At 41.6% G+C, this 114,495-nt stretch overlaps 1 protein-coding gene across 2 annotated transcripts; it reads left to right on the top strand.

Moving 5' to 3' along the window:
* Window positions 1-24,456: 24,456 nt before the first annotated feature.
* Window positions 24,457-71,710, top strand: gabrg2 (gamma-aminobutyric acid type A receptor subunit gamma2). Of its 2 annotated transcripts, none has more exons than XM_035179502.2 (10): window positions 24,457-25,028; window positions 32,385-32,524; window positions 37,781-37,848; window positions 41,068-41,288; window positions 42,710-42,792; window positions 45,066-45,203; window positions 61,336-61,488; window positions 63,585-63,790; window positions 65,555-65,578; window positions 68,058-71,710. In XM_035179502.2, the coding sequence occupies exons 1-10, from the start codon at window positions 24,913-24,915 to the stop codon at window positions 68,334-68,336; spliced, it is 1,428 nt and encodes a 475-aa protein (XP_035035393.1). In that variant the 5' UTR covers window positions 24,457-24,912; the 3' UTR covers window positions 68,337-71,710. The 2 variants fall into 2 exon arrangements, with proteins under 2 accessions (XP_035035393.1, XP_035035392.1); XM_035179501.2 differs by having other exon boundaries at window positions 24,459-25,028; window positions 68,055-71,710.
* Window positions 71,711-114,495: the final 42,785 nt, after the last annotated feature.

Below are 114,495 nucleotides of genomic sequence, written 5' to 3'. Positions count from 1 at the left end.
AAACAGTAAACATTTTGATTATCCTCTAACATTTCATCTGGTGTCATTATTTGCTTAATAACTTAACTTAACACTACCATCACTGATTTAATTCCTGTAAGCCTCTGCTGTAATTTATGTTTTGAACTAATTAGTGAATGTCTGCAAGCTAACACGCTAAACCAAGAAGTGGTTACCAAAGATGGCCAACATTATACCAGCTAGCATGGCTGCAGTCTGAATGTATGCTGAAGTCCGAGCCCATGTTTGTGACACCTTTAAGTAACCTTGACCCTAAATCCCAACCCCACACCCCTTCACCTAACTGCATCCAATGTTTTAAAAGATGTTATGATTCCTTCATTTGTTAGCAGTAGTAAGGATAAAAACAGGAGAGTGGAACCGGGAGTTGTATGAAATGCAACGGCTGTCAAACTGAGGACATTGGCGTTCTGTGGTACGTTAACATTAAGGCGAATGTGGCACAGCCCGGCACAAACCAACTTTATAAGTCAGCGCAGTTTGTTTTCCAATGAGCCAAAAAGTTCCAGCCGATACAAAGCAAGAATAAAAGCAAATGTAGAACAAATGAGAACTTTATTTTTATTATAATTATCATTATTTATATTATTAGTGGTGGTCACTGTGGTCGCAGTTGACTTAGCAGTCCAACCCTCTCTCAAACGGACATCTGAAATTTGTTGCTCATAATTTATCTCCTCACTCTTTCCCCTCTTCTTCTCCTGCCTCTTTTCTTAAGCCTCCACCTCATCCCCGTCTTCTCCCACCCTGCCATGAGACTTTAGGTGCAGGGGAACGTGCGCTTCTTCCTTAAAAGCATGTGAGCTGCCAAGCCCTGAGACTGTTATGTAATAAAGCTGCTTCTCGCTTGCAGAAGAGCAGCTAAAGTAGAGGCGTTTTCCCCCCCTCTCTTTCTCTCTGCCTGGTTCTCCTCCTCCTCCTCCCTCTGTCTGTCACTTTTTACCCTCATAGGCACCGATTACCATGTTTAATTTTTCTCTCGATATGCATTATTATTCATAGTTGAATTTGACAAAAGCATTGTGTGGATAACTATTGGCACAAGTATTTCCCGATCGTCCCCTAGTTTTCCTAGAAACTCCATTTAGAGTCTGTCCATGAATCTTGTTTTTGCAGGAATTAATGTCATTTAAACCAATCCCTTCATAATACATTTTGTCAAAATTTAGCACTAACTGCAAAAAAATAGCAAATCAGAGAAATGGTTGCCGGTGATCACCTTTCTTAACACAAAATAATCCAACTCGGCTACATGCAAAATCCGCAAACAAACATAACGTGGCTTCCAATTTTCATAATTCTTATATTTTTTGATGTATATATTTTTAAAACACTCATACTGTAGGCCTTGTTAACTCACAGTATTTCTAGTATCCACATGGAAGGAAGATCTAATTTAAAACACTGTTTGTTTTGCTGCATATAAATCTCTAGTGGCCCAATCACAGATCCGATTGCATCCATCTCTTGCTTTTCGAGGATTATATGCAAATCTGAGTTGGCGGGCTACACCAAACCTGTAGGTGGTGGTAACTGACATGGTGCTGATTGATAATGGCCAAAGAAACAGAAGAGAAGTGAGTTCCGTCGAAACAAGTTGACTTGCTAGCTGAGAAAGTTTGATTAATTAGGAAAGTGACAGTTAGATATTGTTTTTGTTTCCTTTCTTTTAATTTGTTTGAGTCCTTTCTGCTTTTTCTGGCCTATCTCTCAGCGGCCAATGGGATTAATTGTTAATTATCAGGGCTACACATTTATCAAAGCCACCCTAATGGGCAGTGAGCATTTGTAATATATATAAATAAAGGTGGTCAACTTTTATTGAATTTTGTTGATGAAAAGAGGGGACATTTTGGGGCATTTATCCGATTAGTGCACCCAAAAGGAATTACATAAATGTGACATCTCTCAGACAAATATCTTTCTGGTGAAGGTTTACAGAGATAACGAAGGCTTCAGATCAGCCAAAGGGGGAGCGAGCAGTCACTCTGTCTTTCTCATACACGTCCCAGGTACCTTGTGCCACGTCCAATTCTCCAGGCTCTAAATCCTCGGGCTCGAGCCACATCAGGGGCTCACATCTCCTGAGATTTCTATCAGTTCTCTCCCTGCTTGCTCATTCTTCTGTCCCTTTGCTTCAGCGTCTCACTCTTTTTTCCATCGCCGACTGTCTCTCTTTCCCCCAATTACCCTTTGGAAGACTTGCAGATTACTTGGCCAGGTATCGGGATTTGTGATTTGTTTTTCTCCCTTCAGTTGAAATGAATAAATGAATACATTAGCATCGGTAAGGAAAACACAATTGCAGCGAAAGCTAATTACCTGGCGTTTACTGAAAGAAAATGTTAATGTTATAAAGGTTCCGTGCCCAAGGACAAGCACTGTTTATATTTTTAACAATATTGTGTTCCTGTGCCACAAACTGTTTAAATACAGTAGAAACTCCACACCCTTATCTGTTTCTTTTTCCAGGGTTGTTATTTTCTTAAAGTCAAATTAGTCATTTATTATTCTCAGCAGGGTTTAAGGAGTCAATACAGGGTTGGGCTCAAGGCATCTTTTCGCATCGTGAATTCCATCCACTGTGAAAAGCTCTTCCTGAATAGAACCTTGGATAAAAATGAAATGTCTGGTCCATAATGGCAAAATGTCAGGCTGTAATGTAAGGCGGTGACACCAACCTTTGGAGGAAGGACTCAGTGCAGGTTTTTGGTTTATCCGTCCATGTGCTGTAATATCACAGTGATGGAATGGAATAAAGAATATTAACTACATTTCTGAATAGAGGCAAGTTTTTACCCAGAACATGAATTCTTGTCCTTTCCATTCCGATATTTACCTCCCCCCTCTCCCTTTTTGCTTGTTTTTTTTTGGTTTCCACCATTCCACCATCTTCATCTCCTAAATGCTCCACTGCCAAATTGCTGCTAACTTTGTCTGCAGTTAACTATTTGGGGATGTGCGGAGAGCAGAGACTTGTCCCTGAAACCATCTGTCTTCTGAGGCTGGAATTGAGATTAATAAAAATATGTGGCTGTCGACCAGAACAGTAAAGCTGCAGGAAGTATAAACAAAACAATCAGCTGAAAGAGACAAAAACAAGGAGCTAAGGAGAACCTGAAGAGCAGAGTTGCAAATTCTCTGCGAGTTTATTAGCACGAGTGACTCCTTCCATTACACGTGGCCACTTGCTTGAGTTTAATATTTAAGCAAAGGGTTTTAGTTATTTTTTAAATACTAGGATAAATACTTTTTTTGATTGCTCCAGGGATAATCTGCCGTCACGGACTCTCCTCCAAGGGGATGTCAAACACCTGTCTGGTGTTTCTAATAAAAACCCTCCTCACCAGAGAAAAGCAATGTGAGAAGTGAATCATCGCATTCATCAAACGCTTCCGATTTGACTTCCTGCGCTGCGTTTTCTGTTGTTTTGACACTTAACCCCCAATTGAACTCCTGAACTAATTCCAGCCTCATTGGATGTCGGCCCAGTCTCCCTGAGGGGCTCTGTCGCACTGCATGAGATTTCCACAAATAACCGAGACACAACACAGCCTCACGTAACGAAAGGATCGACCTCGAATGTGTTTGGATGCAAATGCTACACAAAAGGATGTCCCACTTGAGGGACGTTACTATTTGCATAATGTTGCAACGAACGCAGAAAATGGCGTCTCTTCAATATGGCCCGGACCAGCTCGTGGAAGCCTGAGCGATGCAGACTTTAGCCCACAAGCTGTTCCTTTGCAATGGGGATAATGTTAGTCACATAATATGACATTTGCAGAGCCACCACAGTGACAGGTTTATCTGAATGAGGTAGTCGTTAAGCCTTGGTTGAATGCTGCAAAATACTGGGCATCAGCTAATGATGGTGAAAGCAGCCGAAGGCGAGACTCGTCAGTCCAGAGGAAAGACTGGGCGATGGCAGGCATAAGAATGGAACATAGTCTCCAGGCTATCATGATATCATCAGCGTATTATCTTTCCTCCTGCAGCTCTCATTAGAATACAAACTTCCTCTCTTTTGTCTTCTCCGTTTTAAATGGACTTTCTCGGACCAGAGTGTTTCTCAAACCTTATCTCCACAGTTTTGTCCTTGTCTCGCACGTTGTTTTGAAGTTGACATCCAGGGTCGTCCGAACCACTGATCTCCCATTCAACCACCCCATCAGTTTTGACTGCAATTGATGTGTTGTTACTCCGCTCTCCAGGTGGAGTGAGCTCGTGTCTAGAGTGAAATGAGGAACGGCAGAAGGCGAGCGCAAATAACCAAAGGCGAGCTGAGGGTCAAACGAGTGGGGACTGATGGTGGGGTGGGGGGGGGGCTGAGATGATAGACTGACGTGAGGGAGGAGATGATCATCAAGGACAAGTGAAAGTCCAGAGGCAGAGAAAGTCAAAGAAAAAAGTTAAATTGAGGAAAGGGGGACGTGAAAAGACCACGGGAGCCAAATGGGAAATACAAGGGTTATTATAGAGGAATGTGAACTATAGGAAGGATTGTGCGATACAGGGGAAAAAATATATGGGAGGGGTCCCTAGAGAGAGATGAAAAATCATCCAAGAAGTAGAATGAAATGAGAGAGAGTTGAGAAAAGGGCTCAGTAAACCCCAGGAATGATCAGGGGTGTGAAGATCAGAGAGCAGAGATGTTATAAAGTGTAAAGCCCCTTGAAGAAACACCCAAAGAAGCTGGTTTGACAACATATTCTAATTATTTGTCGGTGTGTAATCGTGTTCTCAAGTCTCTAATCAGCTTTGCCCTGTTCTTTTCCTCTTTCATCTCGCCTTCCTTCACTTCTCAACATCTTATTACCTTTTTTTTTCTTCAAGATCTGCCTCTTCCATCCTCCTCCACATCTGAAAAACATGTGATGGACTTTAATAGAACAAAAGCCGCTTTGTTATCGACAGAGTTACGCTCCCTGTCCGTGGAACACGCGTTCAGTTTAAATGTAGGGTTGCCTTGCATAATGACACTTTTATGTGCTTTCCACTTGCCAAGTATCCTGAATGAGGAGAGGCCTTCAGCTTGGTACAATCCATAGTTATATTTAATATCAGACAACACGGGAGTGATTTATATGGCTTTGATCCCCAAATGTGGCCTGTCCCATTAAAGTAGGGCTTTCATGTGAAATTAACTGGTTTTCTGACTCCGAAACAGAAACACCACTTCAACCCCACCAGTTAATAAGAGCCACAGACCAATAGAGGCTTACGGAGCCCCCTGATACTTTGCACCAGTGCAAAAATACAATTAGTTTAGCTCTTGTGAAATAATGGAACGGAATAATAATTACAATAACTGTGGGATGCAGAATCTTTCAAGTCGTAGCAACCAAATCGGTACATTCATTAAAATGATGAGCAGAACATCTGTTTGCAGTACATTTCCTGCCTTTGTGCGGCTGTCTCGAGGTCCCTGTGGATTCGGTGACCATATCTGCAGCGTGCAATCCATTCTTTGTGGCAATACAACCGGATTTATGTGGAACAAATTCGACCTGTTTGCAGTTTTGAATTCTTTTTTATCCCAAACAATGTCCCTGGCTTTAGTTTCGCTGCAGTAAGCTAGTTGGCTACACAGTCGGTAAACACTGTCTAATTCTTGAAGGTCAAAGTATAAATACTCTTGGATCCTATGTGGACAATGTGTTTGCTTTGTTCGGCGCGGGGCTGTTTGGAACCATTTTTTGGGGTGGAAATGACTTTCCGCGCAGGGTGTTATCAGAATGTGTGTGCTGTCAGCTGTCTTGTATTAATATAGGCTCCAGTAGGCTCGTATAGTATTGACCCGATGCAGCTGCTGTGCTGCGCCTGTCACAGCTAGAAGGTCCGCTGAGCACCAGGCAAACACACAATTTGTAGTAGGTAGGTAAGAAGCTAAAGAACTAAATAGATTTACAGCTTCACCTTGGCCAGTTACATATGATTCTGTATCAAGTGGTTATTGTGTGTGAAAGTCGATGGTGTACATGTTACGCTCATATCTACTTCATGTGTTTGTGTGTGTTTTGTGTGTGTGTGTGTGTGTGTGTGTGTGTGTGTGTGTGTGTGTGTGTGTGTGTGTGTGTGTGTGTGTGTGTGCGTCCTGCCTGAAGCTGTGTTCCTCTCCTTTTCACTCCCATAAATCACGCTGTAAACCCACGTTTACCACGGTCAGCTCAAGCATAACCTGGTTACAGTTCCTCTTTGTCTCGCGCCCCGTTCAACCTGAGCACTGTTTCACCCTTCAGGGATTCTGAAGGGATCACTTGTGTTCATTCCTCCCTTGTAATATTCACTCAGCATCCCCCCTCTTTCTTTTCCTCTCCCTCCATCTGTTCCCATTCCTCCCAATTTCCCTCCTCTCCTCAAGGCCGTCCGGACGTTCTTTGTCAAAACCAATAGCTGCCACGCGTATCTCTAACAAGCTCCGCTGTTCAAAAGGCTATGAAGCTCACTTCTGCTCAGCCACACATTGCCATTCAATCATATCTCGTTACCATGACTTGCCCCTTTGAAACCATCTATTCTGGGAGGGGAAAATGGCTGCTCAAAGGGCACAAGTTCTATCAAATTCAATCACAAGAGCATAACATTTCTTCCCTATCGCATTTTCTTCCTCCAGATAATTTTCACCGTGGACTTTCAGAGAGAGTTCTGGCCTGTTTTCTACTGGGGATTACTGCGCAAAACTGACTTCCCGTACTGCGACACTGTGCCAGCTGTAACCGCATTAAATGTATTGGCTTGTACATGTACAAAATAAAATGTCCTCAAGAGGCCGGTGCTTTTCCAGTCTCAAGAGCGTAAATCAATAAAGAACTTACAGGATAACACGGAGTGTGACCGAGGAAGCACAGTGTGAACCATTAATTGGATGTACAGCTATTCTGTAAGTTCTGCAGTTATGAGGAGAGTCATTTGAAGAAAACCACACGAGAAGAGGGCACTTCTCTGTTGTAATATTTCCACATGGTGTCAAAACCTCTCTATAAAAAAATGTGGGCTCGTTCAAGAGCCTTTTATCTGTAGATGTATGTGTTGGCTCTCAATCCTCTGTGCTGTATATGGTTAGGCAGCACGTATAGTGGGCTGCACCATAAATCACACCTTGATGGACTGTGTGCTTTGAATCGACATATCTCACGTCACCTCCCAAGGGATTCATGGGATGCTAAAAAATCCATCAGCAGTTATGGGTTCGACGTAAATGACGGGGAAGGCAAATGGATCCTGATCAGACCAGGAGCAAAACATATGGCGATGTCCTCCAGTGTGACTCCTAACAGAGCGAATAGCAGCTGTATAGTCGGAAGATAATGTGCTGCAGGTTCTAAAGGACGAGGATCAGAGATTTTCAATGAAAGATTTGGAATTGCGAGTGCACACAGACTGTTTATGTTTTCACCCCCTGTCCATTTGGTTTGTTTATCAGCAGAAAACAACAGAACAGATTTCATAAAGAAGCTTGGTTGAAGGTTGGCACATGGGTCAGGAAAGATTTACTTGAATTTTGGCAGATTAATGGATTTTTATAACACTTTCATCCAAATTGTGATTTTTTATTTTTTTATTACACTTCCACCAATTTTCCAATGAATAGTGTCTGTATCTTGAAAAAACTGATATATAAAAGCGGACTGATATCTGTAAGTGGTGCAGATCCAAATACAAAACTGGATCATGCTGATTAAAATGTGGTTTTAAGCGGGATAGGTTTTTTCAGTCACTGCACAGTAACACATAGTGTGACAAACCTGCATCTACCTCCAATGTGAAGCTGAGATTGGATGTGGATTTAATTGGGAATCAGCAGCTTATAATTATCTTGGGTAGTTTTAGAACTATGTCCAAACGAACATGGCGTAATCGGTGTGAAATTTAAAGGGGCTGTTGGCAGATGTATTCGTTCTACTGAGTCATTCTAGTTGATTATTTTTGACATGTATTTAAATAGGACCTCGTGTCTGTAGAATGTGCGTTAGGTTATATTAGCCAAGTGTAGAAGTGTATAGCAGATATACTGTGTGGTTGTAGGTTTGTGGGGGGAAGACGTTTTTAGCTGTCAACCGGAGTGGTTTGTGTGAATAAATGGATTTTTGAATTCCAATAAATCTAGTCAGAGCGAGAGAACTGACAGATTGAACATTGCAACATTTAACAGCAAAACAGATCAGGTCAGTTATCATCTTGTGAGCTGTACACACACTTTATTTCTATTCGTCTCAGCAGTGAGCTGTCAGGACAAGAAACGGACTTGTTCCAAATATAAGTAATGTGGGCACTCATGTGGATTGTAATTATACGTGTTTGCCACCTCAGTGTCCTATGTGGTAATAACATGGAGCTGTGATGGCAGTGAATCAGTGTAGCGTAACACAGACATACAGATGTGGAAGTATAGTCCACTGGTTGGTTCTGTTGCCAATGACTATGATAAAAAAAAAGAAAGACGCTATTTCACAGTAGCTGCACTGCACAAGATACCGGTCTTAGTAAACACCACCCAGACTTCTATCTGTGTCCAGCATCAGGACATGACATTCAGCGAGCCTGATTCATTATTTTTTTAAAGCAGCTTTTTTTCTGAGCAACACTGTCACAATGCGCCGATGTTTGAGATTCAGAGATTTCAGGATGCAGCGGGCCATTTAGGAGAAGATTGGGGAAACATGTCTTCCTTTTCTCAAATACAGATGTAGCACTGTTGTTCGGGGGCAATTATTTCATATTACATGAGGGTATGCCCGAGGCTCTCTCTCATAAATTCTCCTTCTCAAACACAGAAGAGGCTGTAGGACTTTAAGTGATCGTGTTCTTTTACTGTCGTATTTTTGAAAGTAGAGTAACGGGGGCTGTGCCAACACCAAGCTGTGTGGTTTGAACGTATATTGTACTGTGCTTGGAATCTTATACCTCACACACACACACATATCTCACACACACACAGACATCTTCAGGACAAATACATCTAATATCCATCATAATTTGATCTAGTAAGAAATTATGTGTTTGGTTACTATAAACACCGCCTAGTCATTCAAAATCTACTCAACAAAACATATAAACACACACACACACACACACACACACACACACACACACACATCGCTAATACTGATGCCGATTGTAATTTGTTATTGTTGACATTTGTTCCACCCCCAGGCGAGGCATTTTTCCCCTTCAACCAGCCGTTATTGTTTTACATTGTGTCATCTGGCGCCCTGACTATACACCCACCATCTAATTATTGTTGATAGATAGATAGATAGATAGATAGATAGATAGATAGATAGATAGATAGATAGATAGATAGATAGATAGATAGATAGGAAGAGATATTTAGGTGAGAGAAAAAGAGGAAGCATAATAGAGTTTAAGGGACTAATGAGACAGAGAGCGCGCGAGAGAGAGAGAGAGAGAGAGAGAGAGAGAGAGAGAGAGAGAGAGAGAGAGAGAGAGAGAGAACGCCTCCATAATTCATCTGCTCATCTCACTGCAGTAGATCCAGCAGGGGGAGGTGTTGCAATATTTGCTTGGTTTCTAACTCTGTTGCAAAAACAAGACAACTAACTGCACAATCACATTCAGAGTAACATATAAATACATGCAACTCATTTCTCTACATCTGAGGAGCATTAAGCCGAACACAACATTCCTCAGGATTCTTAGCAACGGCTTTGGATACTGACTGTGTCTCTCTCTCCGTCTGTGCTTCTCTCTTTAGATATTCACAGCATATATGACTCTGTCTTTCTCCCCTAGGTGTGGGCTCGAGTCCGACTCACTTGGCTGTGGGAAAGAGCTGTTCACAACCATGAAATGTCTCCGCTCAGTTGGGAGGCTCTGACATTTTGTCTGTTTCGAAGGCAGGGTTGGAGAGTGAGAGCGAGAGAGAGAGAGCGAGAGAGAGAGAGAGAGAGAGAGAGAGAGAGAGAGAGAGAGAGAGATGGAGGGAAAGTCGGATTATTGAGATGAACCCTCTCTTTCACACACAATGTGATTGTTGGAGTTTGTTGTTGTCAATTATTGCCCAACAAAACAACAATAGAAAGTTTGCGATTCTTTTCTCTACTCATTTGTGTGTCTACATAGGGAGTTTTTCTATGTTGCATCCAGAAAAAGGGTTTTATTGTATTTATTTTCAATTTCACATCATGGTCTTCTGTTTCATTTGTTTATTTATTTCACTGGTGGTCCAAGTTTATATACAACTACCCCGGCAGGCTAATGAGACCATGACATTTTTGTCAGGAGCGCAGAGATAAGTCCCAGTCAGCGCATATTGGACTTAGAGTCGACAGGATGTGAAAAAGAAGAGTCTAATGGGATCTGGGCTGGATTTTCTCTCCAGTTTGGCTCTGGGAAGAAACAGGTTATGTGCCTTTATTGACGCCATGATTTCTCCAACTGTCTGTGGGTTGCACATTCATTAACAAGTTTAATTTGTAACTTGATTAAGCAGAATTCAAGACGATTAACATTGATTGTGCTGTAATCCTCAGGTCAGTATTACCAAATACATTTCTGTGAAGGTCTGGATTATTTAGCAGTTTTCTCTGATATTCAAATAAATGAAGCAGCTTTGTTATTGTTACTTGAACTGTAAACGGAAAACTGGATGATGATGTCAACCTGCAGCTATGACGCCATGTTCTGTCTGAATAATGGGTTAAAAACCACTGGCTGTGATATGCCAGCGATTATTCATTGTGAGATGGTCCCTGTGCATGATGGTTTTTATTTATTTATTCATTCTTTAGCTCTAAATAGATCATTGTTGTATTCCAAAACTGACCAATGTCAAATTTGTCTCCCTCCCTCCTCTTTTTGCTGCACAAGCCTCCAGCTTTCTGGTCCAAATCATGTCCCACAGCCAAACTCGTAAAATTCTTGTGTTTGAGTTGTCCATAAGTTGGTGTTCTGTTCTGAGGGGAAATGTGTCCCTTCATGGCAATTTCACTTCACTTTATTCAAATGACACTTAAACAAAAGCTGGAAAACTGTTGGTCCTTCATAGATTTCCCCATGTTTAATCACACACCATTACAACACGGCAGCAAGTTCCTACTGTCTCTGGTTCCAGTTTGGTCCCATTACGTGGTTTCACCCCTCGAACCTCTAGAAGCAGAACACTCTCTGCACTCCTGGGCTGCAATTGTCTTAGGGTAAGAGTAAGCCTTCTGTCTGTCTGTCTATTCCCTTCAGTCTCAGCGTGTTCACAAACTGAAGCAAAGTCAAAGTGGAAAAAAATCCCCCCTGAACATAGCACCCTGAATATCAAGTGCGGATCCACACCTTGTGATTGACAGAGCATCAGATATACCACTGGCAGTGCGTAGCGAATCCACCGCTATCTCCTATACCCTTTCTCTCTGCCTCTCTAGTGACACTTCCACGCTGTCTTGCAGCCGTCCAAGCGAGCTTCATATTCAACCAACCTGGCGCCGTGAGACCAGACGGCAGAGACGGGGGCGGCAAGGGAAGTAGGGGTGAAGCGAGGGGTAAAGAAACAGAGCGAGAGACGCAGGGTGAGGAGTGATGGAGGGAATCTCAGAGACAGTGAAAAGGTTGGAGCAAGGGGGGGGGGAATGGAAAATCCAATGGAGGTTTTGAACGCTCTCCAGAAAAGGCATTAAGAAGTTACTTAGCTGAATCCATTAGACCTCACAGGATGCAGCATCCTTTATGCTCTAAATCAAATCATGGATCCAGGTAATTGTTCTCACATCAGAAAAAACTATATCCTACTTCCAATACCCTGCATGATCACTCACCCTGCCCCGTTTGGCTGAGACGGGGATAGTCAAAGTGAAAGGCCTGGGATGGATTATGATTTAGACGATGGTTATAATCTTGCTGATGCAATAAACACCACGAGGTGGGTGTCACCAAGAATGGGTTGATGAAATGAAGCATAATGAAGCAGAAACAACAACAAGGACGACAACAATGGTCGGAGCGACGAGGATGAAGTGATTCCATCTCTTGACAAAGGCAGGATTTTTGGATTGTGCCTGTGGCTTTTCAGCAGTGCAGTTTACACGGAGGCTGCCCACTTCAACGGTATTCTTCTGTCACGTAGCACCACCAGTGACCGTGGAGGATAAGTGTCGTTCTCAAAAGTCAGCATTCTGTTCGTTTCTGGAAGAAGAATGAGAATAAAAGCCAAGACGTGTTTCTAAATCCCAAATTAATCCTAAAATATCAACTGTAAGTGAAAGAAATTAAAGTTTTAAGAACTTGTTCAAGGACCTTCTGTGTCGGCGTTGACTAAAACGCATCGAGCTAGAGTTCAGTCAGATATGGCTCAGGGGGCTCAAGGTTTCTTATTGGCCAACCAGCCGCAACACGTATCAGGACATCAGGAAGTATGACGCGGAAATCGTGGCGTTTCCTTGAAGAACAAAAAGACAAACACTGAATTTCCAGAGCAAAATATTATGCAAAAAGTGAAAGTAGATCACTCAGGATGAATCAATAGCGCACCCTCTCCTTTAAAAGTGTATGTTTACTGTTATTGTTTTAAATACCAGGGCAGCTGTGGCTCAGGAGGAAGAGCGGGCCGTCCACTAACCGTTTGATCCCCTTGTTTGTCCATCCCACGTGCCAGACACTGAACCCCAAATTGCACAATGACTCTGCCAGCAGTGTGTAAGTGATGTTTGATAAAGTGCTGCACAGAGATGCACTGGATGAATGTGTGTGTGTGAATGGGTGAATGGGTGAATGGCAAAATATCAAGACTAGAAAAGCACTGTTTGCATTAAAGTGAATCTTCTGTGCACTTTAATTCCAACTCGATAAAAAGTTGGTTAACACGCGCTAACACATCATTTAGAAAGTGACACGGCGCACACACACACCAGCTCACAAATCAGAATTTACAACACACTGCAGGCCGACCACATTAGTCCTCATTCGTTCTGCTGCAAGTAAGAAAAATGACTGTGCCACAGCGAATGAATTACTCAAAGCTTCAATGTGTGAAGCCCAAATTGACCTTTACACGACGCCTATCAAAGGGTGGCGCTGCATAATTGAAAATCTTTGAAATATAGATGGACACTGAATCTCATCAACTCGGTGTAGGACATCACCGGGAGTGGACTCACGTAACGTCTCTGCGTGTTTTTGACTTCAGTCCAGTTCTTTGGCTACTTCACTCAGAAATTGTAATCTCAATAACGAGTACTATTCATCCAAAGGTTCGCCCACACAGACTTTTTTTTGGCCAGGAGATGGTTTTAATATAATGAGAATTTTGGGCTGAAATCATCTTTTAAGACTACAAAGAATTAGTTTTTTACGATTGTGATATAACTTGTGAATCTGTCTCTCCCCTTCACAGTAACAATTAGAGCTTCTCTTTACTCTGGCTGTTCTGGATGCACGCTGTTTAATGCCGCCACAGTCGGCCGTAACAACATAAATTAAACTATACAATCTAACCTTGAATGCCGCGGCATCGCTTGCAGCCACTAAAAGCCTTCCTGAACAGAATGAAAATGTTAAGAATGCACAATGTCTCCATAACCTTGGCTCATTCCGTCCACCTCTGCAGCGATGAGAAACTCGGGAAGTCGCACACGAGAGAGTAAAGACTAATCTTTGTTGACATCAAGCGACACCTCCTGGAGCCGTTCCATTTACCATGGATGAGCCAACTTTGTGTACAGTGTGACAGTGCCCGCGGCTGTTTTCAGGGGATATATAGGCTCATCTTTTGGCTCTGAGCACTTTTTTATGAAATGAAACCCATTTGGTGTAAAAGACCTAAAAGCTATTTCAGAGTCAGTCCCCCGCTCTCTGACAGCAGACCTGCCGCAGTAAAGGGGACATATATTACATAGTAGTGGTTGTCTGGGTTTTAGCTTTGGGGTTCACCGGCTCACGTTCATAAATATTAATTGAACTGTCCAAGATTATTACAGCGTTGAATTTTCTTCCACATTTGAATACTGTGCCTGGTCTCGGTTGTTTTATGACTTGGTAGTGTTATTAATATGGAGACTGAACACATTTTGTATTATTTACTGCGTAGAATGAGTTAGAAGCGGAACAGTTCATTTTGTGGATGCTTTTATTTCAAATCTTTTTTTCATTGCTGAATAAAAACATGCTGTTGAAGAAAAAGTAGTCAGTATCAATCACGGAAAGTGTTTTAGCAGAATTGTTCACGACACTGTTTCACTTATTATGCTGCATCACATGCAAACTCAGGCTGATTTGGACAATAAACCAAACAAACTTTAAAATTACGTGTGACAGTAAATTAATTCATGAAACAGTTTAAAGTTGTGTAGATGCAGCAGCTCATCGACTAAAGCCTGTAAAAATAAAAAAGTGTGCACTCTCATGGCTGAATCCAATACCATCAGATTCTCTGCTTTCAGCCAAAGACACTATTGAACACGCCACTGACACATATATCAAAATGTACAGTCTTCAAACATCAGCCCTGCAGTGCACGTTACTGCAGATCCTGCTGGTGGTATTTCTGTGTGCAGGGAGTCCAGGGATGTGAACTTTCGGAAACATACATCTCAAGGTTATACGGTATATTTGCAGTCTGAGCTCATACGGCGAGCTGGGCGGGTACTGGGGCTCCCGGGAGGACCGTTAAAAGCTGCCAGGCGGAGGAGCAGAAAGGGATCGGTTTCCACAAACTCCCTGCTTCTCAGTGGAGACAGATAAAAGTCAGCGAGGTAAAGGAGGCATTCATCACCAACCAGGTATACAGACAAATCTCAAGTCAGCAGACACAAATGCATGAGGCTGCTGAGATGCTATAGGCTGTAGAAATACTGGAGCTACTTTTGGATGTAGGCAGACAGTAAAGGCCTGAAGAGAAAACCAGTAATTACAGCCAAGAACATTTTTTTTTTATTCTTTATTTTTATCATAGAGAGTTCATACAGATAGGGAAGAATTTCATAGGCTGTAAGTGTAGTTTTTAACACAGCTTTTAACAAAACTTTTACTTTCTTATGTTTTGTTTAAGAAACTAAAAAACTACATTGCTAACTCTGAATTTGTTTCCATGGGGTTAAACTTTATGGATATGTCGCCCTGGTATTGATATCCTCTTAGTCAGGGAAGCCTCCACATGAGCACAACAAGGCCAAGTAAATTATCAACTACCATTATGAGCAACCAATGTGCATGGCATTCACAATAGGAATTAGAACCACTGCCTTAGGTTGAAGATGTTAAACGGGACCTATTATGCTAATTTACAGCTCTATACTTTAAGTCTGGGAAGAGCTTTTCATAATCCACAGCTCAAAAAAGTTCTTATTTATCTCAAACTGTTATTCAGCCCCTCATTTGAGCTTTTGACAAAAAACTGACAATAGTATCCATCTGCAGCAAGCGAGGCTACAAGGTTTTAGTCAAAACAACTTGCTCAAACAAATCCTCACCTTCGCTATTAATGTCTCAGAAAGACAGCAATTGCTAACTGGTATCAAACTTGGCAGTAATCCCACAAGCAAAAATGACAAGTTGTTTTGTCTGTGTTTATAAAAATAAAGCTGTTGTCCTGAATTGGAGTAATTTTTTATCTCTTGTCCTTTTGAGTGTCATCATAAAGTCAAAGTGATGAATTGTTATATCCGGCGAGAACAATGTCTCCTTGGCCCATCCTCGGCAACTGTTAGCAGTCGTAGTAAATGTTACGCAGCCATTTTGTAGCTATAAGAGATTAAAACTCTACTGGTTGAGATCTTTGTTTGATATGAAGGTCGTCATATTGTCCACATTATCTATACTCACTGCAATAGTCTACTCAAATCGGCAAACTCCGCGATGACACCATATTGCTAAAGATCAACTGAAGACAGAGTGTTGTTCTGCTCTTCCTGCTGTAGCCATATGAGTCACAGCCTTTGGCCACCATTAGGAAATTCTTTAAAATATCATCAAAATGAGACATACAAAATATTGCCTTCAGAATCAATTCCCCTGCTGCTTCTTTAACGACTTCGGTGCCACGCTGTGCATTTAAAGGGATGCTGGCTGTATGCTAGTGCGGCCAGGGTAAATGGACTAGATGGCCCCTCCTCTGGTGCGGTGCCTCGGATAAAACACAGAGGCGAGAGTTTAGAGCTCGACATAATGGTCCACAAAAGTGCTCTTTGGGGACAGTCCATTTAGTGATGGGTGTGAGCGGCCTCTCCTCCTTCTAACACACGCATCAGACTGCATTAAGCCATTCTTCCATTATCTATGATCAAAGTAAACATGCGTCTTTATACCCATCTCTCAAGAAGAAAGGGAACGGCAAGATAATACAGATCCTCAGACGAAGTTTAGAAGCTTTTTTTTTAGAAAACTCAAGCCTGTGATGAATAGGAGGTGGCAGAGCATTAGTGTCCTTCAGATGAGAAAGTGGGGTTCTGGCACATCTTCGTCCACAAGAAGGAGACGAGGAAACACAGAGGCCACCTTGAAGCTGAAAATACCATCAACACTAACTGTGGAGTGTTGATGGAGAAAACTTTGTTTTGGAAACTTCGGGGCGGGGGTTGATGAATGCCACAGCCAGAAATGCATTTGTTTTCACTAATGCAGTTTTTCTTTACATACTGACAGTGCTGCTGGAATATCCGGGGCATTTGGGGGGGGGGGGCGGCTAATCTTGATGGCATCTTTTGTGTAATGACAGTCAGAATCACTTTTGATAGAGGGAATGTGTCATAGTGGCTCATCCCAAAGCAGATAAATACTTCTTTGGCATCTGCTCCGTGTGTTTTTGTGTGGAGGCCTTACTGTGTTGCACCCTTTGTTTTTTTGTCTCACAAAGAAGCTTTAAAATAAAGAAGACAAAATTCCTCAGGGTTCAACGCGGATACACTTTAAAAAACACTTCACATATTCCAGTATCCCTCTATTTTAATTTCCTTGGCAGCATTTCTGCCAACAACTTGCACCACTCAATCCGTTTTGGCACACTTCCCCTCATATGTAATCTGTAGTATCTGCATCAGTGACTTCGGGCTCAATTGTGGTTTTGTTTTTGATAAAGCCGTGACCCCGAAGACAACACAAAAGCCTCCGAAATAATACCAGAGCTGAAAGCAGAAACTCCCTGTGATCTACCTTTGGGAGTGGAGATTATACCTGCTTAACGTCAAGCAGACCAAATACCACATAAAGAGGCTATGAAATCAGCCGGCTACATTTCCCCCCCCTAATCACAGTGGCGAGGTTAGATGCTGGCAGAGAACTCACGAGCCACAGTTCAGGAGCATACGCAAGCCTCGTGGAAAGCAGATGACTAAGCTTGACTGTTACAGGCTTATACCGCTAAACAAATTTCTAAATAATCCTGATGGTTTGTTCAATCCGTATACAATGGATGGTTTATTGGATCAGGACAATTTAGATAGAGCCAGACAAGTTGCCTCTCTGAACTTTCTTTCAACTCAGTCGACCGAGTTCAAAAGATAAAAATAGAAACGAGAATATTTTCATTTGTCCACTCGGTTGAATTTCGGTGACTATTTTCTGGACCAAATACAAGGTCGAGGTCAAGGTCGGCAGCCGACACTGGAAAAGAAGCAACGGTGTGGCACTGTCTTTGATTTCATTTATTTTGCTGTACTGTGGCTCCACAAGAACCCTGTGATTGATTGCTGTGTGGAATCAGTAAAGTAATTTGAATTTTGGTAGTAAAGTTTTACATTACATTTAAAAAATCCATGGTTTTAGATCCAGACTCTATGAATTTATCTTCAGCATTTTAGCATTTATTATTTGTGTCACTTTCCAAACACTTAAATGATATATTTGTTTAATTAATTAAACCTTTAAATTATAACAATTTAACTTCTGTATTTATATGAAATCTTTCTTGTATCACAAGCCGATTCTGTTTCAATATACATGACAAAAATCAACACTATTATAAAGAACTAGATGGGTGCTTAGGGAGCTGACACCCTGTCTCCCCTTAATCCAGAACCACTCCATGCCCGTCATGACCCACACATGCATGAAACAGTAGTTTTGCTCAATGACAGGAAAATTGAATACATAACCTTCTTGTTGGAGGTAGCAGTACATGTACACGAACAATATATTCTTCACTCCTTCATGTTAAGGGTCTATGTGGTTCATACGTTGAGTCAGGGCCACATCCTGCCTAACATAACTCTCGGCCTGATCGTTCCTTCATCGTTCATCACATCTTACTCACGTTCCCTTAAAGACCAGTAGGTGTGACCCAAACACAATCCACACAGCTTGCTGGGTTAAATGCAAACAGCGTGAGGGGAGAAGCCCACAGAGGCGCGCCATCATGCCTGAGAGGTGATTGATTCTTTGGTTTGTGCCCACTTCGGGATGAGAGATCTGAATGCCCATAAATCTCAAAACAGTTCACACCCTCTGCAGCTGCATCTTCCCAGTGAGGGGGCTGTTGGCATTTCATATCAAACCTACTTCATTGGTATTATCCTCTGTGGTGGTAACATGGTGTTATTCAGCTGCAAACTAATGTAATAGTCTCAAGACAATTTCATATTGTGGGGGGGTCTGTAAAGAATAAAAGTATTTCCAAGACGACAGCATCACAGGTATGGCTGTCAACAAAGATCGCTGCACTAAAGATTCTTCTCCGTAATGATAGAAAGCAGTTTGTATCCGAGGCCGCACAAAGGTGACAATGTCCACTAAGTTGCTCGTTAGACTGTGTTTGTTTAACATGATGTATAAAATATGACAGAAACCATTATCAGCATGAAGGTAGAAGACGCAGAGATGTTACTTTTAATAGGGGCCTCATTAAATCAGCAGCGTGAACCAAGTGACACAGCAGGACGTGATGTTAGATAAAGGCACAATTTCTTAATGGCTTGTAATAAGGAGACACTAAAGAAAAATGTGCTAAATAAGAGGACACTTAAATCTAAAAAGGAAAAAGCTGGAGGCAGTCGGACAGGGGGACAGATCCAGCCTGGTGGCATTTCAGATGTGGTCTAAAACTTTTAATAATGCCAGACCACAGAGGGAGTGCTTTCTCCTGTTCATGTCTAAAAGCGAATAGAGAGGAGGTGTCTGAATATTTCCTAAAATGTATTCAACAAACCTCCGGGTCTTATATTCAGGCTCCGTCTTTTTAAGATTCATTGCACTTTAATTTTCTTTGTTGTCATTGCTGCAGCAAACTCCCAGCTCCATCTTATCACGCACAAGTTTGAATTTCTCTCGTGTGTGCTTTTCTTTTGGAGTTTTGCCTCTGATATTACATCACATGTGGTCTGAAAGCCAGACCGTTTCTAATATTCAATCGTGCTTACAGTGGATCATTCTGCTCCCACAGCTTGATGCTAACCGAGTGAGGCTGTGACAGCATATGTGTGGGCTGCAAATCTGGAGAGATAGTGGAGCTGGGCATCTGTGTGTTCAGCGATGCCATTATAGGGGACTATACCTCCCCCAGTTCTTATCTAAAGATGACACAACATATCACCACAACCAGACTCAAACAAGCCGCATGCTCTGTCTGCAGGGAGAATGGCTGCCATGAAGGATGAGGAAAAGATATTCTGACATGTCACCAATCTGAAACGAGTCATTGTCCACGATGCACCGAGTCTGTTGAATTAGTAAATGTGTTGTAACCGTCTGCCCGGATTTGTATTATGCTGCATTGTAACATACTGGATGCTTCTTATACATTTCACCATACAGCAAGACACCTGGTTTGTCCCACCAGAAATATTTGAATCAAGTCTGTGTAGCACATCTGTACAACAACAGTTTCACGTGTAAACCCGGGAGCCTGTAAGAATTAGGCCCTCATGTCAGCAGCGGTAACTACAACCTGCATGTTCTAAACACACAGTAGAATAGGTTTCTGCAGTCGGGTCAGTGCACGGGAGTCCAGGTGCGTCCATGACATGGGGATTGAGCCAGTTTGGCTCCAATTTCTGCTGTGACTATTGAACCAAGTGGATCTAACCTGACATCTAATTCTCTCTCTCTCTCTGTAAGTGTGTGTTTGCTTGTGTGTGTGTGTGTGTGTGAGAGAGAGAGAGTGAGGGCGAGAATTAAATGCTGCGTCGCATCATAAGAATAAATGGTCAATAGAGGCTACACAGATTAAAAGTAAACACCTTGTCATATGTTTTGATGGCAAACAACGAAGTAAAACTCCTTCCTTCACCCTTTTAACTCAGGTATCTAATAAACAAACGACTGTGAACGTCTCTCAGTAGAAAAATAACTGCATCCTCCTTGGTTAATTAACTGTTGGCCATTAGGTGTATTAGCATTTATCTAAATTACCTCGTCCTTCAGCCAAATCAATACCTCCCCCTGCTAACCAGTTTCTCAGATGTGCTTATGTTTGGGTCATGACCTGCGTGGCCAGACTCTGACAGTTGTGGTGACAGGGCTGCAGGGCAGAGAGAAATATACCCGGCCCTGGGGACTGAGTGGTATGGGTTGTGGTTGCATGTGTGTGTGTGTGTGTGTGTATGTGTGTGTGTGTGTGTGTGTGGGTGTTTGCTCGCGCTATGACCAGTTTAATATGTATAAGAGCAAAGCCTACATTTCCATTTTTCAAATACACCAAAAAATAATAAAACAAAAAAAGGATATTATATATAATATTGTTGTGTTTGTTAGGATCTGTTCCTTTAAAGTCACTTTGTGAAACACACACTATTTGTATTTCAGTTGTTTGACACTGAATTTGTTGTTTCCTGTTTTACTTTGAAATTATTTGGCTTGTGTGTCTTTTTCTCACTTTACTTCCTGTCCGTTTTTTCTCCACTGTTGTGATTTTCTGCCACTGCCTCATGTTTTTCACCAGCTGGGTTTGTCTATAATATTGTGACGTCTTCAGATAATGTGTGTTGTGATTTGCTGAACAAATTGTATATTTTGTTTATTGTTCTGTTTAGCTTGGTTCAGTTCAGCCCTGTTATTTCCCAGGCTGTTTAATTTGTTATACCTGAGTTTTGCCTGTTTGGACGCCTGAGTCAGAAATTTGGATTTCTGTGTTCTCTTGTCCATCAAGCTACCAAACAAATCCTGTCTTTTTGATTAAAAATTATTTTCTGCACTACCTGCCACGTCTGTTTTCTGCAGTTCGGGTCCTGTGAACTACACATCCCAACAGTATTTTGCAATAGACATGTATTTATTAAACATTTCATTCATAGAACATCAATCCATGATCTAAATTACTGTCACGTGATCCCTTTTTGACTTGTAAAAAGTATCAGGTACCGTGCGGCAAGGGAAATCACTGCAGAGAGCAAAACAACCGTACCTTATTCAGGAGGTTGTTGGTTTACTCTGCTTCATCAGTTGCTCTGCTGATGAAGCATCTGTTAATTTCCTTAAGATGATTAACCTACACGGAGCCTCACTTGCCACCTCTAAACACATGGTGGTGTTTTTAAACCAGACACACCTCATCTTCCATGCATGTCACACTTATGTGGGACCAATCAACTCTGATTTCCACAGTCAGATTTTAATCATTAATGTTCAAACACTCAGACCAGACTCAAGATGGTTGTCGCTCGAGGGAATAAGTTTATAGGGCCACAGATATATGAAAAAAAAAAAGATACTGTCACAGTTCAGCGTGGTTGTAGCCTTGAGGGAGTGTAAAAGTGATACTGCAGCGTGTTCACTGCCTGTATACCTGTGGTATAAATGTTCAGAGGGGAATTTGGGCTAATGCACCATGACAAGACAGCAACTCTGCAAGCACCTGCTTTTTTCAACTGCACCTGCCACTCTCACTGGTGCTCGCTTTCATTCAGCTTTAACGCCAGAAGGGTTTCAGTTAAGATCAATTCACTTTTTTTGAAGGTATGAATTGAAATGTAAAAAATATCCATAGAGGAAGAATAATACTTGTGTTATTAATATGACTAAATGGCTCAGGAGCTCTTCACTGCAGAATTCTCTTTCAACTCACCTTCCTGTCACCTGAAAAAGTTCTATCGAAGGATCTGGGTGTTTCACCTGAACAATAAACCGGACTGGAAAAGGGCAAGAGCAGACTTTGTTTGCAGGGGAGACTAAGGTCTTTTTGAGAGACGTCCCCGTAGACCTTTCATGACTCTGTGATGGCATCAGCTATTTTCTTTGAAGTGGTCTTTCGGGGCAGCAGCATTTCAACTGCTGACAGGGTGAGACTGGACAGACAGAAGAGAAAGGCCACCTCGGTCCCGGGATACCTGAGACCAAGTGGAGGCGGTAGAAGAGAGGAGAATGATCGCTAAGCTAAACTATCATCAACGAGGGAGAACCAGTGGGACAGCATCTTTCAGCAACATACGGATTTACCCAAAGTGTCAGAAGGAGACGTAGCCCAGGTCATTCCTGCTGAATGTTGTGTTATGTTATCTTGTGTTTTGATGTGTTTTGCTGTGTTTTGTTTTGTTATCTTACCTTGTTTAAGCAATATTGTTAACCACTGTGTTAATATGGTACCAACTAAATTTCCCTTTGAAATTATATAATATTGGGAGAGAAGTTCTACTTAGTTGAAATCAAACTTTAGCATATAAAGACTTTAGAGAATGAAACTTGGCAGATGTGAGAGAGTTCTTGGGTCAAAGGTCACACGCAGAGCCCTCAAGAGACCAGACACGCACTGATTTGACTCTTACTTCTCTGTTTGATTAATTAATTAATTTATCAGCATGACTTTGCTCTAATAAAATAAGTTTGAGACTTGCCATCCCAGTAATAATGTGTGTGTCTTCATAGAGAGCAAAGGGAGAGGGGGGGGGGAGAGATATTGTGAAATGTAACAGCGGCATCAAAGTAATTTATGAGACAGCGTGGGACGGGCCACCATTATGTATTTTAGATTATGAACACATATTTTCTCTAAATTTCCCCTCAAGGAGTCCTTGGAAAGAAGTTACACTCGCCAAAGCATAAGCATTAGCATACACTTACATAAGGATGGGGAAATGGGTTATAAAGAAATTGCAAAGGACAATGGCAAACTCAGGATACTCTCGCTGGATTGGTTTTTAATAAAATGCCTCATAAACTACGTGTATTAATGCAAGAATCGTTACCTTAATATAAACATATAATTTGGAATGGGTTGCATTCCTCAATCAACAAATCAATGCATCAAATTTTGGGAATGTTTATAAAGAATAATTGATTTACTGTTGAATCCACTGAGACAGAGACAGAGCTCCTCTGGTTCAAGCGTCCCACTGACGGCAGCTGTCCAGGGTCCTGGACTGTGCTTCGTGAGGCAGAGGAAAGTAAAGGAGCTGTCCAGGGTGCTGAGAGCGTGACGTAAAGGAAGCCATGCTTGCTGCTCATTTCAGGTTTCCATATACATTTATGGGGCGTCACGGCACACACACACACGCGACACACACACGCACACACACACACACACACACACACACACACACACACACACACACACACACACACACACACACACTACCTTGACCTTGTACTTAACCTTCTATAATGCATTCCCTAGCACCAACCCTAACCCAAACCTATACCGTATTCTAACGCTAACCATAAAAGCAATTCTTAAACCTAAAGCAGCTCATTGGAAGTGGGTCAGAAAGTGAGGTACCACCAAAAAGGCATCACCTTTCCAAAATGTCTTCACTCTGTAGGGTCTAGGGTCAAACTAGTCCTCACAAAGATATCTGTGCAAGTGTACAGACACACAGCTATCATTATAGGGCCTTAGCATTGACTTATATTCATTGTGGACAGCCCAAATCCTTAGAAGGAGTCCCAATGTACTTCAATTGTATTGGATTTGACTGCAACGCTGTTTACCCCTGAAACTCCTCTTTTGTGGACTCAAACACTTCACCCACCCCTCCATTGACATCGTGGTGAGTAGATAATGAGTGAATTGTAATTTTTTTGGTGAGCTATCCGTTTAACCATAACCTAACCTATAACCACAATTCAGATCTTACCTCTTACATTAACCAGGGCCTCAGACATGATGTTATGACTGAGCTTTGGTCTGACAAGGCCAGTGCTTATGCTGGAAAAGATCCTTATGTGGTTGCAAAAATGATTCCAATACATTTTATTTATTATTATGTGATTGTTGTACTTTGTTTATAAGTGTATGTAGGGAAACCAGTGGGCAGGAAACATGATTTAACCATGACATAACTTTCAGTCTCTCATCATTAACCTGTTATACCTTGTGTATCACCTTGTATATTTAATTGTGTTATTTAGTGGTAATTACTATTGGCGATTGAAGATCTCTTTAAATATAATTTTGTATATTTTTTTCTATGATTATATTTAAAGAATATCCCTGTGCTGGTGTTTATAAATAAAAAAACAAATGAAAACATTTTGAAAAAAGCAGCAAACTACAGCTTTTTCCTCCAGTTGTGTGCAGCTTCCGCCTGGTGAGACCACGCATGTGTTGATCGGTGCTGCGGCAACGTGCATCGGCTCCTCTCTGACCCCGGAGTTAATCTGCATTCAGACCGAGGCTCCGCTGCTTCTCTCCCGCTGCCTGTTATTAGAACTGGCTCATTACGAGGAGGGGGCTCCGTCGTCAGTGGCAGGTTTTTCAGGGCCCTGCTCTGCTCTGGATTCAGAAACAGGCACGGTTAAAAAAAAGAAAAAAAAAAAGGAAAAAGCCGAGCGATCCCAATTCAAGCCTTCGACTCGCATCGCTTGTGTTTTGGCTGATTTCATCCCCGCCGCGCGTCCGCCTCGGGTCTAGATCTGCAGACCCGCCGCTGCATACGCGCGTAATGTATCGTTGAGAGGAAACACAGTGAATAGACGGACATCTGCACAAAAAGCAAGAGAGAGACACTCAGAGAGAGAGAGAGAGCGAGAGAGAGCGAGCGAGAGAGGGAGAGAGAGAGAGAGAGAGAGAGAGAGGAAACGAAGATGGTGATGGTGGCTTCACCCAGTTTAGCCTCCAAATGCTCGGCAGCAATGGCGAAGCCTTCCCTCCCCCTGAAGCTGCTTCTCTGGGTGTTTATTGCCGTTAATCTCCCCACAAGGTAAGAGACTGACGCGTGATATTTCCTCTTTTAAAAAAAACCTCCATCGTGTGTGCGCTCCGTGTTCGGGCTGCGTGTTTGTCTTATATGTGCTGTTTCCCCCCCCCCCCTGCGCCTCATCCATGTAACGTTAACACAAACCCCGCTATTCGCACGACCGCAGCTGAGATTTGCCTTTAGCAGAAAAAAGCAATGTGGTGAAAATAGGGCCTAGATTACAGGTGTGGATTTAACATGGAGGTGTGATATTGTGTGTTATGCGCCGCCACAGCGACACAAGCATCGGGTGCATCATCACATTTTTTTTTCCATAACAGAAAAACCGAAGCGACAAACAGCTGCACGGCCACAAACATTCCTCCGTGGCCATCAGGGCATTTAACGCCGATTTGCAGGTGTATATTTCTATAAGGTTTGTCCAGTGTGTCTGTGACAATCTGTCCGGTGTTGGAAATAGCTCAGTGGCTGAAGCTAAGGCTACACACAGTGTCTGCTAAGCTGTCTTCAAGGATCAGGTCTATTCTAAGAGCCTCAAAGCCTCATTATTTTAAAACGCACCGGCCGCATAGATGGGGTCCACAGTGGTCAAGAGAAGTAGCCTGTGAATGAGGACACACGTTTGATTCCCCACGCATTTGGAATAATAAAGAAGAAAAAGGTTTTTTTTCAAAATGGCAGACAATCACACAGAGAATACAAGTGTAAAGGCACAATAAGGACAAGGATAACACATATGGCAGAGCCTTGTTTTCACAGAGAGAGAGAAGGGGAAGGGGAAGGGGAATGGAGCTCCACTTCAGCTTTAAGGCGCAGGTTTTGAAGGGGGTTGTTGATGGAGGCTGCTCGGCCGCCCCTGTCAGGACATTATTCCCGTGTACTCAGATAAGAACAGTCAGGGGGGGAAGCGGATGGTTAGGCTCCTCGCTTCGCCGTCCTCCTGTGCTGCTGGAGACTGAAAAATGGAGGCAGATAAATCAGCCGGCGCTCAATCACCGTCTTGGCGATGGCAGCCACGGGGGCCCCCCCTGCCCAGCCCCCCATTGTCAGGCCCTGTGCATTTCTAATTGTATGCGCCCGTGTAGCGTTCACTGCATGCTCGAGTAAACACTGCACCTTGGCCCAATTGGATTACGCCCAGCATTGAGATGAATGGGCAGGTTATGGATGTCACAAGTTGTGCATGAGTGACTGAAGCTTAATCAACGGAAACAGACCAATGCCAGTGACATGTGGCTGCTTCTTAAATAACAACAACAGGGCTGAGTGAGAGCTCTCCTGCATGAAGGTTATTTACATGGCTCAGAACTTGTCATTATCATCCGCGAGTGACAGCGAGATGTTCCTTCTTTTTTCTTAAAGTCCTGGCTCTATGAACAGTGATTAAAAGACAGCTGCATTGTAAGTTGCATCGGAAGTGGTCTGTGATTCATGTATGAGACCTCTTACATAAGACATCTCTCAAGGCCTCGGGCACGCTTTCAGTAATCTATGCTACTTTGTGACTCATTGACAGTTACTATGTGTGGCGATGCCCACTTGCATCACCATACATTCAAGCACAGTGTGCAGCCGATTGTCGTTTCACATGTGTCAGAAAAATCACAGCATCCAGGTTTGGCACGCAAACACACCTCTATGCTAACCGTGTTGGTACAGAGGACATTTTCGGTGCACGTGTTCCCGGCACATTCAGGGTCATGGCAGGAGGAAGTGATGTCAGAGTGAGGAAGCTTTTGTCATGCTCCGGTGATTCAGTTGTGCAAACTCACCTCTATTATTTCAGATGGCAGGGGAAGTTCATTACATAACCACAATTTGGAACACACTGAACATTAGTTTAGTTTTATAACTGCACTTGAATACATTTGACTTCTTGTTTCTTATGAAAATAAATAAAATATTTATCTTAAGATTGTAAATAACAATAATCACAACTGATAAAAGTAAATATTAGTTTATAATTTTGAGCTTCTGTAAGTGGCGATGATGTGAGACAAATTTTCAGTGGAGAATCAATTACAATCCAACTTCATGAATTCAACCCTGACTCCCACCTGCCACTGGTTGCATCCCAGTCATCCCAGTTTGCGCGATTCATTACGAAATGCCCACTGTCTAGAAGTGAGCTGAGCTACTCTAAAATACCATCACATCCTATCTGCCTGTTGTCTTCTTTTTAAGATAATTGGGACATGTACACCATCAACTTGTCATGTATCCCATAATGACTATCCCCTCATTATCGTCTCAAATGTAATGAACTAGAGTTGATAGTGTACAGATGTCAAAGCTCATACAGCGGCCTTGGCTTTACAATTTAGAGACAAGGATCACAAGAAACCTGAAGTAGAGTCGCGGTTACTGGGACATAACATGACTTTTTATTACAGAGCTAAAAGAGTCTTTTCACTAGGACCAATATCTGCTCTCCTCATATCACTGTCCATAAAAGACTGTGGATTCATATTTTAAGCTTCTTTTACTCCAAAAGGGTTCGTGAGTTTCGTTCAGGATCTTTCAAGTACACAGCAGGTGAATCGAGGATACTTTTAAAACCAGCCCATTGAAGTTATGTGTGGTCATCTAGTTAGCCTGCTCTTGCATGAGATAACTTGTTACATACATTCACCATAGCATGTTGACTCATCATAATTCACTGCAATATCTCCATTCATGTCAAGCTAGAAAAAGTTACAAGCGGGATTTGACCCTTCTATCACCTTCTTATTAAACATGCCGTTTAATCCACCAAGTAAGGCTTGATATCATATTCATATTTTATGTTGCCGTTATGTTTACATCTAGTACATTTACAAAAAAATCTACTTTTTATGTCAGTAACATCGCATTTAAACATTCCAATAAATTACTGATTGGACCTTTGAAGATATTGGCACCATTATGACTTTGGCCAAATCTGTTTTACTGTAGGTCACAGAAACAATTCAACCTTGCATGGCACTATAAACTAATATTTGTGATCTGAATTAGATCTGGACTGAGTGGAACCTGTACTGGTTCTCTCAGTCAGAGATCAGAAAAGAAGAGCAGACCTGTATGTGACCACCATACCTGCTTTGTATATTTTTTGCAAAACTGACAACTTGACTAATTAAACCCTGAGTGGATGTTAATGTTTTTTTTTAATGATTACAGTTTGTTTATTAGTGAAACATAATATTTTATTAAAGGCAGCGCTTGTGAAATGAGCTCTGCGGCTATAAAATGATGAGGAAGGCTGGTTTGTTGTGTTGTTGCCATGAGCGCAGCACCAATTTCGTGTTGGGTATTAATAGCAGGATTCCTTTATTGGCTACAATATATAACATGCAAAGATAATAGCTCAAGGGAACCAGATGTGGATGCTAATGGTTGGCACGTTGCTGTAAATGATATTGCATCATTTCCCTCCTTAGATCTCATGAATATGGTATAGTGCTGCCATACAGGCCAGTAGCCGTCAGATTTACCTTGAGCCTCAGCGTACCCTCAAGTTCGGCCTGTATCGTTGATCACAAGGCCAAAACACTTGATGACGCTAAGGTGCACAACTGAAGTTATGTCCCTAGCATCCGCTTGTGGCCACAAACACCTGCTTACATCTACTGGTAGCTGGTAACTTAGATTGTGCAGAAGACCGTACAAGAGATATTACCCATCATGTCCTGTATTCTAAAATGTAAAACTGCAGAGGACGGGGATTGTTCTCTGCTACGTTACATGAAACCTGAGATGAGATTTCGTGTGAGATTGGCTCGATGGCTGAGACAGTTGTTTACTGTTGCATACAGAGCAGGTGGAAGTGGTTCTCGTGGATGCGCAGGGTGGAATGCATGGAAACTATCAGATCGGCCTCAATACGGGTAGCTGTGAGCACAACACTCAACTCCAGGACTCTGCATCATTAGATACACGGACATGGTCATACATATGCATGAAAAACAAACACAAACACACTGCCTCTTGTGCACATGCGCGCACACTGGTGCGGACCTCTCTGTGGGCCTTCAGGTACCAAATTAGCAGGCAACCTCAGATCTGCCTGCAGTGGAGAACACATGGCTCTGCCTTTGATCTGCTCGTCTTTGGAGCATTTCCATATATACAGAGCAACTCTGCAGGATGAATATAGATGATAAAACTGCAGTAACCTAAAAAAAAAATTGTTCAGGTTCTCACATCCCTCTCTACCGCTGCCTCCTCTACGGTCCATGTCTGTCTCTCTGTCTGTGTCAGAGACAGGCTTTCTCTATTTTGAATAACATATATCTAAAAAGGGTTTCAACCTGGGTAAAAATAGTTTAACATTTAATGTTTTTGGGCTCTGGTGTTGTGATGGAGATGGATGGCACTAAATGAAGTCTGAGAAAGCGCGCTGGTCAAAACATTATTCCTCGCACCCAGCCTATGAACACGAGAAAGCTATCAGGGCTTCTGTCCTCGTGCTTTACCATGGAAACAGTGTTTTTTTTTGTCTTCCTCTCACCATTTCCATTTTCACCGTTCTTTATTATTTCATTCAGACGTTGCTTTTCCTCTCGTTGCTATAAAGCCCTGATGAAAGCTCGCTCTGTTTCAAGGTTGCTCTTTTGTGCTGCTGCCACTCTCCCTGATCTGATCCAGTGGTTGCTGGAGGTGTTCGAGTGATCCAGAGCTGTGACAGCTTGAGGATTTGACACAATCCACCTCTCCACCACTTCTCTCTTTTGTCTCTGCAGTGTTTGTGATGCATTATGTGCCTAAATTAATCCGTGTTATTTATCAGCTGCAAATACACGTTTGCTCTTATCTGAGACGCAGTGTGTATGTAATTAGAAAAGTAGGCCTCTCTCATATGCACATATTAGGGATATTCCACTAATAACAGAGGCAACATTCGACCCTCTTAGTGCAGATGACATTATATGATGCTAAGTCTGTACTGCCATTGTCAAGGTAGCATGTTGCCACTGGAGATCATATTCCTCCATCTTCTATCCAGGGCTCTAATGTGAAAGAAATCATTTACCAAGATCATTCCTGTGCTTGAGAAAGTAGAAAAATATGTATTGCTCCACCATAGTGGTATTGGTGGTCGGGGGCTCTCGAGGCATCATTATCTTTTCACTCTAAGATGTCTGACATGGGGACGTAAACGGAGGAAGATTGACATCTCCTCTTCAGCTTTCGCAGAATCTTGGGGGCCCTAAAAAAAACTCTTTTATGATCCAACAAATATTTCTGCCTCCAAGTTCTCAAACTCTGACGTCTAAGAATTTATTCGTCATTTTTTTTTGGGAGTCACTGGATTGAAAATGGAGGAGAGGTGTAGCTGCAGTTCTTACATTGGGGTCGAGGCAGGTGTGTGGGTGGAATATTAGATAACATTTTGTTTTCAATGTTAAACTATACTCTGCAGTAATTGAACAGTAATATATCTTATTAGTAGAACAATATTTACCGTACTCACTAAGAAAGTATTCGGTTGTAGTAGCAGGTGTGGAAGTAGGTGATTGGACAAAGATTTGACAAACTGAAAGGAGTGACATTCATTTTTAACTTGTCCAATTTTGTGATATGAAAGACACGAGGTTAAAAAGAGGTTATTTCGAACCTCTCACTGGACGGACCATTTCGTCACATTCCAGTTTCTGAGCAGTTAAAATAGCCTGGAGTTACCTCGCTCCTTATTTTACTTCTTTGAAGTCTTGTCACTTTTGGATGGAAGATAATAAAAAGGCAGAACATCTCCCATTGACAGAGACTTTGATTGAACTTGTTTCAATCTTGACAGAGGAGGAGCTTTTTTTAAATGAATCTTTTCAGGTGTGAGTGTAACTTTACATCGAATTTACTTTACATTCATGGGAACATCGCCTGTTTTAACTATGGTAAGATTACATGATCACATAACCTTAACTGGTGCTGTGTGATAAAGCCAAAATCCCCCAAATCTGAGGCCATTTCACATTTTCTAACCTGTGTAAATCAGGGCCATGTCTTTGCTGATATAAGGTTTAAATGGCAAGTGTTGTTTCCTTCCATCTTTGTGATTCCAAAGGTATGAGCTCCTCGGTTTGTCTCGGCCGGTCACGCTCTCTCTCCTGTTTGCACTCGCTCCATTTCCTGTTCACATTTACTCTCTTTGTTTGTGTTGCCCTCAATCAAATCCTGCCAATTCCTGCCTGCACCTGAGTTGTGTGGAAGAACGCAAAATGAGAAAAATATTGCTGTTGACAGTGTAATATTAGGCACAACAAACAACATACACAGATGTTTAATAGTATTAAATGTTTTTATACAGTATGTGTTGAGTGCACGGCGCTAACCCTAAACATCAACAGCACATCTCAATGGCGAAAAACAAGTGTTAAAGGCTAAACTGATGAGTCACAGATTACTGTGGCTTTCAAATGTTGTGGTGATGCACTTATGCTTACACTAATGAAAACGGGCAAAGAAAACTTAATATATTGAATTATCTCATTAAACCATGTAATGGCTTCTTCCCTTCAGAGATAGCATCAAGTCCATCAACCAGAAGCTGTCTATATGTCTATTTTCTATCCTCTTACATGTTGATGTGTATGAGCCTTGTGCCATTTTCAGGTTATATGATTGATTTGTGCTTATGTAAGTTTTACATCTCGGCAGCCATCGAGACTGAGAACCACTGAATTATGAACAATACGATTCAGATGTCGTCCTATGCGGGGAACGCATAGATCAAAAGCAAATAGGTTCGTCCCTTTCATCTCATCAAACATCAGATAACACACTGTTTGTCTTATGTGCGATATAAATACATGAAGGGACTGGTCTTGTAACGTTGGTGGGTTCTTCACTAAAACATATCTGTGTTCCACTATAAAAGAATAAAGATGTCTGAAGAGACTCTACTCTTTTTGCTCAAGGTGGCAATGGTGCAAGAATTTAGAGATCTCAAGGTGAAAAGAACTGTTTAGTGTAGACTGGTGCATAAAAAGGAAACAGGATTTCCACTCAGTGCAGCGAGGATTTGCTGGGCAGACCAAAACAGTGTATTTGATTAATGAGATCCTCATAGTGTGAAACTATTGCATTGAAAATGTATGTTCTCCATCACGTGTGTTGCGCTGAATTTGTACCGACTGTGTGTGAAATAACCGAGACAAAGAGGAAGGGGAAGATTAATCTCGGTGTGGGTGATGAAACGCTCAGAAAAATGTCCCAAGTTTATCTCCAGACCTTTGGTTGAGATCTTCAAAAGACTCGTCACTCGCTGTGTCTCGCATCTCCCAACATGTCTCTGTGAAGAAAGCAGAGCAAGTGCTTGCTCTCCATTTAAAATAAATTATTGATTGCATTTCTTCCTCTCTCTCCCTCTGCTCCCCGCAGCTCCTTCCAGAATGAGGAAGACGATGAGGCGACTAACAAGACGTGGGTGCTGACTCCCAAAGTGTTTGAGAGTGATGTCACACACATCCTAAATAGCCTCCTAGATGGATACGACAACAAACTCCGACCCGACATCGGAGGTGGGTACTGATTTTTCTCAGATGATCTGTTCAGTCACAGAATCCACACTGCAGTCAAACACAAACATGTGCTTATGAACTGACACAGGCTTATACACATGCCCTTCACCCATTAGGTTTAATGAAAATAAGGATGGAGCATCTGTGATTTCCAGAAGGGCCTGTCATCTTTTCACTTGTGAGAGGACGGCGTGAAGCCTGACACACTAGTTAATGAATCCCAAAATATACCTCCCTATTTTTTTTAATGCCTCTTTAACTCAGTCACATGAATTGGACTTAAATCTGAATATAGTCATGCATCTGACTTTAAACTGCAGTTTAGAAAAAAGTGATTCATGGCTTCACTTGACAAAGATGCATCCGACCGGTCTACTCTTAGATGTAGAGCATTCATTAGTTCTGTAAATGTTTTTGAATTTGGAAAAACATGCATGAGTTGGACTCAAAACATAAAGTGTGGGATTTGGACTTGACTTGGAACTTCAAGACGGGACTTACTCACGAGTTGCTTCACCTTTATTGGTAGCCAGTAATTAGTCATGGCAACCGATATGTATTTGAATATCTGTCGTGCAGATCTAAAAAATGTTTGACTTCTTATGTAGAAGTAAAAAAAGCGATTGGCCAGTTGTATAGTAGGATTTGCCTGTTCACATCCACTCACTGCATTCAGGCTGCAGAAACTGAACAGAGGATTTACCGCACACAGCAGACAGTTCATTATAATGACAGGCTGGGCATTACAAAGTGTCTCTGTGTTCGCCAGTGTCTACTCTATGTGTGTGTTGTGACATGCCATGGATTCTTATAAAGTGCCTGTACCTGTTTTTATTTACATCCATGTGTTACAGTCGGGATCTCCGTCTGTCAAAGTCCCGCAAGCTTTCTCTTTTCAATGTGAGAAGTCGACAAGTAGCTTACTCCCCTCGCTGTGACAGACAGCTGGGCAGGGCTCTCTTGTCTGCACAAGAGCACATATATTCTAAAGCCTGTCACGTCCAGCTGCAAGTGCAGAATGGGGAGATGTTCAGCATCTTTGAATACGTGATTCATGGGTCAGTATTCCAGGGGAAACTGGTTTAAATCATAATGTGTCACACACACTCTTATAGAATGATAAAGATGTACCGCTCTCTATATGACAGCAGTGAATGGCCTCTCCATCTACTGTGGTGCTCATGCTGGATTGGGGGAATCCGACGAGTGCGGCATCAGCGCTAAGGATAGTTTGAAAAAAAATGCCTCCGTTTTATCAGCTTACGTCAAAGAGTTACAGTTACTCTTTACATTTGTCTTCTTTGGCCTAAATTTAATTGTATTTCTTGTGGTGGACATGGGGAAAGATGTACAGCTCGCACCCTAGAAGCAGCAGAGAAGGTCGATACTTTGATGGTATCTGAGGAGCCAGGGGTAACATTAAGTGCAGGTAACCAGTAAATTGTGTTACAGGATTTCTGTGGATAAAAGAACAAATCTTCAAAAGAGCCTGACTCATTTGGATTTTTGGGGTACTGATGCCGATACTAATATTAGAGGGTCAAAAAAATTCTGAAAAAGGTATATCGGCCAATAAATGAAAAAGATCCAACCCTAATATATTGAGCTTAAATAATAAAATGTAGTTTTTCAATTTCTTATGATTTCTAATGATCAAAGCAGGCAATTTTTCAACAGCCAAAATATTCCGCATTGCGTATCCTGTAAAATAAAAACACGGTCAGGCTCTAATCTTTAATAAGATATTCATGAGCCACCGATGCGCAATCATTTCCTGTTAGGTTTCTTTTTTTTATTTTTGTTTCGGTATTTTTTCCCCATTTTCTCCTGATTTGAAATTCACCGTGGTCTTTGCCGCTACACTTACCCCACCAGTGACATAAGGACAGAGTACATGTGCTGCCTCATCAATTTCACATCGGACTCTGAGAGGTTTATGCTATGCCGCCCCCCCTCCCCAGATTCCAGCCCCTCCTGACCTAATGCAGCTTTAAAGTACGACCAATGAACTGAAGGAAATGATGGTGCAAGATAAAGGAGCGGAGTAACAGGGCTGTATATAGTAAATCCCCATTGCGCTCAACTGCCTTCATGGCATTTCCATATACTGCATGATATGCGCATCACTGCAGTCCATACCATGTGACACGTTCCACGAGGGGCATCATCTTTATTCTTAAGACTTTAGAAGTGGGCTTCTGCTATAAATTGAAGAGCAGCTCATATCTGCTTTGAGGTGCAGCTTCAACCCAGAGCGCCGCTGCGTCTTAACCATCTTCTTCAAACGCGCTGTGATCTCGCTCTCTCAGCGTTGGTCCTCTAGCCGCTGCCAAGTTGCTCAGCTACAGAAGGATTATAATTAGCCGCATCTGAGCCACCAAACCAATCAACCAAACAACCAACCAACCAACCAAACTGAGGCGAGGCAAAGTTTCTCTTTCACTCCGCAGAGCAGTGAAATGCCGGGGATTTAGATTCACCGCTGATTGTGCCACAGTTTCCCTTTGAAGTCCATTGTGATGCTCATTAAGATGCAATGACCCTGCAGTCTGTAGATGTAAACCGAAGCAAATAGGACAGAGACAGTGAGAGAGTAAGAATTTGAAAAGGCCTTATTCTAAATACATACAGAAAATAGATGTTTATGTTTAATAGAGTAACACTGAGGGCACAAAGCTATTGTGCAGAGAGATTAATGGATGTGATAAGCAGGTCTTAATAGGGTTCGGTACCGAAAACATACACGGTTGGTATCTACAGGACTGAATCGCGGCGCAAGTTTTGATGCCTCATTTCAGTCCTATGTGCTAAAATAGTTTCCCTGCTTTCAGGCAACATAAACATCACCGCACATGCCTAGTTAACATTACACTTTACTCTCGTGGCAACCCATTCCCGACATGGCTCCGGCAGCACTTAATGTTAGCCGGTAGCTGCCTCGAGTCGACACAAGAACAAAATGCCTCAAGCTAAATGGCTTGAAGCTAAGAAAAAGCATCGGTTCTGGCACAGGAACAGATTTAAAAAGTTTTGATTCAGCACCGTTATCGGATAAAACCCAAACATTACGCAAACCCCAGGTCTAAATGATTGAAAATGCATTTTGCTGCTCTCGATCATTTGGATTCTTTTTGCTAATTTGAGGATCCTTCTACCAGGAAGCCTGTGGTGGGTGTACTGGCATTTATCATGACGCCTCAAACAATTTCAGCACAGCCACTTGATGTTCACTTGCTTCTTGGAGAGATGTTTCCTGGCACCTGTTTGGGCGTTTATGAAAAGAACACTCTTTGCAGTTGGCTCCATACAATAATTATTTTAGCTTTTAAATCCTGTTTATTCCAATGCCTGCGACTTAATATGAGATTGTGCTAATAATGCAGTCCAAGCTGGTATATTTTAGGCGTTGCTTTTTCAGTTACATAAATACTAATGATGCCAAGGGGATGCCAATAATATGCGCTTTTATTCTTAGCCACTCGCTAATATATCCGGCCAAAAGCAACACCAACTTCTGTGTGTTTGTTCAGGTACACGCGTGTGTGTGTGTGGGGGGAGTGGGGGTGCAATGCACGCTCATGTATGCCTGGGAGTGACATGAAAAATGGATGCAAACCTGCACACTCTGCCCCCGTGTGTCTCTCACACTCACTATAGCTTTCAAGTCAATCCCAGAGGCCGCGCGAGTCCTCCCTCAGACATTACGTCCACTCATCCATAAACATACACATTAGACGGCAAAGTGTAGAAGCTGATCCAGACAGAGCACGGAGGTCCATTTGACACCAGGCTGCCCAGTTCCTTCAGCCATACTTTGTCGGACATCTGGCCGTCCATCTCACTAAAGCAGGAAAGGCAGCTGACGCCAAGCGGTGTAATTCACGGCGGTGGACAAGCAAAGATTATTTATTCGATGCACGTGAAGACGTCCACGTGTTTGCATTTGTTTACTTGAAAGAACATTTTAAAAACCAACAATTGCAAAGTGACATTTTCCCACTGTAGCTGCTGCTCCTGTGTCGTGTGATACATTTGTCCCGTTGATCTCTTTCGACCAAGAATTGTCATCTTGCATCAGCATATTTATGATTATAACCAACAAGTGCGTCTCTTTGTTAGTGCAAAGCAAACAGCAGCAGGTCTGTGAGTAAAGAGAGTAAATGATTCACAAGCCTCCAGCATGGAAGGACAGGAGAAAAAAAAAAAAAAAGAAGGTTGGATGGGATGTTGCACCGGGCACAAAGGTATTCTGGTAAATGGGTCAGGAGTTTGGCCATAAATACCGACTAAGTGTGCGGTTCATTGGCAGAAAGCCTGTTTGAAGGGGAAGTCGGATGTACCCAGGTTTCTATTTCGTCAGCACAATTGAACATATCCTAGCAGAACCCCTGTAATGTAATACAGTTCTGTAGATGTTGAATGGGGGTCCATTTTATTCATGAAAATTGCTGTGTATGTTGAATGGAGTCAACAGGAGTCTTCCTTTAGAGGCATATTTTTGTCTAATGCTCGTCATTAGCCGCGTTTCGACCAAAATCGCCTCGAACCTCTGGTCCCAGGAACGTTTATCAAGGAGCTGAATGGTTCCTGCAGACCATTTCTCATCTGCGTTTCCACAACGGTCTAAAGACCAGGGGAGATTAGGCAAATTAGCCTGTTGATGAATGAACGACCGACAGCAACAACAAACTGCTCTCCTCCGGTCCACCAGGTGGGGGTAAACACGGAGTGACATTAAAACAACAGTTAACATGGAGGAGATTCAACTCGTGCTGCTATTGATCGGAAAAGAGACGAGAACCAGTAACAAAGCAAATTCAAAACACACAAAATGCCAAACTTAGGAAACTGATGTCACGAGCTATTGCTATAGAATGATTGGCTGAATTAAAACTTGGCTGTCCTTGACCAATCAGGCATCTTCATTGCTGTGAGCCCCTCCCTAAAGGTTCCAGCACTTTCTTAAAGTGCTACTCTCCTGGGGATAGTCCCTGCGGTGGAAACGCAGCACTTGTAGTGAACTTGACTTGACAGTGTGCAGTACCAGGTGTTTCTCTACCGAAAACTGAGCAGGGATGTTTGCCAACAACTTTATAGTCACACACATATTTATTTTCCTCTTGTTGCTCAATGATGATGATGATGATGATGATGATGATGATGATGATGATGATGATGATGATAATGACAAAAATTTACGATAATCTTGCGCATTATAGATGACTCATCCCCAAATTGTCCTGTGCTTCTTTGCAGTCAAACCGACAGTGATCCACACAGACATGTTCGTCAACAGCATCGGCCCAGTAAATGCCATCAATATGGTAAGTAGCAATGAAATTTGATGTTTGTGTGTCATTGTTGTTATTTATACTGATACTGGATGTATAGCTTATACCTATACATAGTAGGGAAGTATGTCTTTGGCCTCCCTCCCTCCTCAGTGAGGGGAGAGTATCAAGATCCAGAGAGTCCTTCTCTTCTCTGGCAGCGATTCAGTGACTTGCTCAAGCACACTTCAGCAGGGCACAGGCTTGCTGTCACCGCGCTGCCCCACTGCCCTTGTAGTGTAGCAACACAAAAGCACAGGTCTCAATCAGCTGCTTAACCACTGCATTGGCCTTTGCACCGCAGTGGATAAATATGGGTCCATTCCACGTGTCGGATTCCATTAAACACCTCTAAATCTGAATTAGAACACTCATTAACAGCTAACCAGTTGTGTTGCTCAACACACGGGCCCGGGCTCAAAGTAGCATATTTGCAAATGACTGTGTGCGCTGGCAAATCCGCCGATGTTCTCACTTTTCACTTGCCAAGACTTGCATCAGCTGCAATCTGAGGTGTCACCTGTTCAAGGTCTTTGCAGTTTCTTCAGAGAAATACAACAATTTGTGATTTTCCTTGGATCTGGTTTGATTTATTTTTTTCTTCAGGTGTTTTGATTGATTTCGGTCTGTTGTTGTGGTTAGTGACAGATTAAATGTGGACTGGTAGCACTACGTTTTTGCAGTGTTGTTCATTTTCTATAAACATTTGTCCATGTAAATATGCGGGGATGATTTTTCTTTTATAATTTCTATATCAGAACAATTAAATAGTTTAGCTCCTATTAGCTATATAACATAACATTGCTATCAACAAGGACATTTTGGAAATTTCAGTATTGATATGGTTTTATTTCCTGTCAGTGGTTTTGGTATGTGTTCCTGTCTGGTGTTTATTTATTGTACTTACTGTAAAGTATAAAATGAATGGATTTTTTGGGGGACCAAGGCTGACACCAGTAATAATAATTATTAATACATTTTCCAATACAAATATATCAGCCAATACACACACACACACACATACATATATATATATGGAAAAGAAAATTGGCAACGACCCCTCAGATGTTGTTATCAAGTTGAGGCTTGATATTTTACAGTTTTACCATAAACTTTATTATACCCGTTTATTATCCATCCATTATCCATACCACTTATCTTTCTAAAGGTCACAATGGGCTGGAGCCAATCCCAGCTGCCATTAGAGAATATCACCTAACATAGACACGATACTGATATGTCTGTGAAAGGCTCATTTTTATCAGCTAACTAATAAATCGGTCACGCTCTATAAAAAAATATACATCCAGCTAGTGTTCGGCTGAAGAACTGGGAATTATCAGTGTATTTCTGAAAATGAAAATAACAATTTTAGAGTTGAGATTTAGAAATGCAGAATTTCAGCTGGCAGATTGCGATAGGAAGACCCGCGCCCATGATGCTCTTTGGATGAGCGCTGGTGAAGTTGCAAATAACACAGTATCAGCAGTAATGGAACATTTAGCCGTCGTGCTGCTGTCATGACTGAAATAGGCCAGGACTGGCTGTGTGATAGCGGTGAGGGGAAAATGTTTATCCGAGAGAAGGAAAGAATCATAAATTGAGTGTCTCGCAAAACTCACATCAGCATTGTTTTATGTGTCATTGTTTTCCTCTGCACGTCCCCGCTGAGAACCCGTTTCTATTGTGATTCTGCAGAGCTGTCTGCTCTACATGGCGGTGGCGTTCCATTTCACTTAGTCTTAGCTGCGACGCCCACTCTCAATAACTGCAATTCACAGTGAAGTTGAAATTGATGGGATCAGGTAGAAAGTGTGTATATTGTGCACACTTGAGGGAGTCTGCATGCATGGGTGGGCGTGTGTGTGTGTGTGTGTGTGTGTGTGTGTGTGTGTGTGTGACGAGGGCATTCTGCTGACATGAAAGGTTGACTGATTGCTTTGCATTCATATGTAATCGAGGTGGGGCCAGCGCATTCACGCCACCGTGTGACAAACGTGGTGAGGTCGGTCAGAGAATAGGCCGACGGTGGGGGGTCCGATGCTAGTGATTCTAGGCACTAACACTATTGGAATTTTTAATCGTGTGTTAAGGATCTTTGAAATAATTTTCGTCAGAGAAGGAGCGAGAGGAAGATCAAGGTGTGAAGAAGAAAAGGAATCGTAAATGAATACTTTGCAGCCACTAGAGACGAGCGCTTCTTAGCCGTTCTCAGATGTTTGCAACCGTTCGAATTGAAATAAGTGTGATTCTGTGAAAAGATCCCAGAGTATATATAGGTTAAAGAATGAAAAAAAAAAGATGTCTATATCTCTCAGCAGGGCCCAGTTTTAGGATCCTAAGGCATTCAATCTCTCTCTCAACATTGGATCTAAACTGTATATCTGTCCTTTGTGGGTGGAAAAAAATAAGGCGGGGTTGGTAGGAGGGTTGTCGAGTGAAATTGTTGTTTTCAAATCTCGTTTAGGACTCTTTGGCATGGATTTTGACTTTATTGTTGGGCTAAGCTTTGTCAGGAAGTTAATGCCTCTATGCCCTCTTGCTCACAAATCCCCGGTTGTTGTTTTTTTTTTTTTTCTCTCTCTCTCTCTGTCTCTCTCCTGCTGTACATCACTTTGAACCATAGGGCTCAGCCATCGCAAGTTACACAATGAATAAGAAAAACTTTCCCTTCCTCTCCTTTCCCTCGCACATCAGTCCAGATTTGACCCTGCTTCCCTCACCTCGTGTTACGTTCAAACACGGCCCTCGCCGGGACCGAACCGGAGACAGAAGGTTTTGTTAGGCTCCCGACAAAGCAGCAGGTTAAGAGGTCAGATAAAACTCCAGCCAAACAATGGCACTTTTTAATTGCATTGTTGAACATTTAATTTTCAGGCTGAGGGCGTCAGATTGGGCTTTTTTCAACAGGAAACTCTTTAGTAGTGACAAAGGGACTTTTTTGCCGAGGCTAGGAAAAGTATCTTAAAATGTGTTCCTGCATTAACTTCCCACGGGTGTAGGAACAGGAGGAAGGTTTTAGAGCGTAGGTTTTTGATTTGATGGGATCGCATCTTGCAGTTAAAAGCGGTGACAGCAGCGGCTCCCAACAATGCTGTTTTGTATGCTGCGAGGGTTTTCCTGACAAACGGAGACTTTTATCTGGTGTTCAGCATTTAAACTGAAGTCAAACATAACGGTTGCGGGTTGGAACTGTGTTTTGTCTGTCGTCAGGAATACACCATCGACATCTTCTTCGCCCAGACCTGGTACGACAGGAGGCTAAAATTCAACAGCACGATGAAGGTGCTGCGTCTCAACAGCAACATGGTCGGGAAGATCTGGATCCCCGACACGTTTTTCCGCAACTCGAAGAAGGCAGATGCTCACTGGATCACCACACCCAATCGCATGCTCCGAATCTGGAACGATGGTCGAATACTCTACACCCTCAGGTAAAACATGGTGGATTACTGAGATGGGATGCTGAAGAGCTGATTTAGGTATTTCTCATTCATTTGTGACCCGAAGCGTGATTGATTGTATGATTGGGTGGCAGGAGTAATCCAATTTAATGGTTATCACTGCTGTTTTATCATATTCACAGTTAAATTGTCAATTGTTGTGATCTATTATATTCGTTTGCTTCGAGGAATTGATCATTTTCCTGAACACTGCAAGATTAATCAACGTTTCTTCTGGGAATATTTTGTAGATCTTGAAAATCTGATATATTTGAGATGGTTTGGCCTCTACTGAGTTTTCTATTTTTATAAATGAGTTTTCATTGAGGTCCTTCTGGGTCTTTATGGAGTGTACCACGAGCAACAAGCGCAGCGTGTACTGTAGAGAGCATTCTGAAGTACCCGACCAATTAGGGCCCCTCTGCATTAATGATTTATGATGCTGATTATCCTGAACAGGCCCTGGGCAATCTTAAATTTCAGCATTTTAAAGTTGACATTAATTAGCGTGCAGGAAATCTGTCTTGCCGAATGAGGCTGGAAGTTGTTATGTGGGAAGGGAACACTGGAACTGCATTGCCCTGAGCTTATTATTTTAGGTGCTCTTGCATGGAGGCTCGAGAAAAATCATTTTATCATATTTCTTCAGTGGTTTGACCGTCTCAATTGCTCTGATGCTTTTATTAAAATTTTCTAAATATCATACCAATTGCAAATAACTGCGATATTGTCTAATGACCCATTATTGCCTGGAGATCTTGAGACTGGAGCATTACAGTCTGATGTGCTGGACCTACTAGGGAACTGTTCATTGCAACACAGATGGATATGTTTCATGTGTAAAACAGGAGGGGAGATTAAAGGGAAATATTAATTGGGCTTATTATCATATTTTGCGTGCCAAAAGTACAGCGGACGTTCCCACTGACACCACAATACATCACGGGTGGTAATAAGAGAGAAAGTGGACTCTTCTGGACTCAATCAAGCCGTGATGGATGTTCTCCAAAGCAGAACACCACCCCTCCACTTCATTAATTTGTTAAGGAACTCTGAATGTAACCACTGGTTAATTAGGATGACCGCTGCGATGCCGAGGACAATGATACATGACAATAGCGAGCACATGGGTGGGTAAAGTCATTTAAGGTCATTCTCTCATTAAGGGGAAGTTTAATGACTTTGCCTGCGAACTCCCTCAAGTGTGAAGAGAAGAGACAGATGTGTTGCCGTGGAAAACATGAATTTAGTTGAGGGAAATTTGAATTAATGACGCCTGGTGTTTTCTACCGATAAGGTTAGAGGTTTAATTCTGACTATTTCAACACAGACTTTAAGTGTAAAAGATTGTTGTTGTTTCTGAATTGGCTATAGAAGGTAAGTGAGCAGATCCTAATATTGTGTCTCTGCAGGTTGACCATCGATGCCGAGTGCCAGCTTAAACTGAACAACTTCCCAATGGATGAGCACTCGTGTCCCCTGGAGTTTTCAAGCTGTAAGTCTGGCCATTTGCTGATGCCCCACTGTCTTACCCCTCCCCCTGTTCCTCTGTTCCATCTCAAGGACACACACACACACACACACACACACACACACACACACACACACACACACACACACACACACACACACACACACACACACACTGAGGCCATGAAAATGCGACATATGAGCCTAACAAAGACACAATTCAAGGAAAATGATGCAAAAGGCCAAACCAAGGAATTCAAGCCGCAGTAATCGCCGTATTTCTTTCGTCTCCCGAAAAACAATCACATGCATCGTATGTGTATTTAAATTTAACAGATTGCTGCGCATATGAAAGTGTTCATGCATTTGCAGTATGCACAGAACATCTCGCAGTCTCTGCCTGCTAGAATGCTCTCTCAGTCTTTAAAGAGCTTTATTCAAAAAATTATGTAAAAATGTTAACAATATGCATTCATTCATGAAGACGCGAATAATAAAATGTGTTCAACCATCCATTCATTAAAGGTACAGTACGTACTGGCATTCAGTAACGGTATTTAATAATAGATGTTTCATTACCCACTCGATCAAAGCCAAAGAGGTGATTGATTTCCCTGCACGAAGTCAATACTGTTCTAAAAGGTGACCTGTCCATGTTTGTCAGTACCGCAGTGTGACGACCAGACGGAGGGGCAAGTTATGCTAATGAGGCTGCTACGGATCTACAGAGAGATGCACCATGGGATGCTCTCCAGAGAACGATTCCTAAATAGCTCCAGAGCAACAAGAAAGAGAAAACGGGGGGGGGGGAAAGCAGCCTAAAAATGGAACAGAGGCATTCATGTAAATTTGATGAAAGCCACGGATGTTTTCTGAACTTTGAGAATCACTTGATGTACATACATGAGCTGGATCTCAGAAGAGGCAGGCGTGGGCAGTGTGCCGCTTTCATCACGTGGCGTGTTCTCTCAACACGTGCCACGGAGCTGCCTCTTCAGGAGACTTCAGCAGAATGACTTATAGACGGCGTAGATGAATTCCAGCTGCTCATTTAAATATCTTAATTAATGCTTCGACTTGCACAAGTCGCTCCAAAGTGAATTCCGGACACCGAGCTCCAGGAGCACTCTGGGTTCCCAAAAAGACACTAAAAGAATAATTTGCCCCTCATGTATTGCCGGTGAGGGAGCCGACTGCCCGCCTGGCCGGCAGTAATGTGGCAAATGGGCAGATCCTTCCATCCCCTGCTCCTGTGAGGTCCAGCATTATTGGATGTCTGAGAGCACTTTAGTCGTAAAGCCGTTTTTAAGTTTGCACCGAGGAAAGTTCATGTGCATTATTCAATGGCTCAACACAAGAGTGAAGACGACACTGGAGTGAAATCTGAAGAGATTTGGCCGAAGATCATTAAAGTCAAACTTAAATCTCTGTACTTTGGAACATTTAGTGAGGTCCATTCACAGGAGAAGAGTTAGGAGCCCGTTTATAAATTCAAGTTCCTGCTATTTGGAAATAAGTTTAACTACTTTTGTACTTTTAAATTTAGCTACAAGATAGAAATTCAATAACAACAAATATTATTAGATTATAGTAATGCATCTACTCACCTAAGTGAATCAGTATCAGACATGTGAGATTACTGATTAGATTCTCAGCTCTTGAAGTAATACAATTACAGAAATCGAACTCATCATCAGCCGTGGATCAATGTTGTAATTTTGAGTGTTTAGTCTGTGAAGTTTTCCTGAAAGTTATTTTCCCTCCCCACATTTGGACTAGTCTGTTAAATACTATAATACTTTTACTCAAGTTTTTTAGGAGTTGAAATAGTTTTCTCACAAAATATTTTCATTTCACCCAAATTTTGTTCTTCTCTTTTTCCAGGATAATAAATTGACTTTGTTTATCAACAAGCTGCTTAGAAAGCATAGTTTTTCACATGTGGGCCGTAGTCAAGTGTTTTCTTCATTGAATATTGGATGTTCTGGTTTATTGTAGGTTTTTTTATACTTCAAATTTAAAAGATCTTGCATGTTGTGTTTATATTTCTCCTCAGTGTGTCATGCTTCTCACTTCAAACTGTTTATTTGTACGGTAGCTCACTTCGTAGGTATGGGTGAAATAAGACTTATTTCACATTGAACAGTCTTGCTGAAAGCCCATCAAGTCTGGAGACATTTCCTAAAAGGGATGAAAATTAGACTTTGAAAAAGAACAGTGCTGTTTTTTGCACCGAGCCTCCCTCCTCGGAGTTTCTGCTGAGCTCCATGTCACACTGACTTGTTCTCTCGTGCTCAGACGGCTACCCCAGGGAGGAGATTGTGTACAAGTGGAAACGGAGCTCAGTGGAGGTTGGGGACATTCGCTCCTGGAGGCTGTACCAGTTCTCCTTCGTGGGCCTGAGGAACACCTCTGAGATCGTCAGGACCGTCTCAGGTAAGAAACCGGTCTATTTCATTGCTTCTTAACAAGTCTCAAAGACATATAATTATAATCTTAAAACTTAGCTATGCATGGACATTATCCAAATAACATGACCGTCCCTGTTTGGGTTTCTGATCTGGAAACAATCCCTGTTGATCTGGAGCTGGAGCTGGTTCATATCTGGAGGTTAGAACATAAACTCTTGGAGAAACAGATGTGCCCATCTCTGTTTTTACCCATTTTTAGTTCTCACTGCCAAAAAGTAAAATCCATAAGGGCGACTGACTGTCCGGTATCTCTCACTTCCCCTATGGGATCCATGCTCAATAGAAAACTGCCCCGCTGACAGAGTGAGATGGGACATTTACAGCAGTCATGGATTTATTGTAAAAAAAACTCTGAATATTGCTCACTGGGTGAATGCGCTTTAACGTATTTTGACCCATTCTTGCATGAAGGGCTTTTTTTTGTGTGTTTTTCCCCAGGCAAGCATAAAAGTACTTTTTTTTCCCTCAACCTGATGGTTCAACTCGAGAGCATTTGAAAGGCAGTTTTGAATGTGTGTGACAATTTAGAAGGTTTTATTCTACTGCTTTCATAACAGAGATTCAACTCGTTCTGAGTCAGGGACCTGAGATACAATATGGACCAGTTACATTCCATTCAATTTTAAAACCTTTATGTGAGTAATAATAGTAATAATGTTCTTCAGTAAAATTGAGGGAAATATTGACTTTCTCACCTGTAATCCTCTCCCATGTATTTTACCTGAGTCGACTGTCCTTCATGTCATGCTCTGACAAGAGAGGATGGATTAATCAAATGCTTTGCTTATTAAATAACACAGAGAAGGAACAGGTGTGTCAGTCATACAGTGTTTTTACGACGGGATCCCGTTCACAAACGCTGCAGGAATATAAACGTCACCTGGAGTAGAAACAACTGCTTCCCCTGCAAAGTGTTGGTGTTTCAGTGAAGGGCCCAAAGTGTGTTTGCATGTGCACGCATGTTTGCTCATGTTTATATGCATGAGATGTCAGGGAGTTGTGTTTGCAATGTTACGGAAGGAAATGCATGTTTTCGTTCCGCTTGTCTCGGGTGTGAAATCAAGGAAAGTAGAGCCGCAGAGACAAACTTTGGCCGGAGGAGGATTCGTTCTCATTAGATCAGCCGCAGCATCCAGAGGAACCGACTGACATTTTAAATAAGGGCCCATTATATACCTACAGGTCAAATAAATCCTACTGTGTAAATTCTAAGGAGGCATTTGAGCTTTTTCTTTTTTACCTCGACTTGAAAGTCTAGACATTACTAACAATAAACGCATTAAGGTCTCAGTCTTTTCTCTTTTACCTTCAACTCAATTCCCTTTTTTATGAGATATTCAATTAACCGTCGAGTATTTATCGCAGGCAGCGGGATGTTGTTCTGGCTGCCCTCCATCTGTTTAAAATATACTGCTGGCTGGAAGGCTAAAGGGACGTTATTGTATCGGACATGAGTCAGTGGGGTCATTATTCTTGCAATCATTTGTAGATCAGTGTGTCTAGTCCTTTACAGCTGTATACTGCGTCTCCTTCACAATAAGAGTCTTGTGAAACCTAGTTGTTTTATACTAAAAGATACAGTATGAAGCACGTATGACATATTGTTGTAGATAAATGATGATGATGATAATGATTTTAAACACAGTTGTGTAATGTGCGTCAGTATATGAAAGCTCAGTGTGGAGCAGTGGAACTAATGAACAGTGCTCTCCCATGATGAGCAGTTAGTTTGGAGGTAATGTTGTTTTTGAAGTGTTTACTCGGGCTGTAACAGCTCTTATGTAAGCCAGTGCTCTGAAAAGGTGAAAAAAACAAAACTGTGACAAAAAAACATCTGCTATTACAGTAAATTATATTTTATGTTTTAATCACAGTGCAGTTTGCAATTTAGTTGCACAAAATAAAAATATAATGTACTGGCCACTGCAATGCTGTTTATTCCTATGTATTATTTTAAATATCAAATGTAGAGATCAAATTTCTGTCTGAATAAAATGCTCAACCGAGCTCTATCATAAATACTGAGAACCACACTTGTACACAAAGTAGTCAAGGGATTAACTGAATTCACCCATTCGTTCTGTAATTTGCCACAGTTCACCAGAGTGTCACTGCCACATGACACTCACACGCACGCATATGCACAGAATGCCTTTGTATGTACATAGGCATCGCAAGACCAACTGCTTAGCCCCAAGCCGTGCAAAGGTGATTTAAAAAAAAATTAAAGGCTACTTGTAAATGTTGTTTGTTTGAATCAAAACATTTCTCGAGTGACAACGTGAAAAGGCGACGCGTGTGGGAGGATGAGCTGCGTCCTCCGACTCGGTTCCGTTTTTTTTCCACGGGCGGCCATCTGCTCTGTTGTCAGAGCGGAGAACCTTGACTGTGGCGGTGAGACCCCTCGTCTCATTCCGCAGTCAGTTTGGGTTTCTGCTTCAAGATTCATGAACACAACATCTGTCTCAAAAAGCAATCAGTTACTTCTTAATATGCTGCGTCATCGGCAGCTCGTTTTGTACATTTTAAGCGTATACAGACGATATAATGATATAATAAACACTTGTACTAGTGGGTTAGGTGTTTAACCCACTAGTTAGAGTTACTTTCAAAATAAATGATTATTATTATTATATAATGTTATTGACATCAATGTATTTAATTCTGAGGTAAATGTAAGACAATTTTAAGAAATCCAACAGTTTGACTTATACTTTTGAGTTTGCTTATAATGTTATTAATGATTTCATGGTCTAGTATCACTATTTCCTATTCCCTTCATAATTTTAGTCAAAGGTGCTTTCATCTTTAAAAAAATATGTTGTTACCAAGTATTTAAACACATTTATAATTTTTTATATCCGCTACATAAGTTGGTTTTGTCATTTTAAACGTGTTATTTTGCAATCAGATGCATATTTTTCATAAAGGTGCCACATAATATGATTTTTTTTTTATTAAAACAATAACTTTTGTTATTGTTGTTACTGACATTTACTTAGATCTATGCGTAACACCACTGTCGTGTTGACTGCCGCATTTTCGTGACTGTAATTCTGTAGCAGGTGGTGTAGTGAGCGGGGGGCTCGTCCTCCAATCACACATCCTTGGGGTCAAGTTTTCTACTCAGGGACACTCTGCCAGCTGAAGAGCTCTGTGTATTTGTCCTGCCTGGAAGGTTATAATTAAGTTCCAGTTATTCTCATTCCAGGCAAAGCAAAGGAAACTTTATTTGTAAAGCACGTATCAAACACCATGGAAATTCACAGGGTAAAAAAATGCGACAAGGGTAAAAATGTGCGCTTGAAAAGTGTGAAAGTACAGACAAGCGATACATCAATTAATTATTTGAAATTAAAAAAATTTACTTTTAGCGATAACCAGGAAGGGTAGACAAAATATAAAGTTGTGTTAAAATGTCTAATTATCAGGGAGGTTATTCCAGGTCTGTGTTTCAGAATAAGATGCTGCATCACCGTGTTTATATCTAACACTGTAACACACCAACGAGCTGGTCCCAGGTATCCTGAGGGTTCTGAGGTTCATTCGGCATTAAATCAGGTTTAATTGGGCCCAAAGACAAAAAGAGATTTGTGCAATAGCAGTGAGATATTGAAGTAAATTCTTTGAGTGACAGTGTAATGATTTGAGTGCTGTTGTGATGTGGTTGTATTTCCCCCCTATATTCGGGGGGGTTAAAAGCTCTATGAACAGATCATTACAGCCAATCTTCAGGGAACTTAGCTGTTTTTGAGCTTTTCTCAATCTCACTTGGAAACTCTTCCGATTCTTACATTATATTTAGTTTTTCGATGGTCGAGAGCAGATGTTCAAGCACAATGTGAGATCTCAGTTAAACTGTGTTTGAAACGGGTCAGGTGAGGTAAGGGAGAGAACACGTAACGGTAAGCCCAGCAGACAAGCAGGCAGGTGAATCGGCCTGATCCGGACGGACAGTGAGGACTGTAGCAAACAGCCAGAGGAAGAGATCCTCTCTCATTCTCCCCGACAAGCCAGTCACGCCCAGGTTCAAGTTGTCACAGCGTTACTCCGCGGCGTCCACGCATCTGTGCTCGTACTCCCGGATTTTTTGTTGTTGTTGTAAGATGATAAAAAAATTGAATGCACGATTAAAAAACGATTGAGTGATATTTAAATGAAAGGCCTCTGGGGGAAGGGGAGGTCGACTCGCCATCTGCTGCTCTGATGCAGTCGAGTTTGAGCTTTTTTTTATCTTTTATAAAGGCTATGTCTGTTTTTATTAGTTTTTTCTTTCCTCCCTCAGCCAGTGTCCAAAGGCTTAGTCCCTCAACATGTCACTTCACATCAGAGCTGCCTGCGCTGCCTGGAAGCCTATACCTGCATTTACAAACACAGACACGCACACACATTTGCATGCACACACACACTGTTGCTTATGACATGCAAGAGCCACTGCAAGGACACCAGTGCACAGAATAGGTGGAAGCGATGCAGAGTATTTGAATGCAAGACATCCACAAAGTTAAACCCTTGGAATAGTCTAAACTTGGTGCTGGGTACTAAGTTCTCACTGGTCTGCTGGGCTGGAGTTTAGAGATGGTCAGAACATCATTGTGCAGACAGGCACAGAGACAAATGATGGAAGAGAGAATGAAATTGAAAAGGAATTTAGTCATGGCATTATTTTGTGCCTGCAAAGGAAAATTGCAAAACAGAATCCATGTTAGACATATGGTGCTTGTTTACAAAGGGGAGTTTGAGGCTTTGAGCAAAGTACGTGGATTTGCTTTATCTGAGGACAACATTTGTGGGACTCGCGTCTCAGTAACAATATCAGAAAACCAGTAATGGGTTGGTTTTCAAGCTTTTCAGACAATTTGCAGTGTCTGAAATGCACATACAGTAACTATATATAAACTATGCATGGTGATTTTAAAATGTTCTTCAACATATGCTCAGGATTTGACAGAAGTAGAACACGACACATCGGTAGCCACCGAGTTGCATTCAGCCGCAGTGTTGTTTTAAAGTAGGCAAAGGAAGATTAAGTCTGGAGAACAAGGACGAATGATTTGAGTGATTTGTCTTATCAGAAATCGGGTGATTAGTCTTCTTGTGTAAAGCCACAGATGAATGTAGCCATTGTGGCGCATTTACATTCACCATCAAATACAATCACATTGATCTCCACGCAGCCGTTAGCCATCTTCCCAGCGCATTAGTGGAATAAATGAGCTTTCAAACATTGCTCTGTCGGCCAGTGGTGTCTCCCTTTGTAAAGTCAGTGCAGTTTTCTTCCTTCCTTGCTATCAGACTCCCTCTTCCTCAGCAGTGAATCACGGGGTGGTTTGAGCAGGGCATGGGGTGGTTAATTTGCTGTCCCCTTAGCTGAGCACAACTGTATGCTGAGGGAGTCAGCCAGTGGAACATATATCTCTGTGTTTGACAGTAGAGTGCTTTGGTGTGCGCCAGTGTCCATGAATTAATGCATGCTCCTACGTGTCCATTTGCTTGCATGCACATTTCAGTGTGGCGCGCTCTCCACTGGATATGAGTCTCTTTTTTATGTATTGAAGGCTATTCTTAGAGTGACCCTCCAAAAGCCATGGCGTGCAGCCCTGTTGTCTGTGTGCGCCCGCCTGTGTGATTCAGTTTGAGTGGAGAAAGCCCTGGGACACATCAGTGGCCCTCTCCAGATTACCCAGCTCCACAGTTCGCAGATGATTCTTTGATGGGGCGAATCTGGAGGCACTGTGGTTGAAAAGAAGTCGCCCGGCAAGAGGAAGCAGTCGGCACAACAAACACATGAATACCCACGCACACGAAACACACAGATACACAGAGATATATTTATATGTGAGGGGTGCAACGATTCTGAGACATTAACCAATAACAGTACAGCAAACCATTGCATGTGCAGCCTGTTGAGGTTTCATTGCTTCATGAATGTAAATATATATATATATATATATTCTTTTCATCATGAATTAAATCACATGTAAACCATGAAACAAATAATCGGTTTAGTCAGGGCAGGCTGCATATTGTTTTAAATAGTACACATTACACCATGCGTCACATGACCGTTTTGATCCAATCGCGTGAGCACAGTTAATCTCTGCTATTCCAAAGGATTCACCTCATAGCATGGCATGAGTGCATCACTGCGCTATATTTAGGCTCGGTGTGCTGCGAATGGAGACCTACACCACAATGTTATCCTCAGCTACACTAACAACACACTATGAAACACACAAATTCAAATAGATGCCGTTTTCCTGCGAGGAGAAGAATCATATCAGAATGAAGCCGTGCAGATGGAATCCTTAGAATATACACGATGTTTTAATGCCACAGTCATTCAGGAGCCAAGAGTGGTTTCTTTTTTCTTCCTCCTTTCTTTCTGATATCACTTTTAGCTCCATATATCCTATCGAAGGGTCTCTGCAGAAGAAAATCATTGTTACTGGAGCCTCATATTACATTTGAGTTTTGTGTCTCGAGCTTGTTTTGATGAATCTATTCTAATAATCTGTTTTTATAAGGAAATAAACTTAAAGTTAGGACCGTAGACTGCAAGGGGCAATATTATCTCAGCGTCAGGAGCTCTGAGAAACCTCCCAGTGGTGATGTGGTCATGTTTATGCCACACACAGTTGTAGTGGCAGAGAGTCAAAGCAAATTAAAGAGGAAAAGCTATAAAATTCCGTGAAAAAAACGATGCCAGTGAGACGGGAGCGCTCGTAACCAGCTGCCTGATTTAATCATGAAAATATGGAGGGAGACAAAAACCAATAAATCCAAATGCCAATAGTTTTTTTTATTGTTACTGAGACATCGCGTCCCTGATCGAATAAAACACCTGCGAAAGCTCAGACATGCTGTCTGAAATGATTCTATTTTCCATTGCTTTAATGAGTAACATTTCGTATAATTGCAGAATTAAAATGCAAAAATGTGAACAGATGCAATATGAGATAGCGTAATATGCAGATGGTAAGGGATGAAGAGGAAAATGTTCAAATATGACTTAATGATCGTGCTAATATAAAGTATTTCAGCGATGCTTTGTTCTACCCAATAAATTCACACAGCCTTAGTTTGTTTTTCTATAAAAATCTCTATTTAAAAGACAATTAAAAGCTAAAAGAAGTAATTGTTTTGCTAATTTTCAAACTAAACAAATCATCGGTGCACGTGAGGTTGCCCATGACTTCATGCTGTATAATAAAAGAGTAATTTAATCACAGTCATAGTACGTTGCAGCTTTTTATCAGATGACAATCACTCCATCTTGTTGAAGGAAAAAGGTTAAGAAGCGCTGAAACAATCCATTAGCCACGGCGGCTCTCGGTTGCTATAATAGCCGCTTCTCTCCTCTCTAATCTTTCCCTCCCTTCATCCCCCTCTCTCTCTCTCTCTCTCTCTCTCTCTCTCTCTCTCTCTCTCTCCACGTTCTCCCTCTTGCTTCTGGGTGATAGCTGTGATGGGCAGGAGTGGGAGGAAAAATGCCCTGACTCAGCCAGAATCCTCCTTTTGAGAAGTTAAATACCAATTTACACTCCTCCCCGTCCCCCCCTCTCCCATCCTCACCCACCCGATACACTAACAATATTCACATTAACAAGTGCCTGCTCGATGCACCCCCCCACCCAACCACCACCACTACTGCAGCCGCCCCTTTTCCCTTGCTCCCTCTCCCTTTTTTATTGGTGCTTCCGTGTCCTAGTTTTTACAAACACAAACCCACCAATCCCCCCCTTGCGTTCCTCACTCCATCTCTCTCTTTCTCCGTCTGCCCTTCTTAGTTGACAGCCTAATGATCCACTAATTAACACCTCAAAACAGGGACTGGTGATCGGCCATAGGAGCAGAGATTATCCAGGGGAAGTTATGTTTCTTGTTTTCCTCCCCATTGACCAACACCTGCATATAGAACAGCTCCAGGGGCAAAGCAGAGGAGTGCAGATGTTCTTTTGTGATATGTTATATCTTCTCAATGTTTTTTTAAAGATGGTGGACATGCACCAATGAGTGAAGGTCAAGCGGTAGAATAATATGCAGTGGAGCTCCACTCCTGCAGCTTACTTACAGCACAACCTCTCCTCTACCTCAATATGTGACTGTAAGTGTCCTTGTGTCTTTTATGGCACCAAACATTTCCCACAGCCCAACTGCAATCGCAACATGAGCTTCAGAGCGATAAACTAGGACACTGGAATACACTCAGTGCAAAATTCAAATCATCTAATTTGCAAGAGAGTAAAAAAGAGAGGGGGGGGAAGTAAGTGGATGTAAATAAGTGAGTCGAGTGTTTTTCGGGTGAGAGGCAAAGATTGAGGTCAACAGGGAGAGAGATGCACGAATAAAGAGGGGGAGAAAAAAGGAAGAGAGGAAAAAGAGGAGGATGTGCAGCCAATACCAAAACAGGTCAGAGCTGTCAGAGACGCTGCTTTTTTGGGGGGGGTGGTTTGTGTCCCTCTTGACTTCTGCTGCTGCAGCCGTCATTCTGAAAAATCCTGGTATGTAACACTGGAAGGTCAGACGTGGGTTGATGCCGCCATTCGAAGATTTTAAGGACGGGATGAGAGACTTAAGGTCGTTTCATACTTTCCACGTCTGCCTGTCTGTCTGAGGGTAAATGTCATCGTCTGCGAGGGTCAGCGCCGGACCCTCAGATGCAGACGTCCACGTGAAGCGCACAATTTGTGACTACGCGGACTACACATGCTCCAGATAACAAAATGGATTCTCAATGGTGATGTGGTTCATTAATTCAGAAGACCCTCAAGCCTTTAGTAAGCCTGGAGGTGAATGAGGGAGACAGTCGGACATATTCTGAATTTTTAGTTGGAAGGTTTTATTGGATGCCCGGACTAATATCTCTCCTCCTGCTGGTTCTGTAGTTAGTGTTTCTACTGCCCATGTTACAGCTTAAACATCCTATTCCTCATATTCATATATGAGACAACTACCACTGTGGAAATAAAACAAATTGTGATGTTTTATTGCAATATAATAGACCTTGTTAGAACATTCAGTATTTTGATCAGACCCCCTTAGAGAGATGCAAATGATGAGGGGATTTTAGAAATCTTACAGCTATCACTAAAGTAAAGTTAAGTAGAAATGTTTTGTATCCAGACCAATTGAACAGTCTGGTCTTGATGCCCTGTTCCAACAGACAGCAGGTTTAGAGGCTAAAAGCAGTTCAAAGTCGATGCCACTCCATGGAGCAGTTGTTCCAAGGCCGAGGCCCGGTGGCCAAATAAATGATGATAAAGTTCTGTGCTCCGGTTTTAGATAACACCACTCTCATTCAGCTTATTGGCCCCACGTAATATTCTGCAACCCTGGGTTTCGGAGTAATTAGCCATTAGAAATAAGGAGAGAGCAGATGTGGAACATTATGTGTCTGGTTGTTTAATACGTGGCATAAGAGGATACGTCTCAGAATTGTAATAATAAATCTTAATGGTGTTCCACAGCGCACCACCTGAATACAAGGAGGAGCATTAACACAGATAAATGTTTTTTTGTTTTTTTTTCTGTCTTATCGGTATTAAAACTCTGAATAATCCACATTTATAAATCATATGTGGCCTGTGAAGCCATGAAAAGTGCCATGCGTTTATATTATCTGTGCTTAGTATGCTAATACATGTCACAGATACTATAATGTATCCGGGGATTAAAAGGCATATAGGATATTGGTGAAATTAAATTTCAAGTCATCTAAGCTGGCCGCTCTGTTTACTAAGAGGTTTAACCTGCCTCACTGCAAACACTTACCTTCAGTGACACTGCCCATGAATCTCTATGAGGGGAGCTGCTGTCGATGTGCATGCTGAGTAGATGGGATCCTGTATGAAGTCGAGCAAAAGGAGAACATTCTCTTATTCGGCCAACTGAACTGACAATACATCTTAAGGTGCTTAAAGGAAAACACGGTTTAATCAGAGTTTGCACAGGCATAAATCGGTATTGTAGTTTTGGGCAACTCAGTCAGTATGTTGATAATGATTAATTAGATTTTAAAGCTTAAAACCAGGGATCCACAATTCTAATTTGGACGAGCACAAAGCCTTTGGCAAAGACATGGACACTGATTGTCTTGGCTCACACAGCTTATCCTTCCAATTTAGATTTAAATTGCATTAATGCTATTATACATTGTGTCATTATGAGTGAAAAACCATCCTGTGGTAGTGACAGTCCTTCCTGACTTATGGTTCATTAAAGCACATGTTAGAGTTTGATGAGACAGCGAATGTTTTTCTGATTTCACTTGTTGTATTCTGTGCAGAACTCGTATCCATCCGAGTCAACATACTCGACATAAAAACCAGCATTAAATGTCTGTACTTTTGATTTTTATTGTTGTAGTAAGTGAGTTTAATCGGCACGCCTCCGTTCAAATGTTCTGCAATATAAAAACACAAAATTGCCATGTTTATACTGCGTCATGGTCAATCATAAATGGGAGCATCTGGGAAGATAAACTGTTACTGCTGTGCTGATTTTGCACAAGATCATTTTCACAGTTGTAAAAAATACGGACGGTGCTGTGACATCCTTGCCCTTCAGTCGCTCTATTTGAAGTGTGTTTTGCTCTACTGAAGTTCACTAGTAGTGGACGAGTGCATCTTGTATTTACTGCAAATAAATCCTCCTCTTGATGTAACACTTGCATGCACCAGGCATAAATAACAGTACTATAAATGTATATATAGATATATAGATATATTCTAAATCGTAGCTAATCTCGGCTTTTAAAGAAGTACAAAGGGGAACGTGTGAGTGAGGCCTGTCACCTGGCCACAATGAGTAGAACATGACAAAATAAGAAGTGGTATTTTAACCATGAGAAGAAAGGAGAGTGAAAGTTGAATTGAAGGACTTGATGCTTACGTAACGAGTGTGAAACGCATCCCTGCTCATTGTGTGAATAAGAAATAATGAAGCCATTTTTAGACAAGGCAAGCCGGAGCGCAGATAAAATGGAGAGACACGCAGATATGTGAGAATGTGTTGGCCTTGTTTTTAATTAAATGACGGGATGGAAATGAAAACACTAATGGAGTTTTAAGTCTTTAAATATCAGCAGAGAAATAAAACAAGTGGAACAAAGACTGGAATAAACTCGATTTTGTGTTTGTGGCATGAAAATAAAAAGCAGAGAAAGTGTTGTACGTTTTGGTGATTTGATTCAAGTTATAATATGTAACAATTCTAAATAACAACCTTTGTTACATAATTTTTTGAGTATTCAAATTATCCCAAATATTTCGTACACAATTTTATTCAAGGTTAAAGGGACGTTTCATTTTTCATCACATTTTAAATGTGTCGTATCCATTTTACTCGTCTCAGCTGTAACTACTGGGGCAAACAATGTATAATGAAGATAAAACACACTGCTAGCCAGTTAGCCAGTGAACCACTTGGCTGTTATTTCATCCCACTGTTTGTACTGGTCGCTCAGATCACGATTATGTCATTTTCTGCGTAACATGAAGTGGTATCAGGTATATTTTGATCAGCAGTGGTGGTGAAGACAACAACTCCCATGATCCCTTGCTGCTTCACAATACTTTTAAACTAGGCCTTTTGTTATCGTTTCAATCGAGAGACACCTAGTGGCCGACGCTACGTATTGCACGTTTGATTACAAATTTGTTTGGGCATGAAGCAGCACAAAATGTCACACACATTTTTTAAACTGAGCAATAGGGTGGCGACTGCTTTTTATCCAACCTTTAGGCCTCGTCTTATAGTGGGTCCCGGTCTCAAATGTAGTTTTAATACAACTCAAATTACATATCCCACATTCATACAGCAGACAGGGTGGTGTAGTAATCCAACGTAGAAATACTGGTTGATTTCAGCGGCTCTGTGCAAGATGTGTAATCCTGTGATGCTCAAAAGGGGCCCACTGCTCCTCAGTAGGTTAATCCAGCCTTGATAGCATGTAACGTAAAAAATCTAAAAATAACCCCTCAACTTTACCTTTTATTCTCTTTCTACTAAACTCTTCGATAATGGCGAGGGGAAACCGCTTTGGGCAGATTCTCACCACCTGTCACAAATCCTGCCCTCAATAATGTGAGAGCTATTACTGCGTCTGGGAGAAGGCTAATCATCTGTCCCTGTCACAGTGAACACAATGTTAACAACGAGGCAATCAAACGCCGTAGCCTCCTGTCTGCTGTTTAATCACGCCGCTGTGTTGCCGCAGTTACTCACCATGACAATGCCGTGGCTTTTGTTTATTTATTTTTTTTATTATTCCCACGGTGACATCATCTCGCCTCCCACTGCCGGGCAGGAATAGCTGCAGTCGACTGCGGAGGGCAGAATGCAAAGCTGGTAACTGGTTAATCGCTCACACATAGCCCCGAGTCATGTCACAGAAAGTGGCGAGTTAACATCGTCTCTAAGTATTGTTGACCCCAGAAAGCAGCCGTGGCATAACCCGGGTCATTAGAGAAGCTCCTGTCTTTCTCACACACACACACACGCACACACACACACACATGCATGCACACAATAGCATGCGCTGTCACCTCTGATATTTATGACCCTTGACAGCAGAGGAGCTCAGTGAGACAGCCTGTCAGCAGCTCTGCAATGTGTCTGGCTTGTCTCCCTTCATTGGATGGCCAGCATGTGCCTTAGGTCTCTCCTGCCCATCTATATCCACACCAATTTACAGCCTGGCTGCCGACAGAATGAAATTCCCATGTGACATCTTTCTCTTTTTTTTTCTTTTCTTCTTCTGGTCAGCACTCCTGAATTCACATGTTTCCTTCCCCAAGAAACCCCCCCCCGTGGCTGTTCTGCAGATAATGTAGAGCCGCGCAGGGACCAGGCCCCTCCCCATAGGTTCAATACTGAGCAATTACGGGATCTTATAACAATTTCTGTATTCTATGATAATAAAACATCCATCTTTTTTTATTTCCACCCTGGTAGTGGGCTCATATTTGAAGAATGATGATATTTTTTTTCTTTCTCCTGCTGCTGCTGCTTGTGTGTGTGTGTGTGTGTGTGTGTGTGTGTGTGTGTGTGTGTGTTATTCTGTTGAGTGTGTTGTCTTTGTGGCTTTTAACAAAGCAACACAGTTCTCTGATGAATGATCGTCCCCGCCAAGTTTTTATTGCTTTCCGGAGATTACATCAGCTCGCAGTAAATCCCTTTTTGCCGGTGATGTGTGTGATCCTAATAAAAAATACTTCAAATCACATCTTAATACAAACAATAGTTTTCAGCTGTTTTGTGCATAGTTGATTTTTTTTTTCCCACACACAGCTGTTGTCAACATTTGTCGTTCATGAATTACAAACAGAAAGGGACGGACTACATTGATAACAATGTAATTGCAGCAATGAAATAGAGAAGAGTGGATAAATTATAACTTTATGGGGTTTTAATAAGAAAGATGCAGAGAGTTCTGTACTCCGTGTTCTTGTTACGGGGGAAATCAGCACATTATTGGAACGAAGCTGCCTGTGGGATCACTGGAGATGTGGGCGCTGCCTGATGCAGGAGAACGGCTGTGAGATCACAGACGACACCTTCTTAGCATTCATTGTTGATCCCCAGAAGGAAACGTTGACCTCCATAGTAACAGCCTTATAAAAAGGGGAGCTATCTATAAAGGCGCTGTGAGGCTTGAGTGTGAAGCGGCTCGTGACCACACCCTCATCTGCTGGTGCTAACAGATGGGGGGTTCAAGCTAAGGTTTGTCCGAGGGCTCCCGTTAAGGAGGAATGACGGCTCTAAAGGCCCGAATGGTTTGATATGGCTGCTGCATTCTTATGAGAAGTAAACTGGGACCTTACACACACAACTCGTATGCTGGTGTGCAAATCATGTACCTCGCCTAGACAGCACATTAAAATGTACAATAATGTGGCGAAGAACCCAATAGTTCCACCTGACTCAAACAAAATATACAAATAAAGGATGCCAAGATTGCAAGAGGAAAATCAGCTTCCTAAAGCTTCCTATTCGATATTCATTTAAATTGAAAGCCCCTATGTATAGGATTCAAACATATCTGACACTGGTGACTCCTAGTGGTAGGAATGCACACTAACAACACCCCCACCCATTCCACACAGAAAAGAACGTGCCGTCAGAATAATCCGAACGATGGCAGAACCACATAAGAAGATAAAATGCACCCGAGCTGACAGTCAAGTATAAACAAGCATCATGTATAGTAGTGTAATGTAAAATGATCACATGGTCCAGTAATTGTGTTGGGACTGTCTGTCTGGAACACTCAACTATTTGCTCTCCCATACAGTAATGTTGTGAAATCCCAGCCAGGCACTAAAAGCCAGAGATGGAACTGGAAACCATTTTGTTTTGAGTGGAAATCAGGAAGTCATTAACAAACACATGCATTACGATGGAGCGGTAATGGCAGGTGGTCTGATACTGATACATCGGCCTGCCAGGAGGGAGGGCATCGGTCGATAGCACCTCCTCAAAGTGTCTTCCTGGCAAGCGCCGTGGCCCGTAATGAAACTGGCGCAGAGACGGAGGAGAGGGGCGTAAGACGGGGGGTCTTACTCCAGCCGACCTCACCCCATGAGGTGGAGAGCCCATTATCATTAAGAGCCTGAGTAAATGTGAAGGAGGCTTTGTGCTGCTGACCAAGCTGGAATAAGTGTATCAAGCAGCAGTTTATCAGCTGTCTGGGGTCTCGGTTTCGGGCCCCTGCTAATGAAATGTTAATAAAAAACAAAATAGTGGGCTGAGGGACCCCGGAGAGCAGCCTTCATGTACTCCTACAAACACAGGCAGCGCACTGTAATATCCCGAGCACCTGCCTGCATCAGCAGAAAACGCACATGGTGATATGAGCGCTTATAGTTGTGCAGCCGGGGTTATTGCACTTGGTCTATTTACTAATGCCGTCAATGGCTGCGCGCGGTAGTAAATCACAAAGAGGTCGGGGCGCCGCGAGGACTCGCCGCACACACGACGTGCGCACGTTTTCGCAGACATTATGCACACTGACAGTCTGGTCTCGCTCTCTTTCCGTCTCTCATCACCACACAAATACACAGATGTTGGCTGTTTTTCAATAAACTGCGTGTTGTGCGCCCTTTTCTCATGAGGAAAATTATTAGCCAGCTGTTCATTCCCCAGCTGCGGAGACAATTCGGTGTGCCTGGAGTACTTTCAACACACACACACACACACACACACACACACACACACACACACACACACACACACACACACACACACACACACACACACACACACACACACATACGCACTGCAGATACATGGCTGAGAGAGAGTAGGTTTGTGCCCCGCAGGTTACAAGGCACAGCGAGAGGCCAGGCGAGGTTTCCGACACTGTTAACAGTCTGACGTTAATCAATTAGCCAACAACTGAGAGAGGGGACGTCGTTAATGATCTGCCATTTAAACCCACAATATCAGGCAGACAGGTGCAGAGGACAGTAACTATTGGCAAGTGTGTGTGTGGATATAAGATTGTTCTTTTACATATTCACCCTGATTACAAAGGGGTATGAAGTGCATTTGCAAGTGTGTGTGTGTGTGTGTGTGTGTGTGTGCAGTGCAAGAGGGTTGAGGCGTGTGCGTTTGTGTGCGCGTACATGCTTAGCTTGCATTTTAAACAGGCAGCCCACATGATCTATACTGTCAGGGTCATGTCTATCTGGGCTCAGCTAACCTCAGCCTCTGCAGACCTAACATCTGCTGGGGTCAGACAGCCGGCCCGGGGAAGGGCTCATCATCAGCTGGATGCTGGTGTTCATGTTGCGGCTAAGCACTGGCAGGAGACGGGGGGGGGGGGTTTGCGAGTGAATCCGAGCAAGTCCGGCCCCGGCTCTTTGAATTTCATTTTAGATTTCCGAGCCTCCTCGGGCAAAGATGCAGTGAAGATTTTGCGTTCAATTATTCACGGATCAATTTTGTTTAGTTTTCTATAATCCTTGTAGATAATGTGAAATTATATAATAAAAGGAACCTTGTCCTTCAAATAAACTCTATATCCCCTGATGTTTTACTGTATGTCCAGCCTGTCCTCACTCTGTCTTCTCTCTCATTCTGTCTCTCTCCAGGAGACTACGTGGTGCTGACCGTCTTCTTTGACCTGAGCAGGAGAATGGGATACTTCACCATCCAGACCTACATCCCATGCACCCTGATCGTTGTCCTCTCCTGGGTCTCATTCTGGATCAACAAGGATGCAGTTCCTGCCAGGACGTCATTAGGTACCAAATGAATGAACAAAGAATTATATTCTCCTTGAGATTTAAATTATTCACTTTATTTAAAGGCTTTATGTGTAATATCTTGCCATATCTTACTTCGGTCTATTTATAGAATCAGTCAAGCTAACGCAAACCCACACATGGTTTAGTTTTGCCCGGGAGGTTCATTAGACATCATGGCTTTAATTATGCTGCGAAACATATCAAGAGCTGGGTGCTGTAGTTACACACCACCACATATTAGAAAAGCCCTCTGTCCTCTTTCCTGCCATTCTCCCCTTTCCCTTCCTTTTCTCCTCCTTTTCCCCTCGGAGACAGGGCAGCTGCGAAGGAATATGGTCCATCTTGATTAGAGGAGCCTATCCCGGCACATATGTTTTCATGCATGCCTTAATGAGGCATTAATTATGCATTGGAGCGAGGAAGATGCAGAGACGCAGCCTCAGCACAAAAATAATACAGGTGGCCTCCTCGCTGAATGCAAAAGAGGGACACGGGAGAGGAAAAAGGGCAAAAGTGAGGCTTTCAAGGAAATTTGTCAGCTTCTGAACTTGCCCTTGGCGTTAGTGGACATCCTCAGAAGTTCACTCGTGATGTAGTTACATACATATTCCTTAGTCAGCTTTCCCTTTGAATCCTTAAGGCTGTGAGTCCTGACCTGAAGTACACGCGATGTGATCATTAGCGCGCGCGCACCGAAAGCGAAGCAATCCCCGCAGGCAGACGCACTCCTTCCTCCTCCCGATCGTCGTTACCATTGTCTGTCATTAATCTCCGCTAAAAATAGCTTGTTGTGTTTTCTTGTGTGCGTCTGCAGCTCAAGATTTGCAGGCGAAATAATAACGGCGTTAAATCCCTGCTCAAATTGTACCGAGAGTCAAACATCTTAATTTCCTCTGTGAGGGATGATGCGGGAGGTGCAGGCAGCCCGGTGGTAGGAAAGCAGATTAACGCAGATGGCATAATTCTTAATATTTCAATGCCTTCCAAAAATATATCAATTCACTCACAATGGTGCGCCGGTAATTTTGACGCAGATGCAGACAGATGTCTTTCAGTCCATGTTAAATTTAGACAGAAATCATCCTTTGTGTGAAAAAAAGGCAGCTTCTCTCACACGGTCTATTTAAAGGAAGGAGGCGGCGCCGTTAGTCGCTTGTTTGTTTGTGTTCGGGGGGTTGTGATGCTGCTGTTGGTAATCTGTTGTACCAGTGTACTTATAAAGGCCTTTCCTCATCATGTGCCATCACTCCACCTCCATCTGCATCATCATTAGAGCCAGACAGGGTGAGTAAAAAGGGAGCGGGCCACCAGCTGCTGCATATAGGCATGCAGTATGTCAGTGTGGTGGTCAATGGCTCTTGGACAGTAAAGCAGAAGAGTATGTGGATCAAGGGGACAGTAAAACAGCTGCTTACTCCTCCCTCGTGGCCGCCCGACTGTTAAGCGCTCGCAATTAAACAGCACAACAATAATCCTCTTTTTTTTGATGTAGTATATATATGTGTCAGTCACACAACTTCATATCCCCACACAACACTGCTGGTAAAAAACACTTCTAATTTATATCTGCTGTGTAAAATAATTCATAATTCAATTTTATCCAGATCTGTAGTTTTTTCCCCATTGGCAGAAAATAGAGGATTCTTCTTACTTGAGAAGTGTATTAACCCAAGGCTGAAAAAAACGCTCACTCCAGGTTTGAGTCCTCGCTGGGATTTAAGCTGAATTCGGCTTCTTTCCAACTGTGAAACTACTACGAACTTTAAACACCTGATTAAATGTCTGAATGAAGCTGTGAGCGTCATGCAAATCGTGCTCAACTTCATGAAAGATTTAAGTGACATTAAGGACTAAAATAGGTCTGAATTAATGTTATAACAAACTTTCTGGTTCCTTTTTTTTTTTGTTCTAAGGAAATAACGATTTTATAATGTATAATAACTAAATGATCCAATTTCTTTATGTAATCTGAATGCAGAATGTGAAACTGACATATTGAGCTCCATGCAACAAAGTAAACTGTAAACATGCTTCAGTTTTTCTCAGTTTTTTACTCTTGTTGCCTGTTTTCTGTGATGTGGTCTCTTCCCCAGGCATCACCACTGTGCTGACCATGACCACGCTGAGTACCATTGCCAGGAAGTCCCTTCCCAAAGTGTCCTATGTGACCGCCATGGACCTGTTCGTGTCCGTGTGCTTCATCTTCGTCTTCGCCGCGCTCATAGAGTACGGCACGCTGCACTACTTCGTCAGCAACAGGAAGCCGAGCACCAAAAAGGACAGGAAGAAGAAAAACCCGGTGAGTGTCGTCCGAAAACTAATTAGCTCTATTATAATTACTTGACGTCAAAGTTTTCGATGATAGCCATGTAGCTCCAAACAACACTATACTTTGATTCATGTACTGTATGAGTGTGTAAAACCTCTCCTGTGTTCAGTGTCCTTTATTTAGGTGAGAGGTCAAGTTGTCCTCGTTCCTCGTCTACTGTATATATACTAGTACTGGGATAAGCCTTTAGAAAACAACAACACATTGCTAAGTATCCCTAAGGGAGCATCTTCCTGAGGGCCGCCGCGACAAATTACTCAATGAGCAAGGCATGCGGCTCCAACCTTTTCCTAATCCCCCACACATCTGTTCCGGTTGTAATTTAGACCCATGTCACATGACGGGGGGGCGTTGGTCTGATGTGAGCATTAAATCCCTCAAGAGATGGCGTCATCTCATAAACACACGATTGCCACAAACACATTTATAGTTTCATACAGAAGAGAAAACAAGTTTATTCGTCACCTTTCGACAGAACGTCACAGCCAAACGCACTTTTTTAAATCCATCAGAACGCCTCAAGATTTAATAGCAAACTTACAATTTCTTCATAAAATTAATGAGCAGTCTCCATGTTGCCATTTTTGTAATTTACATAATTCAAAGATACATCTTATTTATGCCTAAGGTTTTCATTATTTTCTTTTTAAACTTTATTCCCTAATCAGTCATTGTTGACTCATATTTCTAGACGAGATGAGGATTTTTAATGAAAATGAGTCCAAATTTACCACTTGATGTCATCTAAGTGAAAAAGTTTGTTTTCACGAGTTTATTTTTTGGATGACTGAGCACTTTTGTGGTACTTTACAAAATAAAAGTTGCACGTAATTGAAACATATCTTTGAAGTCGAGGCAGGTTTTTGGACGGGATTCACAAGACCTGAAAGATATTAAATCTTAAACCTCTGGGTGTACTGCGCTCGGGCGAACAGGAGTATTGGACTGGAACTTCGGGGGCGCTCTAGTTTCAGCCTCGAAAGCTAAGGTTGTGCACAGGGTCTAACTGTCCCGTGGACGGATACATGAATAATGAAGTGGAAGGTGTAATGCCAGCTCGCCATCTCAGAGGAGCTTTTCTAGGTTCTCTGCATGACTTGCCGAGATGCAGGAAGAGGCAAGGAGAGGTCTTTGACTGAAATTCTTCCTTATGCTCATTAATGTTTTTTTTAAATATCTCAATAAGAAGAAATCGAGGAACTACATATGAAGAACTTCAGAAGTCTGTTTAACAACTTCAGAGCTGATTCAGTTTCATGTGATGTGAGTTTTCTCCTTAAAGTTCAGAGCAGTTTTTGAGGATCACTTGGATTCCTCTGAGTTCAGTTTATTTTGTATTCTCATGCATCACCACAGCCTGTGTAACTCATACTCGACAAATGCTGCTGATGTAAAGTGATAACGTGATGATGTTCAATTCTGAATAATGGATCATGTGTACTTCCCTCTTTTAGTTTTTCTGTATTCTGATATTTTCCTGGTGTAAGAATCATGTGAGATACATATATCCCACCATGCACCCCCTCCATGTCTGTTTGTAACATGTATGTCTCTCTACAGTATATTTCCTCTTTTTCCACTTTGAGTTAAATTCTCCAGTAATTGTAAATTTCCATGCATTAGCTTGGGTTTCTGTTGATTTCCCTGATGTTTTCTCTCTGTTTACATGTCTTCTTTGTTTTTTGTTACTCTCTCTCAACTCCACATATTCTTTGTTTCCTGTCTGGACAAAAGCTCCTCCGGCTATTTTCCTCAAAGGTATATTGCCTGTGTCTGACTGCATGTGTCTGCTGCATTTTCGGCTCCTCGAGCCCCCAGCACCTCACTGCTTCTCTGCCTGTTCTGCGGCAGATATGCCTCTCTCTCTACTCTCTCTTTATCCTTTACCTGCATTCTTAATGTACTCCTCCTCAGTTACTAAATAGGTATCAGAGATAGCATTACAAAGGGGGGCGCTCTGCAGTGCACAGTGCGGAGGCAGCCAGCCAGACGTACTTATGCAGTTTTAAAAAAAAAAATTCAAATAAGCATCCCACACATCCCCTGTCCAGAGGAATGTAACAGTCCGGGCCCGGTGTGGACTCATTCTGGCTCCCTCTGTCCTGTTTCACTCTCTGTTGTTTGTTGTAACCACAGTGAATTAGCAGCTGCCGCCACTGCTTCCTCTTCTTCCCCCTTCTCCTGCCAGTAAATCTATACCTGTGCGTTTGTTGGGCTTCTCAACCTGACGCTTCCTGCAGAGTCAGCAGAGCCTTAACAGACTGAAACAGACAACCCCTGCACCGTGTTAAGTCTAATTAGAGTTGGAGGTCCATTCGGGGGGATTAACACACGCTAATCTTTAAACACCCCAAAAGCATCCCAGGGTGGGTGGGGGCTGGCAAAGACCTAAATTTAACTTGAAACACACAAGTCAAGTTTTTACACATTAATATTTGACTATAGGAGGAATATTTGGAAGTTTGGATAAGTTGGATTTTCAGCCTGGAAACACTAACATCAAATTTCCAGCTACATAACCAAGGGATCGTCCAGTATATGATCCGCGTGTTTCCACCTTTTCTCTTTTTGAGAGGTTGTCTACTTTCAGCCAGTTAAAGTTGCCAGTGCCACTGTGTTGTTTTTGTGTTTCTTTCTTGAATATTATTTTTATATATTTTGATTGTTTTTTGCTAACACCGACCCAGCACAGCCCCCCCCCCGCTTGACCCGGCCATGCGGCAGGATGCTGTTAACGCTCCTCCTGCGCTTCCTCCAGTGCAACCAATCCCCTTTGAGAACCGAGTCATAACCTGTTCAGCTAATCCCCTTATTAACTCAACATACTGTCCGTCAATGAGGACAGAGATGCTGAAACCAACCCCGTACGCTGCTTTGTCTGTGGTTATGTATTCGTTTTTCAAAGGGACGGCAGGTTTGTGCACTCGCGCTGGGTAGGATGAGAAGTTGCAGGGAATGAACGGCTCAGTCAAGTTTGACAGTATTTGCAGCTTGTTGGAGGATTGCATGCTTACTGCAGATACTGTTATGTCCAAACTAAAACTGCCTCAGTTTTTGCAGCAGAGCATGCCTGTAGATACATTTAAGTTGGGGGGGGGGGGAGAACATATATTTGCTGTTATGTGATGTTTGTTGCAATTTATAAAAAGGAACTTATTAATATTAGCAAGTATCTACATGAATACGTGCTGAGTGAAACTAATCCAGATTATTGTTCTTATCTGACAAAGACAAAACACGAAGAACAAAGTAAAAACGACGAGTGAAAGCGGTGACGAGAAATTCTTAGAAGTTGACCTCTGGAGTACGCACGACTCTCTACACTGAGTCTTTTTTTAAATGATGAGCTTGACACTCTAGTTTATCAGCAAGGTCAAGGGAGCTTCCATTTCTACAAAGGGGTGGGGGGGGCGAGGGGCAGTTTAATCTGCCAAACAGCCAGAATTCCAATTTGTGCTAAGGTGACATGGCATTCAGAAGATAAAAGCTGATGAAAACTGTCTATTTGAATACTAATTGTCTCCCTGTAGAATGACGGGGCCGCAGACTCACTGATGTCACCGTCCTATTTTAGGAAATCGTCACAAAATGAAAGGCGCATGGCCTCCAGTGGTGAGCGCCGTTTGAAAGGGAGGTTTATTTCAACCCATCCAGTGACAGGCAGAGTGGGCTGGAGGAAGATAGAGCTGCGTGCTGCACATCTGCCAACACATGCTCCTCCCTAAGCTTAGCTTTACGGTGCATCATAAGCCAGTTACAACATATCCTATAAATGTATTCCATAAAAAAGAAAAATGCTTACAACACCCATACAAGTCGAAATTACAAAATTCTTTTCATTCATCGCACGTTAAGAACATTGTAAAAATTCTCCTTGGGGCAAATGACGCAGCAGTAGATTTATACAACAGCTAAATATAATAATATGATATGAAATTATATGATTTCCTCAGCCATCAGCTTAAAATGCTGTAATGTGCAGCAGTGGTTTCACAGGGTCTGACCCTTTGTCACTATAAGCCTCACTAATTACATCCACAGCTGGTAGTTATGGGTCTATTTGTATTTTCTTGACATCGGCAAGTTGAATGTGCAAGTCACATTTTGCTGACCGGTGTCCAAATTAAATGGGAGACAGAGAAGTGGCAGCTCAAATTAGGTCCCCTGCTAGTGTCTTGGTTATGATGCTCTGCGGCTCCGGTGGCTAACTGTGTGGTTTTTGTCCTGGTTAAAGCAGACACCCACGGTAGACATCCGTCCACGCTCCGCCACAGCCATCCAAATGAACAACGCCACGCACATGCAGGAGCGAGACGAGGAGTACGGCTACGACTGTTTGGACGGGAAGGACTGCACCAGCTTCTTCTGCTGCTTCGAGGACTGCCGCTCCGGAGCCTGGCGGCACGGCAGGTTGCATATCCGCGTCGCCAAGATAGACTCGTATGCACGCATCTTCTTCCCCACCGCGTTCGGTCTCTTCAACCTGGTCTACTGGGTCTCCTATCTCTATCTCTAGGCCCTGGTGTGCAACCGGCCTTATCATACACTTCATTATATTCTACATATGCTCAGCGCCAGCAAGGGACATTTTGGAGAAGGGGACCCACTGAAACACCCAATGAATTGATTTTGAGCTTTTCTTTTAATTCCCTGGTTTTAATCTCTTTGCAAAAGTAAAAAGTTATTTTTGACTTTAACAGACATTGCAAATGTTGTAGCATTACATCTTACTGGCATGGAGAGGTGTGTAGATGTGTTTTGAAAATATTGATTGTGTGAGCAATTCAGAATCTACGTTTTTTTTTGTTGTCATTATTTTATTTTTCCTGTTTATTTCTTCTCGATTGGTACGAATTGATTAAAAAATACATTCCTTTCACAATAAACAATTAAAATAAATAGTAAATCAGGCCACATCAAACACCCATCAGAGAAATATGAATTATATTATGTATGTCTTATCACTCAATTTTTTACATTCTAAAACACTGAATCTGAAGCACTTTAATAGAGCTATGTTAGGCAGTGACATTGAAATCCATTTTGGTAATGCTAATTTATTCTTTAATTTATTTAGCTAACATATTAGCACAATTAAAAATGGCATTTTTTTCACGTGTGGTCAGGCAGCAAGGATGCTGTTTAAATGCTTAACTGTACAGACACTGTATTTTACTATTACATAGTGGTTTACATTTATTGCATGCACATTTCAGGCCAAAAAATCAACATGTTTTATGGTCTTCTACTGTTGGATATGGAAACTAATAAACGAGCACTGTTGATTATCATTCAGGACTTAATTATACCTTTTTTCTAGAAAAATTTGGAAAATCAAATGATTTAAAAAAAAAAAAAATACGTGCCCACTTCATGCTTTTGAGTTGAGGAACCATTTTTGCATACAAGTGGGAAGATCAGCCCAGAAAACAGGTTTAATCATTTTTCTCCGCGGCTGCTCGGTTACAGTACAGACAGAACTGACCTCCGATCCTCTCCTCCACTCGCTGTTAAAAGTGCGCATTTACATAATCACACACTGCTGTTGTATTTTGGTTATGCAAACTTTTACAAAAGAAGCTGCTGTAAAGCAAGGGAGGTTATAAAACCGTTTTGCCCCCCGAGGTCAGCAGCGGTGTAGACAGAGGTTGAGATGTTGCATCATATAGAAACGTTCAGGCTAATCTACATTTATGTGAACACCGATAGATTTAAGGTATTTTTAAAATCTCTGCATCAGAACAGTGTTCGTTCTTCTAAGATGAGAAACAAACAAAAAAGAGACAATATAAACTGCTAATAAATAAACTTGAGATCTTCATTCACGTATAACATGGATCAAGGCATTAGTCTCAAGCATCCCACTTCCTGTCCCTCTGAAAACACACTGAGGATTGGAATTATCACAATCTGAGGAAATCCATTCACTGGTTGGGCTGACGTTCTGTATTTTCCTTTTTTATTTATTTTTTTACTTTTCCCTTAAAATTTCTTTGGAACGCTGTGTTACAGAGCAGAGGACACAGCGGAAGCGTCTGAATTGTAAATGTTGTGTATGATACGATACAACGCACGTGAGTTACCACCCCCCCCTCGCAGATCACTTTTGATAAGACACCAGTATGCAACAAGTGGAGACAGTGCTGGAGTATGATTTGTAAACTCATGAGGAACGGGATGTGTAAATCTGATTTGTGTTTTTTTTTTTGTACATAGATTATAAACAGAAGAAAAACATTTGTCGGGCCCTTGGGATTTTGTAAAAGGGAAATATATTTTGTAATTTCAGCATAGTTACAGTATATCATCATACAGTATATTAGACTTATTGTATTATGCTGGACTGACCATGTAGAATACTTAGGGGGTAATGGGGGTATTTATTTATTTATTTAATTATCCATTGATGGTATTTATTTATTCTGTTCAAAAGAAAATGTATGTTATGTTCATATAGCCCCTGAAAAAGAAACGCAGAATGCTGTCATTTATATCAAAGATTACATTTTCGTTCTATGTGTCAGTGGAGCTTGAGCTTATTTATCTTGTGTTTTCTATGTTGTGATCAATGTGCACTACTCTCACTCACTGCCTGTCAAACTGTTCTATCTGTTGAATTTAGTGAGTTGCAACATTACCTGTTGTGCAGCCTCTGAGTAGTAGACTTCAATATTTTTCAGGGGGGTTAAAGAAAAAAAAACACAAAAAATCATTCCCACGCCACCAGAAGAAGAAGCGACAAGTCATTATTTGAACTTTTTTCACCACCACCACCACATGGGCTGTCATCGGCCTCTGATATTCGCCATCATTAATGATGATACTAATTGCATTCAGTAGATTATCTCCGATTTCCTGCCGTTCTCTCCCTTTCTGTATTCAGCGGTGGTCCTGTTTGTGTTCCGAAGCTGCCACTCAGCAGTCGCAACCTGTCGTCAGCGTGCACACACCCTCACATCTGTAGGACCGTGAGTCTGTCGATAGCTACGTAGACAGGGCGTCATCAGTGTTCAGTAGATTCAAAAAAAGTGTAACGGAGTGATTACATCTTACAAAAGTGCCAAACTGACACATGCAATAGAGAATATCAGATTATTATATAACATCTGTGAGTCCAGTGAACGTTTTCCTCAAGGAATTGTTCAACAGCCACACCGATGTTCCCTCAGACGCCGATTTGCAGATGCTCTTTTTTTTTTTCAAATGGTAAAAAGTGTCCCATTCAAACTGTACCTGTCTCTATTTACAAACCTATCATAACGATAACAGAGCATGTTTTGTGTTTTCACAGTGATGCAGGAAACAAATATGATTTATTTTCCATGACGGTTGAAGCTTGTTTTCATGATATGTTAATTATATTTTCTATTTTCTGTGCACTCTACTGTAAATGCAGAGGTATGAAGGTACAGGGGAGTGATTCAGTTCAGCAGTTTGCATGTGGAACGAGCTTTCAGTCGAACAGGGACGTCTCTGAGGAATCTGGACTCAAGCATCACGTCATCTAATCCTTTGCCTGCATCGATATTTTCATTTTGGACAATATTTATTTTGGGACCCACAAATGAGACACATATATGTGAACAGCACATGTAGATATTTTCTATTGTTATGTATTTTGTCAAAATGCAGAACAAAAAAAAAAGAAGCGCGCTGGAATTACAGATCTTAGTAAAAAGGTATCCAAGAGCAAAATACATTTCATATGATTCTCATTCATACAATATGTTAGTTGTTTGCCATCTATGTACATTTGAGTATTGTATAAAAGGGGCACTGATGAATTCTGTTTGGGGCTGCATAATATCCTATACATGTACTGGAAAAACATCCTTTTCATAAGGGAATTGCACATAGCTGTGGAATTTTACAATAAAATGGTTGCATTTATCAGTGCGTTTAAGTTCATTCTTACTATATTATTATTATTAGTTGTGTAGGATTGTTTCAGTGGCATACTATGTTTTACAGAATGATGTGTTGCATTGGGGACTACTGGAAACTACTGGATATTAACTAGCGCAGGAAATTAAGGGGAGCAGAAGGAATTGGTGTGATGGTGCCATGGACCCTGGGCCAGATTGTCTCACGTCAAAAAACGAATTTCCCAGCTCTCTTTGGAGTAATGGAAAAAATTAGAAATGAAATTAAAAAATTTTTTTGCCGTCTCATAGCTGTAAACTAATTTCAGTTATTTTATAAACACTATACCAAAGTGACAGGCTATTTCAAAGTTCAAGCCTCAGATCGAGTTGCTCTTACCAGCCTCTCTACAAAGGAGAGGTTGACGCTGATAAGTGAATGGCACTCTCAAATATTTTAGAGCTACGATAATAAGCAGCGAGTTCCAGATGGCAAGCAACGAGTGATATACTAAAAAGTTCTGATGATTTTATGTGAGAGAGAAAACTTCCGCTGAAGTTTAGAGTTCAAGTGCATAATAGTTTGTCGTTCCCCTCCACTGCAGTCCCCCGCAGCATCCTGCTACAGACACAGCCACAAAAAAGTTGAAAATAAGTTTGAACTCATTCTCAGGCAGCGTCTGCTACAAGTTGTAATTACAATAAGCTATGATAAACACAAATAGCCCCTTTCATTGTCATTTGATCTAAAGTCGAGTCACTTTAATTATAAGTTACAAATTACAACTGACGTGTTGAGACATTTTAATGGCTACGTCCGCAAATTGTTAAGCAACGCTGGAAGGAAATAATACTCATTTCCCCCCTGTAGCAGCAAAACACATTTAACCGTCCGGCTCTGTTCAGCCGGACGAATTTAGCACTTGTCAGTCATCGTGATGAGCCGTCGACTTTGAGACGACATCCTGTCCGCAGCCAGCACAGGGTTTGAAGACGTGGATCATGGATGTTGCACATGTTGGAAATTCAGTATAAAAACATAAAAGTATAGTGAACCAACTGTGTAATATTAAAACTCATGTGTACTTTTATTGCTAAATATCGAGCCATGATTTCAAACTATGTGCCTCTGTGTATTCTGAAACACAATTAAACAGAATACTGACCTGATTTTATGAAAACAACTAAGGACGTCTGTTTAGTCGTGACATAACTCTACCAGAAGCATATTTGTATTTAATGGGACGGTCTTTATACGGGAATAGAACAGCCTGTCTGTGTCCTGTGCACTGATTCCTCTTCCTTCCAGGAAAGTGCACTTGAATCAGAGCAGCAGTTGGCGGACGGACCCCCGTGCTGGCACCTCTCCCTCCACTGGGCAGGGCGGCAGCTGCGGAGGACAGCCACTGTATCCCTCTGATTATTACACAACCGCCTGCGATGTACCACAGCAGCGTGCCGCCGCAGCGAGGCCCCTTTCATCAGCTGCGGTACAAGCTCTTCAGAGAGAGCAGAGCTGCCGGTGCAGGGACTCCTGCATGAATAATGCAACCTGCAAATGCCTCACTTTTTTTAGGACTTCGCCCTCGTGCTTTCATCGCCATGTGCCATGAGATATCCAGAACATTAATATACAGACTGCGGTTGTTTTTTATTTCAGCAAAATCACAGTGAGCATATTCTGGCCACCATGAAACCTTGGTAGCACAAAATCAAATTATATAAAAATTCAATTAAATCGCCCCTTTAAAAATTTCTCCTAGAGTTAATAACTGTGCTACCGACATATAGTCGCCACATAAATTATTAATTTGTGCAAACAGTATTTTCCCTTTTCACAGCTTGCAGAGTTTGAACCCAGCAACACTGGGATCTTGCTAATTGGTGGATGAACTTGTAACGTAATGTAATTCTATCTCATACACTGTTTCCAGAGAGACTAAAGTGAATACTGTGTAAAGCTCCCTGAGATCAGGAGCATTTCAATCACTGGTTCAAACACAACTGATTCATTCACAGCCACTAAAACCATTAGATCCTACGATGACCTCTTTCAAAAGCAATATTTAAAAAGCCATGATACTTGAGATACCACCCTGTGTCATCAGTGACTTCATTACACATGACATTTAAAGATTTTTCAAGCGTGGACTCAATGATGCACGTTGTAAAATGTCAGCCATAAAGTAATTTGACCTTTCACATTAATTTGGACTGAGCCCTGTGTGTTAGCACTGAGGGACAGTGGGTGTGACCGTAAAGGTCCACGCAGGTATTTTCCCTTTTTCTCCCCCAACATGTCTGCCTGCGTTTCACTGCGTGTGCATGTTTCCGCCCGGTTTCCTGCACCCCTCATTAACAGCTCAGATGTGATCTGTACGGGTTTGGTAACAGTGTGAGCAGGGAAACGGGGGGGATGGTTGCATAACTTCTGTTTAGCCAAGACACTGAATAAACAGGGATTAATTACCAGGGCTTACTGTCAAGATACTGCAATCCAGCAACATCACAGGGAGATGACACACAGGGTCCTGATGCACCAGGACTACTGACGACACACACACACACACACACACACACACACACACACACATAGATATAACCTAGTATAAAAAATGTTTCACTTCTGATCCTGTTAAGAGAAATAAAGCATCCATTTTATTTGTTTACTGCTGAAGCTACTTATTTCAGAATGTTTCATTACGTAAATGGAATTTTTATCGCTGTCCCACATCTCATAATGATGTTAAACATCTCTAACTTCAAAAGGCCGGAAATAACTTAATATCATACAAGACAAATGAGATTGGATTAGATTGATAGATTAGATTAGAGACTTTAATGTAGAGCCCTCTGATAATCAGGACTTTTAAGATACCACTCAGCTTGTTTCCTTATATTTAAGTTCGTCCCCACCGTGATCTTTGCAGTGACTTTACTGAGTGAATTTGGTAAATAGGAGTAGGAAGTAATCAGTGGGGCTATGAGCAATGGGAAACTACTGTGGTAGGATAAGAAAGCTGTCAATCAAGCAATAACTCCCCCAAAAACATGTCCTTAAACGCCATCTAGTCATTCTTAGTTCAAAGAGAATCCCTGTTATGTTTCCAGATTTATAAAACCCTCTATTCTCAGCTGCTAATTGAGCCTCTAGTGACTGAGAGTAAAGAAAAACAACCCATACTGAAAATCTATAAAATGCCTCTGAAATGATTTGGAGTTTTTTTTTCCAAAGTGCATGACAAATATATTGTATTTGAGAGAAAGAATGATAATAACATAGGAACCTTATTTTCCTCTTTCACCTTTTGCTAAGCACAGATCTGACCCACATTAAAAAAAAAACTCTTATCTTCCCTTTTTCAATGTGAGGGCTCAGATCCAACACAGTATGACAACCTTGCACAATGTCTTTTTGTAGACATGGTACATTTACCAGGAACTGGAGGCTCCATAAACCACATGTTTTATGGGCAACTTAAGTTCAATGACCCTTGATGCTTGCTGCTGTGCACTCTAGGCTTCCCAGAGTCCACTGGTAAAGGTACTTTCAGCTTACCTTCCTGCAGCTTGGCATGTGTTTTGAAGTCTGGGTTTAATTTAGGGATTGATGGTAAAATAAAAACTATTCATATAATTACAATAATACAATAGACATTACAGTTCTATTGTGTAATCTGGAGAAAAACTACAAAATATCAGATGTTAATGTATCTACTGTAGTTGAGGAGACGTTGATTAACTAGTATAGATTCATTGCTTATTGGTGTATATTTCATGTGACAACTCGAAAATAGTGATCTCATCCTTTATTAAACCAAGTTTCTTTGACTCATTTTTTTTATACCACTTTAATAAAATGTAAATTTAGACCAAAAAATATGAAATATAGCCAAACTGGTGCTTCTCCAACTGTTAAAACGTTGTTAAAAGCATTGGCAAAAGTCTGCCTGTGAAAAGACAAGTTCTCTCTGCTCCAGAAATGGCTTCGGCGAGTTTCTAATTTTAAAGCGAGAACACTCACACTTAAGGCGCTAAAAACACCCAGCAGCTGAAAACCAAGGTCAGAGCGCTGGTCACCCAAAGCCACGAGGGGAAATCTGGGCCGATACGGCGTTAGCACTTTGTGAGGCCGGATGCAACCTTCTGTCGTTAGCAAATCTGACAGGATCAGCAGAGTTTACATCTGCTCACAACAAGGATTCTACACATCTTATAAAGGTGTGCGGAGAGAAGCTGGGATAAAGACAATGTGGCAAATCAGGAAAATCAGTGATGATGTCATGGTCAATCAGGCATTATTAGAAATTATCACATATCATTCAGCTGACGCTTTAATGCAAAGCGACTTCCAATAAGTGCATTCAACCTTGAGGGTACAAACCCAAAACACTAAGAATCATGTAAGTACATTAGCTTCAAAAAAGCCAAACTACAAAGTGCTTCATGTAAGTTCAACATATAAGTGCAACTTGACTTAGACCATCTTCTGAGCCAAGGTGTACTCAGAGGACTTTTTAGCCTGCGGTGGAAGATGTGTAGACTTTCTGCTGTCCTGATGTCTACGGGGAGCTCGCTCCACCATCTGGGAGCCAGGACAGCAAACAGCCGAGTGGCTAGGTGTCCCCTCGCAGTGAGGGGACGTTAGGCAAAATCTTGCTGTAGAGCAAAAAGTTCACTGGCATTTTGTTTCAAACTCAGAGGATGAGCCATATCCACAGGGCGATTGTGCAAACACTTCATTAATATTTATGTTCTTTCTTTCAGTCTCTCGGTCAGTGATATAACTATAAGGGTGCGATGAATTTCAACATGTATATCTCCACTACTAACAAGAGGCAGGAGACCTCATCTTCGATCACTCTGTAATGACTAGTCTGTGGGAAACCGGTGGATGTGTTGTTGAGCTGAGTCGGGCCCCCTGCAGGCAGCTGCAGAGGAGAGACCAAGGACTTCACTGCAGCCTGAATAGTAATCTACCCGGCACCCACAACTCGAAAGTTATCACCTTCATCGTTCTTCCACTCATCTATCCCAGGCTTAACTTGCAGCATTTTTTGCCAGCAGACATAAGACTGTGCACCCCCTCCCTGAAAGCAAGTTTGAACGTGAGAAATGTACAAAATCCACAAACGCCTTTGTAATTCTCTTCCATAATAATACGTATGTCATAGAGCTGTATGTGAATGGGCCATCTCTGTATCCATTCTCTGTTTTAATGCTACTTTTCTTTGCAGTATCCTGCTGCTATTTCTGAGTTCCCCCCACAGGGATCATTAAAGATTCATAGCATCTTAAGTACGAGGTGGAGGTGAAGTTGTTAAGTTGTTACTCGGGCTGAAAATCTTTCAGCATTTCACATTCAGTGTAGAATGAGGTCGCTTCAGATCAGGGAAGCCTCGGGTGTTGCTCTCTCTTCCCCGGAGTGGGTGGCAGGGAGACAAACAGCTTTCTTGTTGCAGATTATAACATTCACATATTTTATTGATGAATGGCTGCCTGGCTTTGACCAACTTGAAATTGGACTTCATGGTATTCTGGGTCTATGTAAATCAAAGCAATAGTGGCAGGTGGAGGTTGACTTAGATTCTTAACATACAGTCAGTTCATGGTGTCAAATAATCCAATTAAATTATGATTATTGCTGTTGTTGACTCGATTTCATTTCATTTATAAATACATATGACATTAGAGACCTAACGTCGCAGGTTTATTGATTTATCGGTGAAAGGACGTGTGGCCTCACAGAAGAAAATCCACATTCAGAGCTGTGAACGATCCAGACTCCTGTTTACTGTCCCTCAGCCGTCAGTCACATCTACAAACCACCAAATTAGTCTCTGCTGATTTAATCCAATTTACGCCTTTTATTTTTACATTTTTATAGTATTTTTAAACATTCATACTGCAAACATAGGCAACAGTCTTTATATTTTGAGTTTGGCAAAGTCCACAAATCAACATTAATTAGCAACAGTTGACTTTGCCAGGAACAGTAAAAATCACAGCCAACAAAGCTATTTGCTTTAGAAGATTCATTAACAAGTGAGTTTGTTAGCTTTGAGTAAGGATTTAACTTGGCATCACCTACTGTATAAAGTCCATCAACACTTTGGGACAGAAATAATTAGAGAAAGGTATATATAAGGATTTTGATTATGTCCCAAGAGGAATTAAATAAAACTTTTTGCTGTGAGAAATTAAAACTTAACTTGCAATGGCGGAAGGCAGTAGTTATGAAAAATACATTAAAGATGACATTCAAGATATCCTGAAGTACAACAGTCCTGTTAGAAGTCATTTAGGCCTTTCCTCTATCGTCACCCTCAAAGGTCTATTATAGTGAAAAAATATATTTTTTAAAGTCTTTGTAGTGAATAATCCCACTTCAGAACCTCGTGGACCCTGTGCAGCCACTCTGTTCCTTATAAGCACGGCCCTGCAGCGCGCGAGAGAGAGAGAGAGAGAGAGAGAGAGAGAGAGAGAGAGAGAGAGAGAGAGAGAGAGAGCTGCAGGTGTGGAGATGTTCTAAATCTCTAATCCCGTCACTTCTTCACTGTGACTAAATCTGTGAAATTAGACCAATCTGTTGCTTCGGGTAAGAGATGTTCCTTGTTTAGAAACTACTTTGCAGTTCAAATAAATATATTATAAATATAATATTTTATAGCACCAAAAAAAGATTTGTTTTTTTCTGAGGATCATCTCCACTTGTCCCGCAGCAGAGAGACAGTAGCGTTCGGTCTTCCTGCCTGTCTTCCTGACTCATTGATATTTATGAGTGATGAACAGAAGAGTGAGGCAATCACCAGGCTCCTCACATCATTGTTTGCACAGCATCAGACATAATAGAAGCCTGATAAGTCAGGCCAACACCATTACCGGGGCCTTTTTCACAGATTGGTTTCAACATTAGCTGCGGCAATGAGCTTTGACAGTACTGATGGAGCGCGTCCACAGGAACGACACAATGTTATACACAGTCCCCCGAAACACGACTGCATCACCTATAGGATATGGGTTATGGGAAGGAGTTGAATGTGCTTTGACAGTGAGGCACTTGAGAGCTGATTATACTACAGTACTACCACTAAACACACACACACACACACACACACACACACACACACACACACACACACACACACACACACACACACACACACACACACACACACACACACACACTCGCACACACACACACACACACACACACACACAAAGAAGACAAAAATGGCTAAATGTTCTTGCTAAAACTTGGAAATAGATTTCGGTGACACATATTCTCTCCCTGACTAAGTTCTGTGTCAGTATCACATTGCATCTCTGTCTTTTTTCAAAAGCAGCAGTGATACCATGACTGTGGACACACCAGCTCACCCCCCAGGTTCACATTCATCAGACTGCCACACCAAGCACCAGTGGCAAACGCATCAGCCCAGATTAATACTGCACGCGCACAAAACATCTGACACAATAAAATGGAGACCTTCAAATGCAACACAATTGAAGAATGAACATATGTGACGACAGACACTAACATGTTGTGACAATGGAACACGCACTGACGGGAGAGGCATGACAGATATGTTCATAACACGCTACGCACATGTCAAACACACACATGCACACAAACAGTTGGCCGCTCGTCGTACGGGACCTTCGGCAGCTGCCTTTTCTCATCTACCCACCGAGGAGATGAGCTGATCTGTCAGGTCTGGGCTCGGTTCAGCGGTTGGTCACACAGAGGACTGCCAGGTAGGTTTCAAGGCACCGGCACAGCATTTTAAGTTTTTCTGTGTTCACGGATCCACATCATTATGCATTAAAATGGTGGGGAAACAACATTTTTGGTGCTTGAGTTATCTCAGAAACAGCTTGTTAACATTTTGCCCAGAATATGAACCAGTGAGCAAAACGCTGACAGCGCAGAGCAGGAGCTGAGACAGAAGAATCTGTTGCTTACACAGCATCGAATGAGGTCAAATGAAATGTTATCCTTTCCTCTGTACGTCACACATCTAGACTGAACATTATTATTAACGTCTCTCAAAAAACATTCCATGTTTCATGTCCTGAAAAATGCACGTTGATAAAATATATAATATCAAACTAACTAAGTATTTGTGTATCAGCATATTTGAACCGTACGTGACCTTTGTATTGTATTGTGCATCCACGTCTGTATTCTAAACTATGTGTGATTGCTTTGAATGGCTGTTGGACCACGCTGCCCTTGACTGCCCTCGCTCCACGTGACCGTCGCTGCCTGGACTCCCCCGAGGCAATGACGCTCCAGCATCAGACCTGTCTAGTCGAGAAAAGTGGCCCTGCCTCTCCCAGCAGAGCGAAGGCCCATGGTTGCATGCCTTAGATATCTCCTCTGCTGGCGGTCAAATCCCCGAGGTCCCACGGACTCACCCAAGCACACAGCTGAGTCACTCCCAAAGGGGAAACGCAAAGAAGACACAGGCACAAACATTCTGCACAACCAGATAATATTGTATATTTTCGGATTTAGAAAATGTGTTTTGACTGTATGAAAGGATCTGGGTAAAAATGTGTAGTTTTTAAGGACATTCACTCAAAATTGTTACATTTTTGAAATGGTTGAAATGTCTAATGTATGTTACTGCTGTGTTCACAGTCATCCATCTATTCCTATTCAGGGCACGGATCACAGCAGCAGCAGGGCAAGCAAACATGGGATCCACAGACACTTCCTTCAATCCTTCTGGAAGTTCTTGGGGCATTGAGGCCAGATAAAATAAATAATCCCTCCAGCATGTTGTGGGTCTGCTCCTGGGGTTCTCTCACAAATGGATGTTGCCAGACTACCTCCACAAAAGGCTTTAAGGAGTTATCCTGATCAGATGCTCGAATCAACTCAGCTGACACCTCTCGGTCCAGTAGTGGTAGGGTTGGAGTGCACTTCTACTCCAGATGACTGACTTTCTAACCTTATGATGCCGCTGTTTCCATGACACAAGGATATCTATCTGCCTTTAAAGAGTAAAAGGTTTCATTGTGATATCTCAAAAAGGGGGGGCCACACTACCTAACCCCATTAAAAAAAAACAAATAAATTCCCCTATTATCCAGTCCAGCAGCCCTGTCCTTGATATGCCATCACGTCAGGTATGAATGAACGATTAAAGGCTGTCAAGCAGCTGCTAGACATATGGTTGCAGATGATATTATAGAAGTCTATTATTTAGCCTGCTCTGGCACCAGGTATCATTCTAGGACAAGAACACCTCTTGCGTTCGAGTAAACCTTCTTCTCTAATCATCTTCTCCAGATGTCACTTCCCACAGTCCTCCAGCACAGTGGCACAATACTTCAAACTGCTCTCTGGCACATGGGCATCAAGGGGTGAGATTTAATAAACCTGGAAAGTCTCTCATTGAGAGGATCTCAAGCCCAACAGTGTTTCAGCAACACATATATATATATATATATTATATATATATATATATAGGGATTCACGATCAATCCACACAGTACATTAACTTAGACAAACATGCACGCACTAATGACCATCCCACAGCGAATGACCGTCCTTTCAGCTTTTCAGTTCTATTAAGGACATCTAGATGGTATAATTATAATATGGATCAGACACATATGCCTGCACACTCCATAGACCTTGAAACTGTACTAACGCATTCATGCATGCCTCGGAGTGTCATCTATGTGACGATTAAATGTAGAGTAGCATCTTCCAGGAAGTTTCTGTCCTGCAATTAAGTCTGGCAGGGAGAGCGATGAGGGGGAAGGCAGCTGGAACATGGGCTGCCCATAACTGTATCTGTGTGTGTGCGTGCCTCTGATTCTGAGCTATAAGGGGGGACAAGTTTTGCATTAAAGCCAGTTGATTGCAACTTTCACAGGGACATAATTAAGTGTCTCATGTTTTAATGTCATTACATTCAGCAACTATTAAATGCGTTATGTCTTCCACAGGCAGCGTGAAGAGGTTTGCACATTCTACAAACGTGTGCATTAGTCTTCTTTGTGCGCTTCCATCCAAGTTAGATGAATTAGAAAGTCTATGTTGTCGCTGTGAATATGATTGTGTAAGACCCAGGCCTCTTGCCCATTGCATGCTGGAATAATCTCCAGCAATCACACCACAATGAACAGGATAAGCGGTTTAGAAAACGAATGAATAAAGGGATGATTTCATTGGCATTATGTCAAGGTATGTGTCACTTAGGGTTAATGTTAGCATTAGCATCCAGGGGAAGAAATGTCCCCTTAAATGACCTAACGTCTGTATTAGTGTTCAGATTTGCACACATGATTCTACATCATTGTTCATGTACGTTTGTGTATCCACATGACTTTTAGTGAAGTGTAGCACACACACACATGGATGTGACTTTTCTGTCTGTCTGAACTTTTTTGACAACAACATTGCAAGGTCAACAAATCACTCCTGATCCCCCCCCACCCCTCCTCATTGAAACAGCATTATGTTGATGCCGCTGTCACAGTCACGAGTGAAAAATGTTGTCAGCTGTCGGATACAATCGGTTTTTAAATATAAATGTCAGAGTGGATGTTGGAATGAGCCTAGTCTTTGAATTCAGATGACTGTCTATGTCAAGTAAGAGGATGAATTGTGGCCATTGACAAAAGGTCAGGGGTATAGGGAGCTTTTTATTAAATTATTTACTCTCAAACTAAAAATACCTCCACAGGATACTTGGGCGTTGCATGGCCTTTAGGACTGTGATCAGCGAGGCGCCATTGATTTATGAGATTCCTCTGGATGCTAATGTTAGTTTAATCAGGTTTGCTTTGATTGGCTTCTTGATTTCTCTCCCTCTCTCTCTCATTATGCTGCGTGCTTGGCACTCAGAGTGAAAAAGCACGACCTTCTCTTGGATGTGCAGAAGATGCAGGTGAGAAAAAAAGAGATGAACACAAATGATGACTGATTTAAAAACCGTGAATGCATGATGCAAGTTATAGGTAAGCTGTTTTGCATTCGATGAACCTTCTAGAATAAGTCTGTAGCGTGCCTGGCAGATGGAAACGCCAACCATCACATCAAGTCTATTCAGTGTAACACATCGAGCATTACACAACTCAAACAAAAAAAGAAACTCAGCAATGACTCAAGCATGACTTAGTTTGACTGAATAACATTTGAGCTCCACAATTTGCCGATGTGCAATTTCTGATGGGAAATTCAGTGAAAAGCCATAAAACATGAAAAAAGAACACAGGTTTTTCAACACACCTCACCAATGACTATTATTAACTGTGTAGATGAGGTCTGATAAGCTAACAATCTGATCTCCTCCTGCAGTCACCCAGGATACCCAAACTTGTTGGTGTCTGGGGGGGGGGGATGAAAGAAATACAGCCTGACAGATAGCATGAAAGGGAAAGCAGGAGACGACTAAACCAAAAAAGGTTTGATGAAAATTGAATGAGCCAGCTGCTAAAGCGTGTTTTGTCATGAATAACCAACAAGCATTAAACTTCAGCTCCTATTTGCATTGCTTAAAATAAGTGAAATGAATATCACAGCGTTCATTATATAAGAGAAGATAACACAATTATGCCGTGAGTCAATAGGAAGTTGACTCGGTGAACTTTCTCTCCCCCACCAACTCTGTTTACGTTCATATGCGTGGACATTTTCACCTGGAAGCTGCAGCCACAGGTTTCTAATGTTGATAAGTGAACACCTCCCTCGGCTGTAGTCGGGTCGAATGTAACGCCTGACTGAAGGAGAAGCCAAACATTTAATATCCAAGGAATTTTTTCAGCTTTTCTCTTTCTTCTGGTTTGTTATATAGTTATTTTATTGTAATAACACAAAACTAAATTATGAATTTGAATCTGTAGATCAAACCTGATGTGACACCGCAAACTGATGTTGGGCATCTCTGTGAAATCAGTCACTTGTGGGTGTTGCAGTGTTCTCTATTATGACCACGTCAAGCTTCCTGTCTTCCCCAGAGCAAAGGGAATGATGGAAAACTCATTGAAATGTTGCACCACTCTTTCTTTTATCTTTTTGTCTATTCTGTTTCCCGCATGAAAGCCTGTGGTAGTGGTGCGCTCTGGCCCCTCAGGTGCAGGCTGACAGACACTGCATTTTAATCGTTTTTGCATTTTGTTCTTCTTTTGTGATCATCTACTTGACCCCACATGGGAACTCTGAAGATAGATGGATTTTTTTGTCACTACTTTTTCATTGTTTTTTGTCAATACTATGCATGTTTGAATCAAACTGGCCCAATTGCCTTTGCAAAGTGACACTGCTTTTCTTTGACTAATTCTCTACCTAAACAATAACCAATTCCTGAGAAATAACAACCTGCATCTTAGTGATATGTGGAAAATTAGCTCAAATAGGTGAAATGGTTCTTTCACTGGTCCCGTCATAAAACTGTGTCTGAAATCACCAATTAACTAAACATGTGGACACTACTACAATGCATCCTGAAAAGTAGTGCACAACCGATGGTCACTAACCGAGCAATATATACCATCATGCATTTCACTTGCAGTGGAGAGACGAACAAGGGCAGCAGGAAAAAACAGACCTGTCGTATAAATGTAAATAGAAGAACCGCAGCAGACCACAGCTCAAAGTGCGGGAAACAAGTTTATTTCTACATTCAAATATGATTATTCAATGTTTTTTTTACCTTAAAGTATTAATACTACGTGTAAAATAAGCATTTAAAGGTTTCTGTGGGTTTTTCCACTCGCAGACGCTGTTGTCGTTGGACGACATAATCCTGCGATAATTATATCATTACCGGCACAGAGAAAGTGTCGAATAGTGTTTTTTTATCTTTTCCCGATGACTATATAGTCCTCTATCCTCGGACACAACCTTAGGTTGTGTTGTCATGCACAACCACATCAGGTTTTAATAGCACTTGAAGTATTTAAACCAATGAGCTGCACAATCCAAACATGGCAAAAATAAGAGAAGAGGAAGGAAGAGCAGATGTAACATTAAGTATCACTGACTACTTAAGTAATCATGGGTGTGACTGCCACAGTATAAAGGCACCAAAAGGTCTGAGATGCTGCCACTTAATTACCTAGAACAACTCTTCCTTCTCCTGTGTGCGACCTTTCTGTTTGTTGTCCAGATGGCTGTCAAGCTCCACTTTACTCTCCTCCATTCGCCTGATTCATCTCCTAGGTTGAGGGGGAGGAAAGTGAAGTGGAGATGAAGGCAGGTGGACTTTTATCTCTCGCACAAAAAAATTCCGCTGACTCTTCAGATGGAGGCATTGTAATTGATGCTTTTAAATAATCCAGTGTTTAAACACTGTTGAATCCATTTATCCTCACAGCACCCCTCTCCATGGGTTTCTTTTTCTGGTACTCTAAAGTCTCATTAGACAAATGCATGTACCAGCTCCCTAAGAAAGAAGATTGCTGAAAATGTTTTTCTTCTCTTTGGTCAAAAGAAAAACCAAGAATCACTAATGGTGGCTCCATTAGTCTGTTTATACCTGAAAAATGTGAAAAATGATTTAATATACCTGGAAATAACTAATTGGACATTTTTTTGTTGCTGCTGTCAGCTGTTTATTCTCTTGCCAACTAAATCTCTGAATCTACACTGAAATATACAAACAAGATCTTGCTGAGATTAATATTTAAAAAGAAAAATGCATTTCTAACAATCTGTAAAACACTCCTCTCATCTTTACTAAAAGTAACATCACTACCCACAAGGTATTATTATACAAGGTGTCCTCAATTATTCTGATACCGTGTATAGACTCACGACTGAAACATGACTAAACCTGGCTACTTACCTCTAAAACCTCATTCATTTCCTTGTCAAATGCAGTTTTTTTCTAGTTTGGCTCAATTCATCCAACCCTCTGTGGGTTTCTACAAAATCACAATCGAAAAATTTGAAGGCTTAACCCCCTCAGTGTCCCACTCAGCTCACAGTATAGCCACCAACCCAACGCTGGCTGGGTTTCATGCACACATCTCCCACCTAAGAGATATGATGGTGCATTTGCCTCCGGCATTCACAGCCGCCTCTCCGGGAGCAACATTCAGCAAAAGCCTGGAAAATGGTTTATATCTGAATACAAATCCAGCTCTTTGATCTCTGTAGCCGCCGCGGCTCTTAAGCCACCTTCACTACAGCTGCTGGTAGGTGCCTGAGATAATCATATCACTGCCTGTGTTATTGCTGGACACAAATACATACAGCAGAGACATGATAATTAGCCAGAGACAACAGTTGCACTGAGGCGGTCCATGTATTTACCTCGTCTGATTGACCTGATTTAAGCCATGCAGACCTCAACTTGCCTGGAGCATGTACGGTCAAGGGTTGTTCAGACTGAACTCAACCTAAACTCATGTCCTCAGTAAAATATATAGATTAGATATAGATTATACTTTTTTCAGAGAAAAACCAATATATCTGGATATTTACTAGGAAAATGATTTATTAGGGTATTTCGACCGTATCAAAATACAGTTCAGATGAGCACAGAGAGTAGAAAATAATAAAACATGTTTAGGGATGACACCATAACTGTATGCAGCGTAAAATGGAGCAAAAATGGAGCCATATAAATGGAAACATATAATCTGGCAAAGAATAGGATCAGCAATGACCAACTTCACTTTACAGTAAACAAACAATAACAAAGGCTGAACTAACTATACTTACGTATAGTGTCCAATGTCCAGGTTCCCATTCTGGAAGGAGAATTCACTGCAGACTTGCTGCATTGTCCTGACAAAGGAAAACAACAGTTATTGGTTAAAAATACAGATAAAGTGACAACAAATGGATGAATCATTAAAGAAAGATACCAGCAGGTGTTGCATGGGATTTAAGAAAGATGGTGGAAACCAATAGCAGGGACATGGCTGCTGGCAGCAAACCCACCATCTACTCCCTGTAACAGATGTAGTTTGATAATCTATTATTATAAAAAATATATTGTATATGGCATATATGATTTATATGATTTACATATTTTAGAACAGCCTCAGACCTTCCAAATAACTTTCAGACAGCTGTTCAGAATCTGTTCAGAGCTGCAATAACAGATACAAACAGCAGGTTTTACATGTGTCAAAGATAGCAAAGGTATTGTAGTAAGGACTGGGTTAAAGTGACATTAATATAAAAAAATCTTTAAAGTTCACAAGGCACGAACATTAATTGGCTAATGATACATTAATAACAGCTTCTCACCATCATCGTTTCAGACAGAGGAGTAAAGTCCCAGCAAATTTGAGTCCTCATCTACATTAGAGTAGAGTCCTGACATTTAGTTTTGTACATAATCCGACTTGTGTTGAAGGAAATGTAGAAGATAAACCAGCATCTCCGCCGACACACAGCTGATCTGCGGCACAACCGCAGCTAGTGAGTCCAGAGAGTGTTCGGGGATGAACAGTGAAGGTTTTAGAGATCGACCTGTAGATCGCGATCGACGGGTTGGAGAACAATGATATAAAGGATGTACCGTATTAGAACTGCAGTCATTGGTTGATTAAAAAAATGTATTTTTAATGTCAAAACAACAGTAGCGCCTCTTTTCTCTTCACTAAAACAATCTCCTGTTGAAAGATGAAAAGAGCAGTGAAGGATTTTTTGTAATTTCTAATGATCACAAGGTGTTTTGTGAAATAGGAAATATAGTCGATAAACAGTTCCCACTTTACTAAAAACTAAATGTGTTTTCACATTTTTCGGAAAAACTACTTCTTGTCCTTTGCTCGGCAGTCTTCATTTACGGAGCTAAATGTCTGATCTAAATGAGTGTTTGGCCAAAAGACCTGAAGTAATATAATGAGCTACGAAAGTGGAGATGTGACACATCACAGAGAAAGTCCCTGTTCCGTGTTAACGTATAGTCACACTCATTCAAACACCACCTGTAGTGGCCCAAAGCTAGTGCCAACTAGCGCAGGGATGCGTTGTGCCTTCACTTGAGCTGTCAGAAGCTTTACTCCGCCCTACAGATGTGGAGGCGTGTGTGTGCATGCGGGTGAGTGCGTGTCTTTGGATTCGGGAGCTGCAATCAGCCATTGTGCAGGAACAGAGGTGCTGTGAGTTAAATCCTTTCACAGAGATCAAAGCCGGGCTCCTGGCGCTAACGTTCTGCTGTGAGCAGCCGGCTGGTTGCCACTGCTCCCACTGACCTGGCTAAAAGTTTTCGTTTGTACTTAGATAGATGGCCTAATTTGGCCATTCTCTTTTAGGAGGAAGCCATGTTAGCAAAGAGAACTTCAAAGGAGTGCAGCAAGCTGTGACCTTGCAGTACAAATAACTGAAATAGTTCCTACCAGGGAAAGGAATGTAAAACAGATTTTTTTTTTAAATACTCCTTAATCAATCTTTGCCCCCAGAATACTGTTTATTTTCAAAGTAATCTACTTTCTTGTCTCTATATGCAAAAGTTAAACACTTTGTTACATTCACAACTCTTATTATTGGTCAAAAATTATTCAGATTCATAATTTGGAGCAACAATCACATTTATGTTGATTTTGTTATATAGGCCTTCTTAAAGTGGAGCAAAGCACAACACTTCAAATTCTTCAGTGGGCATTGTCACTTTCATAATGGAGTAAAAAGGTTTATAAAATTGTTCTGAGGCCCTTTTATATGGGCTTTATTTCGATCAATGTCCCTTTTCAATCTAGTCACCCGGTATAAAAAGAGTCATGAACCTATAACAGATTAATTTTGTAAATATAAAACATTCCCTTGATTGTAACTGTATAAATAGGAAGTACTTGCAAACACCAGAAAAAAATAATGTATCTCTTTCCCCCAGCACTTATTCTGCCATTGCTATAGAGTCCACCCAAAAGACCAGTTCCCTTTTTTTCCTGACACGAACACAGAAATCTGCCCTACCTAGTTGCAACAGAGGTGCTTGATATCACCCATTTTTTTTATTTCAGTAGCAGTGGGATATCTGTTCTGGTATTGAGAGACAAGCTTTTTGTGTGTATGACAAAGACACTTGTGCCTACTGGGGGGCTTGATCTGTCCTAATGGAGCTTGTCTAGATTTGCAGAGGCTTTCGATTTCTGAGAATGCAGCGCAGTCGAGTTCACATACCAGCTGGCCTTGCAGAGGGACTGCCACCACCATTGAGGGTCACTTGCAGCAGTGTCTGGTCATGTTGTAGCTAAGTGGGGCTTAGAGGTCCAGTGTGTAAGATTAAGGTGAAAGGGAACTATTGGCAGATATTGAATATAAAATAATCCCAGTGATGTTTTCAGAAGTGTGTTTCATCTGGATTGTACAAATTATTGTGTTCTTTACCCTAGAATGGGCCCTTTATATGTTAATACTTTATATTTACATCAGGAGTGGGTCCTTTCTACAGAGGCCGCCATGTTTCTATAGTAGCCCAGACTGGACAAACTAAACACCTTTTGAGTTTTTATGACAACTGAAGGCTACCACAGGTTCTCTTTCATGTTTGGAATAGGAGGGTGAGGGGAGGGGTGATCAGCTGCAACATGCAACCTCACCACTAGATGTCACTAAATTCTACACACGGAACCTTTAAAACACTGAGGGCTTCTGATTGTACACAGATAATACTGTTGTCCCAAGCTGGAGCACTCAACTTCAAGCCAGGCTTCAACCATAGGGGCAGCTATCTACTGTTGCCTATTGTACAGATTTGTAAAGAGGATGAAGTTACAACCTCCTCATATCGATAACAATAATGATTAGGAGATTTGTATTCTTCAAACTTTACTCACACATATCTCTTAAAAGAGCCCCTTTGCTCTTGAGCAGCCCTGAGGAAAATCGAGTCAGCTGAACACCTTCCTCTTTCTAAACTAGGATCAAATTGGATTGTGTGAGGACACAGCAGTGAGCAACAGCTGTCCTTGCTCTGGCATAAACTAAGGACACACCAGCTCCATGTTAGAACAATATAGCTGTAAATCTCATCAGTGGCTCAGTGATGGAAATAATCAAGTGGGTAAAGCAAGAAACCCAAAATTCTAGCAATACACAACAAGCAGTGGACATGTTACTCAACTGGCTTTCAAAGTAATTGATACCAGCAAACTCTAAAGGAGCAAATCAACAAGTATGAGGTGCAAATTTAGAACTCTTGCAATCAAAGCTGGAAGAAAAACATTGTCTCTCAAAGTAGATGCACTCGTGTTAATAGCATCTTTCATAATCATAACAACCAATGGGGGCCAGCCACACATGATCCATGTCACGTGATCTCCTTTAGTGAGTCCTAGTGTCCTCTTTTTTTGTCTGATGGTTTCCACTATTTATTTTAATGCATTTCCAATACAATGTTACCCAATATACGCTGTTGCTGCAGTCTTTTCCCCAGAGCAAGGTCATTGAAAGGGCAGAGACTACCGAGCGCTCTTTCATTTAAAATAAATGTTCATTGATTTTCTTTCTCCCAAAACATGAACATCAACATTGAATTATTAATATGAAACACATAGAAACTGGTGGTGAAACATTAAAGCTTCATGCGGTGACAACAAAGGCAAATATAAATATTGCATTGAGAATTACATTGGCCTTCTGACTAAATCCTTACTGTCTTATAGGGAACATTCTACCGGTGTAAGTGCAGGTTGAGGAGCTTCAAAGTAAAGGATTGTGTCGATTTTTCCACATGATTCACATAGTTTAGTTTACCACCATAAAGGGACTAAATTCCTGGCCTGCGTCAGGTTCCTGAACGACTGTAACATTACTTGTGGTTATTATTTGCATCCACATAATTAACATATATGTATTTTTAATTGAGTAAACAGAGCAAGACTTGTTCATGTCAAACATATCTAGAGCAAGAAGAACATGTACTACATGTTAACATGACTAACATCCCCACTGAAATACGCTGGGTGTTAATGTTGCATGTGCACAGGCTTCAGCCCTTCATTGCCCCAGGGTCCACACGGTGACATCTTTCTGAAGTGAAAATTGAGAGTTCCCTAAAATGGAATGGGACCATATGGCAGTGAGGTGTTTGCCGGGGAGGCCAACAGGTTCTCAGCTCTAAAATAAGAAGTGTTTTGCATGATCTTAGGACCTGGTAATGAAAGAGGTGTTCAGATACAGCAGGGCCTCCTGCTACAGAAAAGGGCCTGTATTTATATTCTGAGCACACGTTTTATACCCAATGTATAATGCTGGGTATAAAATGCATTATGGGGAGCGGGGGCTCAAGTGATAAACTCTTTGCATCCAAAGATTGATTTTTAAATGGAAACTGCTCCCAGCAAAAATGTCTTGAAATGTAAACTTGAACTAGAAAACTGGTAAACTGGGATCTGTCTCAGGCCAACCAGGAAGACAGGGTGTCTATTTGTTTGTGAGCTTTATCAGACACTTTCCTGAACTGCACACTGCCAGGAACATTAAAGATGATGATGTCAGTTTTATAAATCTCTTTATACCTCATGCACAGTTTCTGAATTGTTTCATTGTCTGCAATAGACTTACAACCTCAAAGACAAAAGAATAATATGTATATATGATGTTAATCTTCCTGTTTATTATTCACATTTACTATATAGATAGAAACTCCAGAACCAACCATGATATACTGTGAGTATACTGAATCTATTACCACCAAACTAGAATAACCCACATGATGGTCTGACCAGGAAATATTCAAGAGTCTTTCAAATGTAAACTTCAAATACTACATCTACTGAGTTATTTTAAATACAGCAGGTATATGGAGCCAACATATCCAGGTCAGCTGGGGTCTCACAGATCTTTGTCTTGTGGGTCTGTGTTGTCTCCTTGTCCTCTTTCAGCCACAACTATACTTAGTCAGGCTCAGTTCTGATTCTGCTGCTCTATCAACTAAATGCACCAAACAACATGACTTCAGTTTTTTACAATTGCTCATCTAAATGTGTTAACGTGATCATCTGTAATAGTTATTAGCACAAGGATGCACATGCAGCCATGTTACCGTCTCCTGCAGGCTCATTTTATGATCCTCCTCCTGAAGATCTATGGCATTTTTTCCATCTTTATTCAAGTGAGTGGTCTTTCAGTTTTTGAGGACGATTGAAAAAAAACTCCCATAGATGTCACCCAGTGGAAACACTGGCATTATACATTGGTAGTTTGAAAAAGATAAGTTTTCAATGGCGTTCAAAGCGCTACTGTAAGGAAGGGCATCAGAAAGGTTTTCACCAAGGTTAACTTCACTTTTTCCAAAAAACAATATCAAAGTAAGTCGACAACAAAATCCATATCTCTTCTCTTCCTGTACAAAGGGTTCAGCTGTTTGAAGACTCATCCTGAACTCTGCAGGGTATTTTACTAATACTAATGCTACGTCCAATGATAAACCCTTCCTTAAATTCTGCCATTACTCAGTGTTACAGAGAGCAGGCTGGGTACTTGACTTTCCATATTGAGCTGCTTCTTCCTGTCAACTCTAGCGCAGGAGTGTGATGCACGTGCAGCACTAATGGCTACTGTAAAAGTTAATCAATATCTGTTTCCCATCGTTGTGGGTTTTTTTTACAGATCCATGTACATAAATGTAATCAGCTAGAACTAACCCAGTAGCATAATACAAACCATCTATTCAGAATGAAAGAAAAAAATCCAGATTTATTCAAAGTTATCGTCTGCTGCCTCAACCCACGTAGGAGATTCGGGTCAAGTGTTTTTATAGTCTCGAGATGATTAGTATACAACCATTAACACTGACGACCTGGAGCTACTTATGGGTTTACTCAATAGCACAAATAAAGATGATTCTACAAGTGAAATGTATGTAGCTGTCGAGTTAACACCAAATGCCTCGTTGTCTGCAAACATGAGACGCGAAATGGAAACTACTAGCTTTTGGAAACATGCCACCAGACAGCAGATCATGAATTATTTACTGTAACGGCATCTCCTTCAGTTATGATAAGGCGGTGTATTTGTTGTGAAGAGGTGCTAGACAGTGTTACTCTGCGAGGCATTTTATACTGTTAGGAGACCTTTTCAACTGTTATTTCCCTTCATGCAGTGAAAAATGAGAAAAGGTCTGTAGTCGTATTAAAACTGTATCAAGCACTATCTCATAAATTACCAGAAATGCAGCACTAACATGGACACACAGCGACTGGCACGGTAATGTGATTGCAATTTTATTTTGGAGGCTCAATTATTTCCCAAGGCTTCATGACTTGATTCAAAAATGCACCTGCCAACCCAGTTTCTAGTTTTAATGTTGGGTCTGATTGGTGCATATTGAAAACATCGCATCGGTTCATATGTTGATGGGAATTGACATCAAACACATCGTCCTCTTCAAGAGGGACTAACGGGAAAGTCAGATTCTATTCATGCTTTGTGCTCAGCTGCAATAACATCGTCCGTAGCTGGTTTAAGGAGAAGTGACGAGGCTAAACGGGGACCGCACTTAATCTCTGTGAAAAACAGAACAACCCCAATTTGAGATTTCCCATGTGATGGCACATTATTTGAGGATGTAATATTTATTTCATAGGCGCCATGATGGTGCACTTCCACCGCCTGCTGTTTTTCTGCTGTTCATCCACCACCCGCCCCTTCATTTCCATTGAATGATAGTTGTTTGATCAGTGGTCTGACCTGGTTTGCATTTATGAGACCACTGTGAAACTGCTGTCAGTTTAAAAGATTTTCTTAATATGGTTTCGTACTCCTCGCTGTTTTACAAGACTATTTTGTTTTTGATATGGCTTCACAAGCTGTCGAACAGGTTTAAATGTGAATTTAAATTTAAATGTGCCTGGAAGGCAGGGATTGCTGCTCATTGACTGAATGATTTCAGGGAAATGATTGATTCCAGGCGAAGTTGACTGATGGTCAGTGGGAAAGCAGCAACCACTTGTGACCAGCTCCTTTAACCTATAGATAACAGATAGCTTTCGACTTTTGAAGACATGGATTTGTTTTTTTTTATTTACTGAATGGCAGCCGGTCATGGACTATATGACAACAAGATTGCTTGCCACAATATGCCTATACACATATTTTACCATTACTGGCAATAACTCCTTCATTTAAATTGTCATTGCTGCTCCCCTCATTTAAATTTTTTAACTTCTTTCTTCTAATCAATGTTGTAAATATTTTAATTTTGTTGATGTGTTCAGTTACACACGGCATCTATTGCACTTCTGTCCATCCTGGAACAGGGATCCCTCACATGAGATTCTCTTTCTACATAATCTTTCCCTGTTAATACAGTTTTTTGGTAGTTTTTCCTTACCCTTGTTGAAGATTAAGAACAGAGGATGTTGCACCTTGTTAAACCCTATGAGACAATTTTTGATGTGTGAATATGAGCTATACAAATCTAATTTGATTGATTGAATTACGTTGAGGTAGGAGGTCACGCTTCCTCCTGCCACATATGCATTACTCCATTTAGTTTTCTTCTTTCCCATTTTAATGAAAGAGTTCAACATGAATTGGAACTAGGAGTCGGTTGGGGGTAGATGACAGTGACAGCAGAATCTTCATCCATGCTTGGTTTAGCAGCAGATCAAAATGTTTCTGAAGGAAACCAGGTCTTTATGATGTGGCTTGTAGTTTTGTGATTTCAAGTCCATGCCATCGAGGTACCAATAAGCAGCGTTTTTCATAACCACAGAAGCACGTTCAGTTGAAGGCCGGGTGGCAAATTCCTTGCTACTAATATGTTTTTGCCATCACCTCACTCTGTTGCCTCTTTTGTGAAGAACCCACAGATAGATAAAGAACACCTGAAAATTGTGTGGGTGTGCAGGTAGAGGCAGAGAAACGCTCTTCAATTTTGTTGCTCTAAATAACAAGATGTCAGCTGGAATCATTGTTCAACAAATTCAAACATTCATCACACCTCCAAGTCCACATGCAGCAAAGATATTTATCAACTGAAACTGTGAACCTTTATATGAATCTTTCTTATTTTAGAATACTGTCAACATCAACACACAAACACATCTCTATTTTCAGCTACCTGATAAAACCACAGTATTCGTGGCAGCAGTTTATTCTATCAACAGCCCAACATGTAGATATGAATACAGTTAGTGAATTAGTGAGAGCTGCACAATAAACAGGGAGTTGGATGGGTGGGGAAGACACTGCTGCTATTTTAAACACCTACAAAGTTTTTTAAAGTTCCTCATTGTCAGTGTTTCAGACAGAGACTTGGTATATCTTTTTTTGTACATCAATGTCAGGAGACAGATGTCTCAGAGAGAAAGAGATACTGAAAGACAGATCAGGAGGCCATCATTCTGAGCGGCTGCTGGAAATGGCAGTGACAGACACAGTGGAGGGGAGGGGGGGAGGGAGAAGTATCAAACTTTCCAATGGCAGCCGGAAAAGAAAAAAGGAGAGGGAGCAGCTCTGCAGGTTGATAGGGCCTGGGAAAACATGGCATCTAAGACATCTAGGTTTACGAGACTGGTGTCGGGGGAGGTGAACCTCTCAAGCACCAGACGCCAATTATGGGATGCTCTAGCCTAAGCAGGTAACGAATGGAGCCATGCTCCCTGATGCAAATGAAAGTCCTAATTATTTCAGACAAAGCATCAGGGATTGACAACGCAGGCTTCTAAGGGGACTGACTCCCGGTGCCTGTATGCCAAATGTCAACAGTATCTTGAGGAGAAATCGTTGGACTGATAGGTTCCCACAGGGTGGCTTAAGATTGGGTGGTTATGGACATATAGACAGGTCGAGAGAGAATGAAAAGTAGGAGTCAGGGGCTGGGGGCTGGGGGCATGAGACAAGGTGTGGGCTTGAGGAAGACCAGGAAGGACCGTGTGTCACCAGAAAAGAAATGCAATAGCAGGAAATCTGTAGTCACAAAGAGATCTCTGCTGAGCTGCACTGAGGGTCCCCAGGGGGCTGTCAGGCCTTAACCACTGCTGGAGCCCTCTGAAAGCTCAATGTTGAGGAGGACTTAAACCACTGTGTGTGTGTGGGAGGAGATGGAGAGAGAGGGAGAGAGAGAGAGAGAGAGAGAGAGAGAGAGAGAGAGAGAGAGAGAGAGGTGTATATGTGACTGTGTCTGATCGCTCTCTGTCTGACATGCTTGAACAGGTAGAGCAAATAATCAAACCCATTTACAATAACTTGCTCATTCACTTCCATGATTGGTTCTGTGGCTGATAACTGAGTGCAGGTCAAACGCTTATCTTTTCAGGAGCCTCAAAGGACACACACACACACACACACACACACACACACACACACACACACACACACACACACACACACACACACACACACACACACACACACACACACACACACACACACACACACACACAATGTAAATCTACATTCATAGACTGGTAGCAACCACTTGTCAAGTTACCAATTACTGGCAGCTGATTAATCGCTATTGTACAGAATGATTAGAACAGTATTTTGCATAACGCATTGCTCAGTAATGATTGATCACAAATATAAGCGATAGCAATATCAAGTTAAGTGATTATATTAGACTGAGGTAAGTTATTAGGAGCATTGGTCGGTCGCAGCAAAAAAAAAAGAAAGAAATTCGGTAAGTTAACGTTCTGGCAGATAAGTGATAATCAAATCTGTCCTTATATACATAAACAGGAGAGTGAGTTGATTTTAGCTGAATTGGCAGGAGGGGATGGAACCGAAAGGCGAATGGGGACAGAGCAAAAACATACCAGAACCAGAAAGTGAACAAGAACACGCTGAACATGCAGAGTCCCGACACAAATTGACAGAAATGTTGGTTTTAGCAAAGAAGGAGGAAGGGATGGACCACACAACACTAATAAGACAACTGTTATTCACACATTATGCAAAGTGGGCATGTTTGTGGTCTTCCCATTCAGTGTGTGTGGACCAATATTAATATTATCTCTGTGCATTCCGTGCGAAGAAGCCACAGAGGTCAAAGACAGCTGGTCTGCAACAAAAAACAAATTCCTGTAATGCTACATTTGTCTTATTTTTCATGTGTCTTGCTGGCGAGCCACAGTACAATGGAAAATCCCCTGTGTCTTGTTCAGAGTGGAGAGGCTGGTGGTTTCACAGTAAGAAGAGGTGTCCTGCTTGCACTCACTGGTGCTAAATGAGATGTTAATGGTGAGCGATTAGTTCCAGTGCAGCTGGCCTCTCATTAAAACACACTGTCTTGACTTTTATTTCCACACAGGTTAAATGGGTGTTCCAGTTTTTAGGTGTTGGAAGGCACCGTTGACTGATCTGGACAGAGAAATCAAAAGAAAACCCACGCCCACTGAAAATAATCCCATCAAAACGCAGAGTAATTGCTCAGTGATGTGATTAATTTTTGAATGAGTAGGAAGCACATTAAAAGCAGTGAGCACAGCAAGTGTCACCCAAAGCTTGTCTGGGTTTTTTTCTTGTCGGTGGCCTGAACAACCCAAGTGGGACCAGCTCTACATACCACAATAAAATAAAATATAACCTATATATTAAATGGGCTTCTGGTTATAACTACTATAAGAAAGATGACATCAAAGTGCTCTACATTGTTGACTGGAGAGACGAACCCAATTCAAACCAATTCTAAAATATCCTTGAGCAGGACCGATTTGAGTGCTGCTTCATTGATCCACGTTTCTCTTTGAGAGAGAAGACAAGAAATGAAATTCCCGAATAATCAATGAAATGTCACATTAAATTATTGAGTTGCTCCAGATGTGCACAAACACTTAAATCAGATCTGTGTCCAACTACACAGACACACAAACACACATGCAGTGCTGTCGTTACCACAGTACCCATCACCGGGGTTAATTTCTACCAGTGGTTTCTGGCTTTCCCCAGTGTAAGGTCTATACCTCAGGGTTTCCCAGATTCCTCAGGATATTTCCCTCTGGAGCGCCCAACAGCTGACCCTGGTACTTAGCAGTTGTTATATGTGCATTAGGTATGTCGGTGATTAATTAAAGCAATTTATCTGGAGCTCCAGAGGGGAATCAAGATACTGTTGGAAAGATTAGTGGCTGAAGACACTGTCGGAAGCCTATACCTCTGCAGCCCCTCAGGGTAAATACTGCTCTGCCAGGAGAGATTAAAATCGACAGTTCGATTTCGCTAACATTTAGTTTCTTTGAGTTTACATTAAATATAATATTACATATTGTAATGTTTGAACAGTGCATACATACTACAGAACAGGTCCTAAGAAGGTCCCTACATTTTAAGGTGCATACTTAGTATTTTCAGTAAAATCCATTTTCTCATTTCCATTTTTACAAAGTGGAATGTTAGCACACATTATAGACAGTATATAAAGATGGATGACAAGACTGTTCCCCAATAGTGAAACCATAGATAGATAGATAGATAGATAGATAGATAGATAGATAGATAGATAGATAGATAGATAGATAGATAGATAGATAGATAGATCAAACTAAAAAGTCAAAGTACACGTTATAAAAATTTGGTGGAGATGGATTCTGACATTCAAGGTAGTTCTTATCAAGCTAATGTTGGTTGAAGTGCTAGTTTTTCAGGTAAGTTTATTTTTAATTAGTAATTTTGTGCTATAAAAAATTCGGGGGAAACGCCCTGTTTGACAGCTGAGACTGACTTATGATTGGCCGAGCATGTCCAGTGGCAGGACCTTGCCACTGTGGCTCCGTCCCCTGATCTCTACTGCGCAGACTGTGACAAGATGGCAGCATTCATATCTGGCATATTACACCTTCTTTTCAGGATAGTGGGAGGAAGTAGAGACATTTTGTCATTTGCTTCATTTGCTTGGTGATTTCAGTCCTCACCTCACTGACAGGACAACTGGGAGGAATATCTGAGTATGATGCCACAACATTTTAACAATAAGGAAATAAAAAAAGAAAGTAACTCACAAGTGTTATAGAAAATGTAGAGACGGGTTTTCAGCTCATCATCATCAATTGTTTCCCAGGCTTTCTTGTGCTCAGCATTCTCCCTGGCACGTCAAAATGTGGGTGTTATGTAAAAGATTTGTGTGACTGGGAAATGTCTCACTTGAGCCAGTGCATATTAGATAAACAAAATGTCATGGGAGAGGACTTTCCATATTATAGAAATGTTGTTCTATGCAGGTTGTGACTAAAGTATGACTATCGTGTGTACAACCCCCCCTCTCCTCTCTCTCTCCTCTCTCTCTCTCTCTGGTGGTGCAGCAATCCCATTTCTGAGTTAATTCTGTTCTTGTGTCCTTTCATCCATAATTAAAATAACAAGCAGCTAATTACTTTTGAATAATGTCAGGCCAGTCAGGCGGATTGCACAATCCCTCTCCATAATTAAAGTGCACCCAACAGTTTTGGCAGACATTTCCCTCGTAGCCACATCACTTCGCATTGTTTCAGTGAACCGGCGTACAGCCCGAGCCTTTGGAAAACCTTTGAGACACTCCAGGGTCTGAATGTCAGCGAGCTCTCAGACGCTCTGGGCTCCGAGTCATTTGAGGTTCGGAAACACAACGCGGCCCCATCTGAAGTGCCCTGGGGGCCGGGAACATTGTCGCGGGAAGTTGTGAATTAAACACTCTATACTCTTTCACTGTGAAAAGTAATGAAAGACTGATGGATATTTGTACACGGTGTCCAGCCTTTTGAGGCAATGTCACCCAGTTGGCCACATGAGATTGTGTTTTACAAGACATTGGGCACAGAAAGAAGTCTGATGATTCCTTTTTATTTTCTATCTAAGAAAACACATTTTTCACCTGTACTCACTCTGAATTTACTTCCTTCTCACTTTTACTGCGTCTGTCAGAGAAAGAATTGAGCGTCCGTCTTGGATTTTAAGCCGTCTCCATAATAAAAAAAAGAGCTATAAACCAATAGCTCTTGAATGAAAAAATGTGAAGTTCATAGAGGTTTTATATGATTTTAATGTCTGCATTTGATTAATGCTCAAGCCACATGATTTAAACCTGTCATTGCTTGTCAATTCCTTTCACATATTACCCCACTTTTACTACCTTGCCACAATTCTGAAGCTCTAAAGCATTGTTCCCAAAGACCGTGGGGAGCACCCCAGTGTATAATCGTGCCAGGAAAGGCAATTTATCAGGCGATATTGCCTCTGTGTAGAGTGGGGGTCCCTAAGCTCTTCCCGAGCAAGGACTATTGGGTTTGGACCTGCGGCAGAAAGTGGGGGAGGTCTCCCATCTGATCTGTGGTCTGCCACAATCAATCTTGGAGGGATCCCAGTGCTTCAGTGGACACGGCTACACGGGGCCTAATGAAGGCCTCACGCAGGGCTGTCTGCTGCAGCACAACATGTTTATCTCTGTCACCGTGTTGCTGGGTTAAAGATTAGAGGTCTATAGATAAATAACTTGGCTAATGTGGTAGACGTGTCTTCATCCGCTGGTTGTCTCACTTTGTTTACAACCGAGAAAATAATATTTTATTGATAATAAAAGCCAAATCTATGGATTTTACCCTGAAGTGTCTCTGTCGCACTCTCCCACTGCCACTTTTATTAGCAACATATATTTGGTTTTATACCAATAATGCTTATGAGCAAGAGTTAATATATTTATATATATATCATTTTATAGCTCTTCGTTTCAGCATGTTTTATTTTTTACATCCTCCATTCAAGTCACTTATCATTCTTGGACACATACAGTATAATGTATCCATCTATATTCACTTTACACTGAGGGACATAATGTGAAATATGGTGGAGAGGGTATTTATCTTTCTCAGCTTACAGGCCTGGGCAATCATCCTCATTCTGAACTGTGACTCAATGTAAATGAAGTGATAATGACATTTACTCACACCACGACGGGCAGACAATTGTTGGGATTACACCTGGTCTTATTGGATGGTGGTCATCTCTGCTTTTGTCATTTTCATTTTCTTTAGTGTTCGTCCATTTTACATACAGATAAATGGAGTGAGAGACAGGACACTGCATTGTAGAGGTTTTACTCCAAAGTGGTAACTGATAGAGCTACAGGTCCTTAAACCAAATTATACACACTGATAAATATCAGCCAGTTAAATATGCTTCCTTTTTAAATCAAGATCTGTGCAATATGCCCTGAAAATGTTACAAAAAATGTTAAAGAATACCCGTGTTGCAATTTTAAAGAAAGGGAAAAAACCAAACAAGCCGGTTCCACCCCTTAATCTGCATCCACACCAAAATGTTGTCTGTTGTTCTCAGACCCAGGCTCCATCCCTCCACTAAATCTGGTGGAAAATGGTTCCGAAGATTTTGTCCAATCCCCAAAAATAGATTAACTAGAATGGCAGCCAGTAGAGCACCAAGGCCCACAGTCGCCTTAAATTCAATCAAGCTGGACCAAATTGCACACACTCATAGATATCAGTAAACTAAAGGTGGATGTTTTTTTCAGGATCCATGCAATATTCCCTGGGAAATTGCACCCTGAATTGCAATGTTTAAGAAAGTACAAAAATCCTTTTGTCAGAATCTGCACCAAAGTTGAATAGGACCGGTTTTTGGTCCACGTCTTCCTCTTCCTCAAATTTATGCGGAAATCTGTTTAGTAGTTTTTGCGGGACCCTCGTTACAAACAAACCAATAAACCAATAAACCAATTAACCAATAAAACAACAAACAGGGGCGAAAACCATCACCCTCTTGGCGGAGGTATACACCTAACAACAACAATCCTCTCAGATGTGGTCATGCCCTTACAATTTTATTATAAATAAAGACATCATGAACATGTAAAGTTAACACTATCAGTTAAGAAAAAAGAAGGAATCCCACAGGATTGGTGCCGATTTAAGATTTCCAGCAGATGACATCCCCTCTGTGTCAGTATAAACATCTGTGGGAGAAGTGTCTAAGTGGTTTCCTGTAGGATGTCAGCTTTGTTCAAGGAAAATAGGTTGACTCGTGACTGGTGACGGCCCAGTGATGGGCAGACAGCTGTGGAGTTTCAGCTTCAGGAAAACACTGAGCGCAGACTGATGCCGGCTCCTATTAATAAGAAAGAAAGAGTATAATAATAAAATAATTGTATAAAATCCATCTTAAGCTTCCTTTAACATCCATCAGAGCTGTTTCTAGAAGATACCTACACCTGTGAATTAGTTTTTCTTAGGGGGGTTGAAAATTTAGTTTTTCATCACACTTATATGCACCTCAGATATATACTGAAAAGAATTAGCTGTGCGATAAATAAATCTACTTATTAGGCTTGTCAAATCCACAACCTTGCCCAGATTTATGACTTAACTTGCTATAATAAATAATTTCCCCTCATCAAGGATAATATGAGTAGTAATTACCAGAAAAAGTGACATCCCCGTTGTGGGCCTGTGAAAAGCTGTGGAGGAGATTGCTCAGTTGCTTTGTGTTAACGTCTGCTTGGTTTCCGTCACCCTTTAATTGGTTTATAGTGCTGACGGTTGCTTGTTACATACAGTTCGTCGCTAATGTTCAGCTGTCAGTAGTTGTCGGAGCAGGTTCTGTGTAAAAATCCCAGCAGTGCGTCGTCAGGATTTCTTTTATTTACATTACTGCACACAGCTTTCTCAGGTATTCTTCCCGTTTTCTTTTTTTACTTTGTCAAAATTTTTCAGCTACTCAAAGGGCTCGAGCTTAACAAAAGCACAGAGTTGTTTCTCTCTCTCAGAATAAAGTACCCTAACCTACTAAATAAATAATCCTTGGTGTTTTCCCATTTTTTCTCTTCGCTAAACTTGATCTGACCTCTTTGGTTCCAGGAGAGGATGGAGTGGTTCTAATTTGAAGTGCTTCTACCTTTTCCTACAACCAGGACCTCATTACCCCCCCACCTATAACCACCTAAACAGACAGAGGAGTAAAGAAAGAACATTTATAAAACCTGCAGATCCGCACGCGCAGTGTCCGAGCCTTTTGGATCACCGTGACACATGAAAATGAGGTCATGTATTCTCCGTGGGGAAATACTCATCCATATTTCTGAGAATTCTGCTCAGACGAAGTGGGAGACGGCGGAGGAGTGAGAGACAAAGGGAGAGAAATAGGGAATAAGTCCCAGAGAGGATCATTAAAATGTGAAAAGACCCTGACCAACTGGTCCTCTTGGCCCCCATGACAAATGTTCTGAATGTATAGATCTGGGGGAAGCTCATTGTTCCTTTCAGCGACTTGATGAATCGAAAACTTTGTTCAGCGCTCACTACCTCATTGTGCTACAAATAACCTCTGAGTGCAATGTATTGCTTTATAATGCATATGAATAAAACGATAATTAGATTACGCAAGGAAATGAAACTGGTTGAACTGCTGTCACCTCTGCCTGTGATGTCTCAGGCGATTTTTGTCATGGCACTGCGACTGTGGGAGGACTGTACCAAGAGACGGCTCCTTACGCCTGGAGCATGGTCAAGGGAGAGTGCCTATTGTACTAGGAGTTTTATAAACGGAAGAAATTAGATGAGTGCACTGTACTGTAATTATACCTGGTCAATAAACATTGTAACTGCAACATAAACTGTAAATCAGTCAGTATAAGTTAAACTCACTGGATTCAAGGTAATGTCGGCTCATTCATTCTAATCATCCTGCCATTAATTCAATGATAATTTAAAATACTTCACCATTGAAACTACAATTAAGAAATTGCTGAATTTATTTTTTATTACATGTAGTCATGGTACAGCTGAAATGTGGTGAGCATCGTGGTTATATGTGGTCATAAGACACAATCATATTTAGGAGCATTTCAGGGGCCCCCCAGGCAAGAGGGACCTAAGGGAACTTACATCAAATCAAATTCAGCCTTCTCTGGGGGGGGGGGCACTCAGCTCGGAGCCCCAACCAATTGCCTGCTTTGTCTACCTTGTTGCAACACCCCTGCAGATATTATATATGTGATAAAGTTCTACAACAAACTCAGGGGTTATCTTGTATGGTGTTGCACACACACACACACTAGTGATAAGTCTGAGATCAGAAGATGAACTAAATCCTCGACGTGCACATGTGCATCACAAGGTTGAGTTGAATTACAGCAGATTTTGCAGATCGACTCCCTCCATCAACTTTTAACTAATATTTTAACAAGAAGGCGGCATCAAAAACAATCATGTAAACATGTGGTTCAGCTTCCCACCGACAGAAGAGGAAACGTACATCTGCGCTTTCCTCGTGTGCCTTCAGTGTTTTGTCTACGCAGAAGTAGTTTCCACTCAAATAGTTGGTCTTGTTCAGCCTTCCTGTGAAATGAGTCACTAAATCCTAAAACAATGTGCAACACTGTGTATTAATCATTAACTACCTAGTCTGTTCATTTAATTTTGCCAGATTTTACTGATACTGAAAGAATCGTTTTACAAATAAACCACCGAACTCCACGGTCGTCTCCTTTAATGGAGCCTCTGCAGGAAAACAAAAGTCTTGAGGCGGCCTCTGTGTTTAATACTCAACAAAACTCAACAATGTTTTTATTGCTTCTTTACGCCTTTAACGAAATTGGGGACCTTCTTCCACAGTGATTGAAATGGCGGTAAATGTTAACAGGGCAGTGAGAGCATAGAAGGGTGCACATACTGCGCCAGTTCTGTGTCAAGCAAATCAATGCCTCATTAATTCACCAAAATCTGGGGTCATTTATTCCTTAATTAAAGGGCAAACCCAAAGAGAATTGCCTTTCTACTAACATTAAAAGGTTCTGATTATGCAGTCTGACATGTTTAATTCACAGCATTTCAGTGTCAAAAGATACATTGCACGGCCATGAAATATTGAGGAGGCCACTAGAGGCAAAGTTCGCAAGCTTGCTCTCTCAAAAAAGATCAAAAAAATGAGATAACACACCAGCGCACATCCAGGGCAGCAATGTACCTTCTTGATCCTCTTATCTCATGCTGCAACGCAACAACATTTCCCATCGACAGAGCATGACCAGGCATGGATGTGAAAAGGAGCCGACGCTCACAACATGCGTACAGACGCTCTACAGGGAGCTGATAACGGGACGGTTACATCAGACATACAAGCAGCAGCAGTTTCCTGCTATTCCAGCTGCTATTTTGGTTCACATCAGATGCAAATCTCACATAATGAAAGTGGTGTGGCATTTGCCTGCATGTCCTTGAAGGAAATACCGTGGCATCAATCATACAACAATTAAATAAAAAGTTGTGATGCTGCAGAAATGTGAGAGAATCTTGGTAAAATTTTGGTTTCAGTTAGTGCATAGAAAAAATATAGTAAATTTCAAACTATCATATATGACACTAACACGTTTGATATCCTGCTAATACTGAGCACTGATCCATAACCAGGGATATTTTCAATCCCACATTTCAAATCGCTGTGCAAGGATTTGTATGTATATGGTAATGTGAGCCTGTAATTACACATTGATTCTTACAGATGATTGTTAAATAACAAACTGTGCAGCTATCTCTTCACAGTCATTTTAACTCCTCTCACTATGTCATGCGGCATTATGATTATTTTGAGACTAACTGTTTCATTGGGCTTTGTTAAATGTGGGATGGATACAAGTTTATAAATCTATTCTCAGCAAAAAGGAAAATGCAGAAAATGCAAAAATTTACTTTTTGAATATTCAAGTGAATCCTTTCATAATTTTTTTTTCTTTTTAATATACAGGACAAGATGGTGAGAATCCCTTGAACGACCCTGGAGAGTTACTTTTCGACTCTTCTGGTTCCAGACACATCTCCAGAGGGAATCCAGAGAGTTGGGTCCGGACTCTACACACATGAACAACTCAGTGGGAGATTCTCTGCTCAGACGTGTTCACAACAGCACTAAATCCCCAGGAGGATTCATGTGAGGGCCCGGTGTAGCAGGCAGAGGATATAACGTATTAAGATTATGTTTTGTTTTTTTGTTGACAGAACATCATCACCGGTGTCGGCTCTTATCAACAAAAATTCTCTTGACATTTTCGGCGATGTCTTCCCTGTGTCTTCCTCACATTGGCTCCTCGTGACTTTCTGCAGACTTTATACTGGGGGGGGGTCAAAGAGAGAAACTCCAGAGGTGCTCACTCTAACATTTGCGTTGACACATACAGCCCCTGCGGAGAAAGTCTGGATGATCTCTAGAGTTCAGTGCATGTCTGAAAGCAGCTAAAGTAAAGCCCACAGAAGTAATATAACTGAATTACTGTTTATATTAGAAGATACGTAAAACATTAGTATAATTGTGTATTGTAATAAATGTATAAAAGGGTTCTTAATGTTATTTAAATGTATATAAAACCACTATCAGGGCCAGTATGATGGAGAATCAAAGGGGCAGGTTTCCAAAGTGATATTTCATTTTGTCCATGTCAAGGTAAATGAGACAGTCCTTCTGAATACGGACGTCAAGTCATATCTCCCGGTTCCCAGAGTTCAACACTTACGTCCCAATCTGCCAAGTTAAACTGTTTCAATTCATGAGGTGGTTAAACAAATGACTTTCTTGTTACAGCTAAGTAAGTTCAGCACTGCTGCTTTATCCATTCGACCACGTGTAATCCCCTGGGTTGATTAATTCAAAAGATAGCTCTCTGGCAAAAGCCAATCTCCCCATGCTCTGCTCTTTTCACAGAAACAAACTTCTTTAAAAGCTTGCTCCCCTCGAAATCTCCTCTGAAACCATGTGTGAAATTGTTTTCAATCTGGACTGTGTAAATTGAAAGCTAGTAAAAATGGATTTTGGGGGGGGGGGGGTTTACAGGACAGATTATACCGGTCTCCACCTCTGACATGATTGAGATGTTAATATCAGGAACAGGTGAGCAAAGTCAACTGTAGCCAAATAAGACATTAATACACAGTAAGCCAAGAGTGAAATGTGATTACCTTTGTCATTTTCCCTGGTTTAGTCTGACCTCTATTCAAAAAGGTCAAGATTTAATCATGATGGAAACTGGGCTTTGGAAAGGTTCCTGTGAAGGTTAGGAAAGCTTTTCATGTGACTGCTGAATTTAAGCCATTCCCTCTGAGCTGAATGTTGGGAGAATATTTATCCTCTGAGCTTTTCCCTAAACACCACAGAATATTTATGAAAGTTATTTCCACCTGCTTGAATAGAGATGATACTGAGCTCACTGTTATCTAGCTATGGGGGTAGCAGGACCCCAATGAGTTATATAAACTGGATGTGTGTGCAGGTGAGAGATGGGGGAGGGTTTAACTCACATATTTCTAGGTACCATAAAACAATGATGGTAAAGAAGGGATCAATGTCGTGCCCAAGGAAACTTCGGCATGCAGACTGGAGGAGTTGAATCATCGGCTGCTTGGTTGATTGTCCACACTTCACTATATTAAACCAGAACTTGAGGGTGAGCGGTGGTTTAGCATGTGGACACAAACCCCTGCAGGAATGATCTGAATAACCCATTTTTAACTTGCTTGTTCTCCACACTGGTTAAATCTTAATATTTTATGTTTTGCCACCATAAATTAAGTATTGAGGGCAACTTTACAAATGAAACTTAAAAAGTGAAGTTGAAGGAAATACTTTTTGGGATTCTTTGTTCCCTGTTAACTGTAACCATAATTATAAGTCCTCATGAGTAATTTGTATTTTTATAGTGCATAATCATCTGAAAAATGTAATTGAATTCAGGCAGGTTGCTGAATGTGTGAAAAGGGAGTGGGTGCTAAAAAGCCAATATTGGTTGCTAATACTTAGATGAGCATCCACCTGAGAATCATCAGCGTGGTCTGAAGTTCAGAGCAGCTCTCAGCTCATTCTGCTTTTACTGATCCATCTGGTTTGTCCCCCCAGTACTTTATCTTAGGAGAGCAGGGACTAAAAATAGTTTGTATTTGACAGGCGGTCAGAGGGGAAACTTTAGCATTAAACAGATGTTCTGAAACATCTGCATGAGGCCATAGTGCCGAGAACACTTGCAGTATTCAGTATTCAGTTTACTAACAATCCAAAAACACTGGGTTGAAGAGGAAAACTAAAATCCTCCCTCTTCCTGTGTTACTATGAAAGGGGAGATGTTTTGTCAGCCTGCTACAATTTGGCCAGGGATGTTTGGAGATAGTATGGAAATACAAGTCAAATATTCTCACTGGGGCATAGCCCCCTAATCCCTAAATTCCATCACTGAACAACCTTAAAACAATTTACATAAGCAAAGTCCGAGTCTTGGACTGAGCTCTGTCAGTTCATGCTCTACACTTATCCTCTAAACTCATCCTCTTTCGGCTAAAGTCATCCGGTATATATAGAGAGACAAAACAGCTCCTGATCCTGGACTCAGAGGGGCGGAGGGTATTCTATCTGACCCGGCCTTGTAGAGTCTGCTGATTGTTCCAGCGGCTCTAAGTCAGCATGGCATTGGCCCCTAGGAGGTGACACACACAGTCTTCCTCAAAGGCCACAAACAGGTGAAAGACTTTATTTGGCTCTGGCCAGAGGGTGTCTGTCTGCTGAAGCGCAAGCAGCCGCGGAAGGACCCATGCATGATCGCGCATACAAACTCTCGGCCGCTGCATGCATCTGGACGCACGCGCACACTTTCTGCCCTCTCCCTGTCTCCCACGTGCACGCACAAAAACATGCACACCTGGAATGAGTCAGGGCTGGAGAGGAGCAAGAGGTAGTTGGGAAGAACAAACTCTCCCTCAGGTGCCTCACTGTCATGGCAGCAAATGGTCAGCTCAAAACAATAGATAGAACGCCGCTCACATTAAATCTCATCAGAATGTTTCATCCTCAAGCTGAAAAAACAAAACCGACTTTGTTGTTTTGAACAGCGGTGAGTCTAAAGGCATGACAGCCACACCAATACGTACTAAATCCTGTATTTATTTATTCTGAAAACATTATAGTCGTGTGGGAATTTTTTTTTTCATTTCCATACTGCATAATGTGTTAAAAATATGATAAACAGACAGCAGCGTCTAAGAGAATCCTTAAGCCTACAGAAATGAACCGGTGGCATACTTAGTCAGTGTTTTTGCTTTTTCCTTGTTTGTTTTCATGCTCTTCTCTGCCTCTGCTGAGACGTCCTTGAGCAAACACTTATACAGTGGGACTGTATAAGTGCCAGACAAGGGAGAAGATCTGAATTGTGAATGAGTGAATCTATTAAAAATACAGAATATTGTTTTGAATGACAAATGCTTTTTATTGTCAACATGTCTTCTCATACTTCCACTATTACACTACACACAGACACACACATACACTATGATCTAACCTTAAGATGGCCAGGAAGGTTTCTTCCTCCTCCCTCCCTCCCTTGAAATGCCTTTGGTCTTCAGGGCTAACGTTGAAGACAATGGGAGAACCCCCCCAAAAAAACATAGCTTTTTGAGGTGGGTAGTTAAGGTTAGGTTACGGTTTAGCACGACCTTGAAAGCAGGTTATTGAGAAAATGCAATCAACTTAAAGGGTTTTTCTGTACTTCAGAGTTCAGCCTTAAGTCACAAAGCCCTGCACACACATGCATACATGACACTCACTCACTCCCCCCCCCCCACACACACAATCGTAGCTGACTCAGTGGAAATGCTGATCGCACACACTTGCCAGAATCCGATCAATGCACCCCATAACTAATGGAAAAAGGCTCTTGATAAGAATCTAATGGAGGCTCACTTAGGTAATTTATACTTAAACATAGGCCATTACATGCTGTTCCTGTAAAAGTGGCACTTTACCAGGAGACAGCACTTACCATGTTTCTTACAATACAGCTCCACAGACGTCTGCTGAAGTCAGCCCAGGAGGAAGTGAATTAAATAACAAACATCCATCTATTGGTTTGAAACACATGACTACATGCTACTGAGGTTTTACTCAGGTCAGAACTAGAATGACACTCAGTAGAACACACTCCGCCCAACAGTCCCCTTATGAAAACACGTTTATATCTGCTCCATCCTTATCTTTATTTGGATGTGCACCAAATTGCTCACGGTCATTAATATCCGTCCCTTCAAAATGTCTCACACTATCTCTTAATGATAAAGAATGTGATTAAAAACTAAATCTGGATCCACAGCAACATTTAATTCTTTCTTGTTCCTCGTTTCATCCTCCTAACAAATTTCACGGATACCTGTTCTGTCGTTTTTGCAGAATCATACTCAAAAACAAACTAACTAACAATAATCAATATTAATGCTGCTTCCGATTTCAGTGGTTTACTGAGAGTAAGTTCCACAATGATGTGTCACAGCATCTCTCAAAACTAATTAACAATAGGTGTTTCTGATTAAAGCATTCAAGTCCTAAATAGAGCACGACTGCGTGACGTATTCTGGCCTGGTTCTCACTTAGAAACACTCCACTGACTCAGGAATAAAGTACACTGCCTGTAAAGTTAAGAAGCCCTGAATTCCCTGAAATTATTGCAACATGAAAGTTTATAATATATGAGGTGATTGAGATAGTTATACCGTAGTCCTCTGCGAAAGTGTATGATCTGTAATGCCGACGCTACAAACAAGAATATATACATATCCCGTCTCTCCACAAACTGTGCCTTGTTATCCACAAAGTCTTTGGGAGGATGAAACCTCATTAAAGGGGCAAGAGTTCCATGAGACAGCACAGAGGAGCTTTCTTAAAGCCTGGCTTTGAAGCTGAAGTACAGAGTAGCACACGCGCACGCACACACACGCACACACACACACACACACACACAGAGCCTTTAAAAGTGTTTGCATACGGGAATAGCATACACTCAAACACACAATACAAGCCACAAAAGCACACAAAGACAGTCGATTGCCACACAAAAACGAGCTAAACAACAGCTAAATAAATGCTACCCAAGTATCTTGGGAGCAGTGAGCCAGGCATGGCTCCTAAGACAAAAGTGGATTTGCAAGAAAAGAAAAAGAGAAGAGAGGGACGTATGGAGACAGAGGAGGAGGCGAAGGAAGATGACAGTATAGAATAAATGACTCAACTTCAAAACTCCTCACATCTTCCCATATCCCTGCAGACTCTTCAGCAACCCACCCACCCAACCAAACAAGCAGCCAATGGAACAAAAGCATTGTGCTCCTCACAGAGGCTGTTCATTAACAGCCCGGTTGTGTGTTTGTGGCGCCCTCCACTTCAAAGCCTCATCCGATTCCTCCCACCATCATTGAGACAGAGAGAGAGAGAGAGGGGAGAAAAAAACGCCTTTGTCAAAGGAAAGGGACAGACGAGCATCATCCACAAGTTACGATTTGGGGCAACAAGACGACTGGCCTTGCAAATCCTTAAACTCAGGCAGAGTTTATAATGACGTGCTGACTGCAGATGGAAGAGTTGGTGAACAAACTGCCTGACGTGTTCCAGCGTGTTATGCAGAAACAGCAGCAGCAGTCGGGTGGATGTTATCGAGAGAAATACTGAACTAGATTTGAGTGGTAGTCAGTAAAACAAATAAATAAACCACTGTTAAAATCTTGTCTGTCTGATGAGATCAGAGAGAAGAGGAAAGGAAAGAGCTGTAAAAATAACAGACACGAGACATAGATTGACATCGACTGTCTTGTGGATGGACGGACAAACAGACAGAATCAGGATGCACAATTTTCCATATCTACCAGAACGTCTCATGTTCAGTTTGACATTGAGAGGATAAACACCACCCCCTGCTGGGGACTTTTCCAGTCAGGTGTTAAGGGAGCTGTTACATATTGCTGGAGACAGCTTGGAACACAGGTGGCAAAACAAAATCCGGACGCCGTGCGGCCCCCTGAAAGAGGCCAGTCACACCTGGGAATGACAACTTCATCTGTCACCCGGAGAGAAAGAGCAACAGCCGCTTCTCTTCACCTTCGACGACCGAGGTGACTTGCATAGGTGGAAAATTGAGTGTAAAAAAATAGAGAAAAAAATTGAAAAGTGATGTGTGAAAGTTAAATAATTACAAAGTAAGAGCCAAATTATGCAGATAGACTGTAAAATGATATTTCATGCGAAACAGTGGTGTGTGCAGGCTGTGATGATTAAGTCCTGTGTGTCTGCAAAAAACATCGATAACCCAGGTCAGTTACGAGGCAAAGGCGGATCCAAATCACCGAAGTGCACTTGAGTTGTCAAAGAACCACATTTAACAGAAAGCATTTGTTTTTATTAGGTCACGACAGTTTCTCCGTCTCCAAGCGCTCACATAATTCTGATATCGCTACGTGACACAAAGCGTCCGAGATGATTATCTCCTCAAAACATCATTTAAACAGGCATATCTGGAGCATTAGATTTAATCTGATTTCATAACATTTTTGATTTGAAAATAATTACAAGCACTCATCTTTATCAAGGCAATCATTTTCATGCAAATCATCAAAACACAGAGAGCGAGTATAAAGTGTGTGTGTGTGTGTGTTCCTGCACACGTGTGTGAGTTTGTGTGTTAATAATCCCACGATCTCAACTTGCCAGGTGTGTATTTTTATGTTTTTATTTTCTTAATGTGTCCTACAGCATCTTTTCCATACCGGTGACAGACAAGCTTTGGGGATATGGTTTTAGCTAATTGGGTGTTTTGAGGAGATGAAGATGAAAGAGGAAGGGAAGGGATTTCTGATGACATGGGGATTCACCGTCGAGAGGGGGGGATGTGTATAGAATGTGTACAGAAATAGAGCCTTAAGCTTCGTGCTTGCTGTGCAGACAAAATAGATTTCCTGTCAGGAATCATTCTTTTTGCAGATCTATACTGCTTACCCCCATTAGTGTGTACTTATACAATAAACATGGAGGGGATTACATCGTCCGCCGTTAGCAGTTCTCAAAGTTCAAAAAGACTCATGTAGGTCAGAATTTGAAAGGTTTGCCTTGATCGAAGAACTTCTAGATCATAAAATAATGTCTGTATAAGCTGTACTGTCTACAACCTAACACAGCAGACAATACATTTCTGATATAAGAGCACACAAAATTAAATGTTACTTCACAGCAGCTAAAACTTTGGCGAACTTGGTTGAGTAAAGAATGCTCACCAGGACGCTGTGGAACCTTCACTTTTCCAATACAGGAGGCGTGCTTTTCCTTGAGGCCTGAAAAAATGTGGTTGATGAAACATTTGCAACGCCCTTTTCTTTACAATGTTCAAAATACTGCATTATCCATGTTTGTTAGCCTTCACTGGCTTTGCAGGAACATTGCTACGGGTTTTTGTGCGTTCTCAGAATAGCACGACACCTGCAATGTGGGATGTGTATTGCATAACAGGAAAACTCAAAAGCATTTGCGTCTTCCTGTAAAATACAAACCTGTAAAGACATTGCTCTGTGAAGCTAGTTGCAGTGACAATGTGCTGCAAGAGAACCTTTATGAAGCAGTTGTATTAATATTACAGACAAATGCATTCAAGACATTTTCAGTGAGTTATTAATACACTGTTCTTGTGTTGGTCAGCAGTGCCAAATTAAGTTTAGAGGCTTAAGTAAGCATTTCCAATTTCTTATTTTGTCTCTAATTCACAAAACATTAAAGCCGCTAAAGAAAAGTGGACAATTACCTTGTCCACCCACGTATTTTCTGCCATGTGGTCCATCCCACTAAGTAGCTGTGTGGATCTGCTGAGCAGGATCATTTGTCATTGTGGTTTGATACGAAGACACTTATCTCCCCAAGGATTCCCCCGTCAACTCAGCATAATCCAGCGCTGAACTTTTGGATGCATCATGAACCTCATAATCCTATTGAACGATAATATATCAGGTTGTCGGATAAGGCAAAAAATAAGTAGGGTGATAGAATGTGTGATGGTGCAAACAACTGAATAAATCAAGGGGGAGCGGCAGAAAACATTTAAATCTGAGGGTGTTTTGTTCTGAGACGACTACTGTGTAGACCTCCAGGGCCCTGTTTAAAATCACATGAACCAACTGTGCTGCTTGTATGTGTTACACTGAGGGAGGATGCACACTTTTATTTTTAGCCATGCTAGAGGCTAAAGTCTGTAGTGGGGACAATACCCAAGATATTTAGTTAACCGTCATCCTAGATGGTAAATTCTACTTCGTGATTCCCTGAATTCGTATTTATCCCATTTTGAATTGAATGAAAATGAAGGTGTTTGGATCAGTCTTCAAGTAACACAATATAGGAATAGTAGTGTCGTTGTCCATAAGATGCAAACATGTACTTAAATCATTTGAAGTGTGTATTTAATTGGCTTTGTCACAATGCTACCGCAAGCGAAGCTGTAAACATCAAATCCCCTTCCTGAAGTGTGCTACCAGATCATTGGTCTCGTGACACAATTATTCTAAATAATTGAATAAAATATATTTTTTAAAAATACTCTCTTTGAAAATGTGGGGCACAACAGGAAGCTTTGAAACAGGCCAAAGCTGTGGAGGTTTTACTGTATCCTCACATCGCTTGAGACGGTTTTTACTCAAGTTAATTCCGAGCTTTTAATAGTCAGCTGAAAAGAAATGTTGCTCTGGGTGAACAGTTTGTTTATACCTGAGACGGGAAAAACATGATAAGTAAAAATGGATGCTCCCGAGAGAGAAAACCTCCAGTTGCCCGTACGCCTGTAAACAGTGTCTGAGTATATGAGAGTAATTTTTTATGTATTCTAAGTGAATGGTTCCAACATTCATGAAATTGTGTATGCATAAATATGTGCATATATATATATTTATGTATGCACACACAGTTCACAAAAATGCACAATTGGCACTGAAAAAAGCCATAAAGCTGCAATTATTTTTATTTTTTTGTTTTCTTTTTTGGGGGGGGGGGGAGAGAGCTCACAAGTTGGCCACTGTGATCAAAAAAACTTTATGTGTGAGCCCTCTCAGTCTGATTATGCCCAGTTATCGTCAGGGAGCGACTGACAGTGATGAAGATCTTACCTCAATGTAACCTCCATTTAATATTGT

This window comes from Hippoglossus stenolepis, chromosome 15 (assembly GCF_022539355.2).
Source record: "Hippoglossus stenolepis isolate QCI-W04-F060 chromosome 15, HSTE1.2, whole genome shotgun sequence".
Classification (NCBI taxonomy): Eukaryota; Metazoa; Chordata; class Actinopteri; order Pleuronectiformes; family Pleuronectidae; genus Hippoglossus; species Hippoglossus stenolepis.
This window is presented reverse-complemented; position numbering and strand designations above follow the sequence as displayed.

Coding starts and splice junctions, on each gene's coding strand:
- gabrg2 (XM_035179501.2), top strand. CDS start 24,913: ATGGTGATGGTGGCTTCACCCAGTTTAGCCTCCAAATGCTCGGCAGCA. Junction 45,204..61,335: donor GATCGTCAGGACCGTCTCAG/GTAAGAAACCGG, acceptor GTCTCTCTCCAG/GAGACTACGTGGTGCTGACC. Junction 61,489..63,584: donor TCCTGCCAGGACGTCATTAG/GTACCAAATGAA, acceptor TCTCTTCCCCAG/GCATCACCACTGTGCTGACC.